The following is a 144,179-nucleotide window of genomic DNA, read 5'->3' as shown; positions in this document are numbered from 1 at the left end:
TTCACAATATATCTGAGCATATTGTTGGCCTTTTTTTATAGCTTCCCCACATTGTCTAGATCAGGGGTGCCCAATCCTGGTCCTGGAGAGCCGATGTCCCTCCTGGCTTTTGTTGCAACTGTGCCCTAAATTACTTAATTGGACCAATCAAGCCCTTATTAGAAGCTTAATTGGTCCAATTAATCAATTTAGTGTACAGTTTGAACAAAAACCAGGAGGGCATCTGCCCTCCAGGACCAGGATTGGGCACCCCTGATCTAGATGAAGACATTTCTGAATCAACATGAACTCCAAGATTTTTTTCATAGATTCCTTCTTCAATTTCAGTATCTCCCATATGATATTTATAATACATGTTTTTATTGCCTGCGTGCAGTACCTTACACTTGTCTCTATTAAATTTCATTTGCCATGTGTCTGTACAGTTCTGAATGCTCTCTAGATCATTTTGAATGACCTTTAATGCTGCAACAGTGTTTGCCACTCCCTAATCCATGTGCATGCATTTCCTTGAATCCCTACTGTGTTCAGTTTGAGAATTAATCTTTAATGCGAGACTTTGTCAAAAGCTTTCTGGAAATCTAAATAAACCATGTCGTATGTTTTAGCCATTGTCAATGTTGCATCCTCAAAAAAATTAAGCAGTTTAGTTAGACACGATCTCCCTTTCCTTAAACCACGCTAACTTATAGCTTCCATAAGTTTACATATAATAGAAGTCAGGCTTATTGGTCTGTAGTTACCTAGTTCTGTTTTGTCTCCCTTTTTGTGGATCGGTATTACGTTTGCAATTCTCCAGTCTGTCGGTACAACCCCTGTGTCAAGAGACTGTTGCATGATCTTGGTTAGCGGTTTGTAAATAACTTCTTTCATTTCTTTGAGTACAATTGGGAGGATCTCATCTGGCCCAGGAGATTTGTTTATTTTAAGAGCTCCTAGTCCCTTTAACACTTCTGCCTCTGTTATGCTAAAGTGACGGAGCAGCCGCAATGACAGGCAGACATTCAGTTGTAGCGGCAAGAGTGAAAGAAGTTGCACTGGCTGCTCAAGCAACACATTGCTTCATTCATAGAGAGGTATTGGCAGCCAAGAAATTATCTCCAGAACTTAATGATGTCCTCGGTATAGTAGATAGAATGGTGAATTTTGTGAAAGCAAATGCACTCAGTTCTCACATCTTTTCTGCTATGTGTGAAGAAATGGGGGCTGACCATCGTCACTTACTGACACATTGAAGTGTGGTGGTTGTCGCGTGGTAAAGTATTAAACCAAGTGTATGAACTGTGTTGTGAACTTGAAGTCTTTCTGTTTCAAAAAAAGTCTCCTTTGGCAGAATACTTTAAGGATTTACAATGGCTGGCCAAGCTTGCATATCTGGCAGATATACTTGATCTCTTCAATCAGCTGAATCTTTCTATGCAGGGAAATGTATCCAGTGTGTTAAATGTATCCAGCTTTTAAAAGAAGCTCAAAGTCGTCTGGAAAGAAAGAGTCGAGCGCGATTGTTTTGACATGTTCCCGTCTTTTGCATTTAAGGTTCTTTGATGACAGTAAAGATCTTCTCACTCGCCTGCGTGAAATTATTTCATCCCATCTAAAATTATCTCTCCAAAAATGTGAAGAGTATTTCCCCTCTGACTCTGATCCACGGAAAGTAAAGCAATGGGCTTGTGACCCATTCTCATCTCTAGACACAGAAACCTCCTTGTTGCCATCGTTGGAGGACAAGTTGCTGGAATTATCAAGTGATGAGGGTCTGAAGTTACAGTTTCAAAAACTTACTCTACATGTTTTCTGGATCAAAGTCAATACAAAATACCCACAACTCAGTGAACTGGCAGTCAAAACCTGACTCCCATTTCATTCTACTTACCTGCGCGAAAGTGAATTTTCAGCAATGACTGCAACTAAAACTGCAACTAAAACTAAATACCGAAACAGGCTGTGCATTGGTCCGCAGTTGTTTTTAGAAGTCAGCAGGCCGGTCCCTGGCATCAAAAACATTGAGAAACACTGTCTTTTGGCTTAGAAAGAAAGAAAGTTGTCATTTACACTGAGGTTAGCTAAACCACTTGTCTACACTCCTCCTTTTTTCTCTCTGCTCCACCCCCTCTCTGTCTTCCTCCCCAGGTTTTTGTACAGTGATATATCACTGTGTGGACTGGGGTACGCACAGTGATGCAGTTCCATTGGGTACTCGTACAAAAACCCTGGACACTTCTACAAACCTGCTTCACACTTTTCTTGGAATTGCACATCATTCTGGATTTGAGCAATGTTTTATTTACATTTTTGGGAATACACCATGTTTATTCTTTTGTACTCCTTATATTTTAAAAAACTTTACTGTGATTATAGTTTACTGTGTAGACGCTGTCTGTGCTACAGCACTGTGATTATAGTTTACTGTGTAAGTGCTGTCTGCTACAACACTGTGATTTATAGTTTATTGTGTAGGTGCTGTCTGCTACAACACTGTGATTTATAGATTACTGTGTAGGTACTTTTTGCTACAACACTGATTATAGTTTACTGTGTAGGTGCTGTCTGTGCTACAGCACTGATTATAGTTTACTGTGTAGGTGCTGTGTGCTACAACACTGTGATTATAGTTTACTGTGTAGGTGCTGTCTGTGCTACAACACTGTGATTATAGTTTACTGTGTAGGTGCTGTCTGCTACAGCACTGTGATTATAATTTACTGTGTAGGTGCTGTCTGTGCTACACGACTGTGATTATAGTTTACTGTGTAGGTGCTGTCTGTGCTACACCACTGTGATTATAGTTTACTGTGTAGGTGCTGTCTGTGCTACAGCACTGTAATTATAGTTTGAATTCATGGTGAGGCACTAGAGCTCATTGAACTGTATCTAAAACGACAACTTTAAAAATTTAAGGTATTTTTTATGGCAGTGGTTCTCAACGACAGGTCTGTGGACCGGTGCCGGTCCGTGGCAGCCTCTTTGCCTGTCCATGTAAGATTTCATTAATTTTTCTTTTCTTTTTAGGGTAAAAAAAAATATCAAGAAACTAGATATTTAGATTATTTATATAAAAATATTTATATTTAATAAGTGTGAGCGGAATTTCACAAAGTCACTCACCGCTCATAGTAAACTTCCGTTCCACTCCATTAGCTCTGCTCTGGGTCTTCTATTAGACATAACATTGGCGCGCAAGCTTTCAACAGAAATTGAGAACAGTACTGTAGTAGAGAGCGGCAAGGGAAAGATTTGTTTATATTTGATCAGATATGTCAAAGCAAAGTGCCTTTGGATCGGTATTTTGGAAATAGTAAAACTTCAGAGGAACATAATCGAGATGAGAAATGCGATGAGGAATGTGATGAGAATGCGATGAGGAATGTGATGAGGAATGAGATGAGGAATGAGATGAGGAATGCGATGAGGAATGTGATGAGGAATGTGATGAGGAATGTGATGAGGAATGTGATGAGGAATGAGATGAGGAATGATATGACAAATGTGATGAGGAATGTGATGACAAATGTGATGAGGAATGCAATGAGGAATGAGATGAGGAATGAGATGAGGAATGAGATGAGGAATCCGATGAGGAATGTGATGAGGAATGAGAAGACAAATGTGATGATGAATGTGATGAGGAATGAGATGAGGAATGATATGAGGAATGAGATGACAAATGTGATGAGGAATGTGATGAGGAATGAGATGAGCAATGAGATGAGGAATGCAATGAGGAATGCAATGAGGAATGAGATGAGGAATGCAATGAGGAATGCAATGAGGAATGAGATGAGGAATGCAATGAGGAATGAGATGAGGAATGAGATTAGGAATTTGATGAGGAATGAGATGAGGAATGAGATGACAAATGTGATCAGGAATGAGATGAGGAATGAGATGAGGAATCCGATGAGGAATGTGATGAAGAATGAGATGAGGAATGAGATGACAAATGTGATGAGGAATGTGATGAGGAATGAGATGAGGAATGTGATGAGGAATGCGATGAGGAATGCGATGAGGAATGAGATGACAAATGTGATGAGGAATGAGATGAGGAATGAGATGAGGAATGAGATGACAAATGTAATGAGGAATGAGATGAGGAATGAGATGAGGAATGCAATGAGGAATGAGATGAGGAATGTGATGAGGAATGAGATGACAAATGTGATCAGGAATGTGATGAGGAATGGAGTGAAAGGGAAGAAGGGTGGGAAAAGATGAGGAAATGCTCAACCTTTAACAAAAAATATGATGGCGCATATATAAAGTATGAGTTTATTCCAAGCGGGGATGAAGAATGCCCAAAACCTCAATGTGTTGTGTGTGATGTTATTCTGAGCAACGAAGCTATGAAACCTTCAAAAATGATTCGTCACCTGGAAACCAAACACCCGAACTTAAAAGAAAAGCCAGTCGAATTTTTCCAACAGAAACAAGATGAAGTGAAGTCTCAACAGAAACTTCTGCACGCCGCCACAACAACAAATGAAGGTATGTTAAAAGCATCATACCAGCTGGCCCTTCACATAGCCAAATGCAAGTCACCATTTACAATCCGTGAAAAATTAATAATGCCTCCAATAATAGATGCCTGTCATGAAGTCTTGGGGGTTACAGCTGCCAGAAAAGTTAGTGGCATTTCTCTGTCAAACAATACTGTCTCACGTAGAATTACTGATATTGCAGAAAATATTGAATCACAATTGATAGCGAGAGTGAAAGTGTCAGGCTGGTTTGCAATTCAATTGGATGAGTCGACGGACATTTCCAGTGTCGCAGTTCTTATTGTTTATGTGTGTGGTGCACATGAAGGGGCGTTTCACACTTTGCTGTGAAGAACTGCAGACGAGTATGTGACAGGACGTGGACTCCAGTGTCTCCACTGCATTGGAATAACAAGTATGTGACAGGACGTAGACTCCAGTGGCTCCGCTGCATTGGAATAACAAGTATGTGACAGGACGTAGACTCCAGTGGCTCCGCTGCATTGGAATAACAAGTATGTGACAGGACGTAGACTCCAGTGGCTCCGCTGCATTGGAATAACAAGTATGTGACAGGACGTAGACTCCAGTGGCACTGCTGCATTGGAATAACAAGTATGTGACAGGACGTAGACTCCAGTGGCTCCGCTGCATTGGAATAACAAGTATGTGACAGGACGTAGACTCCAGTGGCTCCGCTGCATTGGAATAACGAGTATGTGACAGGACGTGGGCTCCAGTGGCTCCGCTGCATTGGAATAACAAGTATGTGACAGGACGTAGACTCCAGTGGCACTGCTGCATTGGAATAACAAGTATGTGACAGGACGTAGACTCCAGTGGCTCCGCTGCATTGGAATAACGAGTATGTGACAGGACGTGGGCTCCAGTGACTCTGCTGCATTGGAATAACGAGTATGTGACAGGACGTGGGCTCCAGTGACTCTGCTGCATTGGAATAACGAGTATGTGACAGGACGTGGACTCCAGTGGCACCGATGCATTGGAATTTGCAAGAAAGTTTACAAACGAGAGAAGGCCATTCAGCCCATCTTGTTAGTTTAGTTGTTAGTAACTTATTGATCTCAGAATCTCATCAAGCAGCTTCTTGAAGGATCCCAGCGTGTCAGCTTCAACAACATTACTGAGGAGTTGGTTCCAGACCCTAACAATTCTCTGTGTAAAAAAGTGCCTCCTATTTTCTGTTCTGAATGCCCCTTTATCTAATCTCCATTTGTGACCCCTGGTCCTTGTTTCTTTTTTCAGTTCAAAAAAGTCCCCAGGGTCGACATTGTCAATACCTTTTAGAATTTTGAATGCTTGAATCAGATCATCGCGTAGTCTTCTTTGTTCAAGACTGAATAGATTCAATTCTTTTAGCCTGTCTGCATACGACATGCCTTTTAAACCGAGGATAATTCTGGTCGCTCTTCTTTGCACTCTTTCTATACAGCAATATTCTTTTTGTAACGAGGTGACCAGAACTGAACACAATATTCTAGATGAGGTCTTACTAATGCATTGTTAAGTTTTAACATTACTTCCCTTGATTTAAATTCAACACTTTTCACAATATATCGGACCATCTCCGCCTTTTCTATAGCGTTCCTCACATTGTCTAGATGAAGATATTTCTGAGTCAACATAAACTCAGGTCTTTTTCAAAGATTCCTTCTTCAATTTCAATATCTCCCATATGATATTTATAATGCACATTTTTATTGCCTGCATGCAGTACCTTACAATTTTCTCTATTAAATTTCATTTGCCATGTGTCTGCACAGTTCTGAATGCTGTCAAGATCATTTTGAATGACCTTTGCTGCTGCAACAGTGTTTGCCACTCATCCTATTTTTTTGTCGTCTGCAAATTTAACAAGTTTGCTTACTATACCAGAATCTAAGTCATTAATGTATATTAGGAATAGCAGAGGACCTAATACTGATCCTTGTGGTACTCCCCTGGTTACCTCGCTCCATTTTGAGGTTTCTCCTTGTGGCAGGATGGCTTGTAGTGGTGAGGTGTGGTGATATCACGGACCAGGAAGTCACTGAACCAAAACAGTGGATGGGAGGGTGAAACTGAACGCTACGGCGTTCAGCTGATTTTATTAACTAAATAAACCAAAAGATTTAAACAAACAAAACACAAAACAAAACAAAAAAAGGCGCGTTGGCCAAACAAATAAACAGAAACAAGTATATTTACATATAGCAATTGTTCTTAACTGTTTTCTCTCTCTCCTTGTTCTCTCTGCTCCCAGTACTCTCCTCTGTACACTCCCCCCCACAGCACAGACAGCTGTAGGTTCTTATACTCTGGCCGAGGGGTTAACTAGCTGTTAATTATCTTATTACCCCTCGGCCACAGTCTGCACGAGTTTAGTAAGGATGCGTGACTGTCAGCTAGTTAAATAATCAGTAGCTGATCAGCCACGCATCCTCACGAGGTTTTTAAATATATAAACAATAAAAAATGCGCTGCGCTTTTAACTGCGCCGCAAACAAAAATACAAATAATAATAAATAAATATATAGGGGCGGGACACTCTGCCACACTCCTCTAATCAGTACTTTCTGTTTTCTACATGTTAACCACTCCCTAATCCATGTGCATGCATTTCCTTGAATCTCTACTGCGTTCAGTTTGAGAATTAATCTTTCATGCAAGACTTTGTCAAAAGCTTTCTGGAAATCTAAATAAACCATGTTGTATGCTTTGCAATTATCCATTGTCGATGTTGCATCCTCAAAAAAATCAAGCAGGTTAGGTAAACACAATCTCCCTTTCCTTAAACCATGCTGACTGTCTCCCAGGATAATTTTCCATTTTGGATCTTATTATAGTTTCCATAAGTTTACATATAATAGAAGTCAAGCTTATTGGTCTGTAGTTACCTGGTTCAGTTCTGTCTCTCTTTTTGTGCATCAGTATTACGTTTGTAATTCTCCAGTCTGTCGGTACAACCCCTGTGTCAAGAGACTGTTGCATGATCCTGGTTAGCGGTTTGTAAATAACTTCTTTCATTTCTTTGAGTACAATTGGGAGACTCTCATCTGCCCAGGAGATTTGTTTATTTTAATAGCTCCTAGTCCCTTTAACACTTCTGCCTCTGTTATGCTAAAGTGACGGAGCAGCCGCAATGACAGGCAGACATTCAGTTGTAGCGGCAAGAGTGAAAGAAGTTGCACTGGCTGCTGAAGCAACACATTGCTTCATTCATAGAGAGGTATTGGCAGCCAAGAAATTATCTCCAGAACTTAATGATGTCCTCGGTATAGTAGTTAGAATGGTGAATTTTGTGAAAGCAAATGCACTCAGTTCTCGCATCTTTTCTGCTATGTGTGAAGAAATGGGGGCTGACCACCGTCACTTACTGACACGTTGAAGTGTGGTGGTTGTCGCGTGGTAAAGTATTAAACCGAGTGTATGAACTGCGTTGTGATCTTGAAGCCTTTCTGACTCAAAAGAAGTCTCCTTTGGCAGAATACTTTAAGGATTTACAATGGCTGGCCAAGCTTGCATATCTGGCAGATATATTTGATCTCTTCAATCAGCTGAATCTTTCTATGCAGGGAAATGTATCCAGTGTGTTTGAAATGGCTGACAGGATCACAGCTTTTAAAAGAAGCTCAAAGTCGTCTGGAAAGAAAGAGTCAAGCGTGATTCTTTTGACATGTTCTAGTCTTTTGATTTTTGGCTATTTGATGACAGTAAAGATGTTCTCACTCGCCTGCACGAAATTATTTCATCCCATCTAAAATTAACTCTCCAAAAATATGGAATAAGAGGAAATAAGAGTATTTCCTCTCTGACTGATCCACGGAATGGAAAGCAATGGGTCTGTGACCCATTCTCATCTCTAGACACAGAGACCTCCTTGTTGCCATCATTGGATGACAAGTTGCTGGAATTGTCAAGTGATGAGGGTCTGAAGTTACAATTTCAAAAACTTACTCCACCTATTTTCTGGATCAAAGTCAATACAGAATACCCACAACTCAGTGAACTGGCAGTCAAAACCTGACTCCCATTTCATTCTACTTACCTGTGAGGAAGTGGATTTTCAGCAATGACTGCAACTAAAACTAAATACCGAAACAGGCTGAGCATTGGAAAGACGTCCTTGTCTGAAATTCATCCCCGGATTGTAAAACTTATGTCTACAAGGCAGGTACAGAAATCTCATTAAGAGTCTGGTGCGTGAATCTATATATATATTTTTTTAAATCCATAATATTTCTAATGTGCAAATTCTGATTATTACTGTGTATAAAAAAATAACCATGCTCGCAGTTACATTTACATGTAACCCTTATAATTATAAAGTTATATGCACAAATCTCAACAGAAAAAAACCATGCAAAAATGGTCTGGTCCTTAAGCGGTCCGCAGTAGTATAGGAAGACAGCAGGCCGGTCCATGGCATCAAAAAGGTTGAGAAACACTGTCTTATGGCATATGGCTTAGAAAGAAATAAAGTTGTCATCTACACTGAGGTTAGCTGAACTACTGTACTCCTTCGTTTTTCTCTCTGCCCCACCCCCTCTCTGTCTTCCTCCCCAGGTTTTTGTACAGTGATATATCACTGTGTGGACAGGGGTACGCACAGTGATGCAGTTCCATTGGGTACTCGTACAAAAACCCTGGACACTTCTACAAACCTGCTTCACACTTTTCTTGGAATTGCACATCATTCTGGATTTGAGCAATGTTTCATTTACATTTTTGGGAATACACCATGTTTATTCTTTTGTACTCCTTATATTTTAAAGAACTTTACTGGGGTTGGATTATGAAACCTGCAACCCGAGATCTTCATGGGTATCCACCGTTAACTAAACAGACACGAGCATTATGATTGGAATATGCCAGCATAGTGATTCTTTTAGATTCCATTTACACAAAGTGAAAATGTTTCAAAGAAAAAATATGTATTTGAGGGGTGATAGAGCACACAGTACCAAGTTTATTCAAATTAGCTTGAAAACGGGGTTCCAGGCGCTTGTGTTAACTTGTTATTTTACCATACGATTTAAAAAACGGTTCTTGAAATGGAATTTAACAAACTGTATGTAACGACGGAGAAGCTTATCTTTGGAAGCGGGACCACTCTCACCGTGTTACCAAGTAAGTAATAACGCTTCTGATTTGTAATATAATAAGTTCGCATAGTCTGCAAATAAATATGTATTTGGATAAAACATAAAGGTTAATCGCTGCCTAAATCTCCGTAAAGAAGAGACATCCATATGTGTAAATAACGTTACTTCATCCATAACTTTACCTATTAGTGAAATTATTCAAATAAACAATAACATTTTGTAGTATAGTCACATGTCATGAAAACTAATTATGCTACATAACATTTGATCAGCTGAAATAGAATGACTGAAAACTAAAGTTGGTATTTTTAACAGTGAATTTTAACAGCGACCTCCTCTCGTTTGTAAACTTTCTTATGTTCTTAACTAACACCAGTACCTTTGGTTACTGGCTATGATAGTCATTGTCTTCCAAAGAGCAGTGTTGCTTTGTAATGCATTATATTACAATATGCCTGGCTAGTTGTGCGCGCACCTTGTTGTATTGGTGTGCAGGATTGTGTGATGATGCTGCTAGAAAACTAACATTTGGAGGTGGCACGACTTTGAGTGTTGATCCAAGTAAGTGAACTCAATATTCTGTCCACACAGGGGATCTTATACAATTGAAAACCAATACAAAAATGTATGCCAGTGATTGAATTTAGTGGACTAAAATGATCTTAGATCAATATGTACAATACAGTGCATACACATTAGCATATTGTGCATAATGTTTTTAATGTTAACCCCATTGTTGTCTTTTGTACAGAAATATTATTATTATTATTATTATTATTATTATTATTATTATTATTATTATTATTATAAAGTTACATTTGGGTCAGGGAAAAAAAGTCAGTCTACTACAAAGTAAGCTTCTCTTAATCAATTGTCTTAAATTAAGTTTCTATTTGACTGAGCAGCTGATTTGACCTTGTGCCGCGATGCAGTATTACAACACTGAAAACAGAATGGAATACCATCAGACACAATGCAGTATTTATCAAATGGGTGGATTTGTATTTGGTTACAGTATTGTATTTGTTTACAGTTTGCGCAATGGATTTTATTGTGTGTGCTGAGTATTCTCATTCCATTGCAAAGTGTGGTAAAAGACTATTCTGTATACAATTCAGTATATACACATTGATACAATACCAGGTTTAAAATACTGTCTAATAAAAAAATAGAAATTTAAATATGCATATAGTTCCATTCTGAAAGCAAATGACAATGTTACACACCTTTGCCATTATATGAGTTAAAAAAGGTACTAGACCTGCAATCTAATCAGTTTGTGTTATACTACTTGGAAGGGTGATACACTAGTACATACCATACTCTGTCATTGTTTTTTGGAAACGGTACAAAACTGTTTGTGGAACCAAGTAAGTTTCCTATCTTCCCTTGTAAATATCTATCACTGGTGTTAAAAAGTAATGTATAACATATCTTAATTGTTTCCATGATCTTTACCAAACAAGCAGACTGTCTTTTAGAAGTGGAACTCAGTGAATGGGTCTATCTGAATAGAAACAGGCATGGTGCTTTTGTACAATGCTTTAACATTGTGCTGGGTATGAGAAGTTGCTCTTTGGATCAGGGACAAAAGTCTTTGTACAACCAAGTAAGTTTCTCTTCATTAGTTGACCTGATTACAAAAGGATGTATGTTACCTCTTTAGTGGTTTTTCGGTGTGCTGCACAACAACAATTTGGAAAGTGTCAATTCACCAAACAAAATGCAGTTGGGGGAGATAATTTCCTTTCCTTACAGTTTATGCAACAAAAAGGCTACTTTATGTTGGATGACCTCAGCCATTGATCTTGTAGATGAGATGACTGTCATGTAAACACTTCATTATAGATAATTTGATCAAAGTATGTTTTCCTAATTTCATCTAGAATCAGACGTGCCTTGCTCCACATTATATCAATGTATTTGTAAAGCACAGAAAACATTGAAATTTATTGCAGTATGACCAGAGGCTGTGGTGGGATGGCATCTTATCTAATAAAGCTTTAACATTCGGGAGCAGCACTAAGCTGTCAGTATACATTTCATGTAATATTAATAGATCAAAATATATTTCAATGTAGGGTACGCTTGAGTTCAGTGAAGAGTTTACAGAACATATATTAATATAATGATGACCTATTAACATGTTATTATAAGCATGGAATACTAGTTTTATTACAATAACACAAGTGGAAATCTTCATTTCGTGTTATTAGGTTATTACAGGATCTTTTATGTGAGCAAATTGTATGTCACTGAGGAAGAGTTTACCCCAGAGAAGGCAGTGAATATACTGGGGCCATTTTGTAGAACATTGTGTAGCTTCAATGTTATTTATTTCATTAAACAAAGACTAGAGAAAATGAAATACTGTACCGTACTGATAGAATTGGAGCAAAGAGGGAACATACTAAATGTGTAAAACAATCCATTTCAAACAGAAGGTTAATGTGCCCTTAATTGAAATAAGAACATTAATAAATGACTTTCTGAAAGAAATGGCAAACCTTGAATGTGGCATTGGCTGTGGTAAGAAGGTACGGAATGAAGTAAGAATTGTGAATACTGGAAACCTGTTCAATCAGTTCTTGTCTTGATACATGGGGGGGCGAGGGTGCAGAGTGTACTTGGATATTGGATTTTGGAAGGGTGGAGGGTGCAGAGTGTACTTGGATTTGGATTTTGGAAGGGTGGAGGGTGCAGAAGGTACTTGAATAATGGATTTTGGAAGGGTGGAGGGTGCAGAAGGTACTTGAATAATGGATTTTGGAAGGGTGGAGGGTGCAGGAGGTACTTGAGTATTGGATTTTGGACGGGTGGAGGGTGCAGAAGGTACTTGAATATTGGATTTTGGAAATGGTACTAAATCGTTTGTGGAACCAAGTAAGTATCACATTTTCCCATGTCAACATCAATTCCATGTACCAATTAAAGACCTCTGTATCTATCACATCATTTTTGAAAAACTAAGTACTAAACAAGTATAGCATTTAGTATGAATTAACAGTGAGGATTTTATTTCATTTGCTTTCAGAATTCAAGCTATAGAATTGTATGTTGTGTTAAGTGTCCCCATCCCATTTTCTGTCCTAAAATATATTAAACCAAATGTTTGGTTTAGTTGAATATCTGTAGAAGAGGCCCATTGAATAGTCTCTCTAACCCTGCAAACTGTGTTGCATTTCTTTATTTGTATCTATTAGCTGAGGCGCTGATGAAGGCAGTTCTTTATTTGTATCTATTAGCTGAGGCGCTGATGAAGGCAGTTCTTTATTTGTATCTATTAGCTGAGGTGCTGATGAAGGCACAACCAGTCTTAGGGTTTGTAAAGTTTTCAAGTTATCTGCTGTACCTCACTATGAAAGTCATATCACCACAAATAATTAATAACATTAAATAATTAATAAATGATGTTCTGAATTATTTGATGAAATGGATTGCCATGTGAAAGTGCAGAGCTGTATCTGGTATGTGGAGGAGGCCGCTGTGTTCTGGTGCACTATTGTAATGATGTAAGGAAGCAATGAGCTCAAGCTTATATTTGTACCACGTAAGTACAATTCATTTCATTTCAAACGACACAGTATTTATCAACCTTTAGTTTAAGGTCCATTAATAAAACATTCATTGAAAAGTTACTTACGACTTTGGGTACACTTTAAATTATATATATATATATATATATATATTGTGAGCCATCTCACAGGCCAACCCGCAGGGGGTGCATATGGTGGGCCGGAGAGAGGCTGACCGGACCCAGCAAACAGCACAGGAGGGATCACTGGCAGCTCTGGAACCAGCCTGCAATGATCAGGAGGAGATAAGTGGGCTATGGGCTACAGGTGCTCATATTTAGGGACGTTAATTAAAATGAATAGATTAGTGATTGCCTCAATTGGCCAGCACCTGTAGCCGATGCAGTTAACAAGCATCTCCTCCAGCCCAGTGATATAAAAAGGCTGAGCAGTCACTAGACAGGGGATCGTGACTGAGGAGAGAAGGACTGAGCCGTGTTGGAACTTGTTGTTTTGAAAATAGTTTTTTTTTTTTAAACTACTCCTGTGCAAGATATAGGTTTGTTTTTTTTGTTTGTTTCCCGTTTTTGATGCCCTTCAAGACCCAAAATAAAAGCACACGGATCCACCAAACCTGTGTTCGCCTGTGATTAATTCCACATTAAAAAGTGGTGCCTGCATTCAGCAAGCCTACAAGTGGGACCAGAAGTGGGGCCCCTCTGACGGCAACAGCTAAACTTATTGTGTGGATATGGAGGTGGACAAGCTGATACGGTGGATGCAAGAGCAGGAGGGGAAACGAGAAGCCAGAGAGGTGCAGAGACAGGAACAACTGGCTCAGTTTTTCGGCACACTGGTGACTAAGATGATGGCACCAGGGAGTACGGAGGCCACGGTGGCCAGGATGTTTGCAGTCCAGCCCAAGCTCCTGAAAATGACGACTGAAGATGACCCTGAAGCGTTTTTAGTAACGTTTGAAAGAATGGCGGAGGCAGCAGCTTGGCCAAAAGAGCTGTGGGCATTGAAACTGGCCCCATGTCTCTCCGGAGAAGCTCAAGCCGCTTACAGAGCACTGGACACGGCAGACGCGCAAGATTACCAGAAAGTAAAAACCGCTATCCTGCAACGCTTGGGCATCACAGAGGAAAGCTATAGACTGCGCTTCAGGGGATATACCATCCCCTTGGGGACTAAACCCCGTGTGGCAGCTCAAACCCTCCGCCACTTCTGCAAACGGTGGCTGAAAACAGAGAGCAGGAATGTTGAGCAAATCACAGACTGTCTGGTGGTCGAGCAGCTGTTACAAGTAATACCAGCTGGAGTGGCAGCCTGGGTCCGAAGAAATCAACCACAGAGCTTGGAGGAAGCTGTTTGCCTGGCAGAGGCCTACCAGGATGCTGAAGCGGCTGCAGCCCCATCGGAAGGAAGCTCAGGAAAGAGGACAAATACATCTCCTAAGGACATACAAAAAAAGGTAAACCCCAAAGAGGGTAACCGGAAACCCCCTTTATGGGTTCCACGGTTAGCTCCTCGGTGGGTAACAGAAAAAACTAGCCCACCAGAGGAATTCTGGCGGGACAAACCACGGACATCCCCAGGCCCCATCATTTGTTTCAGGTGCGGAGAACCCGGGCACATCGCGAGGCAATGTCAGCAGGAGGAGATTGAACGTATGGAAGTCGGGGTGGCGCGCAGCATTGCGTATGGTCATGCCGGCCCGGTGAGTGCAGATCCCTTTGTCATACCAGTGAGGGTTGAGGGTCAGGAAACCATCGCTCTGATAGATTCAGGTAGCACAGAGACTCTGGTTAGCCGGGATCTCGTACCAGGAAGCAAATACAAAAAGGGGCAAGCAGACATAAATTTACTGTGTGTACATGGTGATATAAAAACCTATCCCACTGTAATAATCAATATAGAAATTGGGGGTAAATCCTTTAAGGTTAAGGTGGGAGTGATTCCAGCTCCCCCCTTCCCTGTAATCTTAGGGAAGAACTGTGAAAGGTTCCATCAACTGTTAAAAGCCGGAACCACACTGGTTGGAGAAAGGGGGGGACCACTGCACTCCACTTCTAATTTTGAGGGGGAAAATATGGACGAAGGGTTATTTCCATTTAGGGAGGAAGTAATCAAGCCCCCTCAGGGAGAAAGGAAAACCCGCTCTCAAAAGAAGCGGGAAGGTAGGAAATTTCTGGAGAAAACTAAAAACCTTGGCAGAATTGGGGAAAGCCCTATAAATCTTCCCTCATTACAGGCGGTAGAGTCTGAAGACAATGAAGATTTTTTGAACCGAGCGATTGAACTTGATCGTCCGGTTTTTAAGCAAGCTCAGTTAGAGGATCCTAACTTACGGTATGCATTTGAACAGGCCATGGAAGCTAGTGAAGAATATTGGAAAATATGCGACACAAAACCTACCCCACACTTTCTGTTAAACAACGGCCTGTTATACAGGGTTATTCGGGGTACTCTCCAAGGAGAGCATACCCACCAGTTGCTAGTACCGCACTCACAGAGGAACACCATTATGCGTTTAGCGCATACACATTTGTTGGGGGGACATCTAGGCACTGACAAGACACGAGATAGAATCCTTCTCCGTTTTTTCTGGCCTGGGGTGTGGCGTGAGGTGGCAGATTTCTGTGAGTCTTGTCCCGAGTGCCAGAAAGTGGCAAGTAAAAAACCGCCTCGAGCTCCCTTGATACCGCTACCTATTATTGAGGTGCCCTTTGATAGGGTAGGGATAGATATAGTTGGCCCTTTGCCAAAAACCAAGTCAGGGTGCGAATATATATTAGTGCTAGTTGATTATGCCAGCCGATACCCTGAGGTGGTCCCCTTAAGGAACATGGCTACCAAAACTATAGCCAGAGAACTAATGAATATTTTTTGTAGAGTGGGTCTCCCAAAGGAAGTGCTTACTGACCAGGGAACCCCCTTTATGTCCCGGGTCTTTAAAGAGTTATGCCGCCTCCTGAAAGTAAAAACAATTCGAACCTCTGTGTACCACCCACAGACGGATGGTTTGGTAGAGAGGTTCAACCGAACCCTAAAAGGTATGCTTAAAAGGGTAGCACAAGAAGATTTGTGTAACTGGGATACTGCTTTGCCTTTTCTGATGTTTGCTTTCAGGGAAGTTCCCCAAGCATCAACCGGGTTCTCCCCATTTGAATTACTGTTTGGCAGACAGCCCCGAGGGTTACTAGACGTCTTGCGGGAAGCATGGGAGGCAGAACCAGCTAGAGGGGACAGTGTTGCAGAGTATGTAACTCAACTCCGTGACAGGTTGGGAAAAATGTCCCAACTAGTGCAGGAACATTTAAGGAAAGAGCAGTCCCAACAGGAGCGACAGTACAATCAGGGGGCGAGGGCCCGGGAGTTTAAAGAGGGGGACCGGGTATTGGTGCTGGTCCCATCTGACCCCCATAAGTTTGTAGCAAAATGGCAGGGGCCAGTGGAAATAGTGGAGAAGGTAGGACCCGTGAATTATAAAGTTCATCAACCAGGTAAAAGAAAAACCCACCAGATATACCACGTTAACTTACTAAAGCCTTGGAAAGAACGAGAGTGCTTGTTTTTTAGAAATGCTGAGTTAGAGGGGGAGGATGAAACCCAAGGGGAGCCCAAAGTACCACAAAGACATAGCATATGCAAAGGGGAACACTTGAATAACCAGCAACAAAAAGAACTTAATAAATTGTTGGCCGATAACTCTGATGTATTTTCTGAGGAACCTGGGATCACACACCTGGGGCAGCACCAAATCACAACGGAGCCAGGAGTGAAAGTGTGTCAGCGGCATACACGGGTCCCGGCAGCCAAACGGGTGACCATGAAGGAGGAGGTGAGAAAAATGCTGGAGTTGGGTGTTATTAGAGAATCGTTTAGTGATTGGTGCAGCCCGGTGGTAATGGTTACCAAGCCTGATGGTTCAATACGGTTTTGTATTGATTTCAGAAAATTAAATGCAGTTTCCAAGTTTGATGCATACCCGATGCCTAGAGTGGATGAACTGCTGGAGCGTGTGGGAAATGCCCGGTATATCTCCACTCTAGATCTAACCAAAGGTTACTGGCAGGTACCCTTATCACCGGACTCCTGCGAAAAAACTGCCTTCTCCACTCCTCAGGGTCTCTTTGAATTTGTGGTTCTCCCCTTTGGCTTGCACGGAGCGCCTGCTACTTTTCAACGGTTGATGGATCGGGTCCTCCGTCCTCATGCTGAGTATGCTGGAGCCTACTTAGATGATGTGGTAGTCTTTAGCCATGACTGGCCGACACATCTACAAAGGCTACAGGCGGTATTAAATTCCATTAGGCAGGCAGGGCTCACAGCAAATCCAAAAAAATGCAAATTAGCCTTTTCGGAAACCCAATATTTAGGGTACACAATGGGGCAGGGGTTGGTAAAACCTCAAGAAACTAAAGTTAATGCCCTGAGGAATTATCCTCGTCCCACTACCCAAAGGCAGGTTCGGGCTTTCTTGGGGCTAGCCGGTTATTACCGGAGATTTATTTCGCACTTCGCCACTAGAGCTACACCCCTTACAGATTTGACCAAAGGCCATAAAAATCGGCCCATCCAGTGGTCCAAAGAGTGTGAGGCGGCGTTTCAGGACTTGAGACATGCCTTGTTGTCCAGACCAGTCTTAAAGAACCCTGATTTTAGAAAAGATTTTATCTTGCAGACAGATGCCTCAGGGGTGGGCTTAGGGGCAGTATTAGCTCAGGACTTTGATGGGGAAGAACATCCCATCATGTTTCTAAGCCGAAAACTGTTACCTCGAGAACAACGGTATGCAACGATAGAAAAGGAATGTCTAGCAATCAAGTGGGCTGTAGAAAGCTTAAAATATTATTTGTGGGGACGCCGCTTCACCCTTTATACAGATCATGCCCCGCTGCGCTGGATGTATAAGGAGAAGGATTCAAACCCTCGTCTCACTCGATGGTTTCTGGCTCTACAGCCCTACTGTTTTGAGGTTAAGCACCGGGCAGGTAAGGATCATATGAATGCTGACGTGTTGTCAAGAATCCCTGAATTGACTTCTTCTTCCTGCTCTAGGATTATGCCGAAGCAAAGGGGGAAGGTATGTGAGCCATCTCACAGGCCAACCCGCAGGGGGTGCATATGGTGGGCCGGAGAGAGGCTGACCGGACCCAGCAAACAGCACAGGAGGGATCACTGGCAGCTCTGGAACCAGCCTGCAATGATCAGGAGGAGATAAGTGGGCTATGGGCTACAGGTGCTCATATTTAGGGACGTTAATTAAAATGAATAGATTAGTGATTGCCTCAATTGGCCAGCACCTGTAGCCGATGCAGTTAACAAGCATCTCCTCCAGCCCAGTGATATAAAAAGGCTGAGCAGTCACTAGACAGGGGATCGTGACTGAGGAGAGAAGGACTGAGCCGTGTTGGAACTTGTTGTTTTGAAAATAGTTTTTTTTTTTTAAACTACTCCTGTGCAAGATATAGGTTTGTTTTTTTTGTTTGTTTCCCGTTTTTGATGCCCTTCAAGACCCAAAATAAAAGCACACGGATCCACCAAACCTGTGTTCGCCTGTGATTAATTCCACATTAAAAAGTGGTGCCTGCATTCAGCAAGCCTACAATATATATATATATATATATATATATATATATATATATATATATATATATATATATTAGCTCAAAGAGCCAGCTGATATATATATATATATATATATATATATATATATATATATATATATATATATATATATATATATATATATTGTAAGATAGCGGGTTGGGTGAGACAGCAGGGAGGGGGTTAAAACCTCCCTGCGAGAGCGAGGAAACATGTGAGAATGCACTGGTTGTTAATTGTTTTATTAATGATTTTCCGCACCTGAGCGTGATTTGGGGAGTTTAAAAGGAGAGCAAGCAGTCTGCTTGGGGCTGCTGAGGAGAAGGAGGCAGAAAGGGGTGCTCTGCTTCCTGGCAGTCGGGAGTGAAAAAGTAAGTGCTGTAGAGAACCAGTGTGTTTTGTAAGGACGGGGAAACAGTGTAGCTGTCCCGTGTTAGTCAGGGTGTTCCTGTGTGTTAGTTAGTGCTCGTACAGAGCTAGGCGTTTGTTTTGTATTTTGTTTATTTTTGTGTTTATTAAACATAGCGCACCAGCGCTTTAAAAAAATCAATTTTTGTCGTGTTGGGTCTATTTTTAAAGGGGCAATGAACCCGAGTGGGTGCAATCCTTTACATTTGGTGGCAGCGTGTGTGGGCGCCCTTACGACCCAAAAGATAATGGATTTGAAAGAGTTGATTGAAATGGTCAATCGGAACACCGCTGCTCAGAAAGAGCAGATAAAGAAGTGGAGACAGGACTGGGGGCTACCTGATCCGGAGCCCACAGAGCTAGACCTGCTGCTCCAGAAGTGGGAGCAGGTATGGGTAACTCCGCAATCTCCCAAGCCCAGAGGGGAGGAGCTGCCGCTGCCAGAGCCCAGAGGGGAGGAGCTGCCGCTGCCAGAGCCTAGAGGGGAAGAGCCGCCATTGCCGGAGCCCAGAGGGGAGGAGCCGCCGCTTCCAGAGCCCAGGGAGGAGGTGAAAAGCATACCTCCACCACAGCCCCGACCACCACCCCTACGGTCCAGTCCGGCGTCGCTGCGTCCGGTCCCTCACCCCTTGCTCCTGGACACCCTGTCGGTTAGCCTGGACCTCCCGTCACTAGACCTGGAGCCCAGGAGTCGGCAGAATCGGGCACAGTTCTGCGCCTGGTCCCCTGCTCCGCTCCTCCCGGACACTAAGACGTCGCTGCGCTGCTCCCAGACGTCGCTTACGCTCCCCCTGGTCACTGTTTCGCTCCCCCTTGCTGACCGGACGTCGCTGCATTGGGTCCCAGCTGCAGACCTCTGCCCGCTGCTGCAGCCTCCAGTGCCCCGGTTGTCATTCTGGTCGCCCCTGTCAAACCGTTGGGGTCCTTCGTCGCTGGTGCGCGGTCCCTACTTGGCTGAGCCGGGACGTGGACCGATCCACCCTCGAGTTCGCCCGTGGAAGAGGGCGAAAATTGACATTTGTGGACTCGAGGGTGGGTGGTTGTGTTTTAGGGGAGGAGGTGGCCGTTTCGTGGCCTGTGTCTTGTAAAGACAAGGGGGGGGGGGATGTGTAAGATAGCGGGTTGGGTGAGACAGCAGGGAGGGGGTTAAAACCTCCCTGCGAGAGCGAGGAAACATGTGAGAATGCACTGGTTGTTAATTGTTTTATTAATGATTGTCCGCACCTGAGCGTGATTTGGGGAGTTTAAAAGGAGAGCAAGCAGTCTGCTCGGGGCTGCTGAGGAGAAGGAGGCAGAAAGGGGTGCTCTGCTTCCTGGCAGTCGGGAGTGAAAAAGTAAGTGCTGTAGAGAACCAGTGTGTTTTGTAAGGACGGGGAAACAGCGTAGCTGTCCCGTGTTAGTCAGGGTGTTCCTGTGTGTTAGTTAATGCTCGTACAGAGCTAGGCGTTTGTTTTGTATTTTGTTTATTTTTGTGTTTATTAAACATAGCGCACCAGCGCTTTAAAAAATCAATTTTTGTCGTGTTGGGTCTATTTTTAAAGGGGCAACGAACCCGAGTGGGTGCAATCCTTTACAATATATATATGTATGTATGTGTGTATATATATATATATATATATATAATGTAAAGTTTGAGAAAAAGGAAAACTGCTGTGTACCAAAATCAGTAAGAAAAAAGAAAAAAGAAAAGGATATTTCAGGTACTTAAAAAGGTAGAATAATTGATTACAAATGAAATATCAGGACGTTTCGGACTTCATCGACTGAATACAAAAAAAAACAGTGCTTTAAGAAGTTGATAAAAAAACAAACAAGTAGTCTTTTAAACAAAATTCCAGAATGTTGATGATGATGATGATGATGATGACGACCTCAGAATAGAATGTTCATTCCAAATGGCTCCAAAGTGCCTAGTTTGAAAATAAGTTCACATTCCTTTTGTTTCCTGACAGCATTAGTTCCATAACATTGAACCATCCCACAAATTGTGATGTCTTCTATAGTGTGGTCATTTCTGTTAAAATGTCTGGCGAAAGGAAAGGTAGAGGTGTTAATTCATATACTTCTCAGATGTTCCACGAAGCAATCAGCCAAGTGTTGTTTTGTTTCACCAATATATAATTTGTTACATTTGATGCAGCCAATGTAATATACTATTCCTTTACTAATGCATATATATATATATATATATATATATATATATATATATATATATATATATATAGAGAGAGAGAGAGAGAGATAAAGTGTATATATATATACTTCATTTGTAAGCCAAGTAGGTGTGCTTTCTCAATCATTATCCATCAGAATGCAGTATACACAATATAAGAGATGCTTGGGAATGCAGTATACACAATATCTAGTGCTGGAGTGGGACTTCTTTCTTTGGTTTGATCCTAAATGTTCAACTGGAATGAATCAGACAATACAAAGCTGTGTGAGTTGTGGAGAGCACGCTTGTGTTTTTGTATTCTTTTGTAATGACCAGTGATCGATGAGCCCCAGCTTTGGGAAAGTTTCCGAGCTGAAGAATCAAGTTAGTAGGATAAGTTTTCAGGGACACACAGCTGGTCATACTTCAACTGTTCATAAAGAATAAATGTTTTAAAGACTTCAGTGAATAGTGCATTATTAATGGTTCATAAACTCTTTTTGTCTTAGAGAATGGTTGGTTGGTTTGTATTGTTCTAAATTCATTCAGCCATGAAAATGCAGGCAGACTGCACAGTTTCTGTTTGTGCACACAGCATTGTGATTCTGATGCTGATTGGAAAACCAGACCCCTAGTCTTTGGTAGCGGGACAACTTTATCTGTGGAGCCCAGTAAGTGTGCATTCCTCATTGTCTCAAATGTGTACATTTTATTTAATTTTCTTTTGTGATTTCTGGACTCTTTATGACCCCACTGGTTATCTGAGGGCACATTTAGCCAAAATAGTTGGACAACTCTGCAGCAATGAATGTAAGCTGTTTTAATGGTTTGGTTTTCAATTGTATAAAGCCTTATGTTTAGAATAGTGACTTGTGACTCCTTTTTAATCCATTCTAGTCCAGGACCTTGTTGTTCCAGCCATGTCATAATGATTGAATTGAGAGGTCCTTGTTGCAATGTTTAATGACACATTGCAGTAATAAGACCTGGTTGTTGGAAAGGAGTGAAAGAGCCACTGATTTAGTGCTTGAAAAGACACAGAGAGATGTTAACAGATTGATAGATAACCTGAACACGAAGACACTGAGAGGAATGCAGCGTTAACATATTGGCAATGATTTTAAAGTTGAAATGCTCCATGAATGACAAAAGTATAGTTTTCTGTATCAGTGTGATGTACTGCTGATGATGTTTATATTAGCTTTATTGTCAGGCAGCAGGACAGCTGTATTTGTTAAATCAAGTAAGTGCTTTTATCCAAAACTATAAACATTTTAAAATGGAGAATAACTGGAAATATTGCACCAAGCACAGTGAAATCCTGGTAATTGAATATGTTCAATCAGTCTTCTCAAGCTGAGTCATTGCCTTAGCTCAGCTAGTTTTTGCCATGGAACAGAAAGCAGTGTTATTATGACCCCACCACACCATTGATATTTGGAAGCGGCACCAAGCTGTCTGTGCAGCCCAGTAAGTACACTTTCCACATTACAGCAGCCTGCATGTATCTTAAAGCTGATGCTTATTTCTTTCTTTTAAATTGATCTTTTGTAATTGGAAATTCAACCCATTAAAATGCTGTATTAGTATGCCCCTTATAGTTATCTTACTGGAACAAAATTCTTAGACTTCAAGGTTCCTTTGTGTTCCTATGTGTTCTATGTGTTCTTTGGGTCAATATAAGATTCTTTAAAAAGGGTTCAATGTGAACACAAAGAGTGATGAATGCAAGAGTTAAGGGGTTCCGTTTTTAGAATTTAAATCCCAACACCCTAATATGGTTCTGTTGGATCAAATGGTTCTATTCATATTGATCTTTATATACAGAATATATGCTATTAATATGAAGTACAGTGTATAAAACATTCAAGTAGCTTTTTGTACTTTGAAATGTAATACAGATACAGATTCCATTAATCATGCCTGTAAGTGATATTATAACAAGTTATCAACACCTGTCAGTAGCTGCATGAGTGGACACTTGAAATCATCCCACAGGAATCTTGTTGTATTAGCTGTAATAATGGTGCACAGTTTGTGTACAGTACTTGAGTGTTGTGAGGAGATACCACTCCACTGATATTTGGAGGTGGAACAGTCTTAACTGTGCAACCAAGTAAGATTCATTATGATTTATTAAACACTTGACAATTGACAGTAAATAACATGTTGGGCAAGTTGAGCAAATGTGTCATGTAAGTAATTGTTTTTTGATAAAAGTGAGGATTTTCATTTTGATTGTGTGATTGTTGAATGGTTGTATTGTTGTAGTGAGTAGTTTTTGTACAGTGTGTGTGCTGACTGTATTGTTGTAGTGAATAGTTTTTGTACAGTGTGTGTGCTGACTGTGTTGTTGTAGTGAATAGTTTTTGTACAGTGTGTGAGTGTTGTGAGCTACCAGGAATTACCATTGATATTTGGGAAGGGAACATCGTTGTTTGTGAACCCAAGTAAGTTTGTCTTGATTTATTAAAAACTTGACAATTAATAGTTTATAGGCTAAAACAAGTTTAATACTGTCGTTGGAGCTAGAAGGTTACCACAGTAATGTCTGCTAACCCTGTTGGTTAGCAAAAAAAAAAAAAAAAAAAAAAAAAAAAAAACAGTTCTCACTGTCCCTAGACATACGTTTCCATTTTTGTGCAGATATCCTGTTATTGGGTCCTTTTAGAAGCCACTATAAAGATAGCAGTGCCAAGATTACAATGCAATCCTAGTCCTTTCATTAATACAAATGGAATAGTATGATTTAAATATAATCCTAAAGCTTTAATTAATACAAGTGGACTAGCATAATTCAAATATAATGTTAAAGCTTTAATACAAGTGGACTAGCATGATTAAAATATAATGTTAAAGCTTTAATACAAGTGAACTAGCGTGATTAAAATATTATGTTAAAGCTTTAATTAATACAAGTGGACTAGCATGATTACAATGCAATCCAAGTCCTTTCATTAATACAAGTGGAACTGGTAACTGTATTCATTACTGTTGTCTTGCAACAATTTCAGTGTTAATTCACTGGGAATTGTACAAGAAAATCACTGAAATGTGGGAGAGGAACAGTGTTAGTCGTGTCACCAAGTAAGATTCATCTTTCTCTATTGTATGTGCAATATATCAATACTTAATGAATGAAAGGTGCAGATTTGATTAGTGCAGTAGGTTGGGCTAGTCAGTATGTTGAACTGAGTGAGTGAAACAATGTAGGATTTTATTACATATGCATTCTTTATTTATTTTGTTAAGTATACATTTTTTAAAAACATGTATGCATGTGTTATAACAGTTTATTAATATTTGTATATTTGTAAAGTAAATGCAATGTTTCTTATACTTATTTGAATGTTCTATAAAATTGTTTGCATGTTTTTCTTAAATCCTTTATAACACATGTATAGATTTGTTGACTATATATAACAAATCCTTGGAGGTAGAACTGCCAGCATCTTTGAAGGCATTAGACGATGCATTCAAAACTGTACTTACTGTAGTTCATCAAAACTATGTGCAAGTTTTCAATTATTGTTGGGTTGAAGGTTAGAGAATACAAACAGGATGCCACCTGGGTAGAGTATTTGTTTCTGAACTAAACAGTTTCATTATACAGGTGTTTTCAAACCACAGCGCTGGTATTTGGCAGTGAGAACTGTGCTTATGATCCAAGTGCATATTTACAGTTAATACATTCCCTAGATCGTATCGTTATTACTTGGAAATGCTGCATCCACTAAATTGTATTTAATAATTTGCTGTGAACAACTATCTTATTAAACTTAGCCGGTGTTTGTTGTATTGATATGATTAGTTACAGTAAGTTCCACTGAGTGGGGAGGATTATCAGTTTGTGTGTAAGGTTAACTAATGTTTTCGGAAAACTGATTCAGATTAAATAGGCTTTGAACAGACCAGACATTGCTGCGATAGAACAGAGACCAATCCAATAACTCAAGTGCTTTATTGAAGTGTCAGGTCTTAAATTCAGAGATTACTATCCTATACCTCTATTCAGATTCCCCAAAATAGGCAATCAACCTTTCCAACAGCTCATCCTGTTCTTTATTACCAGTTTCTTTTGCAGACATTATTTTAAATTCTCACGTCATTTTAAAGCTGGAAAACATTTGCTGCTTCAGTATGGGCTATTAACAAATACATACAGACTTTAACAAATGTATTACTTTATCCCTAACTAGACAAATGGATGCATGCAGACTGACTACAGATTATTATTATTTTCTCTGTTTTCTAAAACCATGTGCAGGAATGAAGGGCAAAGTTTGCACATGTGCAGTACGCTATCGGAATAAGTTTTCCAAAAAAGTGTGTTTACATGACATACCTTTTGTTAGTTTTCGGAATTTAATCGGAAATTTCTAGGTGCTGTTTTCCGAAAACTGACTTTTGGAAGATTCCGATACAGTTTCCGAAAACTGTGTTTACATGACTTTTGATATAGGAATTAGTTTTCCAAAAAATATAGGAATTATTCTGCTAATGTAAACACACTGATTGATACTGATATTTGGAAACGGGACATTGTAATTGTTCAATCAAGTTCAATTTCTCTTGATTTATTAAAACTATGATGAGGTATGTTGGGTTATAAAACAAGTATAATATAGTATAACTGGCAAGATGGTACTACATCTTGCCAGTTGATTTTTAAATATACTATTTAAAAATCAACCCCCCAAAAAACTAAGTGAACATAATTCACTTAACCGAAAAAAAATGTGCTCTAACTCTCAACTTTGTGAAGTTTCATTGGAGTAGACAGGAGCTTTGAGGAAAGTGTAAGACTATTGTAGACCCTATTCTGTGGAGTGCTGGCTTTGTGAAGTAGTTTTTGTAAAGTGCCTGTGTGCTGTGTACCATTGCTATTTGGGAAAGGAACGGTTTTAACTGTGCTACCAAGTAAGTTTTACATCAATTCTATTAAGACATGAAAAAGATGGCAGGGCTGTCTAATATGTGTATAGCATCTGTATCAAATAGATACACAATTGATTATTATTATTATTATTATTATTATTATTATTATTATTATTATTATTATTATTATTTATTTATTTCTTAGCAGACGCCCTTATCCAGGGCGACTTACAATCATAAGCAAATACATTTCAAGTGTTGCAATACAAGTAATACAATAAGAGCAAGAATACAATAACTTTTGTTCAAGCAAGGTACAAGTTTGACAAACCACAATTCAATAATACAGCAGCTAATAGTGATAGTTACATCAGGATATGATTAAATAGTGATAGTTACATCAGGATGTGATTAAATACAAAGTACTACAGGTTAAACACTTGGCAGATTACAGTATTCTGAAGTACAGGATTAAATGCTGTAAAATAGGGGGCAGATAAGAGCAAAATAAAGCACATTTACATGAAGGGTGATAGTGTCCCAGGATACAAACAGAGGAGTTCTACAGGTGCTCTTTGAAGAGGTGAGTCTTGAGGAGGCGCCGGAATGTGGTCAGGGACTGGGCAGTCCTGACATCTGTAGGAAGGTCATTCCACCACTGGGGAGCAAGGGTGGAGAAGGAGCGGGCTCTTGAGGCAGGGGAGCGTAGCGGAGGTAGAGCTAGTCTTCTAGTGCAGGCGGAGCGGAGAGGTCGAGTGGGGGTGTAGGGAGAGATGAGGGTCTGGAGGTAGCTGGGTGCAGTCTGGTCAAGGCATCTGTAGGCTAGTACAAGAGTCTTGAACTGGATGCGAGCGGTGATCGGGAGCCAGTGGAGCGAGCGGAGTAGTGGAGTAGCGTGGGCGAAGCGAGGCAGAGAGAACACCAGGCGGGCAGCAGAGTTCTGGATGAGCTGGAGCGGACGGGTGGCAGACGCAGGGAGGGAGTTGCAGTAGTCTAGGCGGGAGAGTACCAGGGTCTGGACCAGGAGCTGGGTAGCATAGTTGGTGAGGAAGGGTCGGATTCTTCGGATGTTGCTCAGGAAGAATCGGCAAGTGCGTGCCAGAGTGGAGATGTGCTGGGAATAAGAGAGGCAGGGGTCCAGTGACTCCAAGGTTCTTAGCGGAGGAAGAGGGAGAGAGTGTGGTAGATTCCAGAGGAACAGAGATAGAGAGATCAGAGGAGGGGGAGGAGGAGGGAAAGAAAAGGAGGTCAGATTTAGAGAGGTTGAGTTTGAGGTGATGCGAGTGCATCCAGGAGGAAATAGCAGACAGACAGGTAGAGATACGGGAGGAGATGGTGGAGTCAGAGGTGGGGAAGGAGAGGAAAATCTGAGCATCATCAGCATAGAAATGGTATGAGAAACCATAGGATGCGATGAGGGGGCCCAGGGAGCAGGTGTAGAGAGAGAACAGGAGGGGACCCAAGACTGACCCTTGGGGGACTCCAGTTAAGAGAGGGTGAGGTGTGGAGGTTGCTCCACGCCAGGTTACCTGGTAAGTGCGGTTGGAGAGGCAGGAGGAGAACCAGTCCAGAGCAGTGCCAGAGATCCCCAGGTCAGCAAGAGATGATAGTAGAATAGAGTGATCAACAGCGTCAAAGGCAGCAGAGAGGTCGAGGAGAATTAGGACAGAGGAGAGAGAGGCAGCTCGGGCACACTTAAGTGAGTTGGTGACAGACAGGAGGGCGGTTTCAGTGGAGTGAGCAGAGTGGAAGCCAGATTGGAGAGGGTCAAGCAGAGAGTGGTTGGACAGGAAAGCAGAGAGCTGGCGGTGTACAGTCCGCTCGAGGGTTTTGGAGAGGAAGGGTAGGAGGGAGACAGGACAGTAGCTCTGGAGGGAGGTGGGGTCGAGGGTAGGTTTTTTGAGGAGGGGAGTGATAGAGGCTTTTTTGAAGGCAGAGGGAAAGATACCAGAAAGTAGAGAGGTGTTGAGGAGTGAGGAGATGAAGGGGAGTAGAGCAGGAGCAGCAGCTTGAAAGAGGTGAGTGGGGAGGGGGTCCAAGGCACACGTGGTGGGTTTGTGACCCTGGAGCAGGGAGGAGAGGTCAGAGTCTGAGAGGGGCAAGAAGGTGGAGAAGGAGGGCGAGTAAGTAGGGGATGTAGTGGGTGTAGGTGTTGGAGCAGGAGGGGGTTTTAAAACATTTGGCTGAAGCTGAAGTGTTTATTTGAGTGCTTGATATTGTTGTATCAGTAATATTTTCAAATGTTTGTCAGCACTTTTAAACCTTTTAAAATGCAAATGAAAAAACAACAACCTTAGATATGAAAATATATACTATAATTAATTCCCAAGTCAAGATGATGTTTTTTTATAGTATTTAAATATTAAATATGTTTAAATACTATGGAAAACTTCATGTTGAGTCTCAGAATTGCTCGTTCTCACATGTCATCCCTTGTCTATAGAGTGCTCCCTTGTTTTACTTTTGAATAATTCACTCATTTGGTTGAGTTGGCTGTACAGGTGCTATACTGCAAAAGGGTCCTTCCCCATTTCATTCTTCCGCGATTCATTATTTTATTATGCACAAGGCAGAAGTTTTGAGGGAGCATTTGATTTGAGCCTAGTTTCTGTAAAGTGCTGAGGTGATGTGTACTGGAGACAGCTCAGTGACGTTGGTATTTGGAAAAGGAACTCTGTTATCTGTGAAACCAAGTACGGCACTGCTTATATACATAATTATAAAAAAAAAATAACAGCATGAAATCAGCACCTGTTAATGTTACAAAACTAGAAATAAGCAACGATTCTCCATCCATGTGTCTTAAAATTAGAGTATTCATGCACACACACATTTAAATTGTGATTATTATTATTAGAGTGTGGTTATTGTAAGAGTAAAACTCCCAGGTTTTCATAGAGAGCGTGGTTATTGCTGTAAAACTCCCAGGTTTTCTATGGAGAGCGTGGTTATTGCTGTAAAACTCCCAGGTTTTCTCTGGAGAGCGTGGTTATTGCTGTAAAACTCCCAGGTTTTCTCTGGAGAGCGTGGTTATTGCTGTAAAACTCCCAGGTTTTCTCTGGAGAGCGTGGTTATTGCTGTAAAACTCCCAGGTTTTCTATGGAGAGCGTGGTTATTGCTGCAAAACACCCAGGTTTTCTATGGAGAGCGTGGTTATTGCTGTAAAACTCCCAGGTTTTCTATGGAGAGCGTGGTTATTGCTGTAAAACTCCCAGGTTTTCTATGGAGAGCGTGGTTATTGCTGTAAAACTCCCAGGTTTTCTATGGAGAGTGTGGTTATTGCTGTAAAACTCCCAGGTTTTCTATGGAGAGCGTGGTTATTGCTGTAAAACTCCCAGGTTTTCTATGGAGAGTGTGGTTATTGCTGTAAAACTCCCAGGTTTTCTATGGAGAGCGTGGTTATTGCTGTAAAACTCCCAGATTCTCTATGGAGAGCGTGGTTATTGCTGTAAAACTCCCAGGTTTTCTGAGGAGAGTGTGGTTATTGTAAGGGAAGTGTATACTGTGCAGGTGTGGGGTATACAGCTCCTCTGATTATGGGCTATGGAACCAGACTCACTGTGAACCCAAGTAAGTGATTTAAAACTCAACATGACTGAAGTTTCAATATGGTTTAAGAAGAGAACATGTTGGTGCAGTTCTGATAACACTGCCATCTGTGAACATACAGTATTAGTATGCTTATAATCAATGCATTATGATTTGAAATAATACTATAGAATAGCAATACACATTTCAATACTGTTTTGCTATAATCTGTTATAAGAATGTTATTCTAGATGTAGAATATTGTATAGCTTGCTGTATGGTGCAAACTGAGATACAGCTGAGGTCACTGGGAGTTGTTTCTTAAGTAAGAATAATTAAACACTAGAGCTAATCTCAATGGTATGTCATTCCAATCGAATACAATTGATACAAACAGATTTCAATATCAGGGTCTATTATTTATTAGATATTATTACATAACCACATTTCAAGTACATTTGGTGTCCAATGTTATGCATAATTCTATGCATGTAATGTATGTTTAGAAGGTGCACAGTTATAATGCGGCATTCAGAAAACCTTATAATCAATGTATAGCATACTGCGACAGTGTGAGAGCATGTTAATAACCTTATAATCAATGTATAATAGCACACTGCGAGAGTGTGAGAGCATGTTAATAACCTTATAATCAATATATAATAGTACAATACGAGTATGAGAGCATGTTAATAACCTTATAATCAATATATAATAGTACAATACGAGAGTGTGAGAGCATGTTAATAACCTTATAATCAATATATAATAGTACAATACGAGAGTGTGAGAGCATGTTAATAACCTTATAATCAATGTAAAACACACTACGAGTGTGAGAGCATGTTAATAATCTTATAATCAATGTATAATAGCACACTGCGAGAGTGTGAGAGCATGGTAATAACATCTTTATGAACACTAACTTTGTAGTAGAACGTGTAACTTGTAAAACTACAGGTTTTCTGTTTAGAGTGGGGTTATTGTAAGGGGAGAGTATACTGTGCTGCTAGTAGTGCAGCTCCACTAATCATGAGCAATGGAACAAAGCCCATTGTGAGCCCAGCTAAGTGATTTAAACAAAAAACTAGTAAAAGGCACCACTAGTTTATAAGGTAATACTAGAAACTAACTCATGACTCGTGCTTTCATCAGTGTACTGCTCTTTAAATCCATTAGACATAGTACACATCTACGAATCTATAAAATAAACTATTAAGAGTGTTATAAGTATTTATTTATAGTAACGCAAAACTGGTTACAGTATATAATAAGGCAGTAATGAAGCATGCTTTAAAATGAACAGTGTTTGTATGATTATAGACAACACAGTGTTCATAAAACAATGACATGTTAAATGCATCACTAGCTGTGTGAGGGAGTAAAACTACAGTTACTTTAGTTAAAACAGGTAAAACTTATAATAAAGTCATGCAGACAATCTAGTGCCTCTGTCAGTGTATTCAAATGACATTTTATTTTAAATAATTTATTTACATTCAGCTGTGATAAGCTGTTCCTTAATAGTTTTAGAAGTGATTTTCTTTTCTGTCAATTTGAAGGTCTGTTTCTCTGAGTTAATTTAACATATGTCTTTGTCAGTGTTCAACTGAATCTTTACAAGAGACTGGTCCTGCTTTGTATTACCTGGATAATAGTTACCATACTTTAAAGAGCAATTTCAGATATTCTGTTAAAGTTAGGATTGAGACACGGAGAGGGGAATTACCTGAAACACTAGAACATGACTTGCAATACTGTAGAACAATCCTAATTATTGCCCAGTGTGATAGGGTACACCTCGTCCCTGTATTATTATTTTTATATTTCGTATTATTATTATTATATTTGTATTTGACGGTGGGAAAGCCGTGTTTTTTTATTGTTCGTTTTGTTTATTAATTTAAAAAACCTGTGTGAATGTGGCTGGAGCCTCAATAAGGTAATTGTTTTATTGATAATTAATTAAGGCTCCAGCCACAGCTTAAAAGAACGAGCTCCAGGGTAATGGGGGGAGATTTTCCTTTGAGTTAGAGACGGGAGGACGGTTTAGAGCGAGATCATACATCCGAAGCAACTGCTACCGCTGTACCACTCGGTATTTGTTTCTTTATGTATTTTTGGCCATCGAGCCCTTTTGTTTGTTATAGAGTGTTTTGTTTATTGTTTGATTTATTATTAAAACCTGAGCGCAAACGCGTCTCGTTTCCCCTACCTACCTTTTGCCTTTGTTTTTGTATTGCTTCTTCCTGGTCCGGGACGTCAGTACTGCAACCGCTCTGTCACATATGGTGTCAGAAGTGGGATAAACGCCTCCAGTAGCCGGACCAGGAATACAAAGGGCGTTTTTTTTATTTTTTCGAAAATTGTTTTTGTGTAAAAGTAAATAAATAAAAAAAATAAAAAAAAAAAAAAAATGGAAGGCTGGAACTGGAGAGACGGCTGCAGTGAGCTGGAGGATCTCCTCGGCAGGTTGGAGGACCAAGGTTGGTGCCTTGCCTGCGGGGTGTATGGGCACACGGTGGCTGTCTGCCCCTTCCAGGAAGAGGAGGAGGAACCAGCCCAAAGGAGGAAGGTGAGGAGAAGGAGGCAGAGAGGGGGAAAAGTGAGGAGGAAGCAGAGGGAGCCAAGGTGGTGCACCATGTGCATTGCTTATGGGCATGAGGATGAGGACTGCCCAGAGCAGGAGCCAGGGGAGGAGGAGCCCGAACGTCCTGCGCCTGAGTGGGAGGAGCCCGAACGTCCTGCGCCTGAGTGGGAGGAGCCCGAACGTCCTGCGCCTGAGTGGGGGGAGCCCGAACATCCTGCGCCTGAGTGGGAGGAGCCCGAACGTCCTGCGCCTGAGTGGGAGGAGCCCGAACGTCCACAGCCCAAGAGGGAGGAGTCAGTGCGTCCACGGCCCAAAAGGGAGGAGTCGGTGCGTCCACGGCCCGAGAGGGAGGAGTCGGTGCGTCCACGGCCCGAGAGGGAGGAGTCGGTGCGTCCACGGCCCGAGAGGGAGGAGTCGGTGCGTCCACGGCCCGAGAGGGAGGAGTCGGTGCGTCCACGGCCCGAGAGGGAGGAGCCGGTGCGTCCTGTGTCCGGAGGGGAGGAGCTGAAGGCCCAAACCCCTATTTTTTTTGGGAGGGACGAGGGCGTGAAGCTCAGGCTCCACAGCAGCCGCTGTTTTTGCTGCTGAAGGGAGCCCAGCGGAGACGCCCGCCACCAGCCCTAATCCCGCTGTCGGAGGAGCCAGCAGCGCCACCAGCCCTAACCCCGCTGGCGAAGGAGCCAGCAGTGCCACCGGAGGGAGATGAGCTGCTGTTCCCGCCACCACCACTCGAGGGAGAGGAGCAGGAGCTGAACCTGCCTCCACCGCCACCACCCGAGGGAGAGGAGCAGGAGCTGCCTCTGCCTCCACCGCCACCACCCGAGGGAGAGGAGCAGGAGCTGCCTCTGCCTCCACCGCCACCACCCGAGGGAGAGGAGCAGGAGCTGCCTCTGCCTCCACTGCCACCACCCGAGGGAGAGGAGCAGGAGCTGCCTCTGCCTCCACCGCCACCACCCGAGGGAGAGGAGCAGGAGCTGCCTCTGCCTCCACCGCCACCACCCGAGGGAGAGGAGCAGGAGCTGCCTCTGCCTCCACCACCCGAGGGAGAGGAGCAGGAGCTGCCTCTGCCTCCACCACCCGAGGAGCTGCCTCTGCCTCCACCACCACCACCCGAGGGAGAGGAGCAGGAGCTGCCTCTGCCTCCACCGCCACCACCCGAGGGAGAGGAGCAGGAGCTGCCTCTGCCTCCCGAGGGTCCGCTGCTGCTGCCGTCGCCTGGGGTCGCCAGGGATCCTGCTTCGCCTGGGGTCGCCAGGGATCCTGCTTCGCCTGGGGTCGCCAGGGATCCTGCTTCGCCTGGGGTCGCCAGGGATCCTGCTTCGCCTGGGGTCGTTGAGGGTCCTGCTTCGCCTGGGGTTGCTATACTGTGGCCGGAGCCCCACGGAGGGGAGCTGCCGGCCATGAAGAAGGGGGGGGAGGTCAGGAGACCAGTTCCCCTTGCAGCAGTTTCGCTGCCGGAGATCGTGTGGTCGGAGCCCCACGGAGGGGAAATGCCGGCCATGAAGAAGGGGGGGGAGGTCAGGAGACCAGCTTCCCCAGCCGCACGTTTGCGGCAGGATAGTGTGTGGCGGGAGCCCTGGAAGAGGGAGCTGCCGGCCACGAAGAGTTGGGGGGTGCCGGACCTCCCACCATGGCCACCCCCATGGACACTGTGCTTCCCCCTCTTCCGGGACGTTGAGACTGAGGGGGGAGGTGGCCATTGAGGCCATGTGTGCTACGCACAAGGGGGGGCGTGTGTGATAGGGTACACCTCGTCCCTGTATTATTATTTTTATATTTCGTATTATTATTATATTTGTATTTGACGGTGGGAAAGCCGTGTTTTTTTATTGTTCGTTTTGTTTATTAATTTAAAAAACCTGTGTGAATGTGGCTGGAGCCTCAATAAGGTAATTGTTTTATTGATAATTAATTAAGGCTCCAGCCACAGCTTAAAAGAACGAGCTCCAGGGTAATGGGGGGAGATTTTCCTTTGAGTTAGAGACGGGAGGACGGTTTAGAGCGAGATCATACATCCGAAGCAACTGCTACCACTGTACCACTCGGTATTTGTTTCTTTATGTATTTTTGGCCATCGAGCCCTTTTGTTTGTTATAGAGTGTTTTGTTTATTGTTTGATTTATTATTAAAACCCGAGCGCAAACGCGTCTCGTTTCCCCTACCTACCTTTTGCCTTTGTTTTTGTATTGCTTCTTCCTGGTCCGGGACGTCAGTACTGCAACCGCTCTGTCACACCCAGATAATATAAAGTGATACACTACCAAGGGACTGTTGTAACTCAGTGTTCAGATAATATAAAGTGATACATTACCAAGGGACTGTTTTAACTCAGTGTTTTGCTTTCATTAATTCTCCTTTTTTTCTCATTTGTGTTTATTAAATATCTTAGCATAGTAAACATGGCTTGTGTTTTGATAATGGTGAGTTCATATATAGAAACCTATTAAAACAATTCAAAGATATGATATGCAGTCTGATCTCACTTGTCTATGTTACGACAGTATCGAGTAAATACCTGTAAACCCATTTCAATGATATGATCACCTTTGAATTGACTTGGAAATCCACACGGAGGGTGACTTTACATGTATTTGTTTATAAATGAGTCACTAATCTATAGAGTATCAAATGAAACACATTTGTTAATGTTAGTAATCTAGTCAATATCTATAAAAATGTATGGAGCACAGATCTGGCAGCACTTGTTGCTGATAGTGATGGTGCTTGCTGTTGAATATACTCTTTCAAAAGCCATACGCAGCTTTGTGAACAGTTTAGCAGTGTAAAGGCATTGCTCATCTGTGTAGAGGGTGGTTTATGTTAGGGAACAATATACTGTGCTGGAGGGGCAACAGATCCACTGATTATGGGCAATGGAACCGGGCTGACTGTGAACCCCAGTAAGTGATTTCAAACACCAAACTAGAGAACCACGTACCTGATGTGTGCCGTACAATAGACATGCTTGTATCACGGCAGGTGTCTGATTAGATAAGAATGCTGAATATTATATACTCTTGTAGCTTTGTGTGCTGTTGTTGATTGAGAGGACTCTCTGTGAACCCACAACAGACATGCTTGTATTACAGGTATTTCGCTGAAATACAATTCTGGATTCACATTGAGGTTTTTGGCAGGAGAAGTAACACAGTTTGAGTGGATGTTGCTACACAATTAACCTTTGGAAGTGGGACTGAGTTGACTGTAAACCCCCGTAAGTTACTTGGTTTACAATGATCTGTAATGTTTACACAGTGTTTTTGTGCAGTGTTGACTGTAAACCCCCGTAAGTTACTTGGTTTACAATGATCTGTAATGTTTACACAGTGTTTGTGTGCAGTGTTGACTGTAAACCCCCGTAAGTTACTTGGTTTACAATGATCTGTAATGTTTACACAGTGTTTGTGTGCGGTGTTGACTGTAAACCCCTGTAAGTTACTTGGTTTACAATGATCTGTAAATTTTACACAGTGTTTTTGTGCAGTGTTGACTGAAAACCCCCGTAAGTTACTTGGTTTACAATGATCTGTAATGTTTACACGGTGTTTGTGTGCAGTGTTGACTGTAAACCCCTATAAGTTACTTGGTTTACAATGATCTGTAATGTTTACACGGTGTTTGTGTGCAGTGTTGACTGTAAACCCCTATAAGTTACTTGGTTTAAAATGATCTGTAATGTTTACACTGTGTTTGTGTGCAGCAAGAAAAAAAAAAAATCAGCAGCATATAACTGACAAGAACCCCTTTTTAATGTAAAATGCTTTGTTTGTTTTTCTGGTTTCTTACTACTAGGTCTTTTATTCCTCTCAGAACAGGCTGTCTGTGTTGATTAACATGCAGTATTGTTAGCTTACTTTTTCACTATATATGTTGGGACCCCAAGCCAAAATACGACCCCATCGGGATCAGGTTGGGGTTCACTGACATATTATAGAAACACTAAATCATTTTGTGTTCGGCTTGGGCTTGTCTTGCTTTACCTGAAGCTGATCTGAAAATGAAGATCCGCTTTTGTACTTTTGAAATGTAAATAAACCATCAGATGGTTTGATCATTTTATTTAAAAGCATAGGCATGCAAAAGGCCTATATTTATTACGTTTTTGGTTTGTTTTCTTATTTCCAAAGTAGTTGAGTTTGACACATTTGGGTATACCCTGAAAATAATTCAAACTCAGATGGGTAATTCAAAGTAACCTCACTTTGGCATGAAGGAAAATATGTATTTATTTATTAATATTTTATGAAACTGAATACGATCCTATATGAAGAGAAATTAAAGCTATCTTACTCAGAAAGGAACACACTGTTTTGTATTTCATATGTTCATCCACAACTTTAAACACTTCACTATACATCTTACATATAGCTATAAAAAAATTAAATACAAAAAAAACTGTGTACAATTCTATTAACAGCATGTTTATTTAGTTTTGATCCCTTCCTGTAAAAGCTGGAATTCTCCAGGGTACACCCAACAATTGTGTCAAACTATTTGGAAATAAAAATAATAATAATAATATACATATAGTAAGACAGCAGGGAGGGGGTTAAATCCTCCCTGCAGAAAAACGTGTGCGTGGGCAAATTTTGTGTTTGTTTTGTTTAATTGTTTAATTTATTGTTTAATTATTTGATTGTTAATTATCCCCTGCACCTGGTGGTAATTGAAAATTAGAACCAGGTGCAGGGTATTTAAGAGAGGCAGTCAGTCTGCTGACGAGTGTAGAAGCCCGACTGTGCTGGTGTGTGGGTACAGTCGTAATAAAAAGGAAAAGGCAGTGTAGAGCCTTTTGGTGTGTGTTGTTTTGTTTATTTTGTTACAGGTAAACAGCTTAGCTGTCCAGTCTTTTAGTTTAGGTTCCTGTTTTTGTTTAGTTAGTGCTCAAAGAGAGCTAGGTGTTTGTTTTCTGTAAAAAAATTTTTGTGTTGTTTATTAAAAATAGCACAACCGCACTTTCTAAAATCCATTTGTGTGTGTTGGGTCATTGTTTTAAAGGGGCAACGAACCACGGAGAGGTGCGATTGTATTACAACATATATATATATATATATGAAGAAATTGACATCTCCTACACTAAAGCACCCCTTGACAAAAATACATACTAGCAGCTCCATCCGTGTTAATGCAGTGTTCTAAAACACAATACTAGGTCATTATATGAAATCAGAATGGATAGTTCTAATAACTTGATATTAATAGTAATTTACCAATAGTTTCCACTGCTGAAGAGACCTAGAAATACATTACTGAATTGTTTTGGTTATTTTGTGAAATGAAATCAGCATTAAAACCCATAGAGGTTAGGGAGGGACTACAGCTTTAGTCTTTCTGTTAATAACAGTTCTATACATCTGGTAGATCCCTGTGACAGTCCTTGATAAAGCTCCATTAATGGGCTGATAATTCAAGTGTTGGTGGTAATGACTCATTAACATTCCTGGAACTTTCTTTTCTCTTCTGCAGAAGATACAACACCCAGGGAACCTTCCCTGTCTGTGTTTACCCCTCCAAAGGAAAAGGATACAGCAGTATGTGTGGCCACTGGATTCTTTCCAAAAAATATGAACATTTCCATGAGGGTTGGCGATGGAGACCCAAAAATTACAGCCTCGAATGATAAAGCCGTGCTGTCTCTGACTGATAAAACCTACAACTTTGCTGCCTTCTTGACTGTCGATAAGGGAAAAGATCAGGAAGTCACATGTAAAGCAAATGGAGAGACAGAAAAATCCATCAAGAAGGAAGAATCAGCTAATAACACAGGTAAAATACCTTGACATGATGTCCATCTAATCATCCACAAATAGACATGGATGGTAGAAATGTATCTATAATCAGATTTACATCACCTGTAAAGCTATAATGAATGGTTCAAACACAGATGCATTCAGATACTGCACACCCCTTTATGTGCCAGCCATTTGAATACACTCTGTGATGTCCATGTCATTCTTTCTGATTCCAAGCTTCTCTTCCTTAGATACTGGTAGTCCATGTGTCAAATTCAAGAACAGAGCAGTTCAATTGTAGCAATGGTCAACCATAACACATTGAAATAAAAAACAGTAAACTGTTGCTTTTTGTTTGTGTTGCATGTATGTATGCATTCATTCCAGGTCATATGGACTCTGCACCAACCTGTGAAAGAAATGATCAGAAGAGCGTGACAATTGGTAATTTTCTTATTAATTTGTTGTGTACCAATTTATTTTGTTGCTTAAATACCAAAATGTACTAAACAGAATATTTCTATCCAACAAGGTCCATACAGCTCAAGTTCCTTATATTTTTAAATAATGATTGCATATCTTTGTAGTCCTGTTGAAATGTACATTTCTAAACATGTGATATGTGAACGTGATGGCAATTGTCCCTCCTGTTTTACTCTTCACTGCTCGTTTATACCTATATAATGTGTAAAGTTTGAGGGGATTACAAAATAATAGCCTCTAGACATCTGTGTCTCCCCAAACAATCTTTCTGCAATGAATGAACACATCTGTGCTATCAAATGTTCATCATTGTCTCTTTAGGAGTGTTTATCTGGTCAAGAACCAATCAGTGGCGTTCAGAGTTGACGGTTATCAAAATAAATAAAGAATATTGACACCTGCATAATTCCTATGTTCTTAACGACATCAACTTAACGGCCTACCTCTACTACCACGTTCAGTATTTCCAAACAACTCAAACAATTATTTCAGTCAGGTGCGTGACATTGAAACGTATTACCTAATGCTGTCATCCAGACCCTCAAAATACTCAATCCGAATAATAAGATAAAACTGGAAGTCAGTAAAAAAGATATATATTCTTCTTAGCTAATGTTGTCCCATTTTGTTATTTACTGTATTTTGTTATTCACTGTATGTTACACAATGCAGCCTTTGCACTATATTTACAGGTACAAGTGAAAGACAACCAAAAATGTAATATTAATTCTGTATGTGCAGAAATAAACTTGTTTATACCCACATTCCTATTTCTTTCCATGTCTTTAGCCCTTTAATTTTGCTAATTTTAAAGTTTCCTACTTTTCCTACCTTTCATCTTTATAATATTTTTGTTCCATTTATATGTGAGCACCATCTTTTAAATATTTTAATAATTATCATAACTCATAATGCAAACAACATACTGAAGACTCAATGTTGTCACAATAAGAACTTGTAGGAAAAATAACCTTCAAATGAACAACATTGCACAAGTGGGCCTCCTAATAAATAACACAAGCATGTTGAAATGCAGTGTGTGTTTAAGAGCTGAGTTTGCTATTCCAGCTATTAGAAAAGGGTTTTGTTCAAACAGGCTTGTTTCTCTGACCCATAGCGAAGTGTATTTAATCACTGCATTAATCTCATTCGTATTCTTATTCACAGAAAGCATACATCTCAATTTCAAGTCCCTGACTCTGCAAGGTTTGAGAGTGATGTTTGTTAAAACTGTGGCCTTCAATTTTCTGATGACAGTCCGAGCCTTGATGTTCTGAGTAAGTAAAGATGGTCTTCTAAGATTTGTCAAATAATTGTATAAATATTACTTTATTCACAAATTGACTGCAGTTGATACAGAACACTGTAGCTAGAAAACTCCCTCACACTAAAACTGGTTACCACATTACTCCAGTTCTGAGGTCCCTGTTAAGTTTCATATTCATATCATAGTTTTACTTCTGTCTTCTCAGACCTGCTTACCTGAGTGAGCATCTTACTCCACAAGTCACTGCCACTGCAGATCTTTTGATATATGCTAGAGAATCACACAGCTTTACAATCAGGAGCACAGAGACACTTGAGATTTTTAAAGTTAGACTGCTCAGACTTTTGCTTCCATTTACTTAAATGTGTTTTGTGAAGTGTCCTGGGAAGCCTGGGCTTGAAGTGTAATTGGTATGGTGTGGTACAAATATATTAAAGAGAACACTGCAGCTGAAGAATCAAAGAAACGATTATTTGTAAAGCTGCCATTGCATATATGCACAGACGCATGTGCTCTCCCGGTGGTGTTGCACTGCATTCTAAACTCAACAAACGCCTGACGACCTTGAACTATTCAAGCAGACGTTCAAGGAAGTTTCAGGGCACAAAGGTTCAGGAAACTCTGCCGTTTCACAACATTGTCCATACAATCCTCTCACAATGTTGATAAGGTTAAACAGCTATGTAATCCCTATTGGATGGATCTTTATAAAGATTATTATTCTATACATGCAAACCCTCTTACCTGTTAGCATGGGATTACAATCTACTCCAGCCATATACAAACACAGATACATACGGGCTCATAGTGAACCCTCTTACATGCTAGCATGGGATGATTGAAATTTACTCCAGCCATATGCAAACATAGTTTGTAAAATATTCTATAAAATTTCAAGTCTAAAAAGTAAATAGATGGGGGTGAATTACATTTGTTTTGGGATTATACAATATTTGTATATTATTATTATTATCATTATTATTATTATTATTATTATTTGTATTATTGCTCTGTGTTGTACAATACGATATGTTCAAGATTATTAATGATTCTGCATTTTGGTTCTAGTGTCTGGGACTGAGATACAGATGACCGGAAAGCACAGAAGGAGCTGTTGGAAATTGAAATTGCTTTGAGATTGCATTGCTTCTAGTTATGCTTTTGAAAAATATTTGCAAGTTAGGTTGCTTGGGTGTAAAATTTGAAGTAAAAAATGCTTTAACTGTAAAATAATGTGTTTTATTAATTTATCCTATTAGTTTTTTGGTTAAAGCTTGTGGCTATATTTACTAAGATTTGCTGCAATAGAAGGTTTGTCTTACTTTTTGTTACTACTACTACTAATAATAATAATCTGGCCCATTTTGTTAACCGGACAATAATTGCTAGTAAGAATAATTGCTATGGGATGCGATCTTTGACATTTACTACTGGGAAGCAAAGAAAATTGAAGGTACAAACGCTCATGAAAACCATTACATTTTATAAACACTTTTATAGTTTTCTTTTCTATTAAGTTCAACAATAGCTTTTTAATAGTATCATTAAATACATGTTTGTAGTATTATATATTTCTTTTCAAATAATGTTAAATAAGAAAGGTAAAACTGAAAGCGATAGATATTTTAGTTCCATTAAATAATATGAATCTTGTTCAATTTAAAATATGTTTTTGTTTTAGTATTTTAGATGCATATTTTATTACAGCTCTAAACACGTCTTTGACAAGACTAAATGCTTATTATAGCAATGAATGCTTCAATAAAGTGCATGAAACAACACTGTGTATTTTGCTTGTATTCAAAGCAGGTAATTAATCACACTTTTATAATATATTCATTATTTTTAACTTCATTTTAAAAGTCATATAAGTAATATAACTGAAGGTCTCTTAAATACCAGCATGTTCTTGATTTGTAATATCAAAGAGGAATTGTCTTATTGTTAGATTTGGGGATGAGTACTCAGGGTCAGCACTTATATTTCCTCCTGGTTTCACAGCTTCAGCAGCAGACACAGTGTCTGCAGTGTAATGTGTAGCGCTGTCATCGCTATTGATTTGATGGGCCAAAATCAGCCCGAAATATCAGATGGAAGGAAACTAAAAATGTTTCATTATGTTGACAGTTTAAATGACAAACAGATTTAAAAGCAGTTTCAGCAAATTACATTTATTCGTGTCAACTGTCTGAATGCGTTTTGTTGCTCATGTATAAGTTATTGTATGAAGTACTTTAAACACATGAAGGTTTTTTTTTTCATGTTTTATTATTTTTTGTTTGTTTTCATGCTAAAGGTTTCCAGAAAGTACCAATGCTGTTCATATGAAGTTTTTTTTAGTTACTTGCAATGATCCAGGAAACACGTCTGCAGAGTAGCTTTATGGTCTCTGATAACAATCTCTGAGCTGCTTTTGGTCACAGTGACAGGAAAGCATACGTTGCTCTCGTGGTTTCTGAACGGTGGGTGTGAAGCTGCAGTTACACCACAGTTGTACCAATGACATTTCCATCTGACGCTTTTATTATTCATATTCATAGTGGTTAGGGCTTCTTTTTCTAATACCATACTTCACATTTAATACAAATCCATTTACACATTTAGGTGCTGGAAGACATTTTTGAATCATAGTGTAAAAGGTTGACAATAAAAAAAAAACTCCTTAAGTGATATGTGGTGTAAAACATATTGACACCCCCTAATAATTTTAATAGCATGTAATAAATCCATGCTACTCTGGTTAATCTTTTTATGCTGGGTATTGAAATATAAAACACAGCATGTGGAGAGAAAACATTCTTCAATAGATCCCCCAGACTTATGCAAAAAAAAAAACGTGTGCATTCAAGGAGAGGTAATCTAACTGAACAAAGATACATTGAAACGGTGCCAGTACTTATGATCCATAGTGGTCTTTCATAAACATATTATTGTTTTGTAACCGTGGGGGTGGATCAAAGGTTTTTGCCAGCTTACTATTTAAACACCATTTCAGCCTGCTTGTGCCCCTGCTCTATCCTCCCCTCTGTGAGTTCAAACACTACACCCTGTCTGTGCCCCTCCTCCATCCTCCCCTCTGTGAGTTCAAACACTACACCCTGTCTGTACCCCTCCTTCTTCCTCCCCTCTGTGAGTTCAAACACTTCACCCTGTCTGTGCCCCTCCTCCATCCTCCCCTCTGTGAGTTCAAATACTTCACCCTGTCTGTACCCCTCCTCCATCTTCCCCTCTGTGAGTTCAAACACTTCGCCCTGTCTGTGCCCCTCCTCCCTCCTCCCCTCTGTGAGTTCAAACACTTCGCCCTGTCTGTGCCCCTCCTCCCCTCTGTGAGTTCAAACACTACACCCTGTCTGTGCCCCTCCTCCCTCCTCCCTCCTCCCCTCTGTGAGTTCAAACACTACACCCTGTCTGTGCCCCTCCTCCCTCCTCCCCTCTGTGAGTTCAAACACTACACCCTGTCTGTGCCCCTCCTCCATCCTCCCCTCTGTGAGTTCAAACACTGCACCCTGTCTGTGCCCCTCCTCCATCCTCCCCTCTGTGAGTTCAAACACTTCACCCTGTCTGTGCCCCTCCTCCATCCTCCCCTCTGTGAGTTCAAACACTACACCCTGTCTGTGCCCCTCCTCCATCCTCCCCTCTGTGAGTTCAAACACTACACCCTGTCTGTGCCCCTCCTCCATCCTCCCCTCTGTGAGTTCAAACACTTCACCCTGTCTGTGCCCCTCCTCCCCTCTGTGAGTTCAAACACTGCACCCTGTCTGTGCCCCTCCTCCCACCTCCCCTCTGTGAGTTCAAACACTTCACCCTGTCTGTGCCCCTCCTCCATCCTCCCCTCTGTGAGTTCAAACACTACACCCTGTCTGTGCCCCTCCTCCATCCTCCCCTCTGTGAGTTCAAACACTACACCCTGTCTGTGCCCCTCCTCCATCCTCCCCTCTGAGTTCAAACACTACACCCTGTCTGTGCCCCTCCTCCATCCTCCCCTCTGTGAGTTCAAACACTTCACCCTGTCTGTGCCCCTCCTCCATCCTCCCCTCTGTGAGTTCAAACACTTCACCCTGTCTGTGCCCCTCCTCCCCTCTGTGAGTTCAAACACTACACCCTGTCTGTGCCCCTCCTCCCCTCTGTGAGTTCAAACACTACACCCTGTCTGTGCCCCTCCTCCATCCTCCCCTCTGTGAGTTCAAACACTTTACCCTGTCTGTGCCCCTCCTCCCCTCTGAGTTCAAACACTTCACCCTGTCTGTGCCACTTTGCTCCTCCATTCTCCCATCTGCAAGTTCTGCAGATTCCTCTGGGGGAAGTGAAGCTCGCTTCTCAGCCTTGGCGACCTTGCAGCGCCGGCGTCACCTCTTCAGTGAGCCAGAGGGGTACCACTGGCCAAAAACAGACAACCAATACGCAAGCGCATACCAAACTGTTCCCATCAGACCATGCTGCTGTCTGGGGAATCTTTATTTTTTTTAATCCCTTTTAGTTTATATGGCTAAATGTGAAATGCAAACCATGTTTGGGTGTGTTAATGGAATCCCTCTGTGCATGCTGTTTACTGCATACAAGCCCTGCTTTAACAAATTGTATGAGATTGTGATTGGTCTACATTATAAAATAAAGAATCAGATGCATGTAAAGTAAACAGAATTTATGAATAGGGGACTGTAGGCGGTACAGGAACGAGGTACCGGTAAGTGACAGAAGAAAACAAACAGAGTCCAGGTATAGAGTTCACACACACACTGTATTGAGTTATTTACAAACAAAGGAAAAACAAAGGGTTTGGGATGGAAGTGAGAGCCGGTCCAGAGACAGACAGGCAAGGCACTGGTTCAATATGATCAGGAGTATTGCTTCTCAGTCCTGGTCACCCGGACTCCTTGAATAGAAATCCTGGTTACAGGAAAAAACAAGTTAAGTACTGGTTTTAAACAAAGGGCTCAGCTACCCCCTTTACATTCTCATTTCCCACGAAGAACCCCCCTCCCAGCTAACACAGCTCTCTATCATCCAGGCTGCACCCCATCAATCCAGACCCAGCCAATCTGTAACAAATTGGTGAATTGCTTAATCCTGGTGTTGCTGGAGTGGAAATGGGAGCACCTGTGTAGCTGCCCTCATTAAGATGGCCGACACAACCCGACTACAGCCCTACAGTTCCACCTCAATGAGGGCAAGGAAGTTAGCCTCAATAGCACCTCCATCTGTTGGGAGGCAACACTTCACTCCTATACACCTTCACCCTGTCACAGGGACAATAAAAAAAAAAAACATAGTACATATTTTAAAGGCATCAAACTAAGATAGATTGATATTGTAGCATTTGCATGGAAACGAAGGAGGCTCACACAGGATTTGCAGCAATTGACGGTTTATTAGGCCGGGACTACACCGGGCAGGTAAAAGCAGCTGCTTGTCAGTGGTACAACTACAGCTGAGCAGTGTAGTGCTACTCACACTGTGACAAATAAGAAAATAAATTAAAAGAAAGTCCAAAGACACACTGTTTCAGCCGCTTTTATCCCGCGTCTCATGCCATGCCCCCAGTGCACCAGCCACCAATCCCAAGCAGACACGACTTCCTTCTCTCAATCCCCTGATGGATGCAACATCTTGTCCTTCAGGCTGAGGGCATTGCACCCTGGAGGTAACAATAGTCTTCCCTCGGGCATTTCATTTTCCACGATGGATGAGTCTGCAGTACATATTTAATATACAAGTCTGTCAAGAAAATAAGTGATGCAAGGTTGGATAGTAAATACGACTTTATATATTGTGTTCAAATATAGCTGATACTAGAACCATATAATGTCAAAGTTATTGGCAATGTGACAACCACCCCCGGTCTCCCCTACACAGCACTTTCTTAGGGAGTTTTTTTTTTTTTTTTTTTTTTTTTAATTAGTGTAATGCTATGTCTGTTTATTTTTCTTGTTTCCCTTTTGGTGGATAAATGAGGAAGGCTGCACTCACGGTTCAACACAGCCTAAACACGTCTTGGAAACCCAGTTTAAGAAAGCAGCACAATACCAGTAGAGTGGCGCAAAACCAAATTCAATGCAGACAGAAACATTTAAATAAACTTTAGGTTTAATATTAATATTTAATGTTATTTAATATCTTAAAAAAAAAAAAAAAAACCCCATCGAAAGCCGAATTGCCCTGAAAGTACTACCAAAATAGGGTGAGAAATGTTACTTATTTTAAATTTACATAAAAAACCCTCTCACTGCACTCTTAGCTGCACCCCTCCACACATAGAAACAGGTCACTGCACTCCTCCACACATAGAAGCGAGTCGCTGTGGTGAGAGGTCAGTTTATAAAGGCAGGGGCTTGATGAGATCATTGCAGGCAGCAGCAACCGCAGCAGGAAACCCGCTGCCCTCAAGAGAGAAGAGTTTGTGCCACGCCTGGACAGACCCATGCTAGATCATTCCGACATCTAATGCTTTTGTTTCTTTAAACACGGTCACTTATAAAAAGCCCATATTTCAGTCAATGCGTTACCCCAGACTGTTTCAAGTAAAGAAAATTGCACAGTAGTGTGTATATACAATATTATTTCTTAGCAGATACCATATCCATGATGACTTACGACTGTTACAAGATACCACATTTTTATTTATTTATTTATTTTTTTTTTTTTTATACACAATTACCCATTTATACAGTTGGGTGTTTACTGGAGTAATCTAGGTAAAGTACCTTGCTCAAGGGTACAGCAGCAGTGTCCCCCACCAGGGATTGAACCCACAGCCCTCCGGTCAAGAGTCCAGAGCGCTAACCACTACTCACACTGCTGCCCTATAGGTGTTGTTGTCTTCCTTGTTAGAGGTGGTATGTTGCATTTACAAGAGGAAATCCCATACCACCCATAATAGCCACCTTGAAAACTAGGAAATATGTCAATAGGAATAAAAAGGAACATTTTGATTTAAACGTGAGTAATTGATCAAGTAGTTTGACAGTAATTGCTCAAAACAGGAAAAAAAACGATTTAATAATTAAATGATGCTCTGTGAGACAAAGTGAAATGTAACCATGCATCAGCTTTTAAAAACTTTCAAAATCTTTTGTGTAATGTGTCTATATTGATGAAATACTCCCCCTGCTGGTTAAAAGATGCATTGGCAGGAGAGGGGTTTGAAAATCCTACTCTGCATGTGCTGCAGCCTATACCCCACAGTACAAAACGCTCCATAGTGTTTTGTGTGCGTTTATAAAATGGCTTGGATAAATTAAGTGCTGTGTTTCGCTTAACAAGATCACATGACCGTGCGGTAAGAATTGTCTGGCTATGACATCATAGACCAACTTACCTGATCTATTAACAATTATCTGAACAGTGTTTCTGTAGGTAAAGATGTTAACATACAACTGAAACATCATTTAATTCTCTCTGCCACTAAGAATTACAGAAAAAAAATGGCAAATATACTGTGGCGTTTAGTCAGAGAACAAAACAAAGACAACTCTGAGGTAAGCAGTAGCAGTAACACTTTATTCTGCTAAATAAACACACAATATTCAAAAGCCATCTGAGAAATGACGCACAAATTAGTTAAATAAACACACAATATTCAAAAGCCATCTGAGAAATCACCACCCAAGTCTCACTCAGCATGTAACACAATCCTATCACTAAACCGTTTAATACTAATACATACATATAACATCTTTTCTAATAACTGCTTAAATAAATAAAAATCAACTACATTTAATACATTTAGCCCAATAGTTTTATTTCGTCAATGTGTCTTGTTGTGTTTTTGTAGTCTCATATATATATATATATATATTTCTTCTAAACATGTGTAAAAAATATGTGTAATACTGCTAATCTAAATGTATCTAAACCATACTACATATGAATGTCATTCTGTATTTGACTAAAAGTGTAGAGCAAATACCGTTTAGCTAGCTAAACTATACGATAAAGAATGCAGTTCTGCCTCAGGTTTAATGTTGAGATTATGTGCAACAGCCGGGGCCTCCGGGAACCTTCATGGACACAGGGGAAGGTTTGGTATGTGCAAACATGCTTTCTCTTGTTGAGTGCAAGATCGCACTAGAGTTGCACGATCATGTTGGTATGAAGAGATCAGCCCCTCTACTTTTGAATTTCTAACTGCAGAGCACTCTGGATACGTTTTTCCAAAAGCATGTGTGTCGGTTTTCAAAATGCCTTTGCACATTGTATTCTTTAACTACTGACACACATTCATTGCACAGTAAACACAATGGATTTGCATTAGGTGCAGTTGGTAAAATAAACAAGTACTTCTTGGTCCATTCATTGTTGAATTGACGATTTTCATCGTCAATTTTTCTTTTCTTACCAGCTGGAGTAGAGAGAGACATGTTTAGATCGCTTTCCCCCCACAAAGTACAGTAGCTCGCATAACAGAACAAAGCATCTGTCTTGCGTAAGACGTGCATATTGAGTGGAGAACGGAAATAAATAAAAGCAGTAGGCAATGGGCAGCCAGGGCAGGGAGGGAGACACAACATCAATATTGTGCAAGCTAACTAGACTAACTAACTGTACCAGTAACATGATTCCAGCCAGACAGTTTGTTGATTAATGTACATGCGGCCATATCAGTCATTTCAAGCCCTATTCCTCAACTTTTGTTGAATAGGAACTACACCATATATGATATTTCATATCATCATATTTTTACGATGTACTTGAGCTTGTGTCCTCAAAAGTGAGTACACCTCAGCAATTTATAACTATTTTTACCAGAAAGGTGAGATTTAATCTTTCTTGGAGTATGCAGCATTACTAGTTATTTTGTATGGCCCTCTCATGATAATTATTTTTGGGTATATCTATTTAGGTGAAAATCTGCATTTTTACATTACATTCAACAGGTTAATGTTCGTTTGAAGCCCTACTATTTACATTAGTCAGTCCTTGACACAGCACAGCCGCCTTTTATTAATTAAATTCATGATGATTCAGCCTGACAATAAGCTATTGTTTCCACTATGTTGCTATATTTATACAAGTCATGGATACAGTCACAGAGAGTATCTACAGGCGATTTTTAACTCATGGCACTCTATATGCTGACCTAGCCCTTCTGGACCCCAGAAACGTCTCCCAACTCACATCCAGTGGTCTGCCCCAAACAGCCCTTCAAGAGCTCAGCAAATGTTTGCTTAGTGTACAACAATAGTTGTGATGCAGCTAGGTGGTGATTTTAGGGGCTGGTGTGAGAAAGTGCGTGCGTCGGCGGGGCGGGGGCGGTGGAGTATCTGCGGGCCGGTTGTGGTGGGCCGGTCTGGGTCATAGTCCCAGTCCGTCCCTGGATGCATCAGAGATTAATAATCTTATATAAGATCCCCTCTTACATAACATGCAGTTATACAACAAACTAATTTGTGCGTCATTGTAAAACCAACTGGTAGAACTTCAACAGTACTGCATGGCCATAGCGAAAAGCAACAAAGGCAATGCTGTTTAACCACTGTTTTTTTGTAGAATTATTTAGCCTATTATTGATTCATATTCACATTACTGATTACTTTTTTTTTTTTTTTTTTTTTTTTAAAAACGGATTTTAATCATTAGTTCAGGCAATATGCTTGTAACGCTCACTCCCTGTCTACAGGCAAGGTCGTTCGGGTTCGGGTAGCGCAACCGCTGCCACCACCTTTGTTGTCCAGTGAGGTCTGGATATTAGTAATAAAAGAACGGAGGAACCGGGGAGACTGGGGATGATATGGGGTAGTACGAGTCTTATGAATCTGTAAAAGATTACAAACTTCCTTAAAAAGTCTACAATCAAAATTTCTACCCTGATCTGTATGAATGGTGCGTTGCGCCCCAAATCGCAATACAAACTGTTCAACAAATACTTTTGCTACAGTACCAGCCTCTTTATCAGGAATTGGGAAAGCTTCTTCCCATTTGGAGAAGTAATCCACGATTACTAAAATATGGCGATGGCCACTAGAGGTAGTTGGGAGAGGCCCTACTAGATCTATAGCCACTTTCTCAAAGGGGCGAAAAGCTTGAACAGGGCACATTGGAGCACGTGGGGCAGTATGTGTAGTTTTAAAAATGTTACATGCTTCACATTTTCCCACCCAGTCCTCTATATCCTTCACCCAACCCGGCCAGTAGAACCGTTCCCTAACCTTCTCCTTCAATTTTGCAATCCCCAAATGACCCCCAGTAATACTATCGTGGAGAGACCGCAAGGCCACCGGTATTAATGACCTTGGTAATACAACCCGGTACTCTGAAGCCAATTGATTAGGATCTCCCAAACATCTCTTTAGGATGCCATCTTGTATAATCAGTTGTCCCCACACCCCAAGGAACCTTCCCAGCTCAGGATGATCTTGCAACTCTGGGCGCAGCTCTCTGCCTTCAGTCTTCCACTTAAAGAGTTTGCACAAATCAGGGTCAGCCCTCTGGGCTTCTTGAACATCTCCTGTATCCTGGTTTGCTTGCAAAGCCTCATTCAGTTGGGTTACATAAGCTGGGGCAACAATGGCCTCTAATGGTCGACGCGACAACGCATCTGCATTTTGGTGAAGACGCCCTGGTCGATGTATAATTGAGTAGTGAAAAGGTGCTAATCGTTCCAGACACCGTGCCAATTGGCCCTCAGGCTCTTTAAAATTATGCAGCCATCGCAATGACCCATGATCAGTTAGCAAAATAAACTCCTTCCCTAGCAAGAAGTGTCGAAAATACTCACAAAAAGTCACTACAGCTAGCAGCTCCTTCTTGGTAGTAGCATAATAGCGTTCCTGTTTGGTTAAGGCACGGCTAGCATAAGCTATCACTCTTTCATGACCTCCATCCATCTGGGATAGCACCACTTCCATGCCCATATTGCTAGAGTCGGTATCCAACAGGAACTGCTTGTTCCTTTCAGGATATGCCAGGACAGGGGAGTGGGTCAAGCATTGCTTCAGTTCATCAAAAGCTTGTTGACAGTTCATAGTCCACTCAAACTTTGCACCCTTATCAGTTAGTCTATGTAAAGGACGGGCTTTAGCAGCAAATTCCGCGACAAAACGCCTGTAATACGACGCTAAACCAAGAAAACTCCTTACATCAGTGGAGTTTCTCGGTACAGGCCAAGATTGAATAGCATCAACTTTGCTTGGGTCAGCTGAAATCCCTTTTCCTGATATGACATGCCCCAAGTATTTGACTTCAGAAGCAAATAACTGACACTTGCTTGGCTTGACCTTCAAGTTAGCTTGCTTCAGGCTCCCAAATACTTCCCCCAAACGCGCCAGGTGTTCCTCAAAAGTCAGACTGAAAATGATGATATCGTCCAAATAGACCAAACACTTGGTCCACTGTAAATCAGCCAGCACAAGCTCCATCAACCGTTGGAACGTGCTCGGAGCGTTGCAGAGGCCAAAAAGCAAGACGTTAAATTCATACAAGCCGTACCTAGTGGAAAAGGCAGTCTTCTCCCGATCATGGGGGTTCAGTAACCACTGGCCAAGTCGAGAGTTGAAAACCATTGTGCTCCGGCCAAAGTATCCAGCGTGTCGTCCATTCGAGGAAGGGGATATGCATCCTTTACTGTGACCTCATTCAGCTTCCTATAATCAACACAGAACCGGAGCTTCCCATCCTTCTTCCGCACCAGCACCACTGGAGCCGCCCAGGGGCTGTGTGATGGCCTGTCACTGTCCAGCATCTCTTGCAGGTGGATATTGCACCGGCATTCTCCTGGGGCCCATCTTGACAGGTCTAGATGATCCTGTATCGATTTGATGATATACAAGAGAAGTTTTGCCAAGGTCATTATCACCCAAACTAAACACAGGTAGGTATTGCTGTAGTTCTCGTCTAACTGCTTCATATTGTACAGTAGATAGCCCACGATTTGGTAATCCCAACTCCTGAACCAACACATCCACACTAGCACATGAACTCTTATCCTCCCCCTGTTCAAGTTGCATCACTGTCACTCCTGTCGTAAACTCAGCAATAACTGTTCCCTTCCACAACTCCTGTGGTTCCCCCTGCAAATTAGCCACAAGAACTACTAACTGTCCGCCACAAGGGTGAGCAACAGTTCTAGCCAAAAAACATACTTCAGTAAAGGTTAAGGTAAAGGCTGGTTCTACTATCCCCTCACAACCTTGACCATACAACCCCCTCACCTCTGCAGCCAACATCCTTTCAGTACGAGCTGGAATAATCAGTCTCACTCAGACAGACCTGCTTAACTACACACTCCTTGAACTTGGACACCAAAGAGAGAGTCTGATTTAAAAAAACACAAGTTTTTGCTCTTAAGTCTATACTAACACCTAATTTAAATAAAAAAGTCAGTGCAACAGTGCAAGCGTACAAGCATCCTTAACTATCAAATTCATGAGACAACTGTAATCCATCAAAATCACAGGAAGCAACCCATACACCTCCAGTATCCCATTATTAGCCATTCTAACACACTTACAAGGGGTGAGAGCAACACCAGGGGAAATCTGATTTAAAAAAGTTTCACTCAATAGAGAGAATTGAGCTCCAGTATCAATCAAAAATGGGCAAGATACACTTAATATCTTCCCCTCCAAGTACACACCATCTCCCACACTCAAAGAAGGGCAGTACACCTCTGGCCGATTCAGTTGCAAGCAATTGGGCAGACGAGCGACCAAACTCCCCTACCCCCTCTAGTTTTCCGTCGGTTCAAGACAAACTCTGCTTAAATGCCTCCAACTCCCACAATTCCAGCATTGTCTATCCCCTTGGTTTCTCCTAATTCTTGGGGGCGATAACCTCCGAGGCCCATTGTTATGGGGAGGAGGTGATCAGTGACGCCGTTCCCTAAACCTTCCCTGATTAACCGCTTTTAATTGGTATATTTCCTTCTGCAACCCCTTCTACTATTCCCAACACTTTAGATACTGTAGAAGCAGTTGTTTCCAGTGCATTCACAGTCCATATAGCAACATCACTAGGGGGTACTATAGCGCTGTTCTCCAATCCCCTAATCAATTCAATTTCTGAAGCCAGATTGATTGCTTCTTCCAGATTCCTTGGTTTAGCACTACGAAACTGTATTCTCAGCTCTCCACTGCCTACATGCATTATGAAATGATCACGAGCTATTGTATCTCGGGTATCGACATCGACTCTAGGATATGCCTTAAAAACCAACCGTCTGACAACACTACCAAACTCTAATACTTTCCTTCACCTGCCGCTTTCGATTTTGCAGTTCAATACGGTAGCCGTCATCACTGGTCTGAGGAGTCAAATACCTCTGCATAGCAGTTTTTAAATTTTCATAATTATCTTGTGCTTCCACTGGCAACCCTTCATAAATTTCTTTTGCCCGGCCTTAAATCAAGAGCCCCGTAAACTTAAGTTTAAGCCGATCATCCCAATTATTTATATCTGCCGCCAAATCAAATTGGTCCGCCCAATCTTTCCAATTCCGCCCAGTACCACTAAACACTTCTGGCATAAATATGGGACGAGATATTGTCTCTCTCGCCCCAGTGATATTATTTGAGCTGCCAGGTTCCGGCATTCTCTCTTTTCAATTTTCTTAAACAAAAAAAAAAAAAAAAAAAAAAAAAAAAAAAAAAAAATCATTCGTTCAGGCAATATGCTTGTAACGCTCACTCCCTGTCTACAGGCAAGGTCGTTCGGGTTCGGGTAGCGCAACCGCTGCCACCACCTTTGTTGTCCAGTGAGGTCTGGATATTAACAATAAAAGAACGGAGGAACCGGGGAGCTCAAAGAATACCAATTTTACACAATAAATAAAAACCAATGATATTTATTTACTAGTCTAATTAATCATATTGAATTAAATATCTCTCAGTAAATACAAACAGTAGCAGCAGTATAAAGTGACATTGTGAAATCAAAGCTTTAGTAGAATGGGGAGGTTAAATGCGCACAATAAATGTGAGCACACCTAGGAGGGTTTAACAAATAATCAAATAATAAAGGAACTCCAAACTAAAGTGCTTAATAATAATCAAACTGCAAGACATCAAATCAAACTCACACACTCAAAAGAACCTCATAAAACTCAATGTGCAATAACAAACCAACAAAAATAAACTCTCAATAATAAATCCACACACTTGCAAAACCCTTGTAGGCTGCGCTAACAACCCAGTCAGCAATCAACACACCCCCCTCTAGATTTCAATAACATACTACAAGCAGACTGCAATAATACTTTATAACGTAATCCTTCAGTTCTAATGTCCCACCCCATTAAACTAACAATTATAATTAATATTTAAAATATAATTTACATGCTGTACTATTCGAGGGGAAAATATCACAACCGCTAAAAGGAAGAAGGTTTTGTCTTACTTAGTTTGGTCGGTGAACCTGCACGTCATCTGCAGTAAGTTGAAACAGCCAATTCAGGTCAAGTTCGCTTTCGATACTACATACGCCTTCAAAACCACAAGCGTCCAGGTTTAACTTTCCAAAATCGGTGGCGTACTATACTACAAAAAAAACCTCTCGACCCCCTTTCTTTCTTTCTTTCTTTCTTTCCTTCTCGAGCGGCGCTTAACTCAGCGCTCCCGTTTCGCATCGCAACCCCCTCCTCCCATTTCTCCTATACCTTTATTTCCCCTCCTAACAAGCAACTAATTTACTTGATTAATTAAAATTATCAAGACAATACAAAACAGGTGACAAACATTACATGCTTATGTGTTTCAGTAAACAACAGCAACACTCATATTCTGTTCTGATGCAATAGCATAGCCTACCATAGAAAATAATAATAAAATAAACTTACCCTGGTGATTTTTTTAACGTGGGTAACTAAATCAAAGCCTTTCATATAAGAAACACAATATTATTGCTGGCATTAAACTTATAAACAAAATAAGTTTTTTTTTTTTTTTTTTTCCAGCGTGTAGGAAACTGTCCGTATCGATCTTTACTCAAACTCTACTGCTTTGGAGATGTCAGGAAGACTTAAACCTGCCTTGATCGCTAATTGTAGTGTATGGACGAAAAAACATTAGAGGCAAGTACAGCATGAATAGTAATGAAATAGAGGAGGCTATGTATGAAAAGAACTTGCGGTAGTAGTGGATGAATCTTTTAAGCCAAGTAGACAGTGTGGAGAAGCTATAAACAAGGCAAATAGAATGCTAGGTTCTATAGCCAAGACAGTTTAATTCAAATCAAGAAAAGTTATATTAAAATTATACAATGCACTGGTATGACCACACCTAGAATATTGTGTCCAGTTCTGGTCCCCTTATCATAAAAAAAGACACTGAGGCATTGGAGAGAGTACAGAGGAGAGTAACATGATTAATTCCAGGATTGAAGGGCATGTCATATGAAGATAGACTGAAAGAGCTAAATCTGTATAGCCTAGAAAGGAGCCAGAGGTGATTTAATAGAGGTATTTAAAATTGCCAAGGGGTTTAACAAAGTAACTGCTGAGAATTTTTCACAGGTCACAGAAAACAGAAAACAGAACCAGGGGTCACAGGTGGAAGCTGAAGAAGGACATATTCAGAACCGAGAGGAGAAGGAGTTTTTTCACAGAAAGGGTGGTGAACCATTGGAACAGGCTGCCGGACAGAGTTGTTGAAGCAGAGACTATCGGACCCTTCAAGAATAGACTGGATGCTGTCATGAACAATACTGTATAACCCTCTCTCAGATCATAATAAGACATTTAGCTAGCCACCAGGAGGAAGGGCGGTCCACTTAGCCAGGGATTCCCAGAGGTTTAATTTCCTCTACTAACGAAATTGTTGGGGGGGGGGGGGGGGTTCCCTCTCCTAAGTGCTAACGGACCATACTTGCATTAAACAAGCCAGCATAGGCGGGCCGAGTGCCCTTTTCTCGTTCTATAATTTCTTATGTTCTTATGTGTAATCCAAAATTGGGCTGACGGTTACATAAGGTTTGTGTACTTAGGACTGTGTGTAATTCACGTGGTAATTGGGTCCCTGTGTTACTGTTCCAATACTCCCACCCCCCAGGGCTCTGGCACATTATTTTGATATGAGAATAAAAAAAATTAAAAACGTCATAGAGGTGTTTGTATATAACGACTTGATAGAGGATTTTAATTTAATAACTTTTAAGTAAGTCATTAGTTTTACATTCTAACAGAAAAAAAGCCAGTTAGCTATTCGTCACAGCGCCCCTATAGGTGGCACAGCAATATGAATGGTACCGAAATGTAGGTCACCTCGAGTCCATCTCACGTATAAAGTCTGGTGGTCGGGAAGTAGGTCCAAAAGGCGAGAAAGCTATTCAGTTCGCTATTCACTGCAGTGCCCCTATAGGTGGCACAGATATAGTAAGATGGTCAGGAAGTAGGCAGTGTAAATACCCCGGTGGGAACTGCGTTCTGTTGGTGATGTGGGCAGGGGCGAACCCAAAAAGGCTCCCCTAGAGCAAGGATAATATATTATATATTTGTTATATTATTATCCTAGATGTGTCTTTTCTGATCGGGGGCTGCAGATGGTGGGTAGTTTATTGGTGCTTTTAAAGCCTGTGCATTCAGCTAATAGGAAAGCTCGTGAATCCTGCAAGCAGACAGGGAGCCTTCCCATTGCCTGTCTGGTGTGGAAACAGCAGAGGTTCACAGAGGAGACAGATTGGAGTTAGGAGCCGCTCATCATTTCCACAATTTATATTTATTTTTGGACACAATAATTGTCAACTTAATCAAAATCACGTGTTCTTAATATTTGCAGCATAGATTCATTTTACAGTGCTTTATCGCAGTAAAAGGCACATATCATCTCATTAATTTTGCTTGAAAGTTAAGACTTGCCGGTGAGAAAAGTTAAATGTGTTGGATTTTCGACTTCACCCTCATTTTTTTTTTTCACCGTTTTCAGAAATTGGAAAAATGAAATATTGTTTGTACTTTTCGTTTTTCTGTTTCTTTGTCTACAGTTAAAAAAGCAAACATCAAACCTCGCTAAAACTCCACATCCATGTTTTTGTATTTGTAAAAAAGCAAAAAAAAAAAAAAAAAAAAAAAAAAAAAGAATAGCAAGCTGTAAAAATCAACAGCAAGCTGGAAAAACAAATACCAAACTGGAATAGCGAACTGTAGACTAGAATAGTGAGCTGGATTAAGTGAGCTGGAATAGCGAACTGCGAACCGCTCGCTAACTTCACTAACCTAAATAAATCTCTCAATCAGGATTGCCATGTGAGTACTTTCCAATGGTCTTAAACCATACGTAATATAACCTGTACCAACATTTATCATTCAAGATATATATAGAATAAAGAAATACATTTAAACCTTATTTTTACGAAAACTTATTTCGACACTGAGAAGGCAGTGCATATCGACTGACACCTCGCCCCAGTAGTTCTTGTTCGAAGGCTTCATGATCCTGGATCACTGTGCGTCTGAGTGTGCAGAAATACAGAGCCGAGTCACTGAAGACAGCCCCCGATATGGTCAGGGGGAATGTGTAACTCGGGCTAGCTTGCGGTGCGGAAAATCTTTCCTTAGCAAATTCCGCTTCTTCCTTTCTGCTGTTATCTCTGTAGAGGATAAACTGGAGCCCCCCGTCTGGCTTCTGGTGGTACCAGTAAAGATCTGGATTCGAGTAGCTAGTGGAATAAATGCACGGTATTGTTACCTTTCCACCTACAGACACATCAAGCGACGCGGAGGGTTGGGTTACAGAATTAGCATTGGAAGAGCCTGTAAAAAAACAAGGGTTGAATAATGATCTGAGAAACATTATTACTGTGTATGTATTGTTTTGTATTTTTTTTCTATGAAACTTACTAAGGAGGAGCAGGAAAGCCACATTAAATAACAGCGTTGCGACTGGACCCATCTCCCAAATACAATAAGTCTTCAACACGTTTTGAATGTTCTTTATGGTTCACTTATGGGTGTACTTTCCGGGCTGTGATCTGCGGCGTTGTGCTTTTCTGAGTCAAAGCTGGTGTTAAAGCACAGGCATTTACACGAAGTATTAACAACCACACACCTCCCCTTTACTGTGATACACGTGGGTTTGCAGATTCCACTGATATCGAAAGTGTAGACAACAACTACAACTACAATACTATTATTATTATTATTATTATTATTATTATTATTATTATTATTATTATTATTATTATTATTATTATTATTATTATTAATTATTACTGCATGTAGCAGAAATATGGCAAGATGAATTGAACTGCTATACATTCCTACATCCGTGTGCTTCAATCAATATGTTCTCTGGCCGATATACTCCGAAATCACAATTTATTCTGTAGTCTTCCCTTCATTTTTTTCAAAAGATTGAGCATGCGTTAAGTGTGCCATCTATTGGTAATACAGCATATTGCAAGTTATTTCAAGATATAGGGAGACCCTTTTTATTTTTAAATGGTCCGGGAGATTATCTACGTTTAACAGTATCCTGGGAGACAGTCAGCATGGTTTTAGGAAAGGGAGATCGTGTCTAACTAACCTGCATGATTTTTTTGAGGATGCAACATCGACAATGGATAATTGCAAAGCATACGACATGGTTTATATAGATTTCCAGAAAGCTTTTGACAAAATCCCGCATAAAAGATTAATTCTCAAACTGAAAGCAGTAGGGATTCAAGGAAATGCATGCACGTGGATTAGGGAGTGGTTAACATGTAGAAAACAGAAAGTACTGATTAGAGGAGAAACCTCAAAATGGAGTGAGGTAACCAGTGGAGTACCACAGGAATCACTATTAGGTCCTCTGCTATTCCTATTATACATTAATGATTTAGATTCTGATATAGTAAGCAAACTTGTTAAATTTGCAGACGACACAAAAATAGGAGGAGTGGCAAACACTGTTGCAGCAGCAAAGGTCATTCAAAATGATCTAGTCAGCATTCAGAGCTGGGCAGACACATGGCAAATGGCATTTAATAGAGAAAAGTGTAAAGTACTGCATGCAGGCAATACAAATGTGCATTATAAATATTATATGGGAGATACTGAAATTGAAGAAGGAATCTATGAAAAAGACCTAGCAGTTTATGTTGACTCAAAAATGTCTTCATCTAGACAATGTGGGGAATCTATAAAAAAGGCCAGCAAGATGCTCGGATATATTGTGAAAAGTGTTGAATTGAAATCAAGGGAAGTAATGTTAAAACTTTACAATGCATTAGTAAGACCTCATTTAGAATATTGTGTTTAATTCTGGTCACCTCGTTACAAAAAGGATATTGCTGCTCTAGAAAGAGTGCGAAGAAGAGCAACCAGAATTTAAAAGGCATGTCATATGCAGACCGTCTAAAAAAATGGAATCTATTCAGTCTTGAACAAAGAAGACTACGTGATGATCTGATTCAAGCATTCAAAATTCTATAAGGTATTGACAATGTTGACCCAGGAGACTTTTTCGACCTGAAAAAAGAAACAAGGACCAGGGGTCACAAATGGAGATTAGATAAAGGGCATTCAGAACAGAAAATAGGAGGCACTTTTTTACACAGAGAATCGTGAGTGTCTGGAACCATCTCCCCAGTGATGTTGTTGAAGCTGACACCCTGGTATCCTTCAAGAAGCTGCTTGATGAGATTCTGTGATCAATAAGCTACTAATAACCAAACAAGCAAGATGGGTCGAATGGCCTCCTCTCGTTTGTAAACTTTCTTATTTTCTTATGTTCTTATGACAACACCTTAGACACCGTTGCTCATGAAACATCAGCAAGTTGAACTGACTTGGTCACTGAAGCTCCTGCCAAATGCGCCCCAACAATCACCCCTCTTTTAAAGTCACTGAGGTCTCCTCTTGCAGCCATGCTAGCCATAATTATATGCAACCAGGCCTGTCCAGCATTATTATACATGACCCTAAGCATGCTGGGATGTTATTTGCTTAATTAATGCATGAGCCACACCTGTGTGGAAGCCCTTGCTTTCAAAATACTTGGTGTCCATTTTTTTGGCCACTACCTGTACATGATAGAGGTTGTGTCCACACTAGTATAATTCTATCTTAATTGTATAATAAGTAGCATTATACACAGGGTCACTTTCATTTTTCACGTTTTGTTATTTAAAAGCATAGTGAAGTTAACAGTTTTAATACCGACAGCAACATAAATTTGTTTGTGGAACGGAACAATATAATTGAACTCCGGACCCTACCATAACAACAAAATTGAGAGGGGGGAAATGAAAATCGTATTTCCTAAATTAAAAAAAAAAAAAAAAAAGATTATTAGTTTCCCCAGTGTTGAATGCAGAAACACAAAAAATATTAACACTGATTACCAGTTTTAATCCACACAGAAACGCAGATGTGACCCGTGTGTGCTGAACTATATATTCCCTGTCTCCCTATTTAGTGCAATGGAAAGGTCGCAAATCACGTCAGACAACACTGACGTCAGACCGTTATATTTGGGGTTCAATTTCTGTAAAACTAGGACCTTTTATAGTGCCTTTTTCTGGTTTGGTGGAAAAATATGACTCTTTTCCTGAGTGATAGGGGTTCTGAGCATGCTCAGTACTGCTCTTGCAGTTAGACGTGTGATCTCGAAAAAGGAATTGACCTCACGACAAAATATACTTTTTTCGCGAGTGTTTAATTTTCTTTCTTCAGAATATATATATATATATATATATATATATATATATATATATATATATATATATATATATATATATATATATGAGGTGGACATTTTGTTTTCAGTTAAGAAAAAAAAAAGCCTGAAAATCATATATCTTTAGTAAACCATATGGACTCCATAAGATTGACTGGAACATTGTCTTTTCATTTTTTGAGTGAGAAATTGGTTTATTTTATCTTTTAAAATCTTTTTTCACCAGTCGTCTCACGGAAAAAGCAACTGTTCTGGTGAAAATAGCTGTCTAAACAAAATCTCCACATTACATTTTATGACTAATTTGAAGCTAATAATATGTTTCAATATTAAGTAATTTGAGTTATTAATCAAATATAGTCCGTTTTTGTGTGTTCTATAATAGAATATACAGACTTTCTAGCTGTGAATATATTCTCAAAAAGGAAGGACATTCTTTGCAAAAAACTTAGTTAATGCATCAATTATGGTTGATATTAAAATAGCAAAAGCAGTGAAATGCGATGTTAGGGTTTTTACAAGCAGTGGAAGGGGCAAGGCAACACAAGCAACCACAGACAGCCATCCTCAGTTAAGAGAAACAACATACAACTCTCTGCAGATAACACAAGAGACATCCATCATCATGGTCCACTAGATGTATGAGATCTACTGCCATGCCAGTGTGTTGGGGGTTGTGTATATCTGGGCACTTTATGCAGGTCTAGTAGGAAACAAATGCATAATAGTGGCACCAACATCACACTGTACCTCTATGAATTCCACTGCCATGATCAGTGTCTAGTGTGTCAGTTTTTCTTGGGTGGAGAACTGCATGCAGGGCAACATGAGGGGAAGTGTGTATGTATGGTCAATCATATAGTACTGTAATATTTATTTATTGCATTTATATAGCGCTTTTTATATAAAACTATTGCAAAGCACTGTACAGTACATAGCAGAAAAAAGAAAAAAAAACACAATACATTTGTATAGCATGTGACACATACCCAACTGCCACAGTCAGACCAATTAAATAACAGATTTAAATAACAGTATACACATAATAATAACACTGTAGCGGAGGCATATCTGGTTCACAGTGGAATAAGGGAAGGCAACTCAGGATGCAGCTCAAAGCAGTTAAAACTGCTATTTTTATTTAAACAGGAACGGCAGGCAAAAGGACGCTCTTTTTAGAAACAGGATACGTAGCTCAGTTGTGCCAACCACACAACACACAACACAACCCCGAGTTGCTCGCAGGCAGCTCCTAAATAGAGATCACCCCCCCCCCCCCACCCCCCCCACCGAACCCTATTGGCTCCCACACACAAGGGTACATTTACATACACACTGACTGATCGCTCAGACCCTCGGTCCTGTACAAGCAGCTGACTGGCAGAAACTAACACAAATCACAGTGCAGCCAAGACAGACCCCTCTCTCATTCAGCTGCACTGTGCACGTGACACCCTAGGCAGCACGCCAGCACTGTCTAGACACGAAACATGCTTCCACTCACAAACTCACGCACGGTGACACACACAAACGGCCGGGAAGACAGGACAGCACACACACACAGAAATACACTTATTTACAAGGGAAGAAATAGTTCCGGTCCCCACCAGTGTAGCACCCCAAAAGTCCCATTCGGCGTACTGCGAGGCCCGACGCTACAATACAAAAGCAGCAGTTTTAAAGTTACATTAAAACCCACTAAGATGGCTGTAGCAGGGCGGAAGAAAAGCCCTGCTGTTTAATGGTATTGTTTGTTTATTTTTAGATCGGGGTCTCCCCCTCCACCCCTGTGCAGATTGTTTTGTATTGTTTATTTATTTTTATTGTATTTAAATGTATGTCGGCGAGCGCCGCGGGATTTATTATTTATGTATTTAGGACGGCGTAGCCGAATGTGTGTTATTATTTAGTAGCGTGGATGGGAAGCCCCATCCACGCAATATTTAAAAACTTGTGCAGAAGGTTGCCATCTCCCGAATTAAGTGATTTAATTTGTTGCTAATCGGGAGATGGTCACCTGTTATAAAAAGCCTGCAGCTCTCTAGCTCGAGGTGGGTGTTGTAGGTGCGGAGAGAGCGAGGCGGAGATAAAAGCGAAACTAAAAGAAAATAACATAGGAACAGTGAAGGCAATCTGCCCAGCCTGACCTGTGCAATCTGCCCAGTCTCTACAGCAGCATCTGTTATCACTGTAGAGATGCATGAGGACTTGTGATATCACTGTAGAGATGTATGATGACTTGTGATATCACTAGAGATGCATGAGGGCTTGTGATATCACTGTAGAGATGCATGCGGACTTGTGATATCACTGTAGAGATGCATGAGGACTTGTGATATCACTGTAGAGATGCATGAGGGCTTGTGATATCACTGTAGAGATGCATGAGGGCTTGTGATATCACTGTAGAGATGCATGAGGACTTGTGATATCACTGTAGAGATGCATGAGGACTTGTGATATCACTGTAGAGATGCATGAGGACTTATGATATCACTGTAGAGATACATGAGGACTTGTGATATCACTGTAGAGATGCATGAGGACTTGTGATAACAAGAGGGCAGGTACCTTCACCTCTTAATGTTTCCATCGTTTTTAACACAGTTTTGTCCACTCCACTGACTCTATCTGGTGGTGCTATACTGTCATAGCAATTGTTCTATTGTAAACTCTTAGGCGTTTCTATATAGAACTGCTTGGTTCTTTCAGGGTTCCTCTAGAACCTTTGTGGTGTTTAGGATCTATACAGAACCGTTCTTATAACATAATGAATAGCAGAGGGTTCTAAATAGAACCATTTGATCCAATAGGAACGTTGAACCCATTATATAGAACCCTGTAGTTCAGTAAAGGCATGGTTAAACACGTCAAGGGTTCACTACAATATCAAAGGAACCCTGTGACTCTACATAGCACAGTCAGTATGATATCTGTAACACACTGCCACCTGTACACCTGCTTTGTCTCTAATCTGGGTACATACACACTGACCTCGTTTAAGTGCAGTTTGGTTGAATTTCATGGCACACATTCATGTCAACATGTGTCTCCTTCTTTGACTGTTTGTACAATAAAATGTGTCAAGAGCAGGAGCCACTGGTATAACTGCTGTGCTGTAACAAAAAAGAAAACCTAATAGAAAACTATCATTATCAATGTGTTCCAGCTACAAACACACCTCTATTTATTATGTTAGGGAATAGGACCCCCCTTTACTCATGTCTATATTATACATTAAAACTCTCCAGAGCACCAAAGCTGCATGCTATCAGAATGGTGGGACACCCATGTTGAGTTTTTGTTGTGCTCTGAAGTGCTGTGTGAATGTTGGTGGAACTGGAGAGAAGCTGATGTTTGGAACTGGTACAGAATTAGTTGTGGAATCAAGTAAGTTCACTGGATTTTTTTAAACTTTCCTTTCTTTTGTTGAATTCCATATCGTTATTGATATTCATTACTTATGTGACCTTTAAGTACCGTTTGGGAGCAATGCATGGGAGCCTTTGCTTCAGTTCCCACTTTAGTTTCAAGATTCATTAATAATAATATTATTATTATTATTATTATTATTATTATTATTATTATTATTATTATTATTAATAATAATAATAATAATAATAATAATAATAATAATAATAATAATAAAAGTGTTATAACAGGTTTTGACAATTATTGAAAAGGAAAAGCAGTTTACTACAATAACATTTTAACAGTATACAACATTGAAGCTTCATGTTATAACATTATTATACGCTTTTAAGCTAAATACTTTATGTTATCTTAAAAAAGAGAAACTCTCAATTATGAAAACGGAGTAACACAAAATAAAAATTTGAGTATGATAATGCGTCAAAATATTGAGTTTTTCTCAGCTTGAAAAGGTTGATCTTCTGCGCTGGTAGTTTTTGTAATGCTGTTTACTGCTGTGTGAATCTGGGAACGCAGGGAAGCTGATATTTGGAAAAGGAACACAATTGATGGTGGAATCAAGTAAGTTTCATGTGCAACATGGTATTTAGAATATTGACAACTGGTTTCATCAATCCTGATTAGCCATGAGTGTGTGTTTGTAAGTGTGTTTGATTGACAAGGTTGACTGCATAACGTTTTACACAAGAACACCAATAAAGCGTATGACTATTCAACCTTCTCTGAAACATTTATATATATATATATATATATATATATATATATATATATATATATATATATATATATATATATATATATATATACAGTGCCTTGCGAAAGTATTCGGCCCCCTTGAACTTTGCGACCTTTTGCCACATTTCAGGCTTCAAACATAAAGATATGAAACTGTAATTTTTTGTGAAGAATCAACAACAAGTGGGACACAATCATGAAGTGGAACAAAATTTATTGGATATTTCAAACTTTTTTAACAAATAAAAAACTGAAAAATTGGGCGTGCAAAATTATTCAGCCCCTTTACTTTCAGTGCAGCAAACTCTCTCCAGAAGTTCAGTGAGGATCTCTGAATGATCCAATGTTGACCTAAATGACTAATGATGATAAATAGAATCCACCTGTGTGTAATCAAGTCTCCGTATAAATGCACCTGCACTGTGATAGTCTCAGAGGTCCGTTTAAAGCGCAGAGAGCATCATGAAGAACAAGGAACACACCAGGCAGGTCCGAGATACTGTTGTGGAGAAGTTTAAAGCCGGATTTGGATACAAAAAGATTTCCCAAGCTTTAAACATCCCAAGGAGCACTGTGCAAGCGATAATATTGAAATGGAAGGAGTATCAGACCACTGCAAATCTACCAAGACCTGGCCGTCCCTCTAAACTTTCAGCTCATACAAGGAGAAGACTGATCAGAGATGCAGCCAAGAGGCCCATGATCACTCTGGATGAACTGCAGAGATCTACAGCTGAGGTGGGAGAGTTAATACTTTGTAGCGCCACCTTTTGCTGCGATTACAGCTGTAAGTCGCTTGGGGTATGTCTCTATCAGTTTTGCACATCAAGAGACTGAAATTTTTGCCCATTCCTCCTTGCAAAACAGCTCGAGCTCAGTGAGGTTGGATGGAGAGCATTTGTGAACAGCAGTTTTCAGTTCTTTCCACAGATTCTCGATTGGATTCAGGTCTGGACTTTGACTTGGCCATTCTAACACCTGGATATGTTTATTTGTGAACCATTCCATTGTAGATTTTGCTTTATGTTTTGGATCATGTCTTGTTGGAAAACAAATCTCCGTCCCAGTCTCAGGTCTTTTGCAGACTCCATCAGGTTTTCTTCCAGAATGGTCCTGTATTTGGCTCCATCCATCTTCCCATCAATTTTAACCATCTTCCCTGTCCCTGCTGAAGAAAAGCAGGCCCAAACCATGATGCTGCCACCACCATGTTTGACAGTGGGGATGGTGTGTTCAGGGTGATGAGCTGTGTTGCTTTTACGCCAAACATAACATTTTGCATTGTTGCCAAAAAGTTCGATTTTGGTTTCATCTGACCAGAGCACCTTCTTCCACATGTTTGGTGTGTCTCCCAGGTGGCTTGTGGCAAACTGTAAACAACACTTTTTATGGGTATCTTTAAGAAATGGCTTTCTTCTTGCCACTCTTCCATAAAGGCCAGATTTGTGCAGTATACGACTGATTGTTGTCCTATGGACAGAGTCTCCCACCTCAGCTGTAGATCTCTGCAGTTCATCCAGAGTGATCATGGGCCTCTTGGCTGCATCTCTGATCAGTCTTCTCCTTGTATGAGCTGAAAGTTTAGAGGGACGGCCAGGTCTTGGTAGATTTGCAGTGGTCTGATACTCCTTCCATTTCAATATTATCGCTTGCACAGTGCTCCTTGGGATGTTTAAAGCTTGGGAAATCTTTTTGTATCCAAATCCGGCTTTAAACTTCTCCACAACAGTATCTCGGACCTGCCTGGTGTGTTCCTTGTTCTTCATGATGCTCTCTGCGCTTTAAACGGACCTCTGAGACTATCACAGTGCAGGTGCATTTATACGGAGACTTGATTACACACAGGTGGATTCTATTTATCATCATTAGTCATTTAGGTCAACATTGGATCATTCAGAGATCCTCACTGAACTTCTGGAGAGAGTTTGCTGCACTGAAAGTAAAGGGGCTGAATAATTTTGCACGCCCAATTTTTCAGTTTTTTATTTGTTAAAAAAGTTTGAAATATCCAATAAATTTTGTTCCACTTCATCATTGTGTCCCACTTGTTGTTGATTCTTCACAAAAAATTACAGTTTCATATCTTTATGTTTGAAGCCTGAAATGTGGCAAAAGGTCGCAAAGTTCAAGGGGGCCGAATACTTTCGCAAGGCACTGTATATAGTTTGAGAAAAAGGAAACCATTCAGCCCTAGTCCTGTACTACTTATTATTATTATTATTATTATTATTATTATTATTATGATGATGATGATGATGATGATGATGATGATGATGATGATGATTGTAGTAGTAGTCATCATCATCATTGTCATTGTAGTAATAAAGTAATCAGGAGTATTAAAAGCAGGTTTGCATTTCACACGCTTGACATATGTTTTTGTCAAGTCCTTTATCACTGTGGGTTCTGGAAACACAGATACATAGATCCTTGGAAAAGGGACCAGGCTATCTGTGGACCCCAGTAAGTGTTGTTATATTATAGCTTCTGTTATTGTTGCACAGTTCATGTCATTGAATAGCATTCAAATCAATGGGTGCATATTTGTCTAAATCATATAATGGAAGTCGGTAACCATCTTTACTGCACTGTATATAAACCCTTCGTGGTGCTGACCTCTAGTACAGCAGCTTGAAAACCCCATTAGTAAAACCATAGCTATGGTTTGAAGAGTGGCATGTGTCACTGTGTGACGGGAGGCACAGGGAAGATACTGTTTGGATCTGAAACAAACCTCTTTGTAGAACCAGGCAAGTAAAATGATCACTTGTAATAATTTTCTTGAAGACATTATTCCAGACAATTGAGAAAACAACATTTCTGAGGGATGTATTGAATCAAATATGTCCAGTTTTCTTTTCTTTTTTATGTATATATTAAAACCATGTCATGAAAAACTAGCAACCTTGTTTATGGTATATTTTGCCAAAAATGTAAACAAAATAAAATATGCAGGAGGGACAGGTAGAGCATTATATAAAATAACACTAAGAAATAAACACAATCAAACATTCAATTAAATGAACCAATAGTCATTACAACAAATAAACAACATGAAAGAATGAAATGTGTAGTTTCAGAAGAAACACAATGTGATAATATACAATGGAAGAATAAAGGATACATAGACTCACTACCACTATGCCTGAAGGGTTAAACACACATGAACAGTAGAGTGTTACATCATTAATTGTGTAGTAAATGACATCACAAGCATGTTCATAGATTTAATTAGAAATAAAGAAGTGCAGTTACCATGGATTCAAAATCCCAGTAGAACCTCCAGTGCTGGTTTTCAAACACACTGTCCCTTGATAAAGGTGTGTTAAACAAACCGAAATGTTGGGAAGTTGGCTTTTTAGGAAATATATATATATATAATCGGAGTCATTTTAAAAAGGAATGTGTTTCTTGAAGCGTTGTTTGTTTCTCCTATCACTGTCGTATATTTTCATTAAACATGCTTGGGTTTTTGTGCTGGAGTTTCTCACAGTGTGAATAACAATGCTGGTAAAATGACATTTGGATCTGGAACAAGACTTACAGTGCAGCCTAGTAAGTAAAGTGTTGTATTATTGATGAAACTAGTTTGTGTTAAATAAATACAACTATGTGCCTTCTTCTGACAGTTTAAACTGTCTCACTTTAGTTGAAGGATCCATTTATAAAACATCAGTAATTAAATATGTTGAAGGTTATTATCCAGCAATAACAGTTTATCAAATGCAATATGATTGATATCTATGATAAGGTTATACTTATTAATGTAATTACAGTACAATATTCCAGGCTAGGTCCTTGTTACTCTCCGAACCAGACTGCATTCACCACTCAGTAATCTAGTTTCTTGACATACTGTACTGGAAAGAGTTTAGTTTTTAGATACAGCCTGTTACAATAACTTTCCATCAGAGTTCATAATGTCAGAACACACTTACTGGTGCCTCTTCATTATTATAACATATCATTTAATTAAAGTGCTACAGATACAAATCTATTCTACTCTAGCCAGTATTCTATATTATAAAATAATACAAAACAAGATAAACTATTTATATAGCTTGTATAGACCCCAGAACATAAGCTTTGCAGGGTTGCGAGTTTTTGTAATGAGACAGTTTACTGTGTGAATGCTGGAAGTGATAAAGTCACATTTGGAACTGGGACAAGACTGATTGTGGAACCAAGTAAGTGTAATGACTTGTTATTGGTATTGTGTTGGAGTGTTAATATATCAAATTCATGATTAGCAGGTAGCCAAGGAAATCTGCATCTTTAAGAAGGGGGATACAATTACAGCTGGGTTCCAGGGAGAGCACAGTGTACACATTGTTTTAATGGGTAGAACATGCAGACCCCTGGGGGAAATATGTTTACCGATTGACCACTACAACACCTTTTAATTATTAACAGTTTTGGTTTAGTTAAAAAGAAAAGGAGCAGCATAGTTATCAATTGGGAAGAATGTTGTTTCAAAGTGTATCGACTTATTGAAATAACCCTATAGGGTCAGATCCAAACAGGGACTTTAATGCAGTTAAACCCACATGTTATCTATATCACAGAGCTAGGTTTATCTCTCGATAATGTATAAAGGTATAAAGCAAAATAACTCACACTCCCTTACTTAATGTAATAGTTAAACATCCATGCATGTAATAAGAAAGAGAAAGAAAGAATGCTGTTACTAAGAGCACAGCAGAATATCACTCAGCTACCTGTACACAGTAGTTTTTGATATGGTAGAAGTCACTGTGTGGATTCTGGTGGTTCAACTGGTAAACTAGTGTTCGGAGCAGGAACACGGCTGTTTGTTGATCCCAGTAAGTATTCCTAACTCAGTTTAAGCGTGCATCCGTGTACTTGTAACTACATTCTATCCCATCAGATAAGAATCTGTACATTTATCATTTGCTATATGTTCTAAAAAAATATGTGTTCTATTCAATTTATTTGGCACGAAATGAAAGTTGGAAGATCTCAAACAGTGTGGTTACCTGCAATATGGTTTAATAGAAAAGTAAATACCAAGTACACAAAGCTGGTACCATTGTACAGCATTTCTTCTAATTGCACTCCATTTTATGGTAACTTCTTTCATCCAGTACAGCACATTTTGGGTATTTTAAACAATTACAACTGGGTTCAGATACCTGGATCAGCATTAATCTGCACCACTTCACTGAGGGTAAGATTAGCATTAATCTGCAGCACTTTACTGAGGGTAACAGTAGGTAGTTCTATCCTGAGGTTGTGGAACCAGCTATTAATCTAAATACATTTGCTGTTGGTTTTAATTGCATGTAAGAGTGTTACTGTGTGGTCAAACTGACCTGTTCAGATGATGGGACAGAAAACACAACAGTGTTTATAGTTATTATGTTAAGAAACAGAAAACATATGTTTGGTTGTATTACTCTTACAATGGAAACGACTTCGGATATGTTTGTTTCTGTTGTAGTGTTACTTACTGTTTCAATACAGAAGATGAGATTATATTTGGAAAAGGGACTACACTTGTCCTAGAACTTCATACATTTTAATATAAATAGGAATTGCCTTGCAATGGAACACTTCATTGCTTTATAATTATTTATAACATAACCTACACAATTGTTTAGGAAAAAATAAAGCTTTGATGGTTTTATGTAGATTTTAATGTATCCCCATGCACCATATCTAGTTTGTGATATGATTTAATTTTAATATGATTTTGACAGATAAGTGGCAATTTACACACACACACACAAAACATGAAATGAGAAAGAAAAAAAAAACTAAATAGGTGTTTTTATCTTTGCGATAATAAGTGTGTTTGTTTTTTTTAATAAATACACACATTGTGCTATTTCTAAAGCTATATATTGTAGGCATAAAATTGAATCAGAACTATAGAGCTGGGTAACAATTAACGTGCATTGAACTGTGATCGGAGGTTTTTGTAATTGATTGTACTGTTGTGTGAATCAGGGAAGTAACAAATTCACATTTGGTTCTGGAACAAAATTACTAGTCCAGCCAAGTAAGTATTTTATCATGGAAATGATCATTTAATCAGTGTGCCTTGTTGTTAATTTATTGTGTTTGTGCGTGATATGCGATAGAGAGGACACTGTTGTTAATTCATTGGTGTTCTTTAAGGTCTCTTTATCTAACCAGGTGTCCCAATCTCCTCCAGGTTGGGGACATTTCAACACTGTGATTGATTAATTTGAGTGTTATCATTATTTCATAATGTTAGAATAGCTGGATAGGTGACACTTAGGATGCTGCGTGGCAAAGAGATGGTGGTGCAGTTACAGGACAGTGTAGGCAGTTGCTAATATGTATAATTACATTGTTTAGAGATGTGATTATACATTCACTATGTAATTAGAATATAACCACATGATCTAGTACATTGTTATAACAGTCTAATAACAGACACTTAATTTAAAGCATTATCAGGCATGAATAATGTTCTACAAACCCATCTGCTCACACAGGTGAGCTGTTTGGTGTGTGTGGGGTGTTGTTGGTTCATTGGGTTTTGGTTTTGATTACATGTCATTTGGGTTTGTATGAGTACATATGTGATAACCAGGGGACATTGTTTATTGGGAGTCAATGCACATTTACTTTATTTGGATCTCTGCCTGAAATCATTCATTTTCTACAATGTTAAATGGGACCCATCCATTCCACTGCAGCCTCAGCGAGGCAGTTTTTGTAACTCTGTATAGCACTGTGTGAATTCTGGTGGAGGGGCTGGGAAGCTGCTGTTTGGAAAGGGTACGAGACTCACTGTGGAACCAGGTCATTATTACTTGTTTGTATTTTATTTTATGTCATCCATTACGGCACATATTTGGCATTTTAAACAATTACAACTGGGTTCAGAGACCTGGATTAGCATTAATCTCCACCGCTTTACTGAGGGTAACATTAGCATTAATCTGCACCACTTTACTGAGGGTAACAGTAGGTAGTGCTATCCTGAGGTTGTGGAACCAGCTATTAATCTAAATACATTTAAGTGTTACTGTGTGATCAAACTGACCTGTTCAGGTGATGAGACAGAAAACACAGCAGTGCTTATTGATTATGGCTAAAGAAACAGAAAACATATGTTTGGTAGTATTACTCTTACAATGGAAACAGCTTCACATATGTTCGTTTCTGTTGTAGTGTTACTTACTGTTTCAATACAGCAGATGAGATTATATTTGGAAAAGAGACTACACTAGTCCTATAATCTCATATGTTTTAATACAAATATGAATTTCCTTGCAATGGAACACTTCATTGCTTTATAATTATTTATAACATAACCTACACAATTGTTAAGAGAAATAGAGCTTTTATGTTTTCATGTAGATTTGAATGTGTCCCCGTGCACAATATCTAGTTTGTGATGTGATTTCATTTTAATACGATTGACAGGTAAGTGGAAATTTACACACACAAAAACATGAAATGAGAAAGATACAACTTGAGTAGTTTAGTTTAGTTTAGTTTTGCATAACTAAACAAGTATTTTTGTCCTTGCAATATCATGTGTGTTCGTTTTTTAGTAAACACATGCATTGTTTTTTTTTTGTGATATTTCTAAAGCTATATATTGTAGGCATAACATTGAATCAGAAATATAGAACTGGGTAATAGTTAGCTTGCATTGAGCTAGGTTTTTGTTGTAAAGCAAGGCTTTTGCTTCATAAAGTCTACTGAAACCTGTTGAATAATGTTACGTTAACATGTTGAATTACACACCGCAGTTTTCCATATACTTCCCGAAAAACTGACAAATTGAAAAATGTGACATTTCGAAATCTAACATGAAATACTGACCTGCTATTGCAATTAATTAATGAGCAAATTAATAATTCATCAATTAATCAGTCCTACCAACACACTCTCTCTCTTTGGCAGCTCTTGCATAGTAAAAAAAAAAAACATTGCTGAATATCTAAATATCAAAGGAATAGCCTTGTCAGGGTTTTTGTAAATGATTGTACTGCTGTGTGAATCAGGGAAACAGCAAGCTTGTATTTGGTTCTGGAACAAAATTACTAGTCCAGCCAAGTAAGTATTTTATTATGGAAAGCATAATTTGAGCAGTGTGCCTTGTTGTTAATTTATTGTGTTAGTGTGTGGTATGCGATGGAGGGGACACTGTTGTTAATTCATTGGTGTTCTTTAAGGTCTCTTTATCTAACCAGGTGTCCCAATCTGCTCCAGGTTGGGGACATTTCAACCCTGTGATTGATTCATTCGAGTGTAATCATTATTTCATAATGTTAGAATAGCTGGATAGGTGACACATAGGATGCTCTGTGGCACAGAGATGGTTTGCTGATCTGCTTCTGTGCTGTTTCTCTGGGAATGAGATTGAATGGATCCTGATGTCTAACATAGCCACTGGAATTTACTCCAACATTTAAAATGGGATTTATAGAACATTTAATAACAGTTTACAGTCACACTTGTAGTTTCAGACACAATGAATATATATTTGTTCATTTTTGTCCCCAGTATACAACATGTTACATCTCTCTTAATCAATGATTTACAATATTTTTCATGATAGAGAAAGATTGTTTGTATTGAAGTTGCTGTAAACTCTGTGCTGTTTTTGTACCAGTCTATTCTGCTGTGTGACTCAGCAGGGAGTCACTAAGCTGATCTTTGGGTCTGGAACACAATTACATGTTCAGCCTCGTAAGTACTGCATTGTGATACAATATTATGAACATGGTCGACTTCACTGTTTACTATTGACCTGATTTAAATGAAAAGTATGAACGCACCATGGCATTATGGATAGATTCTGATTTCAGGAATTTAGCTGATACATTGATAAAGCCAGATTAAAATAGCTAGTAAATTGAAAGATTCCAGTGGTCAGGATCCTCTTTGTAAAAGGCAAGTCAGGTATGTATCGGAGTATATTCACGTGTAAAGTTTGTGATGTAGAATTCATTAGGGTTATGGTAAAATAATACTGTGGTTGTACAAAAATCTAATTTAATTCAAGCTTGAATCCACATCCTAAGCTATTTCTGTGAATTTGTGAGTGAGGAGGGAGTTTTTGTAATTAGGTTTCTTACTGTGTGAATACTAATACTGCTTCTAAACTGATCTTTGGATCTGGAACAAGGCTAACAATAGAACCAAGTGAGTATTATTTCACAGAACATACTTATAGTTAATAATACTATTATATTGATAGTCTAAGTATGGAGCACATATATAACTATTCATAGGATTAAATTTGAATAACTGTAACACTATCCCTGGAGCGGCTTTCAAAAACCTAGGATCATTGCAAAGGTTATTTTATTTATACGATTATCAGTAACTATGGGATATTGGTTTATTAGGACATTATTGAACTGTTAACTGTTAGCAAGCACATTGATGTGTGCATATTGCAAATGTATGAGTTGATAATTCATCTGTGTGCTGTAATTATGATCAATCAATCAATTTTATTTGTATACAGTGCCTTTCATGACAGGTCACCATTAAACGCTTTACAAGGATAAAAGTAATACATATAACAAAAACAACAATAAGCAGTAAAAAGCTTAAAAAACTAACAGGGAGCCAATGCAAGGATGCCAGCACAGGGGTGATATGCTCTCACCTATTGACCCGAGTTAAAATTGTAGCAGCAGTATTTTGTACAAGTTGGAGGCGAGAAATAATGTTGTGGTTAGTCCCAATGAAAAGACCATTGTAATAATCAATCCTAGAGGATATACAAGCATGCATTAATCTTAAATGCAGAAATGGTCCTCAGTGTGTTTTTGTAATCAGGTATTATAGATGCAGAAATGGTCCTTGGTATGTTTTTGTAATCAGGTATTATAAATGCAGAAATGGTCCTTGGAATGTTTTTGTCATGAGGTGTACTTCTGTGTGGGTGTAAGTGGATCTAAACAGCTCTTTGGAAATGGGTCAAAATTAACAATACAACCAAGTGAGTACTAAATAAAAACAGAATAATGTCTTTATATCTTTATGTGTTGATACTGATGAAGACGTGTTGTCTAATCTGAGTCTCCTACAGTAAGAAATGCTATAAGTTTACATACTGTTCTTGAGTTTGGTTTAAAGAAATATTGCATATGAACATTTTTTTTCCTCAGTTGTTGATGTGAGTTCCACAGCATAACCTTTCCCGGTCTATTGATTAATTGAGTTACTTGATGGTTTTGATGAGGGTGTGGATGATGGATCAGGCATTGGGAAGCTATATTTTGGTCAAGTCACTAAAGTAGCCATAGACTCACGTAAGTGATGCAGCTTGCATTGTATTATTTTGTTGAAATAATACAAGCAATCATTTTTATTCATTTACAAATGATTTATTAATTATTGATTCTTATTGATTCTAAGATTCTAAACCACATTTCAAAAATACCAGGTATACCTGAATCAGAAAGATTAAGGTAGAAAGAAAGAAAGAAAGAAAGAAAGAAAGAAAGAAAGAAAGAAAGAAAGAAAGAAAGAAGTTGTGGTCCAGCGGTTGTTTATGCAATGGGTTGTATTGAAGAGTGAATGCTGGTGACATTTCCAGGCATTTCAAAACATGCTGATTTCTCATGTTAAATGTATTGCAAATGCCATGGTTGTATCTCATTATTAGATCTGTAATACAGAATATGCAGTTTAGACAGTTGAACCGGTACAGGAATAGAGTGGAGTGAATAACTGTGTTCCCTTGTTAATCTTCAACACATTGAATAGCTTGTTATAGACTTCTGTAAATGGATGTTAAGTCTAAGGTGTGACCCTTCCATATTTGTTTACTTGTTAATGCTTTTGCAGTAGTATTTCAATAGATTAAACAAAAGGCTGTACCACTGCGATTTCAAGAACTGATTATCTAAAAATGAAGTATTGCAGGAAGCAGTGCAGAGTTTTTGTACAAGGTTTTACTGCTGTGCGACAGTTAGAAATGACAAGCTGGTGTTTGGAAATGGAACACAATTACAAGTACAGCCTTGTGAGTGTTTATAACATCCTACACTGTGCATTCACACACATGTACAAGGTGCATTATTAATTAGGATTTGTGTAATGATTTGATAAGGGAAGATTATTGAGATGCAGTCTAGGCTTGTATAGCATGTGCGTCGCTGTGGAAAGTTTCCCTTCGGAACTGAACAAAGAATAATTTCAATTATGATAGGTACACAATCACCCATGCTGTTTTTGCCAAATGTCTAATTCATTATTAAACAATGCTAGCTTTTATTTGTTGGTTTTGTTTAAATATGCAGTTAGTCAAAGAAGATTGTGGTGTGATATTATTGCAATTATAATTATTAATTCAAGATAAATACAGAACGTGTGATGTTCCTTGTTCTTTGGTAACGTCCCATCAAACAGTATATACAGTATGTATTTTACAATTGTGATTGAGCCATTCAAAGGGATTGAATCTACCTTTATGTGCAGAAGATGTATTTGTAGATTGTGTAATGGTGTGTACTGATGTGTGACTCAGTCGTAGATTGTGTAATGGTGTGTACTGATGTGTGACTCAGTTGTAGATTGTGTAATGGTGTGTACTGATGTGTGACTCAGTCGTAGATTGTGTAATGGTGTGTACTGATGTGTGACTCAGTCGTAGATTGTGTAATGGTGTGTACTGATGTGTGACTCAGTCGTAGATTGTGTAATGGTGAGTACTGATGTGTGACTCAGTCGTAGATTGTGTAATGGTGTGTACTGATGTGTGACTCAGGGGACTGGATCTTGGAAGCTCATTTTTGGTCAAGGTACCAAATTATATATTGAACCAAGTAAGTGAGTGTTGTTTTATCTCCTTATTAAAGAATCTGTGGAAAGTGATCCCATTCTTATTATACATTAGTAAGATGTTACACTATGTGTTAACTATGTATTAATGACTTAGTTACACTGTAATAACACATTATTTACATCTTATTCTGTATTACAAAGCAAGTACATGTTATAATCTAAAGCACTTACTTCTCAGTGCTTTACATCATTACTGTGTGTTTGCTAGACTGAAGTAGTGCTAAACTAATCCTTGGGTCTTGAACACAGCTTACTGTTGTACATTGTTGTTTAACACTAGTTAAATACAGTTGAATTAGTGCATCACTTTTCTCATCACCCAGGTCATTATTACAATGTATTTTTTCATTAACACAAATCTACACAAAACTATCAGCAAACATCAAAATCGAAATTGTGCAATGGAAATAGTGCATTGATCTACAGTATGCATGGTCTATCATATTGCAGTTCATTCATTTACCGTTGTTGGATATCTGTAGTGTTCTTATGAATTAATCTATTGTTCTATAAGTAATGAAAGCTCTACATATTAAACAGTTATTTATGATCCCCAGGTACATGCTTCTTGTTAGCTCTGTGCATTACTTGTGTGTGGTATAACAAATCCTGACCATGCAGTCAGGTTTTTGTAAAGAGGATAATCACTGTGTGAATTCTGGTGTGAAGCTAATATTTGGAAATGGAACAAGACTGACAATAGAAGCAAGTAAGTCATTTAGAAATGCAATGCACAGTGTGGTATATTGTTGTGCACCAATTGATGGGCCATTTATAACATGTTTACATGCAAGCATGTATTTTTAGTTTGTTGAAATGGATTTGGTGTTGATAATCCAGACTTTTTGTGATATTTGCTGAACAGTTGTAACTGGGGTTTTTTTGAATGAAATATGTTACTATTAAACTTTATTAACTACCCATTAAACAAACAAAAATGGACAACATGTGTTAACATGTTAGTAAACTAGTAGTTAACAGTTAGTAAAATAAAATGTCCCATTACATAAATACTGGTTTCTGAAGATGTAGAATGGGTGCAGTTTTTGTACTGGGGTACAACAGTGTGGAGTGGTGGATCATACTGGTTTCTGAAGATGTAGATTGGGTGCAGGTTTTGTACTGGGGTACACCAGTGTGGTGGATCTGGTATGAAGCTCATATTTGGATCTGGAACAAGAGTTATTGCAGACCCTCGTAAGTAAAATAGATATTTTCACAGACATGGCTCTTGGGTAATATACTTTCTTGTCTGTAGAGAAGATATAATAGATTTATTGTATTAGAGGTGTTCAATATTAAAATGTATAGTTATTTTTACACATGGTAATAAGTACATAGGTATACAAGGATGTAAGCCTAAATTAAAAGAGGGGATTTGGTAATGCAGTTTAACACTGTGTTCATGATGGAAGCAACAAGCTGATCTTTGGGAAAGGAACAAGACTGACTGTGGAGCCCCGTAAGTTTGATTTAAGTCATTTTATATAAACCTGACTGGGAGAATAAGTATAATTAATTCTAAATGAAGGTTCTACAGGAAGGTTCTAAAGAATCACAATTTCAACTTCAGTAAAATGTATACCATGGCACAATTACAGATCATATGCACTAACTGTTAACATCCTTACTAACACATTAATCCTTCCAGTGGAAACCAGTAAAATGGTCTAAAGCAAATAACAGTGTGCACCGTTATACCAAATCATATTTATTAATTATAGATTTAAATGTAATATTATAGGTCTCTACTTACAAAAAGAGACTTTGACAATATCTACATATTAGTCTTGAGTTCTATCCAAACACTGACACAAGTATAGCTGTCAATGCTGCGGGATTTCCCCTGAAGCTTACTGAATAATTGACCCTTTGTTTTAAGCACACCTAGAATCAAAGTAGGATTGATTTATTTATTTGTATATTTGTTAAAACCACTTTGCATATAATAGTATTGTATTTTAATTACATTGTGGTTTAATGTAGTTAAAATGTAAAAACAGAGAGCATTATCCATGTAATCTTAAACAAAGAAACATGTACTACTACTACTACTACTACTACTACTACTAATAATAATAATAATAATAATATATTCTCAGTAATTGAAACATTGGAATATGCCCAGTGTAGTGACGTAAAGACAGAAATAATATTAAATATTTGGGTGCTTTATAGCTGCAAAATGCGAAATCATCAACCTACAGACCCAACATGTTTAATTCTTCTTATGACGCTTTAACTAAATTGCATATTTTAAATATACCATGCTTATTGCATTACTTATAATGGAGTTGGAATTTATATAGTTTATGCCATGTGATGATTCACTGTGTGAATGATGCAGCAGGTCAAAAGCTCATGTTTGGAAATGGTACAAAATTAACAGTGAATCCAAGTAAGTACTGAATGTTTATTTTTAAATGTGTGAAATATAGCACATCCAAAACAAGTCTTTTAGTTTTATTTTCATATGGATACTGTGACCGCCATTGAGAAAACTGGGGTAGATGTTTTGATTGATTCAATGATTTTCTTTTTGATTAAACATTTGGTTGCTACATTATATAGAATGAAGGGGTCACCTAGTCTGACTGGTAACTTCAGTTTAAGGATATGATATACAGACTTAGTTAGCAATCTAATAATGTGTTATAAATTAAATTAATAACAGGAAATGTCAACAATGTGTAAAAATCAAGGGCATTATAAGGCAAGTGAGAATGATAAAATGACAAGCCGTCCACCAGTAAAGTAATCAAGATTGTATTGTAACACACTTTGTTTGTGTTAATAGCATGTTTCTAGGTGTTTTATAAGTGGTTCCTTAAACTACTAGTTTTTGCTAAGCCATGATATACTGTGTGACTACTGGAGGGACAAACAAGCTGGTGCTTGCAAAAGGCACTCTATTAACAGTGGAACCAAGTGAGTAAATATTAAAAATAACTGCTTACAATGACAGACTGGGCATAGAGAAAACACAGAACTCCTTAATGTGCGTCTGTACTGGGATGATTTTATTATGGGTTTCACAGACCTTGATTAGCAGTAGTCTTGAACTACCTAATGTTATCTCAGGAAAGCTAGTACAAGGTTATTGCTAATCAGGCTCTATGAATCCAGCCGTTAGTGTTTTGCATATTTAGGAATATTGTAAAATGAGTTTGATCTATTATCTCTTAAACTACGTATGTGTTATTACATTTCTACACTAGACAATGATAATAGATTACATTCGTTAGGAATGTATGTAGTGGTGAAAAAAGCATAAGACATTCAGAAATGACTATGCAATTCCAATGAAATGAATATGCATTTCTCTTCATTATTTTAAAGTGCAACCAAATTGTCTTTTGTCCAGTTGTTTTATTTTTGTAGTGAGAGAATGTAGAGAGAGTTAAACATTTTTATTTTGTACAATATAGTTTCTTTACTTTTGTTATTGTTTTCAATAATGCATTATTTTATGGATGAACTAACTGATCAGTTGATTCATTGGTCCGTATATTGTAGTCTTAGCCATAAGCAAATATATTAACATACTTCAAATATACAATACTGATTGCCTTGGTGCTACTTTTTGATATGGGGTGTTGCACTGTGTGAATGCTGGAGGGACTCAATAACTCACCTTTGGAAATGGCACACTATTAGCTGTGGAACCGAGTAAGTAAAATACATTTCAATAGAAATCCTGTCACATTTACAACTGGAATACATAATTCGTGCTGTTTGCGATTGAACTGAAATCTATTGCAAGGGCATTATGATGTGGATTAGACACTACAATACTGTAGCAAGGGCATTATGGTGTGTAATAGACACTACAATGCAGTAGCAAGTGCATTATGATGTGTAATAGACACTACAATAATGTAGCAAGGGCATTATGATGTGTAATAGGCACTACAATCCAGTAGCAAGGGCATTATGATGTGTAATAGACACTACAATACTGTAGCAAGGGCATTATGATGTGTAATAGACACTACAATAATGTAGCAAAAGGCATTATGATGTGTAATAGACACTACAATACGGTAGCATTATGTATTATGATGTGGAATATGTTGGACTGATATAAAAACAATCTGATATGGAGATTGATTTACTATGATAATGAGGAATAAACAGATCAAACTAGAAAATCTCATGCGCAATGCAGTGGAGATTAAACTGAGCAGTGATCACAATAGAAAATATCACCCACAATGCAGTGGAGATTAAACTGAACAGTGATCACAATAGAAAATATCACCCACAATGCAGTGGAGATTAAACTGAACAGTGATCACAATAGAAAATATCACCCACAATGCAGTGGAGATTAAACTGAACAGTGATCACAATAGAAAATATCATCCACAATGCAGTGGAGATTAAACTGAACAGTGATCACAATAGAAAATATCACCCACAATGCAGTGGAGATTAAACTGAACAGTGATCACAATAGAAAATATCACCCACAATGCAGTGGAGATTAAACTGAGCAGTGGTAGCTTTGTAATCTAATGCCAAATCCATATATGCTTGCCATTTGATTTCAGAATATCATATATTTTGTAGGTTTAAATAGATATATTTTGAAATCTGCTGTTTTTCACTTTTGGGAACTGTGCTTGAAATATCAAGCTTTCTCTAGACTTCACTTCTAAATTTCATCTACATTTTATTACACATACTTTATGTTTAATTCTAGTGCCACAAACTGACTTTAAATTCCCTAATTAAAAAAAAAAAACAAATCAGGGAATTGATATAACTGGAAACTGTGATAAAATGATTTCAAAGTGGTCCCAAATGGAACCATTGGCAGACCAGCACCAGGGTTAGCAAGTCAGGACCTCAGTAGGTTTATGTGCAGGCATGCATTACTGTGTGGATGAGGGAAGCACGAAGCTCATATTTGGAAATAGAACTAAAGTAATCGTGGAACCAGGTAAGTTTTTATATAAATGCAGTTCATTAATATTGTATGTGTGTTTTATTTGTACAGATTCAGTTGAAACTTAACCTTATAGTCAAGCGATATTTTTTATTTTACTTCTACAGAAAATTGCCTTTTTAAGAATGAGCATACAGAATGTGCGATGATGTGTTTTTCCTTATTGGAATTAGTAAGCAGCTTATAATGCATTATCCCTAACAGCTGCTTAGAGATATTATGGGATGTGTTGATCACAGTATATAAATTTGATATGTGTGAAGAAGTACTGGTACTGCAAATGACTAGACAAATGCTTTTTCAAACCAACAAGATAGTTTTAAAAAAATAATACACCCTATTAAGTTTGTGAGGTGCAAACTTAATAGGTTGTGTGCCATCTAGCTGGTTTTTGAAAGGTGGTGTAACACTGTGTGAATAGAGGGACTGAGAAGCTCATATTAGGAAATGGTACAAGACTGAGAGTGGATTCAAGTGAGTGAAATTTTTAAATTAAATTATTAAACAAGTTCTGTACATATCTCTGTAGTGTTGTAACTGACAAAACATGTAAAAAAACATCAGTAATAAAATAACGACTCTTTATTACATGGCAATAATGACAAAGTGAGGAGTGCAGTATGGGGAATGATGTCTTATAACAATGACAATGTACATCACATCATACAAGAGTGAGGATTGCAGTATGAGGAATGATGTCTTTATAACAATGACAATGTACACCACATCATACAAGAGTGAGGAGTACAGTATGAGGAATGATGTCTTTATAACAATGAGTTTGGGTCAGAGCTAATTACAAAAACAGTTTGTCAGAAAATAGTATAATCTAAATATGTTTATTAATATTTTGAAAATAAGCAATGGCATTTTTCTTGGCAGAGGGTAATACATGTGTAGATATTTTACTAAAGTGAGTTAGTGAAGCTTGAGCCAGAGGGTTTGTGTATCACAATGTAATGCTGTGTGAATACACAGGGAGTTGGAAAGCTCATATTTGGAACTGGCACCAGACTGTTTGTGCAGCCAAGTAAGTACATTACAGCCATGCAATTAGTATATCTGAAAAATACACCGTGGCACCAAAATAGAACAATTTGAATGATTGCTTTAAAAAAGTAAATGTTCATTCTTTATTGCAGGTGGTAACTTTCTCCCTTTGTTAACTGTAAACCGCTAGTTAACAAGCAGTTTAATGAAATTGTGTATTGTGTTTCCATGTTAGTATATATATCGTAACCTATGCATAAGCAAGTTAGTAATATAGTTGTTAACAGTTAATAAACAAACTAAAACATACAGTTAAATAAAATGCACACATTGCTTGCAAAAATGTAAATGTTAACTTAATATTCTGACAGTTAAGATAGTGACCTAATTAAAATGATACATTGGAGCAGATTTATTAAGACATGATGTTCTTTGCCATCCATTTCCTTTAACCTATTATTATATGAGTATTACCTGTCATCTTTACTCTAATGAACACTGTAGCATTTTTACCTAAAGCAAAGACAGGGGATGCTTCAGGATGCCCACATGGTTTGGAGATACCTTGTACAACCTGTATGTGACAGCACTCCTAAATTACAGTTGAACTAAAATATCTGTGGAAGTTTATAGAAAGTTTGAGCTTATATAGTATGCAAGCAATTTAATTGATTTGACTTTAATGGAATTAGTAATTCTTAATATAATGTGTTGCTATTTATTGAGTTTTCTGAAGATTGATGAAACTTACAGTGCAAAGCGGATCACACAGTATGTATGAGATCAGAGACAATATTGCTTATTGTAATTCATTTCATTTTATTCTTCTTAATGTTAATGTGGAGTGCTGTACAATCCCAGTGAGGCCACTGGAAATGAGTTCCCATCCAGGTAGTTTTTGGTAGGAGGTGTAGCACTGTGTGAATACTGGAGGGGGTCAAAAGCTCATATTTGGAAACGGAACAGGACTGATAGTCGATCCAAGTAAGTACATGTCAAATACATTTAACAATGAGCTTGTAAATATATACAGTGCTGTAACAGAAGATCACAGAGATACATATGATGATCAGATCACCATTAAGAGCCCTGGCTTAGACCCTTCAATCACTTACAATTAGATATAATAAGAGTACATGGCAAGGGCTTGTTATGCTGTAAATATAATTATTATTCAAATCATATATTGGGGTCTATTCAATTCATCTTAACAGTGTTGGCTCATATATCGGTCATATTAATCATTCCAATAGGAATCTTTTACAGACAATGTGCAGTATTAGTTAGTTAAACAGGGACAGTATTTAGACCTGACACTGTCCACATCAATTCCATGAACCCCTTTGTCATTTACAGACAGCGTGCAGTATTAGTTATAAACAGGGGCAGTATTTAGACCTGACACTGTCCAGATCGATTCCATGAACCCCCTTGTCTTTTTCAGTACTCATGGTTCTCAATTAAACCTCAAAATCCCAAACGTCTGTTCAGCACCATAATGAATTGCAGAAAAGAGTTTGTGAGAAAAGATTGTTGGAAATGTTAATATGAATATTATCATGTTGACAATTAAAATACAATAAAATAAGCAGCATTCATTGTATTGGGTTAGATGGGTTTGTGTATTGGGATGTAATGCTGTGTGAATGATGGAACTCAGAAGCTCATATTTGGAATTGGAACTAAAGTGATTGTGTAGCCAAGTAAGTGTATTTATTATATGTATTGTCGTATATCTGGGAAGAATTGCGTGGAATCAAAAAAAGATTGTAAATAAATAATAAGCAGCAAAATTATGTAACTTATATTAAAGATAAATCAAATAAACAAGTGTAATACACACTTTGCATAGATGGATCAAATGGTGGATTTGAAGATTGATAGAAGTATAGTGTGAAGTTGATCCGAATGTGTAAATAGAAGGTATTCCTTGCCATTCTTGGTAATGCATTTCATTATGCTTAGTGTTAATTTAGAGTGCTGTAAAATCCTAGTGGAGCCCCTGGAAGCGAATGCCCATCCAGGAGGTTTTTGGTAGGGGGTGTAGCACTGTGGGAATACTGGAGCAAGTGACAAGCTCATATTTGGAAATGGTACAAGACATAGTGAATCCAAGTAAGTGCATTTAAAATAAATTCCTTAAAAATAGCTCTGTAAATATGTACAGTGTTGCAACTGGCAACTTACTGTGAACAAGAAAATAACGCCACTGTTATTTATGAAATGGCAACCCTATTGCTGGAACTATTAATATATTAACAATTAAAAAAAAAAGTAGGTGTAATGGTGTAGAATTCCCAGGGTGCTTATAAAACCATTTTTGGAAGAGGAACACAATTAAATGTGCAGCCAAGTAAGTACAATAGGAATGTTCCGGTGTGGATAGCTTGATAATATACTGACAGACTGGTGTTAAAAGCAGATGAGATACATCAGGTAATATTTGAGATTATTGGTGGCATACTTTAGCTGTATGTGTAAAAACTGAGTTCAGATGGGATTTATTGGTTAGACAAGGTGCCCGATTTTTAACTGTATAGAAACAAATTTGTTTTACTGCCTTGAAACTAAGCATTTCATGTACACATGTTGATTTAAGTGCATTGTAGCACAATTGGGGTCATTTTGTACCCCTACTCTTTTAAGGCTCAGATGGTTATATATATATATATATATATATATATATATATATATATATATATATATATATATATGAAGGAATGCTTCTGCAGGCACATTGGTCACTTAACATCAATACTGATTGCAGTTGTATAATATGCTACACACGACTTGGTTGATTGGTAATTGAAATAAGCACATATTATACTATCAATGAGAATATTTTGCCATATGAAAGTTTCTTTGATATCAATGCATGTTAAAATGCAGGCATATCATTCTAAGAAGAAATAATGTATAGAAGGCATAGAGCTTTCTTTACATGTAATGTATACTTGGATAAAGGCGTCTGTCAAATAAACTGATAATATTAATGTTTTGGCATAACTTTGTGGTAGTTTAGACTGTAAAAATACATAGTTCAGAAATGTATACCTGACAACTAGGCTACATATTGAAGAAATCAAGATAATACAGATGTCATGATCTACCAATGCTGTACTACTGCTTATTAAACATTAATAACACAAATACCATTTAATTGAAGCTTGGTTTACAACGTATAAAAAACGTATTATAAGGTAGCATTATTATTAGGTAAGATTATGACTCTCCCTGAGAAATAGAGACTTGACATTGGAGTTTAAGACTTTGGTGATTCTCCTCCCATACAAAAGGTATTTGTTATGGAGTGTATGAATACTCAGTCAGGATATCGGCTCATTTTTAGGAAAGGAACTAAATTGAATGTGGCGCCAAGTGAGTAAAACATAGCATGGCAATGCAGAAAAAGATACAATACATACTACAGTAAATAAAGCTAGAGATATCTACCCCAAACTACACACACACTACATGATATTAATAATACAAAAGTAATAATAAAGTTCTCATAATGCTTCGTATTATGTTTTCAAACAGTGTAGTGCTGTAGTCTGTTATTGTCATTAATACTAATCTGGAAAAGCTTGACGAATACTTCTCCAGTGTTTACATACATTGTGATTATTTATAAAGGATCCAGTATTTCTCTGTGCTAGTATGTGTAGGAACCTTCTTGTTCATATCAATGGGATGACATTCCTTAATAACGGTCTATACAGGTTGGCTGATAATAGTGCACATGTTTGCTATGGTGTTTGCTTTAGTTTTTGTAAAGAGGGAAATGGCTGTGTGAATACAGGATATGAAAAGATTACATTTGGATTTGGGACAAGACCTTTGGTGGAAATATTCAAAGATTTAGGATTTGTTTCTACAGTTTATCTACTTAACAATGACATGATCTATTGTGTGCTCTAAATATTAGACTGAAGCCATGGCACTAATGCAATGTGCTTCACCTTCAGATGTCAGCTCCAGTTCTTGTAAGGGGGTATATTGGTGTGGGCTGCTGGAGCTGCTGTGAATAAGCTTATATTTGGTAATGGAACCAAACTCACTGTTGAGCCCCGTGAGTAAAATGATTCTTTATATATATTTCTTTGTGGATAACATCACTCCTGTTCTGGAGTCCTTACACTGGCTACCTGTCAGGTTTTGAGTTGATTTTAAAATGATTCTTCTTACCTTTAAGGCTCTGCATGGTTTGGCTCCACAGTACTTATCTGATCTTTTTCTGTTTATACTCCCTCACGCAACCTTCACTGAACTGATTCTGGACTGTTCTGTGTTCCTTCTGCTCGTCTGCTCCATGGGTGACAGGGCCTTTTGTTGTTATGCCCTAAAACTCTGGAACACCATTCCTAAAGAAATCAGGGATTCAGCCACTTTGAGTGCTTTTAAATCGAGCTTAAAGACCTTTTTAGAAAGGCATTTTTGTGAATGTATTGTTAATAAGGAGGTATTCTTTGATATTTTTGGTAATGCATTTCATTATGCCTAGTGTTAATTTAGAGTGCTGTAAAATCCTAGTGGGGCCCCTGGAAGCGACTGTCCATCCAGGAGGTTTTTGGTAGGGGGTGTAGCACTGTGGGAATAGTCAAGGGGGTGACAAGCTCATATTTGGAAATGGTACAAGACTTATAGTGGATCCAAGTAAGTGCATTTAAAATACATTCCTGAAAATATAGCTCTGTAAATATGTGCAGTGTTGCAACTGAAAACTTGCTGTGAACAAGAAAAAAACACCACTGTTATTTATGAAATGGCAACAATGACCTTCTTGCTGGATATATTAATATATTAACAATTATAAAAAGAAAGGTAGACAGAATTTATTTTCTGTGGTGAATCAGTAAGTCCTGCTGTAATGGGTTTGTGTATTAGGATATAATGCTGTGTGAATGATGGAGCTGGGAAGCTCATATTTGGAAATGGAACTAAAGTGATTGTGCAGCCAGGTAAGTGTATTTATTATATGTATTGTCATATAGCTGGGAAGAATACTGTGCCATGAACAGTGAATGCGAAACAATAATAATGCAATAAAAACAAAAACATTGACGAATATAGAAGATACATCAAATAAACAATAAAGTGCAAAAGAAAACACAAGGCTTAAAGAAAACAAGCAAACATTACATTCTAGCAGTTTATTAAATACCCAGTGGGCTCTTTTACATCAAATAATGACCTGCTAATGTCACAAAACGAGTAACAAATAACCTGCAAGATACCTTTGAGTTTTACATTAACCTTCGGCATGACTTGATATGTTGTTCCAATTAAACACATTTCTGTGAATTGAATCCAAATGGATAAACTGCAATCGTATCTCTATTATAGTATTATCTATTTTAGTAACAGAGGTATTTGCTATGAAGTGTAATGGTGTGGAATTCCCAGGGTGCTTATAAAACCATTTTTGGAAGAGGAACACAATTAAATGTGCAGCCAAGTAAGTACAATATGAATGCCCCGGTGTGGATACCTTGATAATACATTGACAGGCATTTTTGTGAATATTTTGTGAATAAGAAAGTATTCTTTGCCATTCTTGGTAATGCATTTCATTATGCCTAGTGTTAATTTAGAGTGCGGTAAAATCCTAGTGGAGCCCCTGGAAGCGAGTGCCCATCCAGGAGGTTTTTGGTAGGGGGTATAGCACTGTGTGAATACTGGAGCGGATGACAAGCTCATATTTGGAAATGGTACAAGATTTATAGTGGATCAAAGTAAGTGCATTTAAAATACATTTCTTAAAAAATAGCTCTGCAAATAAATGCAGTGTTGCAACTGGCAGCTTACTGTGAACAAGAAAATAACACTAATGTTATTCATGAAATATTAATATATTAACAATTTTAAAAAGAAAAGTAGACAGTTTGTTTTCTGTGGTGAATCAGTAATTCCGGCTCTAGGTGGTTTGTGTATTAGTATATAATGCTGTGTGAATGTAGGAGGAGTTGGGAAGCTCATATTTGGAAATGGAACTAAAGTGATTGTGCAGCCAAGTAAGTGTATTTATTATATGTATTGTCATATATCTGGGAAGAATTGTGTGCCATGAACAGTGATTGCAAAACAATAATAATGCAATAAAAACAAAAACATTGACGGATTTAGAAGATACACCAATTAAACAATAAAGTGCAAAAGAACATGAGATACATCAGGTAATAGTTGAGATTATTGGTGGCAAATTTTAGCTGTATGTGCAATAACTGAGTTCAGATTCACAGTGAATAATACATGAACAATACTCGTCCCAAGCGTATTCAAGATGCATCTGTCATTCACGTCTATTTACAAGAAATCAGATCTGGGATGTATTGGTTAGAAAAGCTGCCCGATTTTTAACTGTTTAGAAACAAATGTGTTTTACTGCCTTGAAACTAAGCATTTCATCTACGCATGTTGATTTAAGTGCATTGTAGCACAAATGGGGTCATTTTGTATCCCTACTCTTTTAAGGCTCAAATAGTTTTATATATATATATATATATATATCTATGACGGAATGCTTCTGCAGGCACATTGGTCACTTAACATCAATACTGATTGCAGTTGTATAACATGCTACACACGACTTGGTTGATTGGTAATTGAAATAAGCACATATTATACTATCAATGAGAATATTTGACCCTATTAAAGAACTTACTTTTTTTATAAATGCATTTTTGTGAATGTTTTGTGAATAAGAAAGTATTCTTTGCCATTCTTGGTAATGCATTTCATTATGCCTAGTGTTAATTTAGAGTGCTGTAAAATCCTAGTGGAGCCCCTGGAAGTGACTGCCCATCCAGGAGGTTTTTGGTAGGGGCTGTAACACTGTGGGAATACTGGAGTGGGTAACAAGCTCATATTTGGAAATGGTACAAGACTTATAGTGAATCCAAGTAAGTGCATTTAAAATACATTCCTTAAAAATAGCTCTGTAAATATGTACAGTGTTGCAACTGGCAACTTACTGTGAACAAGAAAAAAACACTACTGTTATTTATGAAATGGCAACAATGACCTTCTTGCTGGAAATATTCATATATTAACAATTATAAAAAAAAGTAGACAGAATTTGTTTTCTGTGGTGAATCAGTAAATGGGATAGTTTGATTCAGTGTGTTTGTGTATTGGGATGTAATGCTGTGTGAATGATGGAGGAGCTGGGAAGCTCATATTTGGAATTGGAACTAAAGTGATTGTGCAGCCAAGTAAGTGTATTTATTATATATATATTGAAATGTATTTTTGTTTATGACTGTAAGTCGCCTTGGGTAATGGTGTCTGCTAAGAAATAAATAATAATAATAATAATAATAATAATAATAATAATAATAATAATAATAATAATAATAATAATAATAATAATATATCTGGGAATAATTGTGTGCCATGAACAGTGAATGCGAAACAACAATAATAACAATAAAAACAAAAACATTTGACGAATATAGAAGATACATCAAATAAACAATAAAGTGCAAAAGAAAACACAACGCTTAAAGAAAACAAGCAAACATTACATTCTAACAGTTTATTAAATGCCCAGTGGGTTCTTTTACATCAAATAATGACCTGCTAATGTCACAAAACAAGTAAGAAATAACCTGCAAGATACCTTTGAGCTTTACATTAACCTTCGGCATGGCTTGATATGTTGTCCCAATTAAACACATTTCTGTGAATTGAATCCAAATGGATAAACTGCAATGGTATCTCTATGATAGTATTATCTATTTTAGTAACAGAGGTATTTGCTATGAAGTGTAATGGTGTAGAATTCCCAGGGTGCTTATACAACCATTTTTGGAAGAGGAACACAATTAAATGTGCAGCCAAGTAAGTACAATAGGAATGTTCCGGTGTGGATAGCTTGATAATATACTGACAGACTGGTGTTAAAAGCAGATGAGATACATCAGGTAATATTTGAGATTATTGGTGGCATACTTTAGCTGTATGTGTAAAAACTGAGTTCAGATGGGATTTATTGGTTAGACAAGGTGCCCGATTTTTAACTGTATAGAAACAAATTTGTTTTACTGCCTTGAAACTAAGCATTTCATGTACACATGTTGATTTAAGTGCATTGTAGCACAATTGGGGTCATTTTGTACCCCTACTCTTTTAAGGCTCAGATGGTTATATATATATATATATATATATATATATATATATATATATATATATATATATATATATATATATATATATATATATGAAGGAATGCTTCTGCAGGCACATTGGTCACTTAACATCAATACTGATTGCAGTTGTATAACATGCTACACACGACTTGGTTGATTGGTAATTGAAATAAGCACATATTATACTATCAATGAGAATATTTTGCCATATGAAAGTTTCTTTGATATCAATGCATGTTAAAATGCAGGCATATCATTCTAAGAAGAAATAATGTATAGAAGACATAGAGCTTTCTTTACATGTAATGTATACTTGGATAAAGGCGTCTGTCAAATAAACTGATAATATTAATGTTTTGGCATAACTTTGTGGTAGTTTAGACTGTAAAAATACATAGTTCAGAAATGTATACCTGACAACTAGGCTACATATTGAAGAAATCAAGATAATACAGATGTCATGATCTACCAATGCTGTACTACTGCTTATTAAACATTAATAACACAAATACCATTTAATTGAAGCTTGGTTTACAATGTGTAAAAAACATATTATTAGGTAACATAATTATTAGGTAAGATTATGACTCTCCCTGAGAAATAGAGACTTGACATTGGAGTTTAAGACTTTGGTGACTCTCCTCACATACAAGAGGTATTTGTTATGGAGTGTAATGGTGTGTGAATACTCAGTCAGGATATCGGCTCATTTTTGGGAAAGGAACTAAATTGAATGTGGTGCCAAGTAAGTAAAATACAGCATGGCAATGCAGAAAAAGATACAATACATACTACAGTAAACAAAGCTAGAGATATCTACCCCAAACTACACACACTACATGATAGTAATAATACAAAAGTAATAATAAAGTTCTCATAGTGTTTGGTATTATGTTTTCAAACAGTGTATTTCTGTAGCCTGTTATTGTCATTAATACTAATCTGGAAAAGCTCATCGAATACTTCTCCAGTGTTTACATACATTGTGATTATTTATAAAGGATCCAGTATTTCTCTGTGCTAGTACGTGTAGGAACCTTCTTGCTCATAGCAATGGGATGACATTCCTTGATAACTGTCTATCCAGGTTGGCTGATAATAGTGCACATGCTTGCTATGGCGTTTGATTTAGTGTTTGTAAAGAGGGAAATGGCTGTGTGAATACAGGATATGAAAAGATTGCATTTGGATTTAGGACAAGACTTTTGGTGGAACTAAGTAAGTTAATGTGTGTAAATATTCAAAGATTTAGGATTTGCATCTACAGTTTATCTACTTAACAATGACATGATCTATTGTGTGCTCTAAATATTAGACGGAAGCCATGGCACTGATGCAATGTGCGTCACCTTCAGATGTCAGCTCCAGTTCTTGTAAGGGGGTATATTGGTGTGGGCTGCTGGAGCTGGTGTGAATAAACTTATATTTGGTAATGGAACCAAACTCTGTGAGTACAATGATTCTGTTTATATATATTTATTTGTGGCTACATTAAAACCTTGCTGTAATTGTGGCTTCCAGTGTGCCTGTAGAACACATAGTATAGTCTAATGATCTAATCTGTGTAATATCTAAATAATATCATCTTTTAAATGTACATAATCTGCTGGTATTTACCCTCAGCCTAAGTGATTTATATTTAGGAAAATCTTTGAAGAGGTCTGCAGGATTGTGTTACTGTGATCCACTGCGGTTTAGATAATACAATACTTTCACATTTTTAAAGCCAAAATGACAGTAGGTCATTGACGGCAACATTAGAAAAAAAACAAACAAATCAAAATGTCCAGATCTTGTAAAGACTTACAAAGACTAGGAGTGGGCTGTGCATCACAACTGCTGCTGCAGAGTCACTTACAATAGGACCTCAGTTTTAAGTCTCATCCAGTAACAAACCCCTTACTTACCACTGGACCACAAAGCCTCATGTAAAAATTTAAAAGCAGAGATCCTAATATAATAAACAATTCTTATGTCTTTAATTTTCCTTTTTTTTGACTTTCTGTAATCTCTGTAATAATCTAAACAGGGCAAAATTTAACATGAATTCAATCTGAAAAACACACACACACAAATAAAACAGATTTAATGTTTCTAAAAATTCCCAAAACTGTGTCAATGTTAACAATATTAACAGATCAATAGTGACCTCACTGTTTTAGCACCCCATATTAACTGCATATTAACTCAGTGGTCTGCAGTGCAGCTGTTTTTTGAGTGCTTAGATCTTTAAATATCATTAAGTTTAGTCATGATATGGCAGTTTGTGCATTGCTGTACTAATACACTGAGATCCTGTAGAGTTTAAGGATGGGTGTACAACACTGTGTGAATAAGGACAGGAGGTGATAAGTTCATATTTGGAAATGGAACTAAAGTAATCGTGGAGCCACGTAAGTTGGTCGTATTTTTACTGTGTTTGTTATGCTAATATCACTTAGTACATAGTAAACATTGCATTGGTAATTTCAATCCAGATCCAATGATATTTACAATAGTGGCACTGCACACCGAATCACCTTACATTTAGAGCCTTTCTTAATGCAGTTGGGTTATTGAAATATGTACTGAATAGTCAATAATCATACATGTCAATAACATGTATTTAGCAGGAATTAAGTAGAACAGGTTAAATGTATAAATGTATTGCTAATAAATAGGCTGGAATACATACGGTATTCGTCATGTATTAAACATCTAACATGTTGAATAGACCATCTATGATTACGAGCAGAGTGATTTATTAGGTATGGTTATCATTGAACAAATAACAGCTAACTAATCAGCACATGGTTATACCCTTTAAGAATAATTCTTGATTTCAGTAGTTGTAATACACTGTTGAGCTTTCAGCTCAGATAATAATAATAGGCTTATAGTGGATTTTAGCTTGGTTAGATATGAGCTACTAGTAATTAATTCCTAATACTCCACATGTAACATGGTGTTACAGCAAACCAGTCTGACTGGACAATGAGTTCAGATAATGCAGGTGAGACTCTTGTTATCGTTGTTTATTTGTTAGCAGACACCCTTATCCAGGGCGACTTACAGTTGTTACAAAGTATCACATTACAAAATATCACATTACAAAGTATCACAATACAAAAGATTTCATTGCAGATAAGAGCAGATATAAAATACAATAAAATCAGTATTAAGTAAGAGCAAATTCAAATGAGAGAAAATAAAAATACTTGTGGATCAGGAATGCAACTCTTGGTAGAGCGCCATGCATGCTTTTAACAAGAGCTGGATCTGTCTATGTCTGTTACATACACTTCTAAAATCATAATTCACACATTCACAATCCAATTGCATTATCCTTTCTGCAAGGCTGCATGATAGACAGTGTGATCAAGTGAAAGGTTATTGTTAGGGGGTTTGGTGTTGTGTGAATAATGCTGGGACTAAGCTTGTCTTTGGATCAGGGACTAAACTATTTGTGGAGCCTGATGAGTGGTAAAACATATGCTGAATAACCAGCATTGTACTTTACTATTGTCTGAAAGACCAGCATTATACTCTACTACTGTCTGATTAACCAGCATTATACTCTACTACTGTCTGAATAACCAGCATTATACTCTACTACTGTCTGAAGTGTCATTCTGTATGGTGATGCTGTCAGTAGAAGAATGCATGTATAGCTTTTACTTTCCATGTGGTGTTGTTTGAAACATGTTGATATAGTCAGGAATTCTGATAATGGATGCAACACACTATTAATACACATTTGAATTGATTCTCATAACTTAAGGTTAGAAATGTTTTAAGTCATATAGGATTGGTAATGAAGGCAGACGTTGAAGTCTCTAGCAGTATTAGTTTTTGTAATGGCATAGTTTACTGTGCGAATACAGGAGCTCAGAAAGTCACATTCGGGAAGGGCACAAGGCTGATTGTTCAACCAAGTAAGTTTTCTTTGAGCTGTTAAAGTATGAAATGGAGCTATTCTGGTAACTATGTTTATAAATAGATTTGTACTCTAATTATTATTCATAGCAGGCTGAGGGGCGAATTTACATTGTGACTGATATTACAATGTTATTATACTATTATTACATACACAGTTATATAGTAATTGTATTTTTTATATACAATGTGAAAACACTGTTTCATTAAAATAATATCCAATACATAATATACTGCAGGAAATACATTGAACATGATATGTAAAATATCTAATAACAATAGTATGTAATACAATATGTGTGCATTTGAAATTATATCTAAATGCAATAAACAGATAGTTGCACTTTAATATTTGAGATAACAGGTTTGTTTAGTAATATTAATAATGCAACTAGCTGTGTTTCTTATAGAATATAAATGCTTATCTGTTGGTCCTTAAATTAAAAAGGTCTTTCTTGTGTTTAATTAATACAGCATCCTGCTATAATAATTAAATATAAACTCCTATTATAATAATGAATACAGCATATTGCTATAATAATGAATAGAGCCTCCTGCTATAATAATTAAATATACACTCCTGTTATGATAATGAAATACAGCCTCCTGCTATAATAATGAATACAGCATCCTGCTATAATAATGAATACAGCCTCCTTCTATAATAATTCAATATACACTCCTGTTATGATAATGAAATACAGCCTCCTGCTATAATAATGAATACAGCCTCCTTCTATAATAATGAATACAGCCTCCTGCTATAATAATGAATACAGCACGCTGATCAATCAGCAATGAACCACTTTGTGTGATGCTCTGTACCGCTGCATGGATGTGCTGGGAACTGAACAGCTCATATTGGAAGTGATACAAAACACACTGTGGAATCAAGCAAGTGCACCGTGTATTTCTGAAATGCATTCATGAGGGGCACACTATTCATTGAACAATGTTTCTGAGTAGGATTGATTGAATCTTGTTTCCTGGTTAGCATGTCCCTGTTTGGAGGGATTGGGAAATTGAATCTCTGTTTTGTTCTTGAGAATACTGTCAATGGGATTGAATGTCTACAGAGTAGATTGAATATCAATTAACAGTATTGTTTCTAATGGTGAGTTGTATTTCTGTGGCATCATGCAATATGAATTGTAGATCAGGTCTGTGATCACCAGTACAGACAGAAGCTAGTTATTGTAATGCAGTATAGATCAGGTCTGTGATCACCAGTACACACAGAAGCTAGTTATTGTAATGAAGTGTAGATCAGGTCTGTGATCACCAGTACACACAGAAGCTAGTTATTTTAATACAGTGTAGATCAGGTCTCTGATCACCAGTACACACAGAAGCTAGTTGTTGTAATGCAGTGTAGATCAGGTCTGTGATCACCAGTACACACAGAAGCTAGTTATTGTAATGAAGTGTAGATCAGGTCTGTGATCACCAGTACACACAGAAGCTAGTTATTTTAATGCAGTGTAGATCAGGTCTCTGATCACCAGTACACACAGAAGCTAGTTATTGTAATACAGTGTAGGACTGTGTGGATTCTGGGGCTGGGACAGGGAAGTTGCTATTTGGAAACGGTACCAAACTAGCTGTTCAATCAAGTAAGTGCCAAAGTACATTATTAAGACCAGTAATGTGGGATTAATGGGGGTTGGATTCCATGATCCCACACATTGAAAAACATGGGTTCAAGTTGCATGATAAAGTAGAAATGCAATATAGCACATGTCTTGTGCGCTTACAAGCTCAGAATCACCATTAACTGGAACGGAAAGATTTGCTGAGCTTCAATTAATGATAAGATCCATATTCTGGCATTTTGGGGATCCAATTACAGAATACATGACCATGTCTTCATTGTATTGAAAGGTTGTAGCTTTTTGACAAGCTAGCTATGATTTTGTATGAGGATGTGTTACTGTGTGAATCAATGAGGAGGTAAATTTACCTTTGGAAAAGGAACAAGGCTTGTAGTTGAACCAAGTAAGTGTATTATAATCTAAAATATCAATTCAAACTCCATGCTCACCCATGCAGGGTATAACGAAAACAGTGGCCATTCAAATATGGCCACATTTTAGTTTAAGGATCCATTATAAGTGGCCATATACAATGTATAAATGTGTTATTAAATATACTATTAACAGTTATAGCATATTATGAGAATGTTATAATAAATATACATTTATAACCAGTTAACAGTGGGTAGTTCAACTTATAACTGACCCTGAAAAAAAGGTTTTACCCAAAATCCATGAAAATCAGTGAGTGAAATGACCACATGTTTTGCTCCAGGGCCAGACAGGGATATGTCAAGTCCCCATTGTATTAGTTAATATGGGTTTGTTTTCCAAGATACAGGATCATTTACCTAGGAGAAGGGGTGATGCATTTGGGGTCTGTAGTGTTCTTGCTGTGCAGTGTTTTTGCTATGGGGTGATGTACTGTGTGAATGATGGAGGAGCTGGGACAAAACTCACTTTTGGAACTGGTACCAAACTGATTGTTGAGCCCAGTAAGTATCAGCTGTTGGATTTTCGGTTCATAAAATGAAAAATAAATGGTACATTTGTGACAATTAATAAGAAAGTATTTATTAAGAGGAAAAGCACCATTCATAGTGATGTCAGATTTAAACAGTGTTAAAAGTCTGTATAATTACAAAAATGCTTTAGAAGTGTAACACAAGCCTAAATATAACTTCATTAATACATGTCCCCAGCTCTGTTGTGTAGCATTGTACCAGGAGCCTGATTTTAATACTGGCATAACTTTGAACTGTGATTTGAAGATCTCTTCCATGGTAATACAGATGATTGTTGTCACTTCTACATAATAAAGCATCATATTTGTAGTTACAACCTAAAGCCAGGTTGCCAAATGTCAAGTACAATACTACAGATAAGAGCTATAGACAATCATGCAATGTGTAACTGAACCATGATGTAAGTTAGGAGATCACTGTAGAGAGTTATTGACAAGGAATGCAACACTGTGTGAATATCGCAGGGAATAAGATCATATTTGGGCAAGGAACGAAGCTGAATGTGGAACCCAGTAAGTCATCATCTTCTTCTTATTCTATTATAAACCTCAATGCCTCTCTGTGCTGAGCAGAGCGGTCATTGTCCTGCTGTCCTCTGCATTTTAAATTGTTCAAAATAGGAATTCAATCAATAAAATTAAAAATACGAATACAATTATTTGCACTCAGATTTCACCAATGGCCACTGTCTATGCATAGCCATCAATGGTGTATAATATACATAATAATTCAGAATTTAAAATAAATGTGTTGCACACACAGTTCTGATCCACTGGCATGTCACTGAAGTAAAGGCAGTTCAATGGCTAGTCCAGGTTAGCTCCAGCACAGAAGGCAGAGCAATGGGTTTTTGATATAGTGAGTTACAGTGTGTGACTTCAGGGGCTGGATACAAACTAACATTTGGCTCTGGAACCAAGTTATCGGTACAGTCCAGTAAGTATGTAAAACACATGTTTAAAACCATTGCACTGTGTAATTGAACTAATGTATTGTTTTAAAACATCTCTTCAGGAGATGAAAATCACACTTTATGAATGCTAACTGAACGTGGTAACACTTCATTGTAAGTGGCAAGACACTATGAGGTATTGCAAAGATCTTGCTAGTGTAGTGCCATGCAAGTGCTGTTTGCATAGTAATTCATGTGCATTAGTTAACACACTATTAGAAATAACATTGTTCATCTTTGTTTAACCTACTAAAAGTTACCACAATTACTGCAATGGTCAATCTGTGTTCGCTAATCACAGACAGATATTGTGTGTGCTGTTTTTAGAAAAGTATGCATATACTGATGTTGATGCTATAACTCTTCTGTGCTTCCATAGCATTTGTGTAATGACAGCCACTTCAACACAGACTGATACTGTATTTAATCAACCCAAGTGAGTAGAATTAGACTGATACTGTATTTAATCAACCCAACTGAGTAGAATGAGACTGATACTGTATTTAATCAACCCAAGTGAGTAGAATGAGACTGATACTGTATTTAATCAACCCAAGTGAGTATAGTTAGTTTATAGTTTATAACTTGGACCTTTATAGCTGATCAGGGATTAAATACAGTAAGATTTCTAGGGTTACAATTTAGTTTTAGGCTCCATTGATAAGGATCTATAAACACAGCAGCTGTTCTTGCTTATTAAAATAGCATTGTTTCATCTTGCATGAAAGTAATACATTGTCGTCTAAAAACCAAGACAATTAGCTAGCAGTGTGAGTGAGGTCAAACAGGAACCCATGTGCCAACCAGGCACATTCACAAGCAAGAGAGGATACTTCACACAGGACAATAAATAATAAAATATATTACATGGTTTTATTTGTGATACATAGTTTTTTTCAGTTATGCCTTTACATTTTGCACACCATGTACACCATGTATGTGAGTATACAGAGTCATTGTTAGGGACAGACTCTGTGTGACTACAGCAGCGGGCAGTTACAAGCAAATATTTGGCTAAAGGACCCGGCGCATAATTGAACCATGCGTGCAGATTGACTGCTATGCTATTTGGTTTAACACAGTAATGATTATAATTGAACCGTGTGTGCAGATTACCTGCTATGCTATTTGATTTGACACAGTAATGATTATAATTGAACCGTGTGTGCAGATTGCCTGCTATGCTATTTGGTTTAACACAGTAATGATTATAACTGAACCGTGTGTGCAGATTACCTGCTATGCTATTTGATTTGACACAGTAATGATTATAATTGAACCGTGTGTGCAGATTGCCTGCTATGCTATTTGATTTGACACAGTAATGATTATTAGTACAAGATGGCAATAACTTCCAGTAAGAGTTAAATTTAATCATCGTGGTCTGTTTTCAATTTCTGTGTGAATCCATGAGCTGTAATTTCATATGAGTAGCTACCAAAACCTCTAAAACATGTTTAAATATGTTATATAAACATAAACAGATAAACAGTAAATTGCATATGGTATTGCCTGAATGATATGTGTTTGTATTGAGAGTTATTGTCATGGATGTGAGCACTGTGTGACTTCTGGAACTGGCCTGAGCAAACTGATATTTGGAACTGGAACCAAACTCATAGTCGAACCCGGTAATTATTTTGGCTTGACTGTTATACTAATTGCATAAATATATTGTTTGTTTGTGATTATGTGTGGCAGCCAATTAATATTGTGGTTTGCAAAATATCAACATATATCCATTTATTGTGTTTGGAAAAAAACTACTGTGGCATGAACAAATGTCAGTATTACAAATTCCTTATTGCATTGTTTCAGCTATGCCCTTCCCTATTAAACTGAAATGATTACATTGTTGACCAGGTCCTGAAGTCACGTCATATAATTAACCCTTGGAAAGGAATGGCCCTCCAGGACCATTCCTCTGTTATATAACGATGGGTGTAACACATTTAATAAGCAGCAATGTGTCATCAATCAGCCTCACATATACTGGGTTCCATATTGTTGTCTATATTGTTGATGAAACAGCTCTTAACTTTCCAAGTTATACGCAGCAGATTCCAATGAGAATAGGCTCTGTAGTCCATGCAGTTTATTCTTTAGCTAGACCAGGCTATGCAGGTTTTTGTAGGGATTGTAGTTACTGTGTGAATACTGGAGGAGGATATGGGAAGCTCTTGTTTGGCAAAGGGACCACATTGACAGTGAACCCAAGTAAGGCATTTTATAGATAAGGATGTGTTATAAACAGCAAATGGATGCATCGATGTCATGTTGTAAAGGATGTTAATAAATTTGACCATTATTAATAGCTGCACAGTGTTTTAGGAACATGATGCACATTTTATATTACCGTACTGCTATAGCGTGTCGTGTAACAACCTTTAACACACAGTTATTAAAGTGTAATTAGTTATTTATTACAGATCCATCAACTAAAATGTAAATGCATTCATTTCATGATGACATTTTATAAACATTTCATGATGATGCATTAAATACCAAACAACCTATGAAAGTACATATTATTTCAAATACAGTTATCTACAGCGGAATGTGGCAGAACCATTCACAGTTTATTACAATCCCAGTGTAAATACAGAGTAGTACATGATGTGTATACGTATTCATTAGAAGTGTCTAGGTTTAAGAGTGCTGAGCTGTCAAATGATGGTTTTTGTTTGGGGGTTTAGCACTGTGTGGATTATGGAGCAAACAAACTCATCTTTGGCAATGGGACAAGGCTAATTGTTGAATCTAGTGAGTATGGGATAATGCATTGATATTTCATTGAAAAGATTGATTGCTAATGTAGAGTAATACAGACCTTTTAAGAGTGTGGATTAAAGCTTAGAGTTCAAAAAATGAGATTGGTAAATGCATTGATTTTACAAACATGCAGTGAATTGGTAAATCTCATCCATATTCAGAAAAAAAAAAATGTAGTGAAAGTTGAAAACAGCCTACCAAATAAGAACAATCTGTTATTGCGTACATTAAGAGCAACACAATCTGGCTGATTACATGTTATACAATGTATGTTAAAAGCAATATTAGATAGATCTTAACTAACAATGAGCTATTATAGTGATACAATTTAAAAAAGCATGTACATGAGGGTTCATAGCAAACATAATAATGACTTTATCCATGTAATTAATAATGTGAGTTCAGAAGAGTAATGAAGTCATCTGAACTCTGTCTGTGCAATTGACTGGACAAGAGAAATAAACACTATGGAAAAGAAACCATGGAAAACAGTAATAGAGGATTTGTGCAACAATGATAAAATATAAATTAAACCCTTAATTTGACACATGTTGTCAGGTCTATTGTATATCACTTTTCTGCTGAGCATGGGGTTTTTGATGAGGTGGTTAATACTGTGTGACTGATGGATATAAGCTAACATTTGGACAGGGGACACAACTGTTTGTCCAACCCAGTAAGTATTTCAATTTATATGGCCGGGCTTTACTTTTGTTTTAACAACCTTTCTGAGATTAGGGAATCTAATTTTGACATGTATAAATATCTGAAAGCATTTCAAACTTGTTGACTGTATAGGGACATAGCTGGCATGTTATCAATGTAAATATATTATAGAATGCAATTTAAAGATAGCTATAAAGCTGATGCAGTGAGATGAAATGTCATCTTTACGTGGATTTCTGGTCCCCATTCATTAGAGATGGAGTTTGACGATCATGTTCCACATTTTAGTTTAAGGGTCATTTTAAAGAGTCAATAATGCATTTATAAATGTGTTACAAAGGACATTACAAACAGATATGAATGATAACATTACATGGCAATATAGCTTTGTAAGATGAAATAACTTTTTTAAGAATCACTTTATAACAATATGTGATATGTTTCACACAAGGACCGTCTCATTACAATGTTATTGCAATAAATTGTTAGGCTGTTCTATTAATAGTCGAAACATTAACACATTGTTTTAAAAAATGATCCTTAAACTGCAGTAAGGACAATTATATTGGTTTAAATTTTCCACATGTGTTGTTTATTCATATGTATTTATTAGATAGTAAGTCATATTGGAGTATACATTTGAGCACACATCAGCTTGATTTGAGGCATACATTTACACTGGTAATAACATGTGGCCTGACCAGTTCACTCCATTTCAGAACCTTGTTAACCTTCATACATCTCGAGCACAGCCCAGAGCCGTGATCTATGCTGCCATTTATTCAATTGCCTAAATAAGGACCTGGTTGTACCATGGTTCTGGATTGGAATGGGCTTAACAATCGCACCATGAGTATCACTGCACTGATTTGTTTTTGACACAGTGGAATTCATTGTGTGACTTCTGGGTACAAGTTTATATTTGGGAATGGGACCACATTGACTGTACAACCCGGTAAGTATGGTCAATTTTCAAAATTAATGATAAGGGCAGGTATGTGCTGTTTTACTCTCCCAGGACATATATAAAGATTCATTGTTATAATGATGGTGCTGGGGGCTCTGTTCTTCTTGATTCATAAAGCACTATGAAACACCATGGCTAGCCTCTGTAAGCTGTTTTTGGCACATCTCTATATGTTCTGATGCCCAGAACATTCACTGTCCTGGTCTGTACTGTCATTAAAACCAACCTCAAGTTGACCCGAAACATGCCATTCATACTCAGGTGGTATTTATTTTATATATCCTTAAAGTGTAAAGTGTGCCCATAGCGTTGTTATCCTGTAGAGATGTTGAGTTTTTGCTAGCAGATACAGCACAGTGTGGATTATGGCAACAAGATTATTTTTGGAAATGGAACAAAGCTTCAAGTTGAACCCAGTAAGTAAAAAATAGAATTAAAATGTTGGTTTAATTGGGAAACCCCTTGGATTTTGGAATAAACAATAACATAAACAATAAACAATATTTTTCTGTTACGAATGTTGTAATTATTTTAGTTATCTTAAGAGTACTAACGAGTCTTGAGATACTAAGGAATAAGCTATTCATAAAAGGAATTAATATAATTAATATTATATCCCATCAAGGGTCAGTCTGGATTGTAAATACGTTATGTGAATGACAGGGGAACCACAATTATATATATATATATATATATATATATATATATATATATATATATATATATATATATATATATATATATATATATACACACAATGTAAACTCTCGATAAACTCTTGGTCCATGTAAGATACAGATGCAGTACTATTTGAAGGGTGTTGAGGAACATCTTGATATCCCACAATCTCAGATTCAACCCAGTTTGCTTAATATTACCATCGACAAGATGCAGAGGAAAGGCTTCATAACCAACAAATATTTCAGTTCAGAAAATAGAATTTGGGGTTGACTAAAACCAATGACTGCAGATAGTCAGAAGTCCCAGTGTTATTAATATAAAGTGATGCTTGTAATTTGAATTTCCCATGAAAGGGAGATATTGTCAGGGTAGTTAGCACTATTGTGGGGTTGACTACACCAGTATTACTAATATAAAGTTCTGCTTGTGATTTGAATTGCCCATGAAATGGAGATATTGTCAGGGTAATTAACACTGTGTGACTTCAGGATCTGGCTCATGGAAGCTCATATTTGGCAGTGGTACCAGATTGACAGTAGAAACATGTAAGTTTCATTGCTGCAGTAAATTCATTATATGCTGTATAATATTAGTTTAATTATTGCTGTAATTATTAGTTTAATGATCTATTATAGGTAACAATACATCTACACATTTCTTATACAATATGTGATAGATAATGAAAGGTGGCTATTATTAATAACATGCCACAGCAATACAGTTAAACATTATAAACATGTTAACACATTCCTTGGGTCCATTATAGGCTGGTCAAAGTGACATTCTAAATTATGAGACAGATGGTCTTTGTGAAAACAAACACAATGGATATTTGGAATGCAAATGTAATGTTATTTAATGTATCAAATAACATTAGTTTAGTTAGGCACCATTATAGTGTACCCGTATACTGCCACCTGCAACCTCTTCCGCTCAATCCAGTGTTTCATTGGTCTGAGAGCTGGGGGTCTGGTGTTCCATTGAGAGCTGGGGTCTGGTGTTCCATTGGTCTGAGAGCTGGGGTCTGGTGTTCTATTGGTCTCTAGCTGGGGTCTGGTGTTCCATTGGTCTGAGAGCTGGGGTCTGGTGTTCCATTGGTTTGAGAACTGGGGTCTGGGTGATTGACATAGAGCCTTGATGTTTCCACCCTAATGTAAAAACATTAATTTGAAATGTGCATTCATAGCATGCTACTTAAGGGGATACAAGTAAAATTATTGACCAACCTTCCCTGGACTCTGAATTAGAAAACAATGAAGTCCCAGATATTGGTATTCAGAGATTGCTGTGTGCTGGTGGGTTTGTGTGACGATAGCTCGTACTGTGTGACTTCTGGATACGGGACAATTCTGTTTGGAAATGGAACGCAGTTACACGTTAAACCAAGTACGTTTGCTTTTGGGATTTCCACTGTGAGCCAAATGTATGGTATGCACATTAGAACTCCACAACCAGATGCTTTACTAAAATGTTCATTGTAATTTTGAAATAAGCTTTATTGACCTGGGGGCAGCAGAGGAACTCTGATTGTGCAGAATTGTACCTGGTTCAATTGATGCCAGGGCTTATTGATAATATAGAATCACAAGCGTGTATTTGTTCTACAGAACCAGTAGAAAACTCTAGTAGGTGCAGAGTGTTGTGCTGTAGTTCATAGGCATTGGCACAGACCGCATCAGGGTTTGGATAGGCAAAGTAGCAGTGTGTGACTACTGGAGGATTCAGAGGGAAGTTATCCTTTGGATCTGGGACCAAATTAATAGTCAATCTCTGTAAGCCGCTGCTTTCATGTTTTAAAATGAATCAATGGTAAAGTGATGTCTTTATCTTGACTTCCAGAATGTGGTTCTCACCCACATGCTACACAATGAATGTTCCAGACAGCATTCCAGATTTAGAATTACATCCAGGGAATAATGCCAGGTTGCAGAGTCTTTCACTGACCATGTCAATGATTTGTCAGTCACCTGCTCACAGTGATCGCTGCTCTTGGTGTTACCTGAAGTGTGGCAGGTTTTTGCTTTTAGGCTCCACACTGTGTGAATGCCAACACTAAGATAACATTCGGATCTGGAACTAAAGTGACTGTTGAACCAGGTGAGTAAGATATCTCATATGCGTTTGGATAATCAGTCTTAGTTAACAAATAGTTCATTTTTCAGAAAGAGCACATTTGTCTTAGGAAAAGTCCACATTTTGTTTAGGAATTTCTTAATATATCAAAACTATACATGTTTTATTAAAATGTTGAACGATTAATAACACGGCAGGACAGTTTATTTCAATACCATTTTAATTGCACATTACTTTTGTTTCATATAATGTTATAAGCAAGTCCAGGGTTATTAAATGATGTCCATGTTCATATGACCCTGTATTTCTGTAACATCATGTTAGAAATAAGAACTGTCTGGCAATGTTTGTAACAACCTTTATAACACATCTATTGGTGTATTATTGTAAACTCATTCTTAAAAATAAAAAGTACAGGTATGTAAGATTTACCTGTAATTATCTTTAATGCATAATTCAGTGAGATTGGGATGTGTTTCAATTAAGTAAATTGTGTGCTATCTACAGTGGCATCAAAATGAATCAGACATGTGCTCCAAATCATCATATCCATAGCTTTATATGAGTGCAAAGGTATTTGGAATGGAATGTCACACTGTGTGAATTCTAACAGTCAAAAGATTATATTTGGCAATGGCACAAGACTTTATGTGGAACCAAGTAAGTAAAAGTCCAGATTTAAATATCTTTTACTGTTAAATTTTGATTTGCATTACTTTGTGACAAAACCTAATATTTTATATATTTAGATCCATCGATGTTGTGGTGAGAAGAATCAGCCTTATTCTGGTAATGACTTAGACAAGAAAAAAAAAAAATCACCTCTCATTTTAGGTGCCAACTAGTAGCGATTTAGAGGCACATTTAACCCTTTAAAGACCGTGATCGTGTTAATCTCTGAATGCTAAAAGTAAGATAATAGAGGGCTGTAGTACTCATCAGTGGAGTCAGGTAGATTAGTAAATATACTGAATCATTTTAGATATAATGAATTGATTTACAGATATCTCTAAATTTATATTAAATATCAAGAATATATCTGTAAATGTTTTAAAGATATCATGAAATATCTAAAAATATTATCTTCAAATGTATCTTGTGATATCTCTAATTGATCATTTGGTTTGCCATATGCATTTGTAATATGTGGTCAATGTAGCCAGGGTAAATGATGTCACCAAAAAGCACCAGGCACAGGGCTTTATCCCAGTTATAGCTTTATCCCAGTTACAGTATAATAGGGAACAAGACAGTGGTTAATAACCAATACACACATAGCAATAACAAATCAAAAAGTAAAGTCAGTTTAGCTTAGGGGCAAGTGTTTTTGTTGTATACTTCCTTACTGTGTGAATACTAACAGCTTTAACCTAACTTTTGGATCTGGCACAAAACTTTTGGTCACACCAAGTAAGTAAAACATTATCTATAAATAAAGTAAGGCATACATAAATGATCTTTCCTATTTGTTACCATTGTATTTGTAAATTGGACAGTATCTCCAGTATTCTTTATTTTGATTGAAAAGAGGTATTCCTAAATAAATGGTTAATAATGTAGTGACATTGCTAAGACATTGAATAAGAGAAATATTTGACTTGATGGAGTGATGATTTTAAAATTGTCATACCTTTGCTTCAAAGCTAAAGGATTTTAGTAGGAGACCAGTCACAGTGTGGATGCCAGTGGCCGTAAGCTTACATTTGGATCTGGTACAAAACTTATTGTTGAACCAAGTGAGTGATTGTTTTATTGTAATTGTTCATTCTGAGGGATATAGAGATGATACGTTTCAGTTATTTTATTACGGTTTTATTTGATATATCTATTGATAATATGTATTTACAAATGCATTAAGTACATTTTTATGGAGAATCGTTGTGGATGAACAGAGAGAGGGCAGAGATATTCAAAAAGCAGTAGAAGCAGGTGTATTTCACAAGCAGTAGAAGCTGGTGTATTTCACAGTAGAAGCAGGTGTATTTCACAAGCAGTAGAAGCTGGTGTATTTCACAGTAGAAGCTGGTGTATTTCACAAACAGTAGAAGCTGGTGTGTTTCACAAGCAGTAGAAGCTGGTGTATTCCACAGTAGAAGCAGGTGTATTTCACAAGCAGTAGAAGCTGGTGTATTTCACAGTAGAAGCTGGTGTATTTCACAAGCAGTAGAAGCTGGTGTATTTCACAGTAGAAGCTGGTGTATTTCCCAAGCAGTAGAAGCTGGTGTGTTTCACAAGCAGTAGAAGCTGGTGTATTTCTTAAGCAGTAGAAGCTGGTGTATTTCACAAGCAGTAGAAGCTGGTGTATTTCACAAGCAGTAGAAGCTGGTGTGTTTCACAGTAGAATCTGGTGTATTTCACAAGCAGTAGAAGCTGGTGTATTTCACAGTAGAAGCAGGTGTATTTCTTAAGCAGTAGAAGCGGGTGTATTTCTTAAGCAGTAGAAGCTGGTGTATTTCACATAATTGTTTGATAACAACAGTGCCCTATAGTACCAGCATGTTCAGTAAAGTAATACGGTTTCATCATTCAATGTATTGCTTAAACCTTTTCTGCATCATGAATGTTATTGGTAACACTGTTATTCATTAAACAGCTATGCATGTGTTAGTAAAGGTCTTCAAGGTTATTTTAAATGCCTTAGGTACTTGTTCTTATCGCAACAATGTTCCTTTATCTAAAGCGTTATGTGTTCGATAGATACAGATAGAAATGATGGTCTTGACTTTCTGATTGAAGGTTCAATGGTTTTTGTTGTTATGCAACTCACTGTGTGAATGACTACAGTAAGGTTATATTTGGATCTGGCACTATACTTTCAGTACAGCCAAGTAAGTATAAAACTGTTACTTTAAATAGCATTAAAGGCACTCCACGTGGTGCAGGATGCGCCCTATAGCCTGGAAATCGGAGGTTCAAATCCAGGCTATGCCATAGCCGACCGTGACCGGGGGTTCCTGGGGGCGGTGCACAATTGGGCGATCGCCGCCCGGGTAGGGAGGGATTAGATCAGCAGGGCAATCCACGGTTCACCGCGCACCAGCGACCTCTGTGGCCGATAGGGCGCCTGCGGTTCTGCAGTGGAGCCACCAGATCTGTGTTGTCCTCTGGCACTATAGGTCTGGTGGCTTCGCTGTGGATCTGCAGTGCGAAAAATGACAGATGGACAGGAGCACGTTTTGGAGAATGCATGTTCCAGCCTCCATTCCCCTAGTCACCAGGGTGCTGCAGCGGTGAACCGGGATAAAAAAAAATTGGGCTTTTCAAATTAGGAAGAAAACCGGGGTAAAAACCATTGGCGACGACTAAATAAAAAAACAAAAAAAAGTATTATTATCAATCACAGACTATTGAAAAGTGTATATAGATTGTTGTTAATTTAGACTAAGGTGTCACCAATTGTCATCACTTCCATAACACATTTAAAGATGCTTATTAGCAGATCATTAAAATGATTGTCTTGTTTATAACTAATACAGAACGTTACTCCTGGTTTAGTCATTGCCTTGTTGCTGGAGGGATTATTAATGGGCTCCAAGGTTTATGATGTAGTCATTGCCTTGTTGCTGGAGGGATTATTGATGGGCTCCAAGGTTTATGTTGCAATGTGAACCACTGTGTGAATTTGAACAACAAGATCACATTTGGATCTGGAACCAAACTATCTGTCCAGCCAAGTAAGTGTAAACATGTAGATACATTTAGACATCCATTTTGTTCTGAAGTCTTTATCAGTGTTGCAATATACGTATATATATATATATATATATATATATATATATATATATATATATATATATATATATATATATATATATATATCCCTAAACTCATTTAGATTCTTTCACCTTAGGTGTAGTCTTTAAAGTTATGGAAGAATTGTAAAAATGTGTGTTTCATGTTACTGTATTATCACTTATTAAATTGGTGGTTAAATATAGCATTGGTTATTCTTCAGTTATACTTAATAACTATTTAGATATGCATTATTCATAACAGAGCTATAATGTAGTGTTGTCCAGATCCAAAGGTTTTTGTTAAGATTCAATTCATTGTGTGAATGACAACTTCAAAGTAACCTTTGGATCTGGGACCAGATTAACTGTGAGTCCAAGTAAGTAACTATGAGTTCTGGAATAATGTAAAACAAATTGGTAACACTTTAGTTAAATGACCCTTTATATATAGCACATGCTGCATCTGTAGATCAGTTATAAAGGGCAGTATTAGAAGTTATAATGCTGATGTCAAGGCAAGGATTATTATCCTAAAGCTTGATGGTGAATTCAGTGCTGTTATAACATAAGTCTTTGACAGAGCGTTTGTGTAAAATACATGGTTAAATAAACCAGTAATATTAGTGTGTGACAGCTAGTAGATACAAGTCTACATTTGGATCTGGAACCAAACTTATAGTACAACCAAATGAATGACATTGGGAAAGATGAGATAAAACTGGACCTGTAGATGAAATCATTGTAAATATAAGATGAGAATGAAAGCAATGTGCAATGGGGTCTACTGGTTTATATTATATGTTAGACAGATTGGTTAGTGCAATAGGATATACTGGTTTATATTATGTGTTAGACAGATTGGTTAGTGCAATAGGATATACTGGTTTTTGTTGAGGCTCCATTCATTGTGTGAATGACATGAAAATAACATTTGGATCTGGGACCAGACTAACTGTGAATCCAAGTAAGTAACTATGAGTTCTGGAATAATAACCAATGACACATCTGTAAATCAGTAATAAAGAACATCATGAACACTATCAGGAGTCATAATGAGGATGCCAAGAAAGGACTATTATCCCAAAACATGATAAAGCTGTGAGACAATAAACATTCAGCACTGAAAATATATATGGTAAAGAAATCATCTGTGAAAAGAATAGATTTTGTACTTCAAACAACATGTGGTTTCCTTTATCAAATGTGGTACATTATTAGTATTGTTAATTTGAAACAGGTGACATATCTATGAAATCTTTGAATAGTGATTAAAGTACAGCTTCCCATTCAAAGGATTTTGGTGTGTTGTTTAATAGTGTGTGACTGGTAGTGGATACAAGTTTACATTTGGATCTGGAACCAAACTTACAGTACAACCAAGTAAGTGAATGACATTGGGAAAGATGAGATAAAACTGGACCTGTAGATGAAATCATTCGAAATATAAGATGAGAATCAAAGCAATGTGCAATGGGGTCTACTGGTTTATATTATGTGTCAGACAGATTGGTTAGTGCAATAGGATACACTGGTTTATATTATGTGTTAGACAGATTGGTCCGTGCAATAGGATATACTGGTTTATATTATGCGTTAGACAGATTGGTCAGTGCAATAGGATATACTGGTTTATATTATGCGTTAGACAGATTGGTCAGTGCAATAGGATATACTGGTTTATATTATGTGTTAGACAGATTGGTTAGTGGCTTGATAGTGTAATGTTCATATTTTCAAAAGTATGTAACTTCTTAAACTTCTCAAATAGTAAACATTTTATAATCTAAGGCTATTATAGCTTCCCAAAGATTGTGGCGTGGTATAAAACAGAGTGTGACTAGTGGAGGATACTGGATTACCTTTGGAGCTGGTACCAAACTCTCAGTACAACCAAGTAAGTGTAAGTATATTATAATGGTTAATCTTCTCAAGCTGAACAGTGAGTATAGAATAAATCATTTTTATATAAGGACCAAATCAGTTAGAATAGGATGAAAACCATAATGAAATTACAAGGGTTTAATTAAAAAAAAAAACTCTTCGGTGCAGATTTCATAATACTGTGTTTCTATAGCGTGATATTCCTATTAATAATCTTCACTGAGGACTATGTACAGTATAACACCAAGTCAGTGAAGTATTATGTGACTGTTAAGTAAAGCAAGTGAAACACGTAGCAATCAGATGATCTTAATTGCTTATGGTTTTTGTTGTAACATTACATGCTGTGTGAACACTAATAACTACAAGATAACATTTGGATCTGGCACAAAACTTACTGTTGAACCAAGTAAGTAAAAACTAATTATTGTTTAGAAGAAAAAAAAGATGCATAAGCATTGGTCATTGTTTTTATACTTATATTCCTATTATTAACAAACAGCACGTTAAATTGATTACAGATCTTAATATAGCTATTTGTTTTAATATTAAGTAAAACAAAACCAAAAAAATAACTATCTAGATACATAGGAAATTCCATTTGATTATGCTTGTTTACATTTGAATAATGGTGACCCTTACAGCCGGACAAATCAAAAAAAAAAAAAACACATACCATGTAATGTGATCTAGTTCCATGAATGTAGCAGCTTTCTAAACAGTACTTTGGTACCACTTCAGTTTAGGGATCTGTTATAAACAGTCTATAAATGTGTTATTATCAGAAACCTTATAAAAAACATGTAACATTCTCTGAACTTAATCTTGTAATGTATCATTATAATCCTATTGTAATGTACTGTTCCTTGTTAAAAACCATCAGAATCAAAAACAGCACATTTATAGATGTTTTATAAATGGATCCTTAAACTAAAATGTGACCAGTGCCTTTACATTGCAGTGTAACATGACCAGTGCCTTTACATTGCAGTGTAACATGACCAGTGCCTTTACATTGCAGTGTAACATGACCAGTGCCTTTACATTGCAGTGTAACATGACCAGTGCCTTTACATTGCAGTGTAACATGACCAGTGCCTTTACATTGCAGTGTAACATGACCAGTGCCTTTACATTGCAGTGTAACATGACCAGTGCCTTTACATTGCAGTGTTATGATCCTGCAGTTATGTTATGTTTACTGCAGTTTTTTGTTATTTGGCCCAATCATTACAATTTAATCACAACTCAATGCATAAAAAGCAAAAATGAATATTCATTTTGGAATATTTAGTTGGTAACAAAATAGCATTACAAAATATGAATATGTATTTCATTAATGATGGAATAATGTGATAAGAAGCTGCAGCTTCACAGTATAGCATTGCAGTGATATTAGTAAGGCATGTATGACTGTATGGATACAGGTGGCGTCAAGCTTATACTTGGATCTGGTACGAAACTCCAGGTGCAACCAAGTCAGTTAATTTCATTATAGCTTGAACCCTTTACACAAGTTATCTTTCTCGTATATGTGCTACTGTATAGAATCTACATTTGAGATAGTTCAAATCATAATGGAATGCAAAGCAGAATCCAGTTTCAAACTTTTTTTTTTTAACTGATTCAACTTGATAACTTCACCACTATCACTACATTAGATATTAAGACATTTTACAGCTTCACATATTTAAACTTTACATGGTTACATATTAGCAATGCAAAACATTCAGAATTGACTGTCAAATATTGTTTTGTTAATATGGCACAGTTGGTGTTTGTTGATTCTGTTGAGTTGTTGATGCATTTGGTTGTGAGGGAGATGCAGTTGCATTATTGTAGGGATATTGTAAGGATCACCTTGGATCACAAGCTGCCCCGATTCACAGATTGGGAACTTTTTATTTAGATAATTGTAAGAGATTTGCAGGTGGATGGTCTGTTTGTGACAGCCAGGACCAGTGGTTTTTGTTATAGATTTCCTCACTGTGTGAATGGAATTGGTAATAAGATAACATTTGGATCTGGGACACGACTGATTGTGGAAGCCAGTAAGTAATTGTGTTAATTTAATTAGCGTGTAGAATGGTGGTGAGTGGTGACTTCATTAATTTAAGTAATTAGTTCCACTTTTTTGAGAAACTGAAAAACATGATTATTATTGTAATAGTGAATGTGTCCACGTCTTGATTATTAAAAGTTACCATAAATACTGATACTAATAGTGGTATAAAGGAATTGTGTACAAGACCTGTTATTGCAACAGTGGTTTAAAATGTCCGCTTGAAGCCACTGCAGCATTCTGACTGTTTAAAACACCAAAGGCATTGTGAGAAAATGAATGGACACCCTTAAATATGTTATATTGAGGAGGGAAAGGCATATACGGGTCAGGACAGTCTGGCATGTTTTTGACCTGAGTTTATTCATTGTGTGAATCAGAATCACAACAAACTCATATTTGGAGCAGGAACAAAACTTGCAGTTCAGTCGAGTAAGTCTCTTGTTTATTTATATAAGAAACATTTCAAAAAGACTAAACAAGCATACAAATAATGTCACTTGGTCACTGTCTGGTATTGTATAACTATGGGTGCAATAAGTACTCTGTGAATGATGCCAGAGGAATAATACCCTACTTCAGAGAAATGTCAGTAATTATTAATGCCGTTTGTATGGTCAGCAAAACAGAGATACCAGTAGTAGGTAGGTAGATGTTGTTAAGACACAAACTGAACAAATGAAAAAGTTGCAATATACTAACAAGTGTGATTTATGTTAAGCTGTGATTTATTTTAGCATGAGAAATATTTGATCTGCTTTGGAATGGATTCGTTATCAGCAGGAGGGATTCTGTAAAGAGTTGGTTTGCTTAGATGTGTGGGGTGTGGACAGTGTAGCAGATTCATCGTCTGGGTGTGGAAATGGGTCAATGCAGTGTACTTGAAATTTGCTTAACTACAAAAGGGTCAGTCCATACATAAATAGTCCTTAACTGACCCCCTATGGTGTCAGCCAAACTCATTCAAATGGTAATGGCATGTATGTGAGGAACAGTGTGTACCACCTTCGAGGACATACTGTAGAAAGGGAGTCACCTTTATTGTAAAAATGCTGTTCCACGTTATCAATTTACTGTATGCACGTGTTTATGTTAAAGTATAAACTTGTAACTATGGGCCCTATTCACAAAACATTTAGGACTGTTTTAAGGAAGGTTTGATAAGGAATGTTTTAGTTTTTAAAGGTTGCTTGAATCATTTAAGTTTGTAATTAATGAAACCTTTTTCAGCTGTTTCAGAGAGGGTTTATTAGTTTTCATTTTTAAAGCAATTTTTAATTAGGAGAATGCTAATGAACACAAAAAACATAGTCAGTGATGTTCTCAAGGGTTGGGCTGGTAATGTCTGGCAATTTCTTATGTGTTCACAGCATCATATCTGTCATTCCTGAAAACCTATCAATGCATATAAGTTGAGGTAGAGCTTGCCATAAAATCTAAATTACAGACTAAATATTAATGGAGCAGTTACAGTATACACATACCAAATCTAGATGCATACGAGATTGAATGCTTATTTAGATAGATAGATGTGTGCTGGTGTTTTGGGATATGTGTTAGTCACTGTGTGAATGATGCTACAAAGAAGCTTATATTTGGATCAGGGACAAACCTCAAAGTAGAATCAAGTAAGTCATCCGAAATCTCTCTGTGTGGATCTCTTTTTTCACAATATTGTTAGACTTGTATTTAAATTATGAGCAGCAGGGCATGTTTGATCTGACTCACTTCATTGTGTGAAAATAAAAGAAAAATAAAAGCACTGAATAAAACTCAATACTTTACACAGTTTTACTGAACAAATCATGGCAATTCCTGGTCAGGATGCAATGTTTGTGCTCTGAGCTGCTGCACTGTGTGAATAACAACTTGAATAAGATGCTAGTTGGATCTGGAACTCAGCTGAAGGTGCACCCTAGTAAGTGTACAGTGTATGTAATATTAGCTCTCAGTTCTATACCAGTGAACTAAACTTACCTACCTAAAATATATATAAGTAACATTAAGTCTGTGATACAATTGTGGTACAGTATTATACTTCAAGAACATATGTGATCCTGTACTAATTAACAGCATCTCTAGAGCATTGATGTTACCAATGCCAATGCATATCAATGCTACAGATTGAGTTAAACATTGCATAAATATGATAGCAACCTACCTGTTAAAATTTGAAACATGTGATACAGTAAATGGACGTATGTGAAGACAAATGGACAGGCATTGTCTTACACCCCCTGATTCCAATGCTCTCTATAACATGTGCTAAAGAATGTCCTGACCAAGTTTTATCTGAAACTCATAGTGACAGGTAATTTGTGCAGACAGGGATGAGTGCTTCTCCAGATACATGTACATATATAGGCCCTGCTCTGGAGTCCTGTCACCAGGGAGATGCATCCCAGCGGGATTAAACATGACCACGGGATGGCACAAGTTGTGCGAGGATTTCGGTTTTGATTTGGGTTTTCTATATGTGTGAGAAGCAGCACTGAAAAGATCATCTTCAGATCAGGGAGCCAGCTTAGAGTGGAACCAAGTACATTTTCTATCAGTGCTAATCGGAAACATAGCGATACAATAAGTTCAATGTTTTGAGGAAAACGTTTGTGTTCGCATGAATTATATTACGTGTACTTGTATTACTCCTGCTGTACATCATCTGATTGACTGTTTTGAGAGTTATGGATGACATGCAGTGATATATATATATTAACTTAACAAAAGATATGGCTTTCCATGGAATTGTCGTGAGTATTCCATTTATCTATCATTTGAAAGACATTATTCAGAAAAGTTGTTTCATCATGACTGCATTAAGTGGCAATATATAATTAAAAAGGCTCCTTTCAGAAAAAAAGTGCAAATAATGGCTTTGACAATCTAGCCCTATGAATTCAGATATTAAACATAATTAAATCAATGGTTTATATAAAACAAAGCAACAAACCCTGCATATTATTATTAATTGATAAATAATAGACCATTAAGAATAAACCAAACTGCTAAACACAATATAATCCTTAGAAAACATTTTAAAAAATGTCCAGTATTGAATTAAATTGGAACACACAATTGCTGTATGACTATTCATTCCAATGCTAACATTTTTGAGGAATGAAAAAACATAGCACTGGAAATGACAGATGTGACAGTCAGACAGACAGACAGACAGACAGATTGGTAGATCAAATGTTTTTTGGTTGTGCATTCAGCATAATGATGGAGGAGTGAAATGAACATTTGGTTCTAGTACGAAACTGCCAGTCCAACCAAATATGTATTCACATTTTAAAACAACAGGTGCAAAATAGTTTCTGGTAAATTTCCAAGTATTTTTTTTTTGTATTCAAAAGGGGCAAGAAAAGAACCAGGCTCCTATTTTTAGCCAGATTTAGACCAGTTGGTTATCATTATCAGTTTTTAAAAACTATATTTTACAACACAGTTTTTATTGTGCCCATTTTAAACTGAAATTCCGTACTGTGTGAATGTTGATAACACTAAAATTATTTTTGGATATGGAATCAAATGTTTTAGCCAGGTTAAAGAGGGATTTATTTTTTATTTTTTAATAATTCTATTTTAGGGGTGTTATTACTATGTTATTACTGTAGATAAGCTATTTGGGGGTCAGTTATCAAGGTATCAATATAAACAGTAGTACACAAAGGTTATTGCCTTAGAGTTTGTCAGAGTGTGAATAGTAACAGCGATATGAAGTTTATATCTGGCTTTGGAACTGGCTTTCCGTGGAGCTTTGGGAGTATTCCATCGATCCACAATTCATAAGGCAGTATTCAGAGAAGTTGTTTACTCATGATTAAATTAAGTGTTAATTTTAGGTTATGAAAAAAATAATCTTGCAACTCAAAAAAAGTGCTAATAAGAAATGTAGTCCAAAAAACATCAGCTATTCTAAAGTTATTAAACTTACCATTCATTTAAAACCAAAGCCAAACTGCTGAAAAGTATTCCTGTATTAAATTAAATTAAAACAGACAACATGGTGGTAACGCTACTCATGATAACATGTCAGGGGAATGATAATGCTTATGTCTGGGGAGGGGTGGGGGCACTGTGTGAAAAATCATAATTAATTGTGGAGTCGTGCAGGCTTTGTTTTTAAACCTACTTCTGAACTCTCTGGTGTTATTGATTTAGGATCTGATAAGATGGCCAATGGGTAAGTGTGCTAGACAATCACTGCCCAGTACAGCAGTTTCCAGCTTTGAATACAGAACTTTTTGATTAACACTTTATGGCTTATAGACAATGACTCAGCAGGAACCTTTTTCAGGGAACATCTAGGATTTATTCACAGACTAGCAGTGGTGCCTGGACTGCAGGTTAAGAACCTTTGTTCTAGTAGGATCTAGTCCATGTTTGAGAATGGCATAATGTGTCCTTCTAAGAGTTACTCAACTATCACGAGACGACAGGACCAGCTCCATCCCCATTGGGCAATGTAGTCATTATCACAGAAGCAAGTGTGCTGTGGGACGGGTTTTGGTACAGTGCTATGCACTGTGTGATAGCTACGAGTTATTTGAAGTAGGATACTATCACTATTCAGTTTTGGTACAGTGTTGTGCACTGTGTGATAACTACGAGGTATTTGAAGTACAGTACTATCACTATTCAGTTTTGGTACAGTGTTGTACACTGTGTAATAGCTATGAGATGTTTGAAGTACGGTACTATCACTATTCAGTTTTGGTACAGTGTTGTGCACTGTGTAATAGCTACGAGGTGTTTGAAGTACGGTACTATCACTATTCAGTTTTGGTACAGTGTTGTGCACTGTGTGATAGCTACGAGGTGTTTGAAGTACGGTACTATCACTATTCAGTTTTGGTACAGTGTTGTGCACTGTGTGATAGCTACGAGGTATTTGAAGTATGGTACTATCATGATTCAGTGTCTCTAATAAAATGCATTGTGGTATCATGAGAACATAAGAACATAAGAAAGTTTACAAACGAGAGGAGGCCATTCAGCCCATCTTGCTCGTTTGGTTGTTAGTAGCTTATTGATCCCAGAATCTCATCAAGCAGCTTCTTGAAGTATCCCAGGGTGTCAGCTTCAACAACATTACTGGGGAGATGGTTCCAGACCCTCTCAATTCTCTGTGTAAAAAAGTGCCTCCTATTTTCGGTTCTGAATGCCCCTTTATCTAATCTCCATTTGTGACCCCTGGTCCTTGTTTCTTTTTTCAGGTCAAAGAAGTCCCCTGGGTTGACATTTACCTTTTAGGATTGTGAATGTTTGAATCAGATCGCCGCGTAGTCTTCTTTGTTCAAGACTGAATAGATTCAATTCTTTTAGCCTGTCTGCATACAACATGCCTTTTAAACCCGGGATAATTCTGGTTGCTCTTCTTTGCACTCTTTCTAGAGCAGCAATATCCTTTTTGTAACGAGGTGACCAGAACTGAACACAATATTCTAGGTGAGGTCTTACTAATGCATTGTAGAGTTTTAACATTACTTCCCTTGATTTAAATTCAACACTTCTCACAATATATCCGAGCATCTTGTTAGCCTTTTTTATAGCTTCCCCACATTGTCTAGATGAAGACATTTCTGAGTCAACATAAACTCCTAGGTCTTTTTCATAGTTCCCTTCTTCAATTTCAATATCTCCCATATAATATTTATAATGCACATTTTTATTGCCCGCATGCAATACTTTACACTTTTCTCTATTAAATTTCATTTGCCATGTGTCTGCCCAATTCTGAATGCTGTCTAGATCATTTTGAATGACCTTTGCTGCTTCAACAGTGTTTGCCACTCCTCCTATTTTTGTGTCGTCTGCAAATTTAACGAGTTTGCTTACTATACCAGAATCTAAATCATTAATGTAGATTAGGAATAGCAGAGGGCCTAATACTGATCCCTGTGGTACACCACTGGTTACCTCACTCCATTTTGAGGTTTCTCCTCTAATCAGTACTTTCTGTTTTCTACCTGTTAACCACTCCCTAATCCATGTGCATGCATTTCCTTGAATCCCTACTGCGTTCAGTTTGAGAATTAATCTTTTATGCGGGACTTTGTCAAAAGCTTTCTGGAAATCTAAATAGACCATGTTGTATGTTTTGCAGTTATCCGTTTTCAATGTTGCATCCTCAAAAAAGTCAAGTAGGTTAGTTAGACACGATCTCCCTTTCCTAAAACCATGCTGGCTGTCTCCCAGGATATTGTTACCATATAGGTAATTTTCCATTTTGGATCTTATTATAGTTTCCATAAGTTTACATATAATAGAAGTTAGGCTTATTGGTCTGTAGTTACCTGGTTCGGTTTTGTCTCCCTTTTTGTGGATCGGTATTACGTTTGCTATTTTCCAGTCTGTCGGTACAACCCCTGTGTCAAAAGACTGTTGCATGATCTTGGTTAGCGGTTTGTAAATAACTTCTTTCATTTCTTTGAGTACTATTGGGAGGATCTCATCTAGCCCAGGGGATTTGTTTATTTTAAGAGCTCCTAGTCCCTTTAACACTTCTGCCTCTGTTATGCTAAAGTTATTTAAAATTGGATAGGAACAGGTCGACATGTCGGGCATGTTGTCCGTGTCCTCCTTTGTAAAAACCTGTGAAAAGTAATCATTTAATATATTTGCTATCTATGATTTTGCCATTTGTGTCTCTTAGATATTTAACCTCCTCTTTGAATGTTCTCTTGCTGTTATAATATTGGAAAAATATTTTGGAATTGGTTTTAGCCCCCTTAGCAATATTGAAAAAACACATGTTCCCTGACCTGGAATCGAACCCGGGTCGCGGCGGTGAGAGCGCCGAATCCTAACCACTAGACCACCATCATATGGCTAATATGCTCATAGTATATGCACACTCGGTTGCACAGACCCTGATTAACACTAATGTTGGACTAGCTAATGTTACATTGGGGAAGGTCACCCAAGACTAGTGCTAAGAGAGGTCTGTAAAACCAGATGACAGATTTAGTACATTATCCATATTTCGAATGCAGCATTTCAGCATTTTGTGCTGCTAATCTTTTGGTATGCATAAAATTGTAATCAAAATGTACCGTATATTGGTGTTTGTAAGATAAACATATTGATTACAGGGAAAGTGTCCCCAATTTAGATAAAGGATCACCTCATAACAGAAACTTTACTCTTTTGTCTTGACAGAAGAAGAATCAAAAACAGCAGCCTTTGTCTTAGGATCTGACAAAGACAATAAGGAAGGCAAAGCCAGAGCCTGTCTCATCACAGACTTCAGTTTCCATAACATCAGTGTTAATTTGGGAGCTGCAGATGTTCCTATAGAGACTTCAGTAATTAAAGGAGACAAGCAATACAGTGTGGTAGCATTTCTCCCAGAAAGCAAAGTGAGATCAAACTTCAAATGCAATGTAGTTGTTAATGGCAGTATGACTACAGGACACAACAATGGTAAGAATTTGTTATTCATCTATGCATACCATCATTCATTCATCCATCCATTCATTCATTCATTCAAATATGTATGCTGACACATTCACTAACACAGCACTGTATACTAAACCAGACTGTAATAAAATGGTAAATTGACACATTCAACAATACAGCACTGTATTTAATACACTAAACCAGACTGTAATAAAATAGTAAACTGACACATTCAACAACACAGCACTGTATTTAATACACTAAACCAGACTGTAATAACATGGTAAATTGTCAGAAATTGTAACCAGTGGTAATATGAGGAAGCTTTTTACAGAAATGTATTACAGAATTCTGGCATTAATTATGAAATTCATTTAATGAATAATCTTTCTAATTGTTTTTGTTTCAGATATAGAAAATGTGTGTGAGTCTGACTTGGCATACGTTTTTGAATCAGGTAAATTGTTTGAATTGACCCACTTGTTAGCACTGTACGCATGTTCATGCCAAATAGTAACTACTGGTACAGTTGTTCTGAAAAATAAATTCATTGTAATAGCCTGTTACCCCCAGATTATATCAATCACAACTTGTAATCAAGTGAGTAGATTAACATTACATTTGCATAGTATTGATTCCCTGTTGAACTGGTCTCTTTCAGATGAGAAGCTGAACTCTTTGTCTTTGATGGTGCTGGGTCTGAGAGTCATATTTCTGAAGAGCATTGCATTCAATGTGCTCATGACAATCAGAGCGTGGATGAGTTAGGTGAGTTCTGTTATCCATCTGTCATGTTTTCTGAGTGCTGACCAAGGCTCCATTTTCTTACCTGTTATTGGCCTGTGTGCTTGCTTTTCCTTACCTCTTATTATCAGCCAATATGCACACCAGCAACTGTTCCCCAGGCACTGTGGTGTGACATGCAGAGTATAAACACAGACTTGTTGTGTGACATGCAGATTATAAACACAGACTTCTTGTGTTACACGCAGAGTATAAACACAGACTTCTTGTGTTACATGCAGAGTATAAACACAGACTTGTTGTGTGACACGCAGAGTATAAACACAGACTTCTTGTGTGACACGCAGAGTATAAACACAGACTTCTTGTGTTACATGCAGAGTATAAACACAGACTTGTTGTGTGACACGCAGAGTATAAACACAGACTTCTTGTGTGACACGCAGAGTATAAACACATACTTCTTGTGTTACATGCAGAGTATAAATACAGACCTCTTGTGTGACACACAGAGTATAAACACAGACTTCTTGTGTGACATGCAGAGTATAAACACAGACCTGTTGTGTGCACAGATAGTATAAACACAGACTTGAAGCAAACCTGCTCTATACAGATATTTTCGCTTTTCGATTCCACAGTAATACAATTAGCAAAGAACATTGCTTTTTTTTTTTGTTTAGAATATGCAGATTTCTGGAGCTACAGTGCCTTGCGAAAGTATTCGGCCCCCTTGAACTTTGCGACCTTTTGCCACATTTCAGGCTTCAAACATAAAGATATGAAACTGTAATTTTTTGTGAAGAATCAAAAACTGAAAAATTGGGCGTGCAAAATTATTCAGCCCCTTTACTTTCAGTGCAGCAAACTCTCTCCAGAAGTTCAGTGAGGATCTCTGAATGATCCAATGTTGACCTAAATGACTAATGATGATAAATAGAATCCACCTGTGTGTAATCAAGTCTCCGTATAAATGCACCTGCACTGTGATAGTCTCAGAGGTCCGTTTAAAGCGCAGAGAGCATCACGAAGAACAAGGAACACACCAGGCAGGTCCGAGATACTGTTGTGGAGAAGTTTAAAGCCGGATTTGGATACAAAAAGATTTCCCAAGCTTTAAACTCCCCAAGGAGCACTGTGCAAGCGATAATATTGAAATGGAAGGAGTATCAGACCACTGCAAATCTACCAAGACCTGGCCGTCCCTCTAAACTTTCAGCTCATACAAGGAGAAGACTGATCAGAGATGCAGCCAAGAGGCCCATGATCACTCTGGATGAACTGCAGAGATCTACAGCTGAGGTGGGAGACTCTGTCCATAGGACAACAATCAGTCGTATACTGCACAAATCTGGCCTTTATGGAAGAGTGGCAAGAAGAAAGCCACAAGCCACCTGGGAGACACACCAAACATGTGGAAGAAGGTGCTCTGGTCAGATGAAACCAAAATCGAACTTTTTGGCAACAATGCAAAACGTTATGTTTGGCGTAAAAGCAACACAGCTCATCACCCTGAACACACCATCCCCACTGTCAAACATGGTGGTGGCAGCATCATGGTTTGGGCCTGCTTTTCTTCAGCAGGGACAGGGAAGATGGTTAAAATTGATGGGAAGATGGATGGAGCCAAATACAGGACCATTCTGGAAGAAAACCTGATGGAGTCTGCAAAAGACCTGAGACTGGGACGGAGATTTGTCTTCCAACAAGACAATGATCCAAAACATAAAGCAAAATCTACAATGGAATGGTTCACAAATAAACATATCCAGGTGTTAGAATGGCCAAGTCAAAGTCCAGACCTGAATCCAATCGAGAATCTGTGGAAAGAACTGAAAACTGCTGTTCACAAATGCTCTCCATCCAACCTCACTGAGCTCGAGCTGTTTTGCAAGGAGGAATGGGCAAAAATTTCAGTCTCTCGATGTGCAAAACTGATAGAGACATACCCCAAGCGACTTACAGCTGTAATCGCAGCAAAAGGTGGTGCTACAAAGTATTAACTTAAGGGGGCTGAATAATTTTGCACGCCCAATTTTTCAGTTTTTTATTTGTTAAAAAAGTTTGAAATATCCAATAAATTTCATTCCACTTCATGATTGTGTCCCACTTGTTGTTGATTCTTCACAAAAGATTACAGTTTCATATCTTTATGTTTGAAGCCTGAAATGTGGCAAAAGGTCGCAAAGTTCAAGGGGGCCGAATACTTTCGCAAGGCACTGTAAGTATAGTAGTATTGCTACAGCTTCCTGTTCCTGAATCACATAATACTCTGTAGGTGAGGGGGGTCCAATCACAGTCCAGGAGGGCCACTCCACTCCAGGTTTAACTGATACAATTACATCATTAACTACTTCAGGGTCTGGATGGAGGTTTAAATGGTTTAATTAAACCATTTAGAACAGGGCTGGAACAAAGGCCAGGAGAGGAAGGTCAATTTGAATCCAGTGGTCTAACATCAATAAGTGTACTCTAAAGCACAGGAAGTAGCATTTACTTTTACGGTTAGGGTTGTTCTTATGAATGTATTTTTTCATAGCAATTTCTGCAGTGGTGACTGTCGATATATTATCAATAACACTAACAATTGGTTTTCTTTACTTTGCAACAGGATACATCAAATATATGACCAAGACATGGATTGTTGAACCAAAAGGAATGAAGCAAACATTTTATTAAAGCAGTTTTCAGAAGTTCTAGGCTTGTGGGTTTGATTAGGCTTTACAGATATTATTGGAAATTGAAAATACTTTGCCATACTTTTAGCAGTAAGGTTTTGTAATGGCAATATGCTTTAGAATGCAATATTAAAATAATCAAATTTGCTTATAAAATGCATGTAGCCTTTATCAAGATATTTTTTCAATGTGCTTAAAATATAGATTGTAAACTGTCTGGTTTGATTATGTTAGTTAACTAAACAATGCACTGTATTTCACAGAGCTTTAACTCAAACATTATTTTTTAAAACATCCATCAACGAAACTGGGAACTGATCAAATGGGAAGCTGTTGTTGAAGAAATTGTTTAAGCTCAGCTCTTTTGGAAAGAGAATAGTGGCACATCTACGTGGTTCCTGTTACTGTGCAAACACAATGCACACATGTACTAGTTAGTTATGAGTGAAAGCTTTGTGAATAGGTGCCAAAGTAATTACAAACAGTGAATATTCAAAATATATATTATTGGATATATTGAACAGTGCATAGTAACTTGAATCAGCAACATTGTTCTGTTAAATAAGCAGAATTTCATTAGAAAAGTATGTGCTTTGCCATTTATCCTTCATGTAGCTTATGCTAGTATATATTGATTACATATTAAATGTACAAAATTGTGCGTTTTCACCATGTCTGTATCACATATAAAATACTGTAATAATAATTAAAAAAAAATTATTACAAAAATAATTGTTTCTTTTTCTGAAAGTAAAAATCCATGGTTTTATAAAGTATGATATAGCTAGGGTTTCAACTGCAAGAAGCCATTCTAATTGGGCATTTCAAATTAAGTAGGAAAATGTAAAGGTACTGAAACATGTATTTATCACAGCAAAGCACAGTGAGGTTCTGAGGGTGGTCTGGACGTAAAGGTACTGAAACATGTATGTATCATTGCAAAGCACAGAGAGGTTCTGAGGATGGTCTTTATGTAAAGGTACTGAAACATGTATTTATCATAGCAAAGCACAGCGAGGTTCTGAGGATGGTCTGGATGTAAAGGTACTGAAACATGTATGTATCATAGCAAAGCACAGAGAGGTTCTGAGGATGGTCTGGATGTAAAGGTACTGAAACATGTATGTATCATAGCAAAGCACAGAGAGGTTCTGAGGATGGTCTGGATGTAAAGGTACTGAAACATGTATGTATCATAGCAAAGCACAGCGAGGTTCTGAGGATGGCCTAGATGTATAGGTAGTGAAACATATATTTATCATAGCAAAGCACAGCGAGGTTCTGAGGATGGTCTAGATGTAAAGGTACTGAAACATGTATTTATCATAGCAAAGCACAGCGAGGTTCTGAGGATGGTCTGTAACAGCGGGCTCTTCCAGTACTGAGTGAGAGGAACAGAAATGGTTCTGCCCTCTGGGTAGCGCAATATAGAAATGTGTAAGGAAAGACAAACGCTGTCTTCTTTCATTCATGTATAATTTGCATTACAAACACAAAACTATTACGTATCTTGGTAGCACTTTAAAATAATGGCCGCAAATTCACAATGAATTCCACAGAAATAACATTGTCATATGCACTTCCTCGGAGTTCTGACGTCATTCATTTTGAATTTAGACCCTGTTAATTCCTGTAGGTTTAATTACCTGTATTCATTCCATGTTCCTTCGTAACAAACGGTATTGCTCACATGTATTAGGCATGCATTCATTAATGAATGAACACTTCTCACAATCCCCTGGTGGGCGAGTAAGAGGGTATGAATTAGTGAAGAACAAACAGAGAATTCATTAGGAACAGATGGAAGGGAAAGGGGAAGTATGACAGGGTAGCCGAGTGATGACGTCCTCAGACCAGACATGGAAGCTGACAGAGAACACACAGGCAGGTACTCGGGTGAAAAAGCACTCTCACGTTCTTCCTCTTGAACACAGCAGCTGAGGGGTTTTTATACATGTGACCATCTCTGAATTAACAATAAATAAATTAGTCATTCTTTAAATACACACACAAATTCATCCGTTCTAAAATAAACAAATAATACATGTTATTTTAAATAATACAATAACCACAATACATTTAATCAACAGGGCTTTGCCCTGCCCCCTATTTATGTGCAGGGCTTTTCCTCTGCCCTGCCACAGGAAAGTACATGTTTTTAAATCCTGCTGAATTAAAAGGGCTGAATTCAAAATGAATCACTGAACTCAGAGGAAGATATTCAGGTGTTATTCCTGTGGTATTCAAATTGAATTCATTATGAATTGTGGTCATTCTTTTAAGGTAACACTGGTAAATGAACTAATTACAAGGGTGCGAATAAGAGATAAAGGAAATACTGGTCACAAGTAATTGGGGTTACAGCTTCTATATTTGCCATATCATACAATTCCCCTTCCATGCAACCATCCTGGGACGCTTTATAAAAGGGAGAGAGAAGCTCACTTATTAAATAGGCCCAAGGCTTTGAATAGCCTAAAGAAAATCTGAACACTATGAAACTTAACCAACAACCATTTCAGAAGAACTGGGATTATTTATTTATTTCTTAGCAGACGCCCTTATCCAGGCGACTTACAATTGTTACAACATATCACATTATACATTATTTCACATTATACAGATATCACATTATTTTTACATACAATTACCCATTTATACAGTTGGGTTTTTACTGGAGCAATCTAGGTAAAGTACCTTGCTCAAGGGTACAACAGCAATGTCCCCCACTGGGGATTGAACCCACAATGTCCGGTCAAGAGTCCAGAGACCTAATCACTACTCCACACTGCTGCCCTACTGGGTTTAGTGCGAGTCCCAATTCTACTTGCAGTTTACTGTCCGTGAGACATCCAACTGCGTGACGGAAAACACTTTGAAACATATAAAGGGAAAGACAAATAACTTGGAGTGTATCAGTATAACAGAACTGTCAAATTATAATGGGGAGTAATAGAGTAATACCAACATTTATATATAAAATATACTGAAGAACATTGAACCTACAATGGAGCAGTGAGGAATGCCACAAGGAGCAAGAACCCAAAGATGTCAATTGGTAGTAGTGCTGATTGCAGATATATAAAGCATGCAAGGAATGCTGTTGTATTGTTGTTGAACAGCTCTCTGTGAGGATCTTAAGATCCACAGTATCAAGGCTGTTAATAAATCAAGAAGTGCATGTGCAGAAGATGGAGCTAAACTGTTATGACAGATGCTTGAGCTTTACTGCAGAATATGTCTGTCCAAGTCCTTCTCATGTAGCTCCCACTGAGAAAATCCTCATTTGTGAGGTTTAGCCAAAATCAACATTTTGCTCTTAAAAGCTTTTCCTTGGATTCTTGTATGACCGGTTGGAATGTTGGTGTTTCACAGTTCTTGTTATTGGTTGAATGTCCATGTGTTTATTTTAAACGTATTTCCCTGCTTTCTTTGCTTGGTGCAGAGAGATTTTACAAAAAACGTGTACATTATAGAGGTCTAGAATGTTTCTTAAGCACAGTACAAGCATATACTTGTGTGTTTCATTTACATGGAATCGCATGACATGAGATTATTCATGTACTAACCAAAAGAAATGTTCCTCAGAACATACTGGGTTAATTTTATCTAATACATCATTAAGACTGTAATTGGGCACACCTGGTCTACAGCTTTGGCCAATAGTTTTGCATCACCCTCAATATAAAATTAACTAATTGTGCTTCAATAAGTCCAATGAAACCTGCTGAATAATGTTCTGTTAACATATTGAATTACATACTGCTTTGTAGAGAGACAAGTGGATTTACTATTTCTCTATTTTTTGTATATTATGAATTTTTGTTATTTTTGTTAAAGCGCTTTGAGGCGATTTATCAAGAAAGGCACTATATAAGAAATAAAGATTGATCGATAATACATGTGGTCGGAATCAATGAATCAATTAGAGTCTGACCACATTCCACATGTTTTAGTGTTAACAAAAACAATAGTATATTTTTCATGGTAACTGTCAGGCGCTGAAGTTCACAGATACAGCTTACATGAGCTGAAGACCATTCAATTCACAGATACAGCTTACATGTGCTGAAGACCATTCAATTCACAGATACAGCTTACATGTGCTGAAGACCATTCAATTCACAGATACAGCTTACATGAGCTGAAGAACATTCAATTCACAGATACAGCTTACATGTGCTGAAGACCATTCAATTCACAGATACAGCTTACATGAGCTGAAGACCATTCAATTCACAGATACAGCTTACATGTGCTGAAGACCATTCAATTCACAGATACAGCTTACATGTGCTGAAGACCATTCAATTCACAGATACAGCTTACATGTGCTGAAGACCATTCAATTCACAGATACAGCTTACATGTGCTGAAGACCATTCAATTCACTGATACAGCTTACATGTGCTGAAGACCATTCAATTCACAGATACAGCTTACATGTGCTGAAGACCATTCAATTCACAGATGCAGCTTACATGTGCTGAAGACCATTCAATTCACAGATGCAGCTTACATGTGTTGAAGTAGACCAAGAGCATGTTAAAGGATCAAATGATGCTCTTGGATCTGACCTCTAGTTGGGCACGTCTATTAGTTGAACACTTTAGTTATTACAATTACAGGATTGTTGTGTACAGGTATGGATATTTAATTATACTTTAGTTCAAGGCTGTCCAGCAGATTGACAAAAATAAGTCTATATTGGTTTGGAGATGCAGTATCCTATTTAAGGATTGTAATTTGTTAAAAAAAGAAAAAAAAAGTCAAAGAGTTGACGTCTAGAAAAAATAATTTCAAAATGAAAATATTAAAACCTGTATATGCTTAGCACACAATTCTAAACCAGTGTTTCAGGTCATCTGCAACTGATTATCGGAATGCACTTTTCAATGGAACCCCAGAATGTCTGGTGTCTTACTGACAGCTCATTCAGAACACTACCACTACATTTCTGACTAAAACCAGAAAAAGTGAACATATTACTCCTGTTTTGGCCTCTTTGCAGTTTAGAATTGATTTTAAGATGTTGCTTTTAACTTATGAGGCCCTGAATGGATTAACCCCCAGTTACTTACAAGCATTATTAAGTCTGTACGCTCCTAACCACACTCTTAGATCACAGGATGCGCGGCTGCTGGTTATTCCAGGCTGAATAAAAATAGCACGGGAGAAAGGGCCTTGTAAAGCTCCTACATTCTGGAATGCTCTGCTTCTTCTGTCAGGGAAGCTGGGACTTGTACTGTTTAAAATCAACATTGAAAATGTATTTTTACACAATAGCTTTTCTATCTTAGTTTTCCTATTTTACAATCAAAACTGCATGATCTTTTTGTCCTTTTTAAAATTCAAATTCCATTGCATTTTTGTTTTACTCTTTTTAGCTGTTCTATTTCTACAAACTGACATTGTTTTCCCCTTTTTAATTTCTGTTTTATCAGCTTCTCTATTAGACTGTTTTTAATGTAATGGTTGAATTATAAACAGATTTGTGTGTGAAGCTCTTTGGGGTCCTTGCGATGAAAGTTGCTATTGAAATGTGAATTGTTGTTGTTGTTGTAATCTAGTGAAGCTTTGAATTCTTTAGTCAGATCTTTAGTAAATATGTTAATGGCAATAGTTTGGAGTGTTTACATTCTATTCAATGTGTGATGTTATGGTCTTTGTCATGGCTCAGTTCTGCTTTCATTGAATGAAATAATCAATAATCTATAGATGTGAAGCAAGTACAATAAGAGACTACATCAATATTATAAGAGCAGCTAACTAAGGGTTAATATAAATGTAATGCATTATAATAAACCTCATCATTGCTGTATCAGATGACAAGATGCTTTACCATAGGAATGTGTGATTAAAAACGATTCCTTTTAAATAACCATCAATAACTTTAAACAGATGTGACCTATTTGCTGAGCAATACGGTTTAGAAACACACACAAGATCCATTTTTAGAAGCTTTGTTTTTAAGGCATATCTGTGCTTCCTGTTCCACACAAGTTCAACCCACAAAAGCACCTGCTGTACTGATGGAAATAACAGGCCTGTGTTGAAGTAGACCATTCAGTTGACGGTTCATATGTATAGGGGCAGATGTTGTCCATGAAAACCACATTGCATTGGAAAATAGGTTACCTCAAAACAATACTTGAGAGTACAGGGAAAGTATGCCACAAGTATAGGGCATGTCACTTAAAAAATAATATAGGTAACTTAATTAATAATCTAGTTTTGTGCACAATTCTACACAATTAGTTAGCTACCTAAGACCAAATTTAAAATATCTGTTTTAAAGCAGGTTCCGTTGTAAAGGCTGCTTCGAATCCTGCAGGTTCAGTAATACAATCAGGAGGAGACTGCTTCGAATCCTGCAGGTTCAGTAATACAATCAGGAGGAGACTGCTTCGAATCCTGCAGGTTCAGTAATACAATCAGGAGCTGGCTGCTTCGAATCCTGCAGGTTCAGTAATACAATCAGGAGGAGACTGCTTCGAATCCTGCAGGTTCAGTAATACAATCAGGAGCTGGCTGCTTCGAATCCTGCAGGGTGAGTAATAAAATCAGGAGCTGGCTGCTTCGAATCCTGCAGGTTCAGTAATACAATCAGGAGCTGGCTGCTTTGAATCCTGCAGGTTCAGTAATACAATCAGGAGCTGGCTGCTTCGAATCCTGCAGGTTCAGTAATACAATCAGGAGGAGACTGCTTCGAATCCTGCAGGTTCAGTAATACAATCAGGAGGAGACTGCTTCGAATCCTGCAGGGTGAGTAATAAAATCAGGAGCTGACTGCTTCGAATCCTGCAGGTTCAGTAAAACAATCAGGAGCTGGCTGCTTCGAATCCTGCAGGTTCAGTAATACAATCAGGAGCTGGCTGCTTTGAATCCTGCAGGTTCAGTAATACAATCAGGAGCTGGCTGCTTCGAATCCTGCAGGTTCAGTAATACAATCAGGAGCTGACTGCTTCGAATCCTGTAGGTTCAGTAAAACAATCAGGAGCTGACTGCTTCGAATCCTGCAGGTTCAGTAATACAATCAGGAGCTGGCTGCTTCGAATCCTGCAGGTTCAGTAATACAATCAGGAGCTGGCTGCTTCGAATCCTGCAGGTTCAGTAATACAATCAGGAGCTGGCTGCTTCGAATCCTGCAGGTTCAGTAATACAATCAGGAGGAGACTGCTTCGAATCCTGCAGGTTCAGTAAAACAATCAGGAGCTGGCTGCTTCGAATCCTGCAGGGTGAGTAATAAAATCAGGAGCTGGCTGCTTCGAATCCTGCAGGTTCAGTAATAAAATCAGGAGCTGGCTGCTTCGAATCCTGCAGGGTGAGTAATAAAATCAGGAGCTGACTGCTTCGAATCCTGCAGGTTCAGTAATACAATCAGGAGCTGGCTGCTTCGAATCCTGCTTGTCCTGTGGGGCTGATACTGGTTGGGGAGCCACAGGTAGAAATGCATTGGCTTTGACACTCCCGAGGGCTGGTCAGCCTGGTATAGTTCACCTCATCGCTACTAGTCAGGTTCCTCATGAGTTAGCCAGAGAATTCCCATGCTGGACAATTTACTCCAGGGCTCAGTAGCTTGAAAAGAAGCCATAGGCTTCACAGTGGGAATTGAGGTTGCCCACTGAAGTGGACATTCCCTTAAATGAAATGTGTGTGTATATTAAAGAATACAATGGTGTACTTCAAACTGACCACTAGAATCAGCAGTTCTATTAGTCAGTAAAATATACATTTCTGACACAAAGGAAATGCTGCTAATAGGATTGCAGTGTAGTGATATTGAATTATTTGGTAACACTTTAGTTCATGGTGTCCAGCTGATATACACAAATATACAGGCCAGGGGAAAGGCTGAATTAGGAAACAATGTGGGACAGCTCTAATTTTCTTTAAGGACCATTTATAAATAAACAATGAGGATCTGGAAAGGATGTTCTTAACAATATTAGGCAGTTGACAGTATCAATAAGGCTATATCAGTATTATAAGAAAATGTAATAAACTTGTAATACATTGACTGTATCACATTACATGCTTTACACTTGTAATGTGTCTTTCAAATGCTGTTGTAATAAATTGTTGAATAATCATCAGTAGCTTTCAATAGATGCTAATAGATGTGACCTATTTGGGTGATTTAGAAACAATCACACAACCCATATTTAGCAACGCAATCAAATGCTTTTTAAGACATATCTGTGCTTCCTGTTCTACATACGTTCAGCTCACGAAGGCAGCTGCAAGTTTTACCGCTGGAAAAAACAACGTCATATTTCCCACATTAACAGGCCTGCAGGGTGCCATTCAGTTGAGGGTTCATATGTATAGGGGCAGATGTTTTCCATGGAAACCACATTGTATTGGAAAATAGGTTACCACAAAAGAAGCCGTTACGTTACTAGGCCGTGAGAATGTAGGGGAAGTATGTCACAATATAGGGCACCTCTTTATTTACAGTTTAGCTGAAAGAACCTAATTATTAATCTGCATTGTTATGCATTATATAACACAATCAGCAATCTATTAGTACAATGTGCATCTGGTCTATTAAAGACACTGCAATGTGCTTATGGTCTATTAAAGACAATGTCGTGCTGGATGAGGGTGATGAGAGCAGGATCGTGTTGTTTGAGGTCTCTATTAAAGACACTGCCGTGCTGGATGAGGGTGATGAGAGCAGGAGCGTGTTGTTTGAGGTCTCTATTAAAGACACTGTCGTACTGGATGAGGGTGATGAGAGCAGGAGCGTGTTGCTTGAGGTCTCTATTAAAGACACTGTCGTGCTGGATGAGGGTGCTGAGGGCAGGAGCTTGATGTTTCCAGGTCTCTATTAAAGACACTGTCGTGCTGGATGAGGGTGATGAGGGCAGGAGCGTGTTGTTTCCAGGTCTCTTTAAAGACACTGTCGTGCTGGATGAGGGTAATGAGAGCAGGAGCGTGTTGTTTCCAGGTATCCCATTTAATTTGGTGAAAAGGACAAAGAGTTGTCTTTAGTAGACGAATGCACAGTAAAATGTAACAAAACTAACATGTATAGCACAACAATATTAATCTGATAAAACCTTTTTTTTCGCTCAGTAGTTGCAGCTAGAACGTCTAATGAAATGCTAAATCAACCTGCAAATTATGTCAAAAATAACAATAAAGCCACTGTGTACAAGTTTCTAATCACAATAAAAAGCATTACCGTCTATTTGACCTTGTCTGTACTGTCTCGTATCTTACTGACTAGCGTGCATTACCTTGCCTGTATGGTCTCGCTTACCTACGCAGTACACTACCAGAAAGTGATGCCCTATAATCAGGATTTTATTGCTTAAATAATGCATCTTTACATGTGATATAATGGTCTATACAAACAACAGGAGACCACCTGTAGTAATAACAGCAATATTATTACTATAGCATTTTTAAGAAACTTTATATTAAATGTTTTGGGTAACATGATGCTTTAGACTTTGTAATATGTCAATACAATTTTATTATGAAAAGCATTATCATTTATTTTGAGTAATCACCTATATCTTTAAACAGGTGTTCATAAAGGTGACCTATTTGCTGAACAATACGATAAAGAAATGTAAACAAAAACTCAATTTTTAGCACCACAGTCACTTTATTTTCAAGGCGTATCTGTGCATCCTGTTCCTCACGAGTATAACCCACAAAGGCACCTGCAGTTTTACTGCTGGAAAAAAACCCACCACATTGCCAGCGTTAACAGGCCTGCAGTGTGCCATTCAGTTGAGGGTTCATATGTATAGGGGAGATGTTTTCCATGGAAACCACATTGTATTGGAAAATAGGTTACCTCAAAAAAAAACTCTGACGTCAGAGGACCGTGAGAATGTGGGGAAAGTATGTCATGAATATAGGGCACCTTATTTCTTTGTTTTAATAAACATTAAGCCTTTATTATATACTGCTTTAATTATTATTATTTATTTCTTAGCAGACGCCCTTATCCAGGGCGACTTACAATTGTTACAAGATATCACATTATACATTATTTCACATTATACAGATATCACATTATTTTTACATACAATTACCCATTTATACAGTTGGGTTTTTACTGGAGCAATCTAGGTAAAGTACCTTACTCAAGGGCACAACAGCAGTGTCCCCACTGGGGATTGAACCCACAACCCTCCGGTCAAGAGTCCAGAGCCCTAACCACTACTCCACACTGCTGCCCTAATGATCAATATATGAACATCTGTTATAATGGTGTTGATGATTATTGACAAGGGATGATGTGTGCAGCTACGGGAGCATTACAGTTCAATACCAATGAGAGATATTATTGAGTGAGAATACCGGTAGTGGACAAAAAAATGGAAACACCTGGGGAATGAGGGACACCAAGTATATTGAAAGCAAGGGCTTCCACACAGGTATGGCTCATGTGTTAATTAAGCAAATAACATCCCAGCATGCTTTGGGTCAATATATAAAAATGCTAGACAGGCCTGGTTGCCTATAATTGGCTAGCATGGCTGCAAGAGGAGACCTCAGTGACTTTGAAAGAGGGGTGATTGTTGGGGCATGTTTGGCAGGAGCTTCAGTGACCAAGACAGCTCAACTTACTGATGTTTCACGAGCAACGTCTAAGGTGATGTCAGCATGGAACTCCGAGGGAAAGACATCATCAGTAAAGGGCAACAGTGGGCGGAAGCGCATACTCCAGGATCGTGATATCCATGCATTAATTCGAAGTGCAAGGCAAAACAGGCAAGCAACTGCAGATCAATTGACTGCAAATTTCAACCTGGGGTGCGAGCAGCCAGTTTCATCAAAAACAGTCCACCAAGAACTCCACAGAGCGGGATACCATAGTGGCCCAACACCCTATTAAGTGACTTTACATTGGTGTTTCCATTTTTTTGTCAACTACCTGTATATTCTGACTAATAGGTTATTTTAAATATTCTAACATTTTATTTAAAAAAAAGCTTTATTTGGCTGAGTTGTGGTTTCTAATAATCTGGTCATATTTTGCTTTAGTCACTGCATGCAAAAGAAAAAAAAATTTTTTTTTGAAATACCAGGATTTCTTTGGCACTTTTTGGTCAATCAAATGAATTCTCAGTAATTTAGGTTTGCATATTTTATGATTGGGAAATCACCAAAAAGCACCAGATGCTTGTGGGATTGGAGGGTGCCTGCTGACCTTCAGTGTGAGGGAGAGTAATTGCACATTTTAAACTGGGGAGAAAAACATGGGTAAAATAATTGGGCACTTTAAGTAAATCAAACTGAATAGGTTACCTATTTAAACAACTCTGCCAGCGCATCCCTGTTTCTGAAGACATGCACCACTAGAGTTGCATGAAGAGTCTGTGGATAGCAGGCTATGAGGGAGCATGTCCCTATTTCTGAAATATTGGTCAAAAGTAAAAAAAAATGTATACTGGTATATTATTTATTTGTATAGTCAATTCATTTTTCTCATTGGAAGTGTATGGATTCGACCATACACACTGTATATATTTATTTTAGATATTAATCTTCAATGGAAATAAACATGTGTTTAGAATTATAATTCAGGTTTTGAGTTTTCAGGTTTTATTTTTGATCACATCACGTCTCTTTAAACTTATTTTGAGCCGATTTTGTTTCCTAATTAAACTCAGAAAAAGATGTTAATTACAAAACAATGTCACTTGTTTTTACTTTCATATCTTGACTGAGCCTGGTTCTGTTTTGTGAATTTGTATTTCACACAGACCTGACGCTAACTGCATTTCATGCTTGCAGTCGCCTGGTTTATTGTTATGCTTTTGGTATTTTCACTCATTTAACAGAATTGACAGACATATTTTTTTTCAGCATAAAATGGCCAGTACGGAATTTACACTGGTAGCAATACATTATTTAAAATGTATTTGATTCACAGCAAAGAAAAAAATGATCTTAAACCCAGTCTTTAATGAGTAGTTTTCTCTTTATTAGGATGCAGAGACAGCTTAACAATGAGTAATTATCTAGCCAGAAGATACTGGTGTTTGTCGAGTTTCAACACTGTTTTTCTGGTTATTAATAACTGAAGACTAGGCTATTGTTTATATGTCCTTTATAACACATGTATGTATAACAGATTAATGAAGTGTCACGCATAACTTATACTGTCCACAATAACAAATTATGTTTATGAAAAATAAATGATGTATTATTTCCAGAAATATGGCAACATACAACAACACATAGACACACTAATAATACGAATGAAACCTCAATACTGTGGAAAGTCCCCCACTCTTCAGGGCTGTGTTATAACGGTCACACATCCCACTACAGGCACTCTCTCATCCTACACATCGCTGAGAACTGCTGGAACATTTCAATCAAGCTTCATTTCTTATAACTCGCCTCAATGCGCTTTACAGAGACAGATAACATACAAAACAATTTAGAGAAATTGTAAAAGAGACAATGATAAAATATAACAAAACTGTATAATATACAAAACAAGTTAGAGAAATTGTAAAAGAGACAATGATAAAAAATAACAAAACTGTATAATATACAAAACATCCATCCATCCATCCATTATCATTAACCGCTTACTCCTTTACAGGGTCGCGGTGAGCCGGAGCCTAACCCAACATACACAGGGCGCAAGGCGAGACTACACCCTGGACGGGACGCCAGTCCATCGCAGATATGCAAAACAATTTAGATAAATTGTAAAAGAGACAATGATAAAATATAACAAAACTGTATAATATGCAAAACAATTTAGAGAAATTGTAAGAGACAATGATAAAATATAACAAAGCTGTATAATATACAAAACAATTTAGAGAAATTGTAAAAGTTACAATGATAAAATATAACAAAGCTGTATAATATACAAAACAAGTTAGAGAAATTGTAAGAGACAATGATAAAATATAACAAAGCTGTATAATATACAAAACAATTTAGATAAATTGTAAAAGTTACAATGATAAAATATAACAAAGCTGTATAATATACAAAACAAGTTAGAGAAATTGTAAGAGACAATGATAAAATATAACAAAGCTGTATAATATACAAAACAAGTTAGAGAAATTGTAAAAGATGCAATGATAACATACCCCTTTAAATGACATCCATTAAAATCATTTTTAAAAAGTCATTTTAATTCTTACTTTAAAATAGAATGATTTTCCCTTTAAAATACATCTGATAATTTATAATCCTACTTTCAAAGCAGCACGAGCTGGTGCCTCTCTTCAAATCTCAGCAGATCATTCCACACCCTAGGGGCTCAAGGCTGAATGCTCTGCCACCTGCCTTCTCTATCTGTAACCATGGATTACATTCTAATGCGTTTCATTTTTTTTTGTTTTTCTGTAGTATCCCATGATGAAAGAAAGCATGTTAAAGCACAGAGAAGATAATGAACCTTTATAGAAAGAAAGATATCTGTATATGAATCACGTGATAAGATATACTAGAACAGTCTTATAATGTGTTATAGTAAAAAAAAAATAGTAGTTTTTTTTTTTATTATTTCTAATCACAATCTGTAACTAGTAATTGCACAATCAATAACATGTTTACAGATCCCTAGACTAGAGTTACCACATTTCTATTAGGGCTACACAACAGGTTTTATTATTATTATTATAGAATTATTTTGTGTGTGTTCCTTGCACACTTTGTTGTTAACAATGCTTGTCTAGACCTGGACGAAGGACAAGTGCTGAAACAGTCGGCCTCATGTTGGCTAACATAACTAATGAGCACTCATTGTGCGGTTCTTTGCCCAGCACACCAAAACCGAAAGAAAAGCGTTGTGAAATTTTTACCAGTTTAGTGAATTTGCAGTAGCATTATATCTACAGAACAACATGTTTAATTACTGAGTCATAGCAGTGTAACCAAGTGTAACTTAGTCATGTAAAAAATAATATTAAGAAAATGTTGCTGGTTTGAACCCAAATTATATTATTTGTTTGGTTTTAGTTTTGTTGTTTGTGCCGCTAAAATTCATTTGTCTCCTCACCTATATAAATACAGTGTTTAATATCAGCAGGAAATTAATAAGATAGCCTGCATTTTTTATTTATTACCAAAAGTTTTGGACAAGTAATGCCCAAGTAAATATGCAATTGAATTATAACAATACAGTAGTTTGGAAAAAAGGTTTTATTTTTATTTTGTAATTGTTTATTGTATTGAGCCACTACCTGTTTCTATTTAAATTACATGTACAACTAAATGTACTTATAATGTATGTATTGTTAGTTAATAAAGTGATCACTCACAATCTAATTGAAGCTTGGTATACTATCCTTTCTATCTATTTCTCAATGCTAGTTCCCAGCGTGTCCACAACATCTACGGGTCTGCAGGATATATTTATTACATCAATTTCAACTGTTCAGCTCTTCTTCCATTTTCACTTGAATTCCTTCAGCTCAGTCCAGAAATACTTCATTGAGAACGAGACATTGATCGTCTGGGCGATGTCAAAAGAACCTGGAGATTTCACCCCATTCCTGTCACAGCATTGCATCAAAACCAGCCCTGACTGCATGCAAACACTGAATATTCAACATGTTTCGAATATTAGCAAGTCATAAAATAATCTTCCAGTTACAATATAGTATTGACTATAAAAAACACATGGCATACACTGACACAATCATGACGACTCAATACAAGAAACACATCAAACTAAATGATAAATACACTAAACTAGAGATTCAATTGGAATTGGGCTAGTTGAAAGCTCTGTGGTGTCTATGTGCATGTACATTACAATAGAATGTACTTCTAATACAATATATTATAATCAATCCGTTACATAGGAGTGCATTTAATCATTGATGGTATTCTATCCCATACAAACGTTTATTTTGTAATAATTACTGTGTGTAATTACAGTCTTGCTAAGTGTAATTGAGAAGTTATTCGTGTACAAAATAAGAAAGTAAATATTAAGAACATGTCGATGGTCTGGCCCTTGCATTGTATTACTTATTTGGTATGAGCTTTGTTGTTTGTTCTCGCAGGTGTTTATCATTACACATAGTGTTGTTCTCTCCCTTACAGGTTCGTTAAATCCTGTAGAACATGCTTTGAAAATAACCCTATAGTTTTTAAATGTTAAGCAGAAATACAGAACCTGCAGTTTGTATTAAATCCCCATTAGGAATGATTGAATGGTAACAATACATTTAAATGGCATGTGAAAAATGAACACATGCATGCTTAGTAAAGAAAGGTCTTGATCATAATCCTCATTGGAATTTGGTATGCCATACATTCCATGCGGGTATAGAAATGAGGAGATGGACCAGTTATATTGCTATTGTTCAAAATCTCAATATAGTACAGTACACTGATATAGAAAACACTGCAATTAGCATGTTCAGGACTGTGATCTCTCAGCATGTATAATGCAATAGATTGTTCTACCAATACTTTATAATACACTTACATGGGAGTGAATGAAATCATTGACAGCATTCTATCCCATATCCAAGTTGACCTCAATCATTTTAATAAAGCATAACAGAAAGTACAGTGAAATCCTGGTAAAGCACAGGCCAGCATGGTACATCACAGAGAAGTGTGCTAATGATTTATAACACAGCGCTAGGCTATGAAGAAGCACACTGTTCATAGGATTATAGGCATAAGGAAAGCATTGGAAATGATTACCATGAAGAGGGAGTACCTGTATATTGTACAGCAATGCTGGGAATCAGATAGTTTGATGGAGGTTAGTGATTATTGGGGAAATCTGCTGACTAATACAGTGTTTTGACTGCTGTACAAACATTGTATTATGATTTTATTAAAGTATATATGAACATCCAAAAAAAAATATTCATAAAATATAAAAGCAACACCTAGAGACAGAAAAAAATATATAAAGGTCACTTGATGTTTGTCATATTTTCCATTGCTTTTTTTTCACATGCGAATAACTAGGTCGCTTGTTCAAAATCTTGTGTGAACAACATCCGTTTCCTGTGGAAAGAAATGGTACAGTTTAAAAATACGAAAGGAGAACCCAAGATAAGAGGTGCAGCCTGCATGTGTCAGAAGTGTGTTTCTCCGGATGTCAGTTACACGCCTCAGCAGAAAGCAGCCAGCACTGATCAGCCCACACAAACAGGATGTGTGCAGGAGGCTTGCAAGAACAATCTAGTGTAAGCAGTACAGAGACAATAACATGAGAACTGAAGCTGCAACGCAAAGTCATGAATACCTTGCAGTAAATCTGTCACCTAGAGCTGATTGATGTTGAACTACATTATACATGACCTATTATTAATAAAGGCTGTGCAATGCTGGATCATAATTGGTACTATTGGGATGTGTTTTAGGCTTCAGTGCTGAACTATGTGGGTGTTTGTCCTGATAGTTCTGTATCATAGGCAGAACATTCAGAGATTCAGTCTGTCTGTGATAACGGACGACAACATTAGTATTTCACTGGTGGACTGCACACTTTTGGAGTCCAGTTTGATCCTGCAATGAGAATGAAAGATCTGATGTGTATAATCACTAATAAAAAATGCTCACCTTTTTATTCTTGTTGAAATTATTTGCTGTAGTTTTCAAACCTTTCATTGAAATGTGTTGTACGTGTTTTCATTGAAATGTGCTGTAAGTGTTTCCCTTGTCACTGCTGGCTTTTGTACTCTCTATGCTGTGATTAAAGTTTGAGGAGGGTAAATCTTTATCACTGCCCCTTTGTCCACACAATGCTCGGGTCAGTTCACACAGGGCGTGGTCACATTCTATATGAGGACTGGAAACTTATATATCATCTGCAGTCCGGAAGACTGCTGTCTGACACAATTTAGATTAAGACTTTTATGTGTTTTGGCTGCTAAAGTTTAGTTTAACATCAATATTGCATTGATGTTATATTTCAAAACTAGAAAAGGGTTATTTCTTGTAAACTGATCTGTGGTCCCTGCAGGGGAACACTTTGCAGATTCACTGCAGATTTTAATTTTTCAGATCCCCAAATATAATGTATTCATAGTACAGAAATAATACTCTTGGGCAGTGAAAAGATATACCAGAAGGGTCCATGTGCCACCATTCACACACAACACATTTAAACACAATCTTTCAACGACTGTAACTCAACTGCTCTAAATAGCTGTCATTATTATCTGCAGTCACATAAAATTTACTAAAGTATACCTTCCTTCTGTCCATTCCTCCACCTTCACACTCTGACTCTGATCAGACTGCCTGCACCCCGCCGGCATAAATAAACCATTAACCACGGCTTTGTTTTATCAGAACACTTTGCAACCCCTGAAGTGCATCGACCCTTACCTGAGTTCACTAGAGATTATCCTGAAAACAAGGGGCTTGATAAGATGAAAGTGAATTCACCCTATGTTGTAAAAATCTCTAATAAAATCCAGGTTATTTATCCCTATAAATACATTGATCAGCACCCTAAGATTGTGAGAGGTGGTCAGTGTGAGAGGTATACTATCAGGGTCATTGTGAGAGGTATACCATTAGGGTGATCAATCTATATCCTGCAAGGGTAAGCCACATGTGGTTTATATTTCTGTATTTTTTGTGATGGATGCTTTACAGTACCCACAGGGTTTTCATTCATGACTTGTTTTATCTAGGAAAGGGTGCCCTTTTGTTTTCAATAGATTATTTAAATCTGTGTTAACATAGTTTTGTGTTTATTATACTGTGTATGTACAGCAATAAAGTTGTTTTTTAAAGTGTTAAAATAGTTTTGTTATTTATTTTATTTTATTTTATTTCATTACAGTAAGTCTCGCACACTGTGCAGCACAATGTTCTGGTCCCAAGCAATGCCAGACTGTACAGGTTTTACTGCACTGCATGTCTTGTCTCTGCATATTTTCAGAAAATGACTCTTATTCGTGTTGTTGTACTGACATCTAGTGGCGTGCAGTAAAATTACAGGCTAGCACAACATAACAAAGATAGCTTAACAGTGCTCTGCTGCCATCTACTGGCATATTGGCAAAACTACTGTCTTACCTGTTATATATTCGCCTTGGAAAGAGTTGTAAACATTTCCACTAGATGGCAGTCATGGACTGTAATGTTGACCTCAACCCATTCTAGGGGCTCTGCAGCTTACACAGAGAAGCAGCACCGTGCCCAGCTCTGACAAGGATAAAGCAGTGGAGTCCTGGATGGGGTTTCAAACAGGTTCTGCCCATTTTACTAACTAACTGTTCTGTACCTCATAAAAGACAAGGTTGTTGACTTGACACGTCACAGGTTATTTGGTCTGTATAAGAAACACAATTCTTCTGCAATAGTAACTGGTATTGAAAGGTTCCAGGATGGTGTAGAACTGTATAAGGTATTATCTTATTGGGTCACATTCTGCAATCTTCAGCACTGTCAGTGTTTGTGACAGTATCTGTCTGCCTGTCTCTTCCAATACTGTAGCATGAGAATGGTCATGTGATACCTTGTAATAGGATCAGATCAAATGTGTACAATGCAAATATATATGTTATACACCTTTTCCAATTCTATTGGAAAGGTGTCATCAAATAAAAATAAATCAAACCCAGAAGCCACGGCTGAGGTGAAATGAGATATCCTGAGAACAAAGTATAGAAACTGAGCACTTTCATTAAACAGAAGTAGTACCAGTTATCATGTTTAAAATTGAAAATACATGTTTTCTATGACATGTGTGTCTTTCAAAATAAACACTTGAAAGTGTAAATCGGGTGAGATTGTGAAATTACACTAGAAAAGGGTTTTTCTGCAGGCTTACCTTCATTAATAAAATGAGCTTTTCTAAAAACAGTCTCTACAAAACCTTCCTTAATGCAGGCCTTAATGAAAGAGCCCACTGTTCTGTTCTGTTCTGTGGTTGCTTGTCCATATTTGTATCATAGTTCCCGTGATTTTCCAAACTTCCCTATGCTTTACAGTGATTTCACTGTCATTTACTGCACTCTGCCATGCTTTTACCACTCTTCATACCTGTCAATACATTTAGAACTTGATTGCACTTATTAGCCAGGTATCATTAAATCTAACCTGATTGGTCAATATCAGGTCCCTAATCTCTGGTAAAGGACCTTGAATATTAAATACAGTAAATACAGTATTCATGTGTAGGCTAGTGGATATTTTTAATTACTAGATTGTTTTTTTTTTGTTTGTTTTTTTAATTTTGTTCTTACATTTTAGGACCTAATGGTAAATAGTGAAACTTACACAAATACAGGAATCTGCACTCAAATTCTAATTTAAAAAAATAAAAAGTTACCGGTAATTTGATCCTGTGACATGTTTTACAAACTGTGTTTGAGGTACCTGAACTGAAGAACAGCTCTGTGGAAGTCTTGAGATATTATAGAGACTATTGGAAATACACACAGCATGACATTGTGTACTGCTGGGATACTGAAGCCAAGTGCCAGAGCACACAAGGAATTCTGAGCAAACCACATTACTCATGGATTATTGAGGAAAACGTCTGAATTCATTACAACATAAACTAGTGCTGCATAAAACCGTGAAAAAAATGAACAGCAAAAAAGTGAAATGTTCTTTTTTTAACATATCAATTTTCTAATAGCAATAGAACCCTCATAAGAGGGCTTTACCGTTTGGTAAGGCCCTTCTCGTTATGTTAAATTTAACAGTAGCCCTATCAGCTCCCCTCCCCTGGCTCCTGTTAGGTGCATGTAATGATCCCAGGGAGACTCTTCCTGTGCCTGCTAGGGGTCAGCGCTGGTGCAAGGTTGCACCAATAGTCCAGTATAGGGTAGCAGTGTCTGCAGCAAGGTAAGCGGTCCTGCAAACAGAAATAATGGTTACAGACCGTGCAACAGATCTGCAAAGAGGCAGGGTTCATTGCAAGCACATTTCAAGCATAGACGCACACACAAAGTCCCAGCACCAGCCCTTTTTTACAAGGCCAATGCAGTCATGGAGGTGGCAAGGTGGTGTTTGTGGCATTGCGGTTGGCGGCGAGGGTAGTGGCCAGGCTGGTTTGGTTGCCACTGGCCCTGGCAGGCTGCTGGCTGGGGGATCCAGCTTGTGATGCTGAAGTCCTGGGTAACGGTGCCTGGAGCCTGAAGCTGAATGCAGGCAAAAACAGTGTGGGTTGTCCAGCAGCTGTTGTCACTGCCTTGCATATTTCAGGCCGGGTGTGTCCTCGGTGGTTTCCGGCAGGTGGTCTAACAGGAGCTCAGCTGGGGTCCAGATTTGCCCGCCACCCATCAGTAGCGTGGGGGTGCAGCTGGTGGAATAGATGGCAGCTGAACATCCCAGTCCCTCTGGTGAGCGACAGTGGCAATGGCAAGCTGGGCAGAGAGGGTCCAATTGAACCGCTCCACCAGCCCATTACTCTGCGGGTGTAGCGGTGTGGTGCATCTTGTATATTCCCAAATGGTGGCACATCTCTACAAAGACTCAAAATTGTGGGCCTGGTCTGAGTGGATCTCTTGCAGAACTCTGGACTGACAGAAGAACCCCTGCAGCAGGGTCTTTGACATGGTCTCTACCTCCTGGTCTGAGTGGAACTCTTGTGGAATCCTGGACTGACAGAAGAACCCCCTCCACCAGTGTCTCTGATAATAATAATAATAATAATAATAATAATAATAATAATAATAATAATAGAAAACTTACTGCAAGAACACTGCATTGTATAGCAGCTACATGTTTGTTTTCTTGTTTATGAA

The 144,179-nt window shown here is 38.0% G+C and overlaps 1 protein-coding gene and 3 gene segments (V, D, J or C); 3 read left to right on the top strand and 1 right to left on the bottom strand.

The window, feature by feature from the left end:
• The first annotated feature begins 13,780 nt into the window (after positions 1-13,780).
• Positions 13,781-18,330, top strand: LOC131699088 (uncharacterized). Of its 2 annotated transcripts, none has more exons than XM_058994842.1 (2): positions 13,781-14,818; positions 18,163-18,330. In XM_058994842.1, exons 1-2 carry the CDS (start codon positions 13,850-13,852, stop codon positions 18,193-18,195), a joined length of 1,002 nt encoding a protein of 333 aa, XP_058850825.1. In that variant the 5' UTR covers positions 13,781-13,849; the 3' UTR covers positions 18,196-18,330. The 2 variants fall into 2 exon arrangements, with proteins under 2 accessions (XP_058850825.1, XP_058850824.1); XM_058994841.1 differs by having other exon boundaries at positions 13,783-16,942.
• A 16,772-nt stretch (positions 18,331-35,102) lies between these two features.
• On the top strand, positions 35,103-41,532 carry LOC117962725 (T-cell receptor alpha chain constant-like). The segment is given in 5 exon segments: positions 35,103-35,170; positions 37,737-38,036; positions 38,390-38,446; positions 39,653-39,762; positions 40,821-41,532. Coding segments are annotated over 4 exon segments (501 nt in total).
• Positions 41,533-56,841: 15,309 nt separating this feature from the next.
• LOC131699089 (T cell receptor delta variable 3-like) lies at positions 56,842-57,656 on the bottom strand. The segment is given in 2 exon segments: positions 56,842-57,429; positions 57,517-57,656. Coding segments are annotated over 2 exon segments (456 nt in total).
• A 19,259-nt stretch (positions 57,657-76,915) lies between these two features.
• LOC117963118 (T-cell receptor alpha chain constant-like) lies at positions 76,916-124,224 on the top strand. The segment is given in 5 exon segments: positions 76,916-77,024; positions 119,831-120,094; positions 120,480-120,527; positions 120,732-120,838; positions 123,426-124,224. Coding segments are annotated over 4 exon segments (513 nt in total).
• The last annotated feature ends 19,955 nt before the right edge of the window (positions 124,225-144,179 follow it).

This window comes from Acipenser ruthenus, chromosome 21, assembly GCF_902713425.1.
Source record: "Acipenser ruthenus chromosome 21, fAciRut3.2 maternal haplotype, whole genome shotgun sequence".
Lineage (NCBI taxonomy): Eukaryota > Metazoa > Chordata > Actinopteri > Acipenseriformes > Acipenseridae > Acipenser > Acipenser ruthenus.
This window is presented reverse-complemented; position numbering and strand designations above follow the sequence as displayed.

What these genes read in the sequence shown, in the direction of transcription:
- LOC131699088 (XM_058994841.1), top strand. Translation starts at nt 13,850, where the DNA reads ATGGAGGTGGACAAGCTGATACGGTGGATGCAAGAGCAGGAGGGGAAA. An exon ending in GGGTGACCATGAAGGAGGAG is followed by an intron (nt 16,943 to 18,162) that starts GTGAGAAAAATG and finishes TTCCTGCTCTAG; the next exon opens with GATTATGCCGAAGCAAAGGG.